At 42.0% G+C, this 144179-nt stretch overlaps 2 protein-coding genes across 8 annotated transcripts; one reads left to right on the forward strand and one right to left on the reverse strand.

Annotated features, from left to right (window-relative positions):
* The first annotated feature begins 10199 nt into the window (after positions 1-10199).
* AGFG1 (ArfGAP with FG repeats 1) lies at positions 10200-54580 on the forward strand. Of its 7 annotated transcripts, XM_075201658.1 has the most exons (15): positions 10201-10632; positions 25080-25173; positions 27615-27730; positions 28153-28315; positions 32412-32574; positions 35694-35813; positions 38191-38262; positions 38952-39134; positions 40309-40387; positions 41009-41085; positions 41354-41434; positions 44345-44446; positions 52621-52788; positions 52966-53057; positions 53803-54580. In XM_075201658.1, exons 1-15 carry the CDS (start codon positions 10466-10468, stop codon positions 53860-53862), a joined length of 1737 nt encoding a protein of 578 aa, XP_075057759.1. In that variant the 5' UTR covers positions 10201-10465; the 3' UTR covers positions 53863-54580. The 7 variants fall into 7 exon arrangements, with proteins under 7 accessions (XP_075057761.1, XP_075057759.1, XP_075057763.1 ...); XM_075201660.1 differs by lacking the exon at positions 41354-41434 and having other exon boundaries at positions 10200-10632; XM_075201662.1 differs by lacking the exon at positions 38952-39134 and having other exon boundaries at positions 10202-10632.
* Positions 54581-62931: 8351 nt separating this feature from the next.
* Positions 62932-88814, reverse strand: SLC19A3 (solute carrier family 19 member 3). Its single transcript, XM_075201666.1, has 5 exons — positions 88576-88814; positions 78567-79359; positions 74682-74874; positions 70971-71112; positions 62932-64714 (listed from the first exon to the last, which is right to left on the reverse strand). Exons 1-5 carry the CDS (start codon positions 88723-88725, stop codon positions 64577-64579), a joined length of 1416 nt encoding a protein of 471 aa, XP_075057767.1. The 5' UTR covers positions 88726-88814; the 3' UTR covers positions 62932-64576.
* Positions 88815-144179: the final 55365 nt, after the last annotated feature.

A 144179-nucleotide genomic window follows, 5' to 3' on the forward strand; every position in this document is an offset into this window, starting at 1 on the left:
GGGTTAGGGACAGCAGAGATGTATATATTATTCAACACTGTACACTATAAACAGAAGCATGTAAATGTACAGCAAAACAAAACTACGAGGCTCTTTTAAAAAGAGCTTGCAATCTAAAACAAGGGTTCTTTTCAATAGCTGCTTGGGATCAGATACAATAAAACATATTACTAATATAGCCAAGAGATACATAATAACAGTTTAGAACATGATAGTAGGGTTACCAACAGTTGTAAAATGAACAGCTCACCTGGGCAGGTACCTTTTCATGTCATAAATTCTGATTATAACTGTACCCTATTGTATTCAAAGTTACAAGGATGAAAATGACACCTCTCTTCTATTCAATTATTGGAATTTTAATATAATTATGTAATATAACATGATTTTCACATAATCCTGTAGATATTGGTTATCCATAGCAAATATTCTTAATATTTTTAACAATTCCTGCTTTGAACCTTCTATATTAATACATACCTAAAGAGAGTCCTGTTATAAAATATGAATATGAATGATTCTGCAATACACAATAGGAAGCACAATAGGTATGTATGCTCATTTATGAAAAACATTGAATGGGTGCAAACATCCGTTCACCTCAGGTGCTTGCATTCATTCAAAATCTTGAATATATTTATGTCTTTTCAATCATTCGGTAAGTGCATATACATACTTTTACGAGTCTTCTACCTTTGTACATATGTTACTTTAGTGGCACAAAACTGTATTCCTGGACTTTACTGATATATGCTACAATGTATTGTTGCACATTTTAGTGATTTTTGTTGTTTATGTTATTAGAGAAGTGTGATATACCGTAATAACTAACATTATCCATACTACTTAAGTCTGTGCACTCTTTCAAGCAGACCATTATACTTTAAATGGACAGTTTCCCAAAACAGTACCATATTAAAGGTCATGCCTAGCCAAGCATTTATAGAGGCAGAATTATGCTCACGTTTGAATACCCATCTTTTTATGCAATATAAAGTATGGTCACCCTTTGGTGCTGCAGATTGATGCTGAGTGTTATTACCAAATGTTATCTTCAATGGCTCACAAATCTGTAAAGATGACATTAATTAACCAATACGGTAAGCTGCGATCAGAAGCTGCCTAACTACTCAGTGTGGCAGTTTAATGCTTTTGTGGCATACATTGCGCCCTTTGATACAAGCAGAGCAACATAATATGTGAACACTGCTGCAAAGAGGTGTCTTCATGACAGCAGTATACCCATATGCAAATAGACTTTTTCAGCAAGATAATTCTCCATGACACGATACTAGAACAGCAGTCCCAAGAACATGGCAATCAATTCAACATAATGCAGTATGAAAACCAGGCACAAGATCTCCAGGTCGATTGCGCATTTGCATGGTGCATTGTTAGAAACTATTTGTACTAGACATCCTCCACCAGCTTGTTTCCAATATCCATGGTACAATATGTCATGTGCCCAGCATTCCTATGCTGCACTTTTGACACCATATTGAATCCAAGCACGATGAAGTCCTAAGTAAATGTCTGCGTTCATACAACTGTGGGGCATATTCAATTAGCTTTCCGGTTCCGCGAATCCTGCGCACTATTGCCGTTAATACGGTACCGCATTAACGCGGATTTTCGTACGCAACCCTATGGGCTGCGACCAAAAATCCACGTTATTGCAGTAACGTGGATTAAGTTTCGCGGCTGTTACAGCGCGATCCTGCAGACCAGAAAGCTAATTGAATATGCTCCTGTGTGTCTGATCCCCATATTGTTCTGAGCACTAGACAATTCAACACTGATATAGGTTAATATGCAGCCGATCCATTATTTAACAAATACGTTTTATACTAAATTCCTTATTAAACTGTAATGTATTGTGCACAAGACCACCGCACCATTTGTCTCAACTATAATCAATATTTGTTTCATTTACTGACTTTATGTTGCTGTGAAATATATTGTCACTCTATAAAATAAAAGACAGCCAGGGCATGGCTTGGACACCATCGCAGTTAGACGTTTTCCACATGAGCTCCAGCTATACGTGTTCCCAAACTGTTGATTTGACCCCTCATTCTTGATCTTTGGTCATCAATCGCTGGGGGATAGTACAAAACCCATCTGTGCCCAGTTTCACCTCTGTCTGGACCCGCTTTGGCTTTTTAGCTCCCATTCTGACTCTCAGGCCGGTTTTCCCGCCAAAAGCTCCGTGACGAGACTAACACTATGTCAGGCGCCGTCCCAGCACCTTCACTCGGTGCCGAGGACGGGCGCCTGACTCCGAGTCCTCACGTCCCGTTGCTAGGCAACGGGACGAATGATGTACTTCCACCCGGCCACCGGCCGCATGCGCAGGGGCTATTCCACTCACCTGACCCCCGCTCTCCAATAGGGACCTAGCGCTCCCTATATTAGGAAGTCTCTGGTATGGTTCCCCTGCTCCAGCGTCTCACAGTTCTCAGCTGTTTCCGGAATGATCCTTTGGCCCCCGACCGGCTTGTCCGACACTCCCTGCGGATCTCCCTTGGGCATTATCCTCTTATTTGGCTTTAACCCCGGACCGTCTGACCACGCTTTTGTTTGCCTCCTCTGTACTGCGCAGCCAGCCCAGTTTGACCTTGGATTGACTTACTATGTTTCTGCCTGATTCCAATACCGTCCTACCACTGGTCAGTACAGAATCTCTTACCAGCACCACTTCACTGGTGGCTGGCCCGGAGGGCCGCGACCTGCGTACTCCTGCAGCGAATTCCAAACTTCCTTGCGGGGGTCCCTGGTGAAAACCAGGAGTACATTTAGACTCCACGCCTCCAGGTTAGCAGTGCCAATACCAGTAAGTGGCATCTACCTTGAACCGTGACACACTACAGACATAAATAAATTTTATCGGATTCCCTGGACTTACCTACAATGTTGCCATTGTGACAGGTCTTCTATAGTTGAAAGGTGCACACGGGCTCTGGTGTCGGCTGAGGCTTGGAAAGACCGGTGGTGACGTCACCTTGTGGCCAGGCTACTACAGCTGCAGACACGATCGGGAAGGCTGAGGTATTCGGCACCTGAGGGAGTCTAACACGGGTTGCCGGAGGTCGAGTAGTGCGGGACTGCTTGTGGTGCCCTCATACACAGTGAGTACCCAATCTATCGACACCTTCTCCAAGATACTAAATAGTGCCGCTGCAGCCGCCTCATACTCTTGATAGGATACAACCAGGAACCTGGCGATCCGCTACCTGACTGAACAACCAGCAATATATCTAATTTGGTTGCCTGCTGTCTTCCTTGTGTGGGGATTGAAGAGTTACTTAAACTGCCGCCTCTCCTGAGGCTGACAAGGGTGTTGGGTGCAGAACTTCCTGGTAGAAGGTGCTGTCCACGTCGAGATGCCAGGGGAGGTAGAGGTCGATTCTTGTGGTGTTGCAGCATGCTGCGGTTTAGGGTGCAAAACAGGACTCTTGCTGTTATGAGAAACCCAAGTGCTTTGCTAATTTCACTACAATCAATTATTCCTGCAGATCTCTAAGGGGTTAATAACTTATAACCATGTTTGCTTACATCTCTGTGCAGCTACAGTGCTGCCATTTGCTTCCACCTAGTGGTGGTTTCTCATATTACAATCTCCATCATTATATTTACATGTCAAAGTCATCACTCTGAAAGTAAAGAGACTTACACTCTTATTAATTCTACTCACTCTTCTAGCGGACTGATGAATCATCTTAATTGTTCCGCTAATACGCCTGGACTACCTCCATAAATATGGCGGTTTAACGCCCCCTGGGAAATGGGGTCCGGGGTGCCTCATGACCAGGTTCTTCTTGTAAGGTAACTTCTGCATCTAATTAAAGATTTTATGACTACACGGTGGTTTTAAATGGGGAAAGACAAGAGAGCTCCTTCAAAGAAAGTCCAAAAGAAAGTGAAAGAATCCATGACACAAGTTGCAGCTCTTCTCCAGTAGAGCTTCTCTCTCAGCCACTCCAGATCCATCTCAGCCAGTTCACTGAAATATGTCTGGGTCTTCTCAGAATTCACAATCCAGGCCTGACTCAAACATGCAAGAAAGAGGTGATTTGGGTGAAATACTAACCTTTCTGAAGACTTTACCCACTAAATCAGACTTCCAAGCATTTGAAGCTAAGATCCAAGAGACCCTTCAGTCACAGATTGCTTCACTTCAATCTGATCTCACTCAGATCTCTGATAGGTGCTATCATTGGTAAAAATAACTAGGAAACAACCGATTCTCGTATCGATAAAATTCAAGACATCGTCATGTAACAAGCAAAAGACTCAGCTGAAACCTGTATGAGGTTAGACGACCTCGACAACAGAGGTCCTAGAAACAACCTCAGAATTAGAGGAGTACCAGAAGATGTTCCCCCTCAGAAAATTATAGACGCTCTCACTAAAATTGTAAATGGATTACTGGAAACAGACCCTAATGACCAAATTCTATTTGACAGGGCCAATGGAAACCTCCGACCAAGAAGTGCACAGTCTCACATGCCTCGTGATATCATCTGTAAACTACAATACTATACAGTTAAAGCAGCTATACTCAGAAAAGGTTGCCTCTCCCTCTCCCCCCGGGTATTTGTGACGGTTGTTCTCATTGCTGATTCTTACATAGTTTCTGCATTGCATTGTAATGTTGTCCATATTATTTTGTTTTATCTGTCTCTATTTCTCTTATTCCTTCCCTCTCTCTCCCCTTCCTCTCTTTATCTAATCTTTATATAGCTCCACCTCGCTTATATTGTTCGGAGTACTGAGGATCATTATTTGAACTCTTCCTTCAAACTCCTGATGAGCCCGACATCTTGCTGTCCGTTTTGAAACGTCTCAACAATGGATAACTTGAACTTTATTTCCATTAATGTTAGGGGTTTAAATGTTCCGCAAAAAAGATCATGCCTTTTACACACACTACATATAGACATATAGACAGGGTTGATGTAGCATTTATACAAGAAACCCACTTTAAAAAAGCTATAGCCCCTAAATAATGTAATCGCCATTACCCAACAGGAAATTTTAGTAATTACTCCTTAAGACAAGGGGGTGTCGATCCTGTTTGCAAAATGCCTTAGACTAACACAACTCTCAAAATCTTTTATAGAGGAAGGCAGGGTTCTGGTGGTAAACAGTTAGGAGGATAAATGTTAACAAGAGTGAATAATTGGTTGGAGATCCTAACAGTTCTCAGGTTGCTTTTATAACCAGGGGCCTAATTCATTAAGGATCTTAACTTAAGAAGCTTCTTATTTAAGTCTCCTGGACAAAACCATGTTACAATGCAATACTGACTGTTTTTTCATGTAGCACACAAATACTTGATAGCTTATTTGTACACTGAAATTTAAAGTTGATATTTGTGTGCTACATGAAAAAACAGACAGTATTTAACTTATTTGCAAAACAGAAAACTAATTTGCACCCCTTGCATTGTACCATGGTTTTGTCCAGGAGACTTAAATAAGAAGCTTCTTAAGTTAAGATCCTTAATGAATCAGGCCACAGAACCTTATCCCGGATCGAAGATCAACTACAAGGGGTGGTAGTGGTAGGCGGACATTTTAATTGGGCTCTGATTGACTCTTCCTCAGGCTCTCCTAGGACATCTCTCAAAGACAAATGCAGGGTTAAAAGGGAGCTCCATGACCACCAGTTGGCCGACACATGGGGAATTTTCCACCCTTCTGACAGAGATTATACTTTATTTTCATATCATCATTCTTCATACTCACACATAGATTATCTGTTCATTTACCAAGGATGCCTTAACCTGGTAGATGACTCCTGGACAGGTCAAATGACAGATTCTGATCATACCTCTATTTATTTGACTATCAATCTGGCTGCCCCCCCCCCCTCCCCCTCCCAGACAATGGTCAAGGAAGTTTAACGAATTGCTTTTACAGGACAAGTACTGCGAGTCCCAATTGAACTGTGGTCTTGATGAGTATATTTCCACCAATGATAACAGGGAGACTTCTAAGCTGATGGTTTGGGAGGCCCACAAATGTGTCATTTGTGGCAAATGTATTGAATTAGGCACATTCCTAAAGAAACAGAAGGTAGCCAATAGAGACGCTCTTCTCTCAGACATTAAAAAATTAGAAACTAATCACAAACATTCTCTTAGCGCTGGTAGAGCTACAAAATAAACAATCTGCTCTAAACAAGTTGTTGAACGATTGAATGAAATTAGCCTGGAGATGCTACGAAAATAAATATTATCAATGGGGTGATAGAATGGGTCACCTCTTAGCAAAAGCTTTACGAGCCCAAAGATCTTTCACTTACATACAGTCTATTCAAGATAGTTGAGGAGTAGTGAATTATACAGTCAAAAAATTGCTGGAGCGTTTCGAAACTATTACTCCCAACTATACAATATTCGCCCTCAACATCAGATGACGCCTGTGCCTCTAGGGAGAGAGATATAGACAAATATCTATAGGACATTCACTTCCCCAAGATTTCACAAAAGACTAGTAAACTTCTAGACTCTCCCTTTACACTCGCTGAACTATCCGAGGCCATCAAATCATCTCCGCTAGGAAAAAGCCCTGGCCCGGATGATTTCTCCCCATCCTTTTAGAAGCCTTTAATGAAATTTCTAATGTAAATGGTTTTACGTCCCAGTCACTAGAAGCCCATATCACGGTCATTCCCAAGGAGGGGAAGGATCCTTTACTTTGTCCCAGTTATCGCCTGATTTCCCTATTAAATATAGATTTCAAACTATTTGCCAAATTAATTTCCAATCGGCTGAAGACACTTCTTCCCAAATTGATTTCTAATAATCAGGTTGGGTTTATCCCGGAAGAGAGGCAAGAGATAATACAACCAAAATTATAGATCTCATACATTCACTCTCTATCTCTTCGACTCCCACGGTTCTCCTGTCCATGGACGCTAAGAAAGCGTTTGACAGGGTGAACTGGTGTTCTATGAGAGGGGTTTTGGGGCACATGGGGATCGGCCCCTCCTGTTTGCATAAGATCTTAGCTTTATACAGATCTCCATCAGCCAAAATTAGAATAAGCAGTGTTTTATCCGAATCTTTCTAACGGCACTCGCCAAGGTTGTCCTCTATCCCCACTAATCTTTGTTATATGTATGGAGACTTTGACGACGGCCGTTAGATGTAATCCAAATATCTCAGGTCTTAAAGTAGGAAAGAAAGAATATCGTTTGGCTCTGTTCGCAGATGATTTATTAGCTATTTTCACCAAACCGTTCATCTCTCTTCCTAATTTGATGTCCGAACTCAAGAGGTTCGATTATCTCTCTAATTTTAAAATAAATTACTCTAAATCAAATGCATTTAATATTTCTGCTCCGGAGCAAACGATTGCGGGTCTTAAGACGGCTTTCCCGTTTAAATGACATTCCTCACATATTCGTTATCTGGGTGTTTCCATTGCAAAAACCAATGACCAATTATTTCACCTAAATTTTTCCCCCCTGCTGTCCAAAATTAAAAGGGAATTGGGATCTTGGCCTCTTCCAGGTTTTCATGGTTCGGTAGAATAAGTATTTTAAAAATGAACATATTAACCAAGGTTATATATATTATGCAAGCATTGCCGATCCAGATACCTAAACAATGTTCAAGAATGAATTAGTAGTTTTGTCTGGGAGGAGGGGGGGGGGGCAGGAAACCCTGATTCAAGCATTCCATTCTGTATAGATGAAAACATCAAGGGGGTGTTCAGTTGCCAATGTTTCAGAGTTATCTCCAGGAAGTGTATTTGAATAGAGTTTTGGAGTGGACTAGAGGAGGCGAAGCTAAACAGTGGGTGAACGTAGAAAGTGACTCTAGTGGAATTCCACTCAATGCTCTACCTTGGCTGTCTAAAATCCCTAAAATTAACCACCCCACTATTGCCCCAACCATAGTGGTGTGGAATAAGCTCCGCTCATGGAGGAGTGTGTCAGCTTTTTCATCTCCTTTATCCCCCATTATGTTTAACTCAGACTTCCCTCCTGGTCTCTCCTGAACTCCAATCTGTTTACTCTCTACCCTCCAAGGAGTACTGGAGATACATTCAGGTGATGCAATACATTAGTTCAATATGGATCACTAGGCAGAAGCCCAACTCTTTTTGGGCCCATATGTTTATCTAAAACCGCCCCCACCCATACTATTTCAGGGATTTATAGAATTTTAATAGAAGACCTGTTCCAGACAGCACCATCTTACACGGGCTCCTGTGAGCATGACTTAGCACCATATATCTCACAATCTTTTTGGCCCAAAATCTATCAGAATACACACAGCTGTTCCTTGAGTGTTTCAGTTATTGAAACACATTACAAACTGTTAACCAGATGATAAAGATGCCTCTCAACATTACATAAATTTCATACACAGATGTCCTCAACTTGTTTGAGATGTAACGGAGCTACAGGCTCATTGATGCACATATGGTGGGAATGTCTGTGAATTTCGTCCTTCTGGAATGAATTGATTAGACTCTCTGAAGTTATAGTTAAGCATGAGGTCCCTAGAGATCCGGGCTTTTGGTTGTTATCACTCTCTAGCATTCCTACTTCTAAATACAAGAAATCGCTATTGAATCATTTAAATAATGCAGCCAGAGCGGTTATACCAACATGTTGGAGGTCCCGATCCCCTCCCATGATTAAGGACTGACTCAATAGAGTGGAGTATTATATGTCTATGGAGGATATTATCTTTTCTGCAAATGACAAATATTCAGATTTCATGGCCACTTGGTTTAGTTGGATGGAGTTCAAGGAGTCAGAAGAATTTAAGCTGCTCTCCTTCTCCCTCCTTCAAACTGTGGAAAGAGATACATAAAAATAAAATAAAAAAAATAAAATAAATTTAAAAAAAAATCTCTTTTATTTAATTAATGGGATAGCTCATCTGGATGCCCATTATCTGGGAGTGTTTGAGATTGCAGCAAACTGACAGCGATTTTTAAGATCAGAGTAACAATCACAGTTTAATATATCTGGCGACTTGAGGACTAAAATCGTGGGTTATCACCCACGATTTGCCGCAATTTCAAAATGCTGAAAAAAAATCAGACCTTGATACATTTACCCCCTGGACACAAGTCAATCAGAACTGCACATTAGAGGCAGATTCAAAGATGAGACAGATTTCATACTTTGTCTCAAACAGGTTAAGTGTCCATTTAACCAAGATAAAAATATTGAAAAAGAGAATGGTGGTATTTTCAACAATTTGCACCTATGTCCCATATTGACACCTGATTTCATGCCCAAAACAGTGTTGGCCCAGGCAAAATAGAGGTGTTTTATATGTAACTGACCACCCTGTGTTGTTCCCACAATCAAATTGATGGCCCAACTGCATTTAACCCTTGCACAACTGCAGCTACTTATTCAAGATGATAAAATATGGTGACTTTGCCCCCCTGATTTCATGCCCAATACTAATGCTAAAAACTATTGCAATTTGTATAATGAACACGCTTTAGTGTTAATCTGATGTGAAATCGGTGATCCCATTTCATTTAATCCTTTAAAATGAGGCATTCCTGAATTAGAAGCTGCAGCATGAATAAGAAGTGAATAAGAAGCTAAGTTCAGCCTCGTGTTCTGAGAGCGAATGTCATCGGGTAGATATAGCGAATACAAATCTTCCCTCATTGGGGCATATTCAATTACGATTCTGGTCCGCGGGATCGCGCCGGAACCGGCCTCGAACTTAATCCACGGTACCGCAATAACGTGGATTTTCGTTCGCAGTCCATAGGGTTGCGTACGAAAATCTGCGTTATTGCGGTACCGTATTACTGGCAATAATGCGCACTTTTACTGCGGACAGGAATCCTAATTGAATATGCCCCACTGTGTGTTTTTATTACAAAAAAATCTTTCCCCAATACAATGTTAACGTAAAAGTGCATCATATTGTTACTATACAGTCCGTTACACTGGTCGAAAGCGATCTAATTGCAATAATCAGCATTAACATAAATCATGTCTTAATATTAGACTGTATTCCCTGTAGAGCACTGCCTGGAGCAGCAGTGCTCGGGGACATGTACTAATGGCTCACAGATGACCTGGGAGAGGCTGACATGTGGGCTGACATGTCTGCAGATGTTCAGCCCGCTTCCGTTGCTAGGCAACCAGTGAAGGAATCCGGAAACCTATTGCGCGACTTCCGGCTCCCTCCCTGTGACGTTCCACCAGCGGACTCTCATTCCGCCCTCTTTCTTCCCCGTGACACCGCAAACACTTCACGAATGATTCCACCCCGTCCACTCTCCAGCTACACAGCCTGCAGTCTGCTTCTCCCATATCCCGAGCTCGCCCCGTTACGTCACCAAGCCCCGCCTCTCCTCGCGTCACCCTCGGCTCCGCCCCCAGAACACGTCACTGGCCCCTGACTGAGCTCGCTAGGTGCCGCCCGGTGTCTCCCGGTGTGTTGCCTGCGCCCGGTGCTTACACCATGGCGGCCAGCGCCAAGCGGAAGCAGGAGGAGAAGCACCTGAAACTGCTGCGGGAGATGACCAGTCTCCCTCACAACCGCAAGTGCTTCGACTGTGACCAGCGCGGCCCTACCTACGCCAATATGACGGCGGGGGCCTTCGTGTGCACGTCCTGCTCCGGCATTCTGTGAGTACCGGGGGCACACTGTCACTCCTAGGGCCGGGTTACTGGCCAGACTCTCTGCAGACCTCAGCTTAACAAGGGGGACTGGGAGCATTGTGCCACTCACCTTGGGGTTGTGTTCCTGCTGGGTTGTTAATGTTCATGTTACCTATTAATGGAACTGTTCATAGCTATAGTTGTTTATTGTTCTAGTATGTGTGATTATTGCAGGGTTTTTTTTATTATTGGAATCAATTTCTCTTTAGTGCTATTATTAAGGAACCCGTGTGTCAGGGGTGCCAGGCATTGGAGTACTGCAGAGGGATGGATGTGTCTTGGATGCCAGGCATTGGAGTGTTGCAGAGGGATGGATGTGTCTTGGATGCCAGGCATTGGAGTGTTGCAGAGGGATGGATGTGTCTTGGATGCCAGGCATTGGAGTGTTGCAGAGGGATGGATGTGTCTTGGATGCCAGGCATTGGAGTGTTGCAGAGGGATGGATGTGTCTTGGATGCCAGGCAGTGGAGTGTTGCAGAGGGATGGATGTGTCTGGGATGCCAGGCATTGGAGTGTTGCAGAGGGATGGATGTGTCTTGGATGCCAGGCATTGGAGTGTTGCAGACGGATGGATGTGTCTAGGATGCCAGGCATTGGAGTGTTGCAGGGGGATGGATGTGTCTGGGATGCCAGGCATTGGAGTGTTGCAGGGGGATGGATGTGTCTGGGATGCCAGGCATTGGAGTGTTGCAGAGGGATGGATGTGTCTGGGATGCCAGGCATTGGAGTGTTGCAGGGGATGGATGTGTCTGGGATGCCAGGCATTGGAGTGTTGCAGAGGGATGGATGTGTCTTGGATGCCAGGCATTGGAGTGTTGCAGAGGGATGGATGTGTCTGGGATGCCAGGCAGTGGAGTGTTGCAGAGGGATGGATGTGTCTGGGATGCCAGGCATTGGAGTACTGCAGAGGGATGGATGTGTGTGTGGTGCTGTACATTGGAGTGTTGCATGGCATGGATGCGTCTGGGATACTGGGCAGCAGCAGAGGAATGGATGCGTCTGGGATGCTGGGCAGCAGCAGAGGAGTGGATGCGTCTGGGATGCTGGGCAGCAGCAGAGGAGTGGATGCGTCTGGGATGCTGGGCAGCAGCAGAGGAGTGGATGCATCTGGGATGCTGGGCAGCAGCAGAGGAGTGGATGCATCTGGGATGCTGGGCAGCAGCAGAGGAGTGGATGTATCTGGGATGCTGGGCAGCAGCAGAGGAGTGGATGCATCTGGGATGCTGAGCAGCAGCAGAAGAGTGGATGCGTCTGGGATGCTGGGCAGCAGCAGAGGAGTGGATGCGTGTGGGATGCTGGTCAGCAGCAGAGGAGTGGATGCGTGTGGGATGCTGGGCAGCAGCAGAGGAGTGGATGCATCTGGGATGCTGGTCAGCAGCAGTGGAGTGGATGCGTGTGGGATGCTGGTCAGCAGCAGTGGAGTGGATGCGTGTGGGATGCTGGTCAGCAGCAGAGGAGTGGATGCGTGTGGGATGCTGGGCAGCAGCAGAGGAGTGGATGCATGTGGAATGCTGGGCAGCAGCAGAGGAGTGGATGCATGTGGAATGCTGGGCAGCAGCAGAGGAGTGGATGCATGTGGAATGCTGGGCAGCAGCAGAGGAGTGGATGCGTCTGGGATGCTGGGCAGCAGCAGAGGAGTGGATGCGTCTGAGATGTTGGTTATTGGGATGTTTACTGTGCATTAAAAGATTTTCCTGAGAATATATATTTTCTGGGAGGTTATTTTTTTTTTTGCACCCAAATAATACCTTATTATTATTTTATTTAGCACCATCGTATTACTCAGCGATTTACAGAGTATATTTGTTGGTTCGACTCAGCCTCCACCCTGTTCTGTTGGAGTTTACAATCTAAACTCACTAATACACATACTAGGATCCATTTTTGTCAGCAGTTAATTCATCTACAACTGTTTCTGAACTTTGAAAGGAAACCAGATCACCTGGTGGAAACCCACGCAAACATGGAGAGAACATACAAACTCCACTTTGAAACTAACTCCCATGGCTCCAGCAGTGTCAGGCAGCAAAGCTAAGCACTTTGTCACCTTGCACACTGGTGTTTTGGGTGTTTGTAGGCATCGAGCTGGATGCAGTATAATGTTTATAATGAAGTTATATTGTGGTTAGTAATCTGAAACATGTTTTGAGTTTTCTCAAATATTTGTAGCTGTTAAAATATCTCAGGAAAATGTGGAGTCTAGGTCAAGAGTATGGCGATGATGAAGAATGATGGCTAAAGAAGGGAAGCAGCCTTGTAGATGGCTAGTCTAATATAGCTTATTTTTTCCTTGCACACAGAATCATTGTAGAAGACTGAGAATTATTTCATATATGATTTGTAGGTTTTCAACACTGTCTATTTGGTATGTTTTATAATGGAATTTGTATGTCTGAGTGATTTGTTAGAACATTTTTTAAAGTGTTTTTTTTAAGGTGGTTTCCTAGGCGCCAGTTTGCTATTGTCCTGGGACCAAGAAGGGATGGCTCACAAATTATGTTGCATAATTGACGGGGGGGGGGGGGGGGGGGAGAGAGACCCAGAAACACATTCTGTTAAATAACTTGTTAAATCATTTATGAAATAAGACCTTTCATATTGGATTGTGGGTAATACAAGCCAAAGAGTCATAACTTTGTAAATCCCAGACTGCTGTCAGCTTTTATGGACTAAAACATTTTATTTTTATATACAACGGTCACTTTTATACTTAAGTCGCCAAAGCATTAAAAGTGGTAACAGTGTACGAGTAAGTCCTAGCATTCTTTATATCACACAATATATAACACAGATGGTTGACTTACAGCTAAACTTACTGTAGGATATTGTATTTGTGTTTAGTATTATATGGAATTCAAAAGTAACCTTTTCTGGAAGCTAGGTAAGGTGTCCAATCGTTGAAGTCCATAGCTCCAGCTGTACATTTTTAGGCACTTTTCTTCAGTGTTTATTATAACCCTTAATTAGTATAGTTTAAGAACTTGTAGCATCTTGCTCCATTACTGCGCTTTTCAGCCACTAACACCCTAAAACTTCATTAAAATTGGTTGAGTGGCACAGCTAATTTCTCCTTGGTTAATGTTCTCTACCAGTACAAATGATTGTTATGGTGACAGCACAATGCATCATAAGTACATGGAAAACATGTTTATTAACACAGGAATAAAATGCATTTAGAGCAAGTTCTCATGCGTTCTACTCTTTTTCCCCAGTGTATATATGCGAACGAGCACGAATACTTATAATTTAGGGCTATAGAGGAGGAAAACTTGGTTAATACATCAATATCATTGCTTAACCAGTTTAACTGGTTGAAAGTTTATTTTTATTGTTTTTGTAGATACATTAATCCTTGTGACCTATTCTGAAAGGCATACATTTATCATTATTTAACACATGTATACTCCCTCTATAAGACAGGCTTTATCAATATAACACAGAAGAGAGGCCAGACAGCTGAGCTGATTATGAGCAGTACTGGTTGGCTGTTCACTGGTTTAACTTATATGTCGTGAGGTGTGATAGCCTTAATAATCATACAGAACATTTGGCAGATCATTTACAAGATAGAAACTGGTGCACAAGGAAAGGTGGGGTCGCTCATAGCCATCGGATGTGAATTTGAATAGAGACAACGTGTATTTGGTGTGGACAGCCTTTTCCTTTCAAACCAATTTTCATAAATGTCCATCTTTGATATAAAAATAGAATTAATTAAAATGGAGTGAAACGACAAAGAATATAATCTCATATTGATTCAGGTTTCCAGATGGACCGTATGTATCTAGCGGAGAGCTCGTCACATAACATTATGGTGAATGGCCGCAAACCTGAAAAATGAATAGTTGTGATTAAGGGAAATTCACATTGTGGAATAAATAGCCACTTCATGCACGAAAAGAAAACATTTACCTATTCAAATCCTCCTATTTGCATAAACCTATATAATCTCAGTATAGTTTAGTATGTTCTATTTATGGGTGGCTCTACCTGTGTAATGTGGAGGAGGGAGGAGACTTGTTGTATAGCTAAACATTGTTTTACCTTTCTGCCTCCAGTTTGTTGTTAACTTGCCTGTAAGTGTAGCAGTATTTTTCCGAATATAATGGAGAAGTTATTAATAGAAATCTAGCAGAAAATAATTGCTATAACTACTTAATCTGTTCTTAATGAACACTCTTTCAATACTGTAGAGCTGGGCTGGATAAATCCCAGGAGCCAGGTAGCCAGTGCGCCTAAAATTACTGCTGGAGTCATTTCTATTGAGGTCAATGCATGCACATCTTTCTTGGCTCCATAAAAAGAGCCTTCTGGTTCCTGAACTCTACTTGTTTTTCTGTAATGTATATTACTGTAGCTTTGTTATCTATATTTTATTTTTGTCTGGATACATTTCTTCATTTAGTGAAGTGACTATCATTCAACTTGCCCTTTAAGTTTTTTAATATTAAAATGTGTCTTGTTCATGCTCCTCAGGACAAGTTTACAAACACTTTCTTTACAACACATTAAAAGGCATTATGCAGCTCTAAAAGCCAGTTACCTGGTCACCTCTCAGTTGCCTTTCTTGGTACAGAATGTTTTATAATGTTTCTGTACTGCTGAGACATCTTGCTCAGCTGGTGCTTGATTGAAGATGACCCTTTCCCCCCCCCCCCCCTTGTCCCAAACTCTACTGGCTTTGTCATTGGAGTCATCTTGTCTTTTCTCTCCCTCTATTTTCCCATAAGCCTGATAATAGTTCCATTTTTCTGTAGCTCCACTTTGACATTTGACATGAAAAGCCTGAGTGCTAATTAGCCATTGAGTGTCCCTAATTCCTCCACAACATGTTGGGATATTTGTTGATTCGACATCCAGACTGCATGTTTGTATTCTGATGGCATTATTTGTTCACAGTGCACATTGAATTGGCGTTTGTTTCGACACTGGTTCTCATTACCTGCAAGTTCTGGATTTCCAGGAAAGCAAAGAAAAGGCAATAGATATAATCTTTTTGTAGATAATTGAAATTATTGATTTGGTGGGATGTTCATGGAAAAACTAAATTTGTTATTTTTGGTGAAATGGTTTGTGTGATGTTACAATGACCGCGCTTCATTCATAAGATGCTGATAAAGGTTTAGTTGATTTAGAATTGCTCTGAAACAAAAGAATAATGTATTTTGTTTGTTAATTATTCCATTTTATACAAATACCTTTTTCATCTGAAGTTTTCTGATGTTTAGTGTTTTATTTTTAATGCAAGAAAGTCCAAAGATGCACCTAGAGAAATACAGCTACTCTAACATGCTGTTACCATATGCATTTTTCTTCCTGCATGGTACATATGCTCTATAGAGACAATGCCCATTTTTTATTTTAACAACTTTACAAGTGTGTGGGGGGGGAGGGGGGGAGAGGGAGTGCAAGTTCTTAGATGCTTCTGAGTGCCACCATTAAGGGAGAGGAAAAATGGAATTGTGTGTGTGTTTAAACCAAGCTGATTCCATTCACCCTTCATTTCATACATTTGACTTTGACCATTCATCTTGCCCCACTCTAAACCAAGAGCTGGCATGTTGTGGCCCTCTAACCTTCAAAAGGGCAGCGCAGTAACTTTAATCTCAGTAATAAGTTACAACAATACATTTTAATAATAAAAAAAGATACCTGTCTGTAATAATATATCCATATTCATTTTAAACATGTTATAAACAAATCTGACGACAATGCCTCCTCTTGCCCAACACTGGTCTAGGAGGTACGGGGAACACTTGATATACAAGTTAGCAGAATGTACATTGTAGCTGGTGGTGAGGAAGGTGTGTCTGTGGCTTCAGTAGTGAGGCATTAGCAGCCATCAATGTGAATGCCACTATTGACAACTGGCATGGTTGGAATAAGGAGAGAGGATGGAAGGTGGAGGCATGGAAGATGGACTAGTCAGTGTAGAACTATCATTCACCATTTATCTTCACTGAACCTCCTTTCTCTTCTGGTTGGTAGAGAAGACACAGCACATAGGCTTAATTAGTGTTGTCTTATAGTTCTCAACCAGCTCAGAGTAGCTGTGTGCCGGGTATTTCTCGGTAGCATCATGCTCTCTACTGAGCTAGGACAGTTCTTCTCCGTATTTGCAGAAGTTGTTGGGAGACTGCAGCTGCCACCAGAGGAGGAACTGAGATGGCAACAGCAATGACAGCTGGACGCATTGGTTACAGCTGTTGAAATGAGACATTATTATAGTAGTTCTTCAAAACGAAGTCCTAAGTGTGATGGCACTTCTCACTACTACTTGTAGTTCCCCACTGCCTTTACAAATTTGTAACTTATATTTGTGAGACGATGATTGAGTAAGGTAGTGGACATAGCTCTAATCTTTATCTGCAAATGATAAAACTTGTATTCCTTCAGAAGTCAGTCATTTTAATATCTGGGACAAAAGGATCTTTTAAGAACAAGGGGGATCATTGGGATGTATTATTCCCAAATGTAGGGGGCAGCAGTTATTTTTGAGGTGCATTAACTACCTGGTTTGGGGCATTTGTCTTTTGAATGAGCTGTCAACGCAAATCATGATTCACTCTTCATTTTAACTTTATAATCAATAAGTGGAAGCACATTGTAAGCAGTTACTTCAACTGTGTTCCCAATAGTGAGCTAGAAGTCTATCTCAATAATATGCCTCCTTTTACAGTTTCATATAGTTGTGCTTTGTCTGAATATTTTATGCTACATAACCATTACAAAGTAATTATTAATGTATTCTAAGTAGTTTTGTCACATTAAATTTTATGATCAGTTTATCAAAGTAAAGAAGTAGATGTTCTGTAGATATAGCCAGTGTTCAGTAAAATAAGACTGTCCTGCTTCTTACATGCAGTTGATGAACCAGTTCTCTTTCTTGATTAACAAGTTGCCGTTTTTCTTTTCTTTTCTGAACAATGAAATGTAAACACATTCCTTTTTTCTGTATTGAAAAAATCTGTTAATATTTACCCCATGTTAAGTCACATTGTGGAACTGTGAGTTGATTTTGTAGTAAGCTAGATACCTGTGCCTTGTCTTTTAATCCAGTTGCAGAGCTAATGACTATAAAGAAATATACAATAGCTTGTTTTTTTAAAAAAAAAACAACTTATGTAGGTTCTAGTTTTGTAAACAAAATTGTAAATGGATAGCTTTGCAAATTTTCTACAACCGTCTAATATTATTGGGAGACTTGCAGGAATTCTAGCAATTTAAGTCGTTTTCTTCATCAACAGTTTTTAAGAAGTCTGTGTTTTGTGTATTCCTCAGGGGATTAAAGCATTTGCACTAGGATATACCATCACTGTTTGCTTAGGGACCACATACACAGTCCTGCTTGTCCAATGGATAGACAGACGGCCTCTATCTTCTTGCAGATGTTAGGAAATAATTGTGCCTGGCATCTGTATCCAACATTATCTTCTATTCATTGGCAGTTGTTCACGGAAAGTCTGCTATTAATGTTTGCTCTAAAATCCACAGGCATGACATAGTGCGAACGGTAGGTTACACCCAAAAACATAGTGGTGGTTTTTATTTTTATTATTGAGTATTTTATTTTTAGAAGCAGGAATGTCCAAGGTTGATTTATTTATGCCATAGGCATATAACTGACAGAGACCTAGAAGAATGAGTGATTCAACCCCTCTGATCCCTTTAACACTTACTACTGCACTTTTCTCACCAATGTCAACAAATATACATGGTCCAATCCAAAAGTGACATCACAGGATGTGGCAAAGTAGCATGATGGCAGCAGACGATAGGTGTGGTAAGAGTGGTTCAATATACCCGAGTAATGTTATGCATCTTGCGCTATCCATAATGTTGCTAACATTTTGAATGATACTGGCAATTTTACAATGCTGTTTTCATGGCACTCTCAGCTTTAAACGGTTTAGGAGTCTGTCTTTGATTACTCCTCTGTATCTCAGCATTGGCATGATGCACCTGGAACAGACTGATTTATGTTTGTAGTGCTGCTGGCAGTCCTCTCCAGCGCATATTTTACTGCTTATGCTGATGTTCCTGGTAAAGCCGGGGGTGGAGGGCTATATTCCCACACATAGACACAGCTTAATTCACCTGGGAATGCCACTACTGACAAAAACTGTGCATTATCTGCTCTTAAACACTTAATGTGGTGTGATTTTGTTTTGTTTTTTTATTTGCCTTGTGTGTTCCTACAGGCTTGTCTGACACAAGCAGTTATATTAAATAAACACTAAACCTACAATGCAGGTTCTTTATAATCAGTAGCTACTAATAATATCCACAAATATATATTTAGATGTTTCAGTGGTTGACCAAAAAAGGTTTAGATCTGATAAAAAAAAAAATTGCTCAAAGGAAGAGCTTTTTTGTCCCCCTCATGTGAAAGGAACCATTTACCACAAGTAGAAGCTATTGAGCTTCACATACAATGTCAAATAGTCTTAACTCTTTCATAGTCTGGCGGCATTTACATTTGTGAATGTCTGTTTAGAGGCCTTTCAATTCTAGTTTTTTAAAGGGAAAAATGAAAACAGATCTTTGTGAAGCATAAACGTGTAATGTATTATGGTAGCTATCTGACGCAGAGAGCTGAGTAGTCTTGGAAACATCCATACAGGGATGTTTCTGCCGCAGGTAGACGAACCTGCTCTTGCTTGATGGAATTCTCCTCATAGGATGATTGCAGAACCAAGTGCACACTGATAGGGCAGTGCTTGACATGATCACTGCGTGCTTCATCCTGCGGTTTCCTGTGTTTAAAGACCAAAACTAAACCAAAAATGGGTAAATCAGACTGAATAATTGGGGTTTGCTATGGAATCCTTTACACAAGTAGATACCTTATACATGGAATAAATTCTTCAGAATAAGTGATAATATAAGTGGTACAGCCTGTGACTGTTGAACATGGCTTACATGACTCATGACAATGGTCATAAAAACAATTTCATTTAACATATAAAATAAAAATGATGTAACATTGTATTTCATTAAAAACATCGTTCTAAAGCTTTTTTTTCTTTTTTTTACACTTTTGTTGAAAACTACACCAGTATGTTTGGTAGTTGCTTTCAATTGTAACAATATACAAGTGTGCACAACTTTGTCAGATTGCACTTAGTAATACAACAAATTGCACACAAATTTTATTGCGATGCAGTTTGTCGCAAATCGCAAGCAAACTTGCAATAGGACATGGTCCAAGTTTAAAAGCCAAAAAACAAAATTTGCAAGTGATAAATCAAAGTTGACCATAGTAAGCAAATCACTCCTTCAGTTGTGGAAAGTGACACAAGTTTCAAGAGACAAGGTAATACAGCAGTAGACTTAATCACATGGACAATCATCAGTGAGACCTGCAGGTTAAACCAAAAAATAAAAAAAACAGACACAACAATAAAGAAGACCAAACAAAGCTTCTAGTTTTACGATTAACTTTTAGCAGGATTTTAACATTTTACAATCTATTTTTAACCTGGTCCGCTTGATAGCAGATTCACACCATTTAATACCGCACAATCTGCTAGTGAATTGCTTTGCTCTGAGCCTTTGAGTGTGCATTGGACATTTATTATTGATATTCCTAGTAATAAGGATGATTATTTTATTAGCTGTGGATGCTTGAACTATCTGGATCCAGAGATGGTATTTCAGTACTTCTTCAACCCTGTCTTGGTGTAATGACTCCTCAGTATTACTCTGTAACGTCGCACTGCCTTCACACATTTTACATTTTGATATTTATGAGAAGATGATTATGTAGAACTGTAGTCCTCATGCCATGCTCTCTCCTGGTCACCACTGGTCCTCACAATGCTCGCTATTAGTCTTCATCCCTGAGCGTCCAGAGCCCTGTGCAGAAGACCATAACAGATGTACTAGCTGATAATTCTGTGATGGCCAGGCTGTCTAGTTCATAACATCCTAATATAATGCACTGCAGCACTTGCTGATCATACCTGTATACGTCATTTTCTATTGAGTAATTTGTGGTCTGATCTTGCATGTGAAACTGAAAATATGGTCTACGTTCTCATTTAACTTAACTAGATGAATAGATTAACTAGTTATGACTGATGTATGTTCTCACCTTCAGTAAAATCCAAGTCAGTTATAAACTTTGTTGTTTTCATAAGAGTATTTAGAAAACACCATTTCACCTGACACACTTTGTGAATTTAAAGTGCTCACTGATTTGAAAACAAAGAGATAATTGACTGCAAACAAACATTGCCTTTGAATTTGTATTTGAGGGTAAATTCCTAATCTGCCAGCACACACCTACACATGTATAATACAAGGTGACTGACTATTGACTTGTACAATGCAGATTGTACTGTTCATTAAAAGCCTTGTTTATAGTATGTTCACTGTACATTACATCTAAAACATGATCCAGTAAGCAAAAATAAAAAACACGTTCGTGTCATTCATCAATATATATGTAACATTTTTTATATACCACAACAGCACTGCAGAATTAGTGGCGCTATCTATATATAAATAGGTGATGATGAAGGGAAGCTTCAACTATGTAATATAATGTGCATGCTTTCTACTTGGCCTCTCTAGGAGCCACTGTAATATTGGGCATTTCATATCTGCCCCCTGGTAAGCATGACACATGTTACATCACCATAGTGCAGAAGAGGCTCACTTCTTAAAACTTGACTGTAACATGATTTTTTTTCTCTGGGGGTTTGGTAGTAAAGTTTCTGTTTGAGAGTAAAGACATTTACGTTAACTGGTACAGTGGGAAAAGGTAAATAGCAGTAGAATTTTCTTTCTCTCTCATACCTGAATTAAACTTACTTTAAAGGACAGCCATAGCGACTGCCAATCAGTATTTGGCTTCACCTAGTTTTGACAGGAATTCATGCCCTTATACTGGCATCTCTGAACATGAGTCTCTCCCCCTCTCCCTCAGCTGTTATCGTCAGGATCCAAGGACCTGTACATACGCTTGCATATCTTGTATTTTAGGTTTTCTTATAGTTGAAGCTGTTGTAGAGCAGTTTCATTATCTTTGCAAAGAGAACTGGCCTTTAGCAAGAACCAAAGTAGTGGGTGGAATTGATAAAAACAAATTATGACTATCATGTATTCAAATGGAGCTTGAAATGTATAGCAGATGGTAGGAATGGACAGACTGTGTTGGCCAAGTGTCTGTTATCTGCTGTGTAATTGTCAGTATCTTCTAGTGCTTGTGCTGTGCAGTCAGCAGATAAACGTGTGAAACACCTACAGCTTTCTACTAGGACAGAACCAGTACTCTGCTTTGTTGTCACACACCTGCTAGTGTGATTGAAACCTTATTCATTTGTTTGTGAAATGTCAAATATTTTAATGCATAAAACAAGAATCATTAAATAGAAGTTTCATTTTTATTTTTTTTAATTTTTGATCAGAAATGTTTCTTTCTGGTCATACTGTCTTGTGGCACGGTCAGCCATGAACCATGACATAGGCATTTGTCCTGGCACACTGGTTCCGAGTCACTGGGCTTAAAGTGCAAAATGAACACAGAATAAGACGACCTTTGTGTTTTATAATGAAGTTGAAATGCTCTACGACATACATTATGTTCAGAGTAGTTCTTACATATTCATGTATTGCTGACAGTTCATCCAACCACAAAAGGGTGAGGCTTTTTTGTCTTGGAGATTTTATTGCATGGGATATGCTAATAGTATGGCTGTAAAAGCTTTCCAACCCATTTGATTTGTAATCTGTGTGTAAAGTGTCTTCTGTATCACGGAAACAAGTCGTTTTATTCTGCCAGAATAAATCTTGGCTCCCCGCTAAGAAAACCGGTTCTTACTCTGATCTAGTTTTATTTACTAACTTTTCTTTCACGTTTTGTGTCATTTGTCAGCCGTTTATACACCTACGGTGTACTGGCCCCTACAAATTGCTCTTATAGTGTTGGGATTCGGGTGAGGGGTTCAACAGTTTTTTTATTGACTTATTCAGGAAACTAAATCTTAAAATGATTCACAGTCTTGATTATATCCCTGCAGGTCTGAGTAGATACTTCCAACTATACACAATAGATTAAGGTCTGTCCCATAATTCAGAATGTGGACATGATATATATTTTCAAATGTTAATAGTAGCGTTACTCATTATTAACCAGGCAAGCGGCATGAGCTGGTACTCGCCCATGTGGTACTGTATATGGGGGCTCTGGGTCACCTCTCTGAACCTTTTACAGTCTCAATGTAGAGCCTTATTGCCTATTGATATAGCTATGTTATTTGTTTATACAATACAGAAACACTGTGGGGCTTGTTTTTACCCATATGGCTGTGTCTGCAGGCTTGTCCTTCTTACCACTGTTCTGTCTTTGGATTATAATAAATATAGCCTGCCTATAAGTGGTGGTATTGTCTATGCATTGTCCTCATATACCTCGGTTACATACATTGTGAGCTTGGAAAGTGATAAGTACCCGTTGTAGTTATTTGTTAGTTTGACACACTTAACGGTGGTGCAGTATTCGGACTTCTGTCATTGTCCATAGCTTAGTGGATACCACTGATAAAACTGGTGGCAACTGTGATGTGAGTACTAGTGCAAACATTTGCAAATCTGTTTATACAGAAGGTTCACAAACATGTTAGAGCTAGAAATACCTGGCTGTTATTTGTGAGGGAGTATTTTATACATTGTTTTTTATTGTAAATGTCATAATTCTGCTGGTGAGGGAACCTAAGCAGATAGCGCATACATCATGTGGATATATTTTATATATAAAATTCATTGGTCGGTTTATCTGTCCGATTATGCATTCGGGCACCCCTGCACCGATTGGGATGAAACCAACGTGAGGTGGTCCAGTTGGATCCTGGCTGGGTTTTAAAGGGTTTAGTGTCCCAGTCTGACCTCCCGTTGGTGTATGCTGGGCAGAACTTTGACCTGGGGAACCTGTCCTGGGCCTTCCACAGGATGCATTTGGCAGACATTTAATATAAAAACAAAAACTACATCGGGCAGCCACCTCATGGGTGTGTTGGAAGAACTGCTAATTATTTTTAAAAGGTTGACAGTTACATCCAACTCATTAATAACTTGATCATTCAAACCCAGGTACTTCAGCTGATTGTAAATAAGTGTATTTCTTCATTACAAAAGGTACCTGTAGCTACTGTTTTATTAGGCCTCTTAGTGAAGTGCGACACTGGAAGGAGCTTTGGTATTACTAGCCCTGCTGTCTGATCTGATGACAGTTGTTACTGACACAAGTGTAAATGGAACTTTGTGTCTTCAACGTAAACGTCATTTATTGGGGCATATTCAATTGTTGGCGTTACAGCCTAAAGTAATGCGCCCCGCGCACTATTACCGTCATTACGGTAATAGTGCGCGTAAATACTGTTATTACAGTACTTTTCACGCTAGATTTCAGCTCGTGGCTCAGAGAGCTGCGAGCTGAAATCCGGTTTAGAATTACCGTAACAATGATAATACTTTTTCCGCGCCGGAACAATTGAATATGCCCCATTGTGTTTTAATTCTATTTGTTGTGCACGTGATTTTATTATGCTGGACGTCGGTTCTTGGATAGACCGAAGACAGAGGACTGACAATATATTTTCTGCACTAAGCCTAGTGGCTGTGTACTTAAACACATTATGGTTATGTACGTATTTGATATGTTTACATGTGTATATTTTTGTATTCTAACCATGCACCTGTGACCAAACTAAACGTTTTTGGAAATGCATTTGTGACCCATTCTTAGCCACATCTCATTCCATTACCAGTGCTCCCCTGTTGGAATGAATGTAGGTTTTCAGCTGGGTTGAAAATGAAATAGGACAAGTGTTCAGGGTAATACACTGCTGTACAATGCAAGTTAAAAGAAAGTAAAAATGCACATATGTTTTATTTTGGTGCCAAGATTTTAATTTTCACAGATATTTACATGTGCTTACCTGGCATTAAACACACGTTACATGCAGAATTAAATGCCAGCCTTGCAGTGTCAACACCCAACCTATGTGTAGACTGAGCCAGCTGTCATTGGTATTATTCAGTCATCCACAAGCTCACCGTACAGCAATAAGCTTACCACATGCGTTAATATACAGTATGTGCACTAGAAATCCTATCTGACAGTCTTGCATGTGAGCCAGTGCTTGTTTTTGTATTACTTGTTCAAGGGTAAATAATGTGTGCCACAGCATGTATCATGGATATTAGATGACAGGGGCACAGTACTAATGGGGGTACTACTGCACAACATTTCTTGTTTTGGTTTAATGTCTTTCCTCAGGAGAAGACCAGACTATATAAGTTTGCCTTGAAATAACAGGAAAATCAGACTTGATATGAAAGGGACAGAAACATTATTAACGTAATCCTATAGTACTATTTTAAGTGTAATGTCTCTTTACCTCCTCTAGGCGCGGCTTGAACCCACCCCACAGAGTGAAGTCAATCTCTATGACCACATTTACACAGCAAGAAATAGAATTCCTTCAGAAGCACGGCAATGATGTAAGTATTCATTATCATCACCCTGCTCCCTTTTTATTACGTCCACTTAAGAGGGGGGTTGCATTAGAAGGTAGCTGACTTAATTATAATGGGGATGGGAGGGGCTTGCACATATTGCACTTCAGCGTTGCCGTCAGCTTGTGTTTGGCCCTGGCTCATAACATTTAGAAACACCTGTACCAGCCTGCCTCATCATCATTTATTTATATAGCGGCACTAATTCCGCAGCGCTGTACAGAGAACTCGCTCGCATCAGTCCCTGCCCCATTGGAGCTTACAGTCTAAATTCCCTAATACACACACCTTAGTGAATTTGTTCTGATGCCTTAATGCACCATATACATTTTGACTGCAGCTGTTTGTATTCTTGTTATTCGGCTGGTGTAAAACAATTAGGTGTGCATGTGGGTTGTAGTCAATGTAAGTTTTGTAGCATATTCCTCTGGTAGTGCAGACTTTTTCTTTTATTGAAGGAGTTGTCTTTTTTGAAGAGGGGAACCCCATTAATTTGAGAGGACAGTGTGGTATGGATGAATTGTTCAGTCCTGCAATAGTGCTGATTGGTATAAAGAGCAATGCTGCACATTTGGTTGCACAAGGTTACATCACTAATCAGATGTGGTCTTCTATTAGTGTGGTAAAAAGTGTTATCTATTTGCAAGGCATACAGCCTGTAGTTGGTTTTTGTGCTATGTAATCTGCATTTTTTTTATGTTTAAGTGTGTGCTGTTTTTACCGTGTTCCTTCATGCACTCTACTTAGCCTTTTTCCTGGGTATGGCACACTTTGAGTTTGATAAGCTGGGACAAACTGCTCCTGATCAGCTGACCTTTGTGCCGTTATTTGTGCAGGAAGGGCTGACTACAAACAGGAAACTATGAATGACATTCTTTAGGCTTCTCAGTCCACCCTTGCTGCTCAGCGCTATAGGGATAGCACTATGTAGTTATAAGCATTCCCTAATGTTTCCTATCCCAGTTATATACATCCCCAATTAGCCAAGTAACTTTTTTTTAATGTAGTTTTTTGTTTTTGTTTTGCAAAAAACTGTACCAGTTGGTAGTACCAGTGGCTGGGCAGAGGGTGGGTTCTCTGTCCAAATCCCATGTGTATATGCAGAGGTGTAACTAGCTGAAGCAGCCCATAATGGTGCTTTGTTGCCCGCAGGACTGGCCATATCGTTGCCTCCTACTCCTAGCCTTGGGTGCAGGGAGCTGTGCTAGAACACTGAGGCTAGAAGATAGCTCATACTAGAGAGGCAGCTATGTTTGGTTACTAATACCAGGGACATGGATCTATGCTATGGATCTACTATTGAGGATTGGGAACTATACTAGGGCACTAATGCTGTGGGGGCAGGGAGCAATGCTATGGGACTAATATTGGGGATACAAAGCTATAATATGGGGTCATACTGGAGGCAGGCAGCTATGTTGGGTACTATTACTGGGTACAGGGATCTACCTTTGGGAGCTATATTAGGGCACTGATGATGAGCTCTGCTAGGGAACTATTTCTCAGACTAGTATCTATGCTAGGGTGTAGCTTACTGTATATTTGAGGATATGCTCGAGGACTGGGAACAGTGTATATAGCTCTCTATAATTTCCCACTGAATATTTTGCTATGAGGCCCAGTAATCCTTAGTTATGCCTCTTGGTGTATTTGAGAAAGGGTCCTAAAGAAGTCTTATGATACACTTATAAATTGATTGCTACCAAGCATTAAAATCTCATAGTTTAATATTTTAAAGGATAATCCCCTTTACAATTCGTTTGGTAACTAACTATATTGCCTTGTTGGCAGGAGTACCCCTTATTGGTGCTGGGGAACATTTTATACCAAACAGCTGTAGTTTTGGAACACACTAATAAGATCTTATAAATGTTGATTCTTCATTCAGCCATGCACAGAACAAACATCTGACATTCTGACCCCATGATGACTGCCGATTTCAGATGCTTTACAAGACTCATCAATTAAATAGGCAAACCTGTCTTTTGATATGGCTGGTTATTGTAAAGTGAAATACAATAGCGCTGTGTAACTGAACACCAGCACGTGTGACAGCCACGACCGCATCTCCATAGCTGTATTGTCTTTTTTCTTCTATGCCATACTGTGCACGCTCCTGAAAACCTAATACAGCTGCATCATTGTGAAATTAGCACTAGAAATATATACTATATTACAGGAGAAGTAGCGGAAGTTAGTGGACAAAAGGGAGAGAGTGCTGGCATAGGACTATGTCCTAGGACTACAGTGAATGTGTTTTGGATTATTACATTAGTTAGAATCATAACCACATCTAATTGTACTGGTTTGTCAGACTGAAATACTAGTGTCTTGTACAGTGAACTACTCACCGTGTGTCACTTAATAGTGATAATGTGCACTGTAATTACTTTTTACCAATGTAACTTTTTGTTTTATTGGTTTAGGTATGCAAACAGATTTGGCTAGGTTTATTTGATGATAGGTCTTCTGCAATCCCAGACTTTAGAGATCCACAGAAAGTGAAAGAATTCCTTCAAGAAAAGTACGAGAAGAAGCGATGGTAGGTGTTTCTGCCGTGTAGTATCAGACCTCCTATTAATATATTTTTTTTTTTTAAAAAAAATGTCTGACGTCTGTAATTGGGTGAGGGCTGGTGAATCGCCCTGATTCTGTATTGTGTGTGTGATCCCAAAGTGATCAACATATTAAGTTTGGTTAAAATCGATAGGATCAGTTTCATATAAATCTAGGTGGCAGATGACCGCTACTGCCTGTGTGTCACTAATAGGCCTACAAAAATTTTCACTTTGGAATGAGCACCAAATTGCAGGAGTTCTCTAACAGGGAATCCACATTTGTGGCCAAACTGATTCAGGCGGTGTGGCCGCATCTGTTCTTGTCTGGGCAACTTGTTTTACTCTTTCTAATGTCCCATGGTTTTTTATTTTTATTCTCCCTGTTCACTGTGCGATCTCTCTCCAGGTATGTTCCACCAGAACAGGCCAGGGTGGTGGCCTCTGTTCACGCGTCTATATCTGGATCCTCTGCTAGTAGCACCAGCAGTACACCAGAAGTCAAACCATTGAAAACTCTTCTGGGGGAATCTGCACCAGCTCTACAGCTAAACAAGGGGACCCCTAGCCAGGTGAGCATGTGTTTCCCCTTCTCCCAATGGCTACTTGGGGAATCTGGGTCCTTTAATGTATATATACTCCATATTTTGCTAGGCGCACTTTTGCTCCGTTCAACATCTCCCTTCCGCCTGTGCAGACTTATGCATAGAAATCTAAGCACGTTTGCACAGAACAAGGCGCACCACGGGTCCATCGCTGCATTTCCGCTGCTGAGTGGGTGTTTTGTGCTTCGTAAATGACCCCCACACAGCCAGAAACACCTTTTATTTCTTGTAGATTATAAACTCTCATTAACAGATGTTTTTTGCTGTGAAATATATGGTGCAATCATCTTTGGGAGTATAGCTTTAGGGAGCTGTTTGTCTCTTAAGGTATCCAAAAATAAAGTGCTAGCTACCTGGAGTTCCGTCTGCATTAAAAACAATGATGGATACCTGATGTCAGATGAGTCAATTGGACCTTCCTATCTAAAGACATTAAATTCCATTTTGAGAACTGTCAAAATCATATTTGTAAATAATATAGGGTCAGTATTATGAAGTTCAAAGCATCTAATGGTCAAATGAGATTTGTAACCGTTTGTTCCTGGGTGCTGCATTCATTACTTTACCTGAAATTGCAATCAGGCTTTGTGCAATAAGGTAGGGAATATAAATGTTCTGTAGAAACATGGAGCAATGTATGCCAGTATCTGAACCCTCAGTTACACCACTGACAGCCAGCAGTAGTGTAATAATAAAAATAGTTGATTGACTACAGCAAAACAAACTGCTTATTTCTGTCCAATTCTTGCTGCTGTTCTGCTTATTAATACACATTCATACTAAGGTCCGAAATGCTGAGTCAGTCACTGACCAGGTTTCCAAATGAATTTCCCGTCTCTTTACAATGTTTCTTCCCGTAGATTATTTTTCTGTACTCACTGCTCACAAACACTTTGGGGTGGTGAATGAATACTTCCTCTTGTTTTTCCTGCCAGCTATCCGCTCTCATTCTTCACTGCGTGACCTTTTACTCTGTCCATGCTTTCTCCGAAATCCTCTTCCTAAATAATCCCATAGTTACCACACATAACTGGAAATGGCTTGTTCTACAAGTGATGATAGTTTTTATAGTCACATGGCTCTCCAGATGCTATAGCGCTCGTCGCTCTAATTTCTCCCTCTGGCACAGCCATAATGAACTAGGCAACTAATTACCGCTGTTTTCTACATGCCTGCTAGAAAATAAGTGTGATCCCCCAAGGGAAGAAATACATAAGAGGCGGTGAGTTACTTACGGTGTTTATCTTTAGATTGTCCAGATTCCCTGTGCATCATAGTAATAACCATAGTGTATTTGTAATAACCAAAAGCATTTCTATGCCCTGTCTGACCTGGAAAAAGAGCAGAGAAAGGGTGCACTTTATGCCCTGACTCGGCTCATCTGATTCGTCAAAGCTACTGCAGCAGGGGAACAGTGATGTACTTGTCACCACTATTTTATAGCACTTCATAAGGAATCTAGACACTGACATGTAATCCTGCAGTTGTACGATGCTAGCACCCATTGTAAAAGTTATACCGCTGTGTCACGACATGTTATACATGTACATACACACTAGGTAAAGCAATAGCATGTTAGGTCCACTGTACAATGGATGCTACTGAAACATATAATAGAAATCTCTATGGTTAAAATGTCCTCTGTACGCATTGCAGTGCAGATCACACCTGGGATGCAGCATGCTATTTGTTGCCGCATCCTACACCTCAGTGGGTATGGAGGGTTTGTTTATTATAGCAAATTGGTGATCTCTTTAATAAGGCCTTTTAGGCTGAGTAACCTATGTGGATGAAACAACTTACTGAGCTTGGTATTCTGGATGCTATTCTTTATACACTGTTCTGTGGCCCCTAGCTAACATAACTTTTGTCATACAGCCAAATGCTTCTGTTGTATCTGACCCGCCTGGTTCATAATACCTGCATCCCTTCTAGCATATATGCAAAATAGATATAGTTGTCTTCGCTGCAAACACCTTGTCTCTTGGTTAAACAACAGACACTAAAGCTGGGTACACACTACACTGTTTTCGTCCAATAATCGGCTCAAACAGCCGACATACGACCCGACCGCTCGTTCAAAAGTCGGGTCAGTGTGTGTAGTGACACGATGGTCGAAGGTCTGCCCAAATGGACGATTGTCGCCTCATTTGGTTGGTCGTACCGTTTAATATTTTCGTTCCAATCTCGTTTTCGCTGTGTAGTGTGTATAAACTTCCGACCGATCCACAACAGAGCGTACGAAATTACAGTCATTGCTCACGACAACATGGCTGTAAAAAGTCCCTAAAGGGACGTCCGCTCTTCCCTTTATCGTCCTAAACAAGGCTAGTGTGTATGCAGTCCATGGACCGAGCGATCGGACTATCGATCGAATGTAAAATCGCTCGGCATAAAAAGTTGGTCGAAATTTCTGTAGTGTGTACCCAGCTTAAGTTGTACTCTGAGATCTTCCGTCCTCATCCAATCCTAGTGGCCTAGGAATAGAATAGTAGGAATGGGAGAAGAACACCTGCCAGGCAGACAATCATTTATTTATAACGTATGCATGACAGTGTTCTCCCCCAGAAAATTTTGCCAGCTGGGTGGCATTAAGGAGGAGCCAGGTGGGGACAGTTGTAATTGTTTGCAATGCTATTGAAACATGTTATAAGTGTCCACACCTGCCAGGACTGGTGGTCAGTGGTCTAACACACACACTTGGCATACAAAAGACTCTTGGGCACATATATATACACAAACTAGGGGAGCTAAACTCTGTATGCACCACAGTTGACATTGAAAACAATGTGAATGTCTATATGAAGTATGGCAGAGCATGAAGTATGTCTGCCATACTTCATATAGACATCTACATTGTTTTCAATGTCAACTGTGGTGTGTACTGAGTTTGGTTTCCCCTAATTCGTGTATATATTTTGTAGGTCTAACACACACTGCTGGTTGTAGTGCTCATATGATGCCTGTTCTAATGGAGAAACAATGGTTTATTCTATTACAATAGGACTCTGTTGGGCTCCAAGAGCCGGGTGGCAAATAAAAACAGCCAGGTGGAGCACCCGGGAAATAGGTGCTGGGGAGAAGTCTGCATGATTTCTGCAGCTATGTAATAATTTTCCAAACCATTTAAAAATTGATGGCTTTATTTAAAGGGTCATTTCTCCATAAATGGTGGACAGCAATGGTGTAGGCCTGACTTCAGCAGTCTACAGCTTTCCAGCTGTTGTGTAGCTATATCCTGCCAGCCTTTAGGATATTGCCTAGCTCTGTTCTACGTGACCAGAATTTGAGCTTCATGGGCAAGGCTGTTATTGCCAGTCCTTGTCGCCTTCCTTTCCCTTCTCCCCTCCCTTTCCCCATCTCCCACTCCATGCTCTATTTGCAGGCTTCCTCTGTCATTACGAAGAGAATATTATACGGATACAGTTTTAAAAATATATTTGTTATGTAGTCTGAGAGGTGTTTTTATATATTGCTAAATAAATTACATTTTACTCTTGAATTTATAGAAATTAGTTGCTTTGAGAAGGTTTCCCCCATATATTTTACTAAATGTTTAGTAAAGAATAAATGAGAGAATAGACCCTACTTTATATGACCTATATAATCAGAGAATCCTGTGAACAAAGTACTTACAATGTATTGTTCAGAATAGGAATTGTTAATATGATGTTTAAACTGCTGTTAATATCACCAGTGTCCTGGTAGGTGTTATGGGTAAGTCTGTCCTGAACTTGGTAACCAGATCATACAAAGATCGGGGTTACTGCTTCCATGCACAGGATATATGTGGGCATGCTCCATGTGACAGCTCTGACCACTGACACCGAGTGAGTCCCACAGCAGCTTGGAAGCCTTAGGTTGCTAAAGCCCTTAAGACCAGATTTCGTCATCTTTTTAAAAGACCGTTTCCGTGCAGAGAGCTTGATGGTCTTGAAAATTGGGTAATTTAATTCCAGTGCAAGTGGCGTGGCCTGGCGATAAGTGTACCTGGGAAAAAAAAATCACATTGTTTATAGTTTTATATAGCTTCCTATTTTGCTAACAAAGGTCTTGTTTTCAGTCTCCTGTTGTGGCTCGCAACCAGGTGCCCCATCAGCAGCATCAAGAGAAGAAACAATTTGACCTACTGAGTGACCTTGGAGCAGACATCTTTGCTACCCCTGCACCCCAGCCTGCTGCCACTGCTAACTTTGCCAACTTTGCAAATTTTAACAGTCATACAGGTAGGAGACTGATTATATTGCTAATGTTTGAGACAATGTTATTAACTGGTGAAAATACTATTAAAAGTTGACTTAGAAACACTAAGCATCCGCTGAATTTTCAACAATGCATGTTGTCGCTTTGTAAAAGTGAAATAGAGGTTTCAGTACAGAAAACAGGAACACAGTAGGGGAATATTTAGACCACACACGTGCCTTTTAATGTTGAAATATTTTCCATCTACATCATCATGCTAACGGTTAGCTGCAACCTTGGTATTGCTGCATAATAATAATCTTACATACAAGCTACTGATGCTTATCCTAGATAAACATTTGTATAAATCACAATAGTTTGGTTACAATGTGGTGTTTTCCTTTTGGTCAAGGACAGCTTTAATAATGTAAGGAAGTGTTGCATAATTGACAGTGCTGGAGAAGTGGTGTCAGTTTTTCCAGATGCTGGCCGGTTACTAGGGGAAAGAGACCATTATATGTTGGCATCTTTAATTACGTCTTATTTCTCTGCAAGTCCTCTTGAAACCTTAAATGTAAAGTGAGAACCAGCTTTTCTGCATGCTCCATTATTTATATTCATGTTTGCACTCACTACTTTCTCGTCCTGCTTTATTCCCTCACAGTGTCATGTCCTCAAATGTTGTAATGTCTCCTAGTAAAGTCACACTTCACTTCTTGCTGTTTCCTTCTTTCTTAACCACCCATTCTGACTCGCAGGTGTTTCAGTAAGGACGATGTTTAATTGGGACCAGTGATGAGATACTGTCACTGCATTGTGTAGGGTTACTACAGGAATTCAATGTGTATGTGCTGGCCACGGAAGAGCAGAGCAAGGTTTCCATCGGTTTGCTTTGCATTGCTAGGCCCTCATCCAAATTTTGTAATATGGCCCCTCAAAGACGTGTTCTGGCCAGGTTTGGGACTTTTTATTTTTACTAGATTACTTCAGGGTAGTGGTATAATAGAAACTAAAGGTAGATTTGTGAATACAGAACAAACACGTGAGATTTGCCTCATTCATACACCAAGTTTTAGTACATTGTTACAGGTGCCCACTGTTGTTCCCAGTATGAACTTCTCATATCTTATACAAATCTGTTTGGATCACATTTGATTGAGTGTGATGGAAAATATTGTCACAGGGCCTCCATCGTCTTGCGAGAGTTTGTAGCCGTCTGTCTGTACAGCGTGGCATCTGAGTAATCAGGAGGTCAGTGAAACGTGGGCACATGTGGAACTTTTAGTGAATTTACCAATAAAGTTTTAGTGGCACTTTCATGTGTGCAATTTAAAATTTGGAGGTTTATTTGGCTGCAATTACATGAAATTGAGAGATGTGGTCACATCTTAACCTGTGTGATTGGCAACTTCTGGTATTATTATAAAGTGGAAAAGGATAGAAATGTTCTGAAAATAAAATCACATAAAACACATTCAAATAAAATTGCCTTATTGTTTACATTTGGTCATCATATACACTTCTAATTATGACTTACTAACATTTTAAAATGTTTGGAAAGAATTTTTTTTAATTTTTTTTTTTTTTTAAAAAAAAGCAGTTTATAATAATGCAACCTTGGTTTTTGTAGATCACTACTCCTGTAGCATGTAATGCTTTATTCATTCATATTTTGCATTAGTTTTTAAAATGTTGTTTGTGATTTCTAAAGCCTTTAGATGGAACATCTCTCCTATTGTCACTTTGTGTATGATTAACTTATCCAGATTTTTCTTTAAGCTACATTGATTCCATACACACAATAACTTATTCAATTTTTCATTCCTACTGGCAGCAGCAATTGGTTAAATGTTAAGATTCTACAGTACAGGTGGAGACTATTCGGTTCCTCCAATACCTCCCCTTAGGGTCCTTGCACAGTACTGCTGGCTGTACATGATTGGTCAGATCCTTTTCTGAGCAGCGCTCTCATCAGCATGCCCAAAAAATACACATTTTTTTTTGGATAACGCGTGGTTTGGATTCAGGTGGAATTAATTTATGACAAAATAAAACATTGTTTATGCTCCTGCAATAGTTGGTAATACCACCTGTGATTGTAATTGTCCAGTGCAGGAGTTCCTATTTCCTGCTTGGACAGGCTAATGTCAAATGGACAGCAGAATTGGTGACTGACCTTGGTGAACTTCCTACCCAGTGTCTGTTTGTAATTAGCCTCTCCCAGCAAATGAGGATCTCCCGCTGGGGACTGTTACAGTCATCAGGCATTGCAGGGAAGTATGATTTTTTGCATTTTATTTCTCTTGCTTATGGGTGGAATTATCCTTAAACACAGATCTGTTTTTACTGACTTGTTCCTGTTAGAAAAATATCTACAATAGTTTTTTTTTTTTTAACCTTCGGTTGGGTAAATGTAACCCCCCCCCCCCCCCCCCACGTTAATGGGGGGGTCTGATATGCCTCTGCAGTGGTCAACCAAAGGCAGGTACAATATGCACCTATGAGCAGCAGTTGGGCTATTACTTGTTCCCTAGTTTCCTTCCACCTGCTCAAAGCTCTAAGTATAACCAGTTATTGGGAAATGTGCAAGACTGATTTATAGCCTTCTGCATAGCAGCATTAATATGAGGACATCTATACAATGTATGCATATTAAATGTTATGTCAGCCCATAGAGGAATTTTATTACGAAACCTTCCCCTTCCCTCCTAGGGCCTCCGCAATGGCCGATTTCTCATGCTGCTAATGGCAGGAGAAATGGAAAAGAATCTTCTGACACAATTTGATTTGTAATGTGTCAAAAGAGCAGAAATTCTCTCCGGATAATGGTTATTTAGGCAGCCACTGGAGGGTGAGTATCTCCCAAATGTCACTGGGCCCGGGTTTGCCAGTAAAATACATTTCATTGGTGGACATCAATTTTACATAATTACAAGGAGAATCATATGTACAACAGTACAGTGCAACAAATGTATTAATGTAGCGACCAGATCAAACCATTCTTTCATTGTCTGTTTCATTTGACATATGTGTTGTCACTGATTAATGATCAGTTTATTTTTGATGTTTGCATGTGTTTTAGCATTATGTTGCTCATCTTCATTAACACCATTATGTTACTTTTTCTTTTGTTTTCTCCTCTTCTGCTCTCTACATTTTACAGCTCACAATTCTGCCCATGCAGACTTTGCAAACTTTGATGCATTCGGACAGTCTAATAGCACGAGTAGTTTCGGAGCATTCCCCCAATCAAGCCAGACACCCACCCAGCCCTTAAATACAGGTAGTTTTGCCTCTGTACTGCAGTTTGATTAGGCAAAGCCTTGTGCCAGTGCAGAAAGCAAGGTGCTCACATCTCCATCCATTTCAATGTTTGTGTCTGTTTATCTTGTGTATTTTTGTTACATTTGTTATGCTGTTTTGCTGTCTACGTGATTTTACACGATTTTAAAGCTGTTTTATGTTATATTATATGTAATCATTCTTAGCCCAAGCTATTGTACCTTTATGTGCTTTTTTTATTTATGCATAAGGTGGTACTTTAGCATTACAAGCATGCCTTTCATTTACATTTTGTTGTCTTATTTTATGATTGTTTTGCGTATAAATGTTACTGTACAGTCTTCAAGGTAGCGTTCTGCATACCCATGGATTTTACGTACTGAATATGTACATACACATATATTAGACTTGGTATTTGATGTAGAACTAGGAGGCCAATGAAATATTTGTGAAAAATAAAGATGTGATAGTGTATTTTAATTCGAGAAGAGATTAATGTCAGAAAAAGCTTTTTACCCAGAGACTTTATTGACCTGTAAATAAACCTCAATAAATAACCTGGCTCAGAAAGAACTGGTTGCTGAGCACATAATTTCAATCAAACCAATGATAGCAGGATTAGTCCCATATAAACCAACAGGCTGTAGTATGCCTTCTTTTTCAAATCCTCTGGTCGCGACCACGCCCCCCGCCCCCCGGGACCTTCCACATCCCAGAACTATTTCAAAGGGTTGTAATATACAAAAGTGAAAAAATTGCCTATTGCAATGTTTGGGCCAATACATTGCACTTACATGTTTCTTTTAAACACCATAGAAAAGTACATGGAGAAAGACAAATTGGGAAAAAGGGTTGAAGGAAGGTTTGGCTTGGAATTGTGTCAATGGACAATTGCACCAACCTGTATTATGCCTAATATTGATATAGGGCGTGCGTTATGCTATACTCACATTTTTTTTAATTTTTTTTTGAAGGTCCCATGTTTGTCTAAAGGGTGTAGGGCTTATTTTTCTTTAACCATTACCCAATTAATTTTGAATGACCCATTGTATATTAGCCAGAGGTGAGCACCAACACTTTGCAATGTGATGACTGAGGCTAGGGTGATGGGTCAAACTGTTTGTTTTTATTAAGCTTATTTAAAAGGCAGCCATTAGGCCCATACTTTACAATAACTAATTTTCTTCTTTTTCATTGATACAGCAGCTTTAAGATATATTTTGGGCAGATTCTCTCCCATGAGCGTTTTTGGTAGAGAATAGTATCTTATGCTAAAACATAATAATGACTCTCTGTTAATAGAGGTTAGTTTAAGGAGAGTTGTGCTGCTACACACATTGAGAGCGGATCCAATATATGCTGAGGGTGAAATTGCACTTATCTGATGGAATTGCAGATAACCCATCAAAAGCATGTGGAAGCTCGGTAAAAGGGAGCAACAAAAGTATTATTTCATCCTTTAATGTTCTCAAATTCTAATGGAATATATATGTATATGTGTGTATGTGTGTATATATATATATATATATATATATATATATATATATATATATATATATATATATATATATATATATATATTCCAATCTCTGTAGAGTTAAGCAGTTGTTATTTACTGGTCATTCAGCATCACCATTGAATCACCAGATCTGGCTGGTGTGGTCACACACATACAGGACACAATGCCACAGAACAGGCTATTTGATTGGGTGACTGCAAGGAGAACAATGTTTCCAGTCAGGCTGTGACTGCTCACAATGTGCGATGCATTCACTTGCCGACATGATTTTATTTCTGCCCAATTTGGTCATACTGGAAATGTTTCATTGCAATGATTTTTTTCTTACCATACTACACTGCAAAAAGTGTCCTGTTGCCGCTTGTCTCCTGGGTCACAGTTGAGTGCTTAAATCCTGTGATGACAATGCATCCAATAGGAATTTCGCTACATCCTGCAGTGTTTGTACAGCAGCAGAGGCTATTGGAGAAAAAGTAAAGTTCTTCAAGACAATGCCACTGCAATCATGTCCCTGCCCCTGCGGGGTACATCTACTGATGTATTGAAGGGCAAAATGAAAGTGATTGGTCCTGAAAGAAAGTGTCTTGTGATTGATTTTTTTTTTTTTTTTTTTTTGGGGTGCTTTACATTTGCCAGGAAACAGTGTTCAATAATGAATCCTGTAGTTACTGTCTTGTGGAGGTCTGCACAAACCTTTGGAGATCTATGCCGTTCGCACGCCACTGCATGCACTTTTCTGTTCGGTATTGTCTGTATATTGTTTTCATTTCTTTAAACATGGCATCTTGATTATTTTTCTCTGCAACCCTTTTTGTTTTTCTTTTCCACTTCATCCTCTCACCCTTTCATGGCAACGCAGCGTTCAGAACGCTCTCAACCAGCTGCAGTGTTGGCGACTTTACGTCTGCTTTCTGTCTGCAGGCCTCCTACCGTAAGTTTTCCTGTCCCTGCGGGGGATATCTGCAGATGTTTTATTTGTTCTTGGTGTGTCTAGCTTTCTACTGTAGTCTGTAGATTAGATGTACCCATGTTTGTGGATGGTTTACAGGTTGTCTCCAGCACCTACAGGGACATTTTATGGAAACTGAGGTGCTATAACCCATGGTGACCAATTAGTTTTGCCTTTACTATACTACTAGAGAAGACTGCTAGAATCTGGTTGCTGTGGGTTACACCACCTCTTTTTGGTTTTTTTTTGTGTACCTGTTAACATAAATGTTCTCCATACATCTCAAATTGATTAGCTGCCTGTGTAGGTGTAACACACTAGCTAACGGTCATAATTTATACAAAGACACTGACCCAAAACAATTTCCATAAACAGTGTTGTGTGATTATGTACTATGTGTCAGATATTGTGGTGTTCAACATATAAATATTGTGGTGAAACAAGTCACATAAGGTAAAATAATTTGAATCAGAACTGTAACGATGCTGACTGTATGTTTTCCTAGTAGGATACAACACACGGTTTAGGCTTGACTGAATAATATTACACATCAGAATTAATGCTTCAGTGTTGAGTTGATTGAACGCAAAGCGTCACCACCCAACATGTAATATGAGGACCTATTTGATTTTCTCTGCCATTTTTCAAGAGTTCCTTTTTTTATTTTTTAGGTACAAACGCTAATGCAAACTTTGCTCAATTTGACAACTTTCCCAAGTCCTCCAGCGCCGACTTTGGAGCCTTCAATTCAACTGGAGCCAGTAAAACTGCTGCTGTTAGTAAACCCAGCCAGACTTCAGCAGATAAATATGCAGCTCTTGCTGACCTAGACAATATCTTCAGTAGTGCACAATGTAAGAAGAGAGAGAAATACATATATGCTAGTGCATGTTCTTTACACCGCCCACCTAGCTCAGCACTTGGTATATTCTACCTTTTATGCACCACCATCCTTGCTTACACCTGGCATATTTTCGAAAACAAATGTACACTAACTACCTGTTCAATAAAACCTCATCTCCTCCATAACACTATTTTGGCCCATGTTCCAAGCAGGTGCTGTAAAGAGACTACACACTGTAACAATTTCACACACATGGGTTTTCTCTTTAATAATGTTTAGAATAAGATGAAATGATTAAAAAGAACAGTATGAAATTCATAAGTATTGATTGATAATGTTGAGATGAGGGTGTGGGAAGGCTGCCTTCTAATCTGTAAGCGGTAAACCATTACATGTGCTTGATAGGGACAGACGCAGTTGTTTTATTCATGTGCCTGCCCACACAGTAGGCAATTACTGCAAGTCCTACATTGGTGGGCAGCTGTGGAGGTTAGTTCTCTCTCATGTCATAGAGTCTGGGGAAGCCAGCTGACATACAGGGAAGGATCAGCCCTCATTTTGGTTGGTTTATCACACAGGCATAGCGATCTGTTAGATCGCTATGCACCGTATCTATGGACCTTCTTCTGGGGTCAGAAGGAACCATGGTGATGACCATATTCTCCTTTACATTGCCAGGTTATTTTAGTATTTTATTTGAAACCTTTTGGAAAACTTGGAACAACTTTTAATTGGAATAGAAATGTTCCGTTTGGTATACATAAGAGAGTATTACTATTGAATAGTACTAATAAGGAGGTAACCATAGTATATTTTCTTCCTTACTGCATTCTATAATTGTATAGTTTTGATATTGCAATATTTTATGGTATGACCATTCCTCAGCAGTATTTTGTCTGTTGTTGCTGTTTGTTTTTTGCCTCTGATTTAATGCCCTTTTAGTTGTAATACAGATGGCACCTTCTGCAATGAGTTAAGAGGGCATTACCTCCTCATAAAACTGCAACCAATTTGTGCAATAACCTCCATATAGAATTGCTGTAGAAAGATCTGTTGCATTACATGAATTAAAATACCTGCTGTGTTTAAGTTGTCCAATGACCTATATAATGACCTTGTGTTCACCTTGACACCACTTGGTCCCTGTGCATGCAGTGTTCCCTTACACAGTCCATGTTTTCCAGGTGGCAGCGGGCAGTCCAGCAACTATAACAGTGCAACAGTCTCTGCCAAATCTGGCCCAGGTCCAGCCCCAACAGACAAGTATGTATCTTAATTATATGACCCTCTCCTCTACAGCCTTTTGGGGCAGATAAAAGTCTGAGTATATAATGCATGGTCTGTAATGTAAACTTGTTTGCTTTAGGCCAGTACATTTATCAAGGAGGGCTGACATCTCTACCAACTCCACCTAGCAGCAAAACTATTGCTGAACTCGAATTCACTTTTACGATCGTCCAATAATAATCTGTTTATTTACAAAGATTTCTCTACACTATATTTGAACTTGCATGTTATATAGAGGGGTGAAGGAACATTTTTGATTGCTATTCATTTTTATTTATTTTTTTAGATGGAGCTGAGACCTTGTGTTAAGTGTCTTATTTTTTATATTTTTTTTTAAAAAGGGAAGAGGCCCATTATATACAATATTCTTATTGCTTTTGGGTCATTCGAATAATTTTGCTATTTTGTTACTGATAATTTGGTGTTTCTGTAACAATTAAGGTTTATGTATTGCTTCCCTCTGAGATAAATTTACAAATACAGATATGCAATGGTGGCATAGCCTCTGCAAGCATCAAGCTTTTCTCTTGTGTTTTAAGGTCAATTAATACTATATTTGAGCCTTGTGATTCACAGAGGGAAATCTCTCTCTTGCAGCAATGTATTTGGAATGCCAGCTGCGGTCCCAGCAGCACACACGCATCAGTCTGCCTCAGTCGCAGGACCTTTTGGAGGTGAATAACAAGCTTGTTTATTTGTTTGACAGTTTGGGCATTAACTCGTCCCACAATCCAAAACAATTACACTGTAGAACTCTTTCAACAAAAACATGCAACAAATTATACCTGTATCGATCCGATATTCTTTTATCATCTTGAGTCTAAAATATATAACTTATTTGGCCTCTGCTACTTTAAAATTGTTACATTCTGTGTAAGAGCTGAGGCTGGCTGCTTACTGCTGTCACATTGTGATGTAATATCCTGGCTATCTACTTTTCAGCTACTTCCACAAACCCGTTTGTCGCTGCTCATGTTGCACCTGCCGTTAACCCGTTCCAGACCAATGGGCGAGCACCTCCAGGTATGGGGCATCCTGAATATGACAATGTAGCTTTCTACACCGGGTTTCTAGGTGCTGCTCTCTAAAACAGTCAGTTACTCAATTGTAGAATTCTATTTACCATAATAGCTTTAATCTTTCTTATTTTAGGACAAACGTGAAGGAATGCTACCCATCTGAGTCCCAGTAATCCATCTTGGTTAAAGTAAAATTTTGCCCTAAACTGAAAATCAAGATTCAGTAAATTATACAGTAATACTGAATACTCATTAACTAGGTTTTGGCTTGCCTGCAATTCAGTATGTCCCCTAAGGGCTCTTGCACTACTCAATTCTACTGCTACTTGTTCTTTTCAAATGGACGGCTGGTGTTGGCGAATCCTCTGTTCCATGACCTTTCTATTTATGTGAATGGAAAGTTCATGTTGGAGTGGCATCAATAAGACCTTTGCCTTTTTGAAAAAGGTCCACCTCAGTAGGAGCAGGGGCCGCTAGACATTGGGAGACATGCTGAAGTAACCAGTTTTATAATGTAACTGTTATTTAAATTTGATTTCTGAAAGAATTTACAGTAGAACACTACTTAGAAGAGTAGCTTCTAGTTCCCTGTGCCATGTTTTACTTTAGAGGTTCTCAAAATTAATTTCAGCTCTACCTAGTTTCCACAATACAAGTTGTGTAATATTGTCATTTGTTAAGTCACTGTACAGTGCTTCACTAGGAGTGGAAATGTAAGAAGTTGAGTACCTTCAGAATTACTGTTCTAATTGAGTTTTAGCCACTTAATTTCGCTCCTTATCATTCAGTGTTTGAAGTAGAGATGGGCGGGCTTGTTTTCTTGAAAACCGAACCCACCCGAACTTCGGGGATCCGAGTGCAGAGTCGGCTCGGTGCTTTCACGCTAATTCGGATTCCAAAACGAGGCAAAACGTCATTGTGACGTCGTCGGATTTCACGATTTTTGGAATCTATAAATACCACCCTCTGTGAGGATACCACCCTTAGCTGGGATGGAAGTTACCCTCTGTGGGATTCAACTCACTCGGGTAGACCAGGATATATCCAAAATAAGACTTTATTACGACAGCACAACACCACAAGACGTTCACAAGTTACAGGGTAAATGGTAGCACGTATCCTCCAGCAGCCTCCTGCAGTCAGCACTCCAAAGTCATAATCTCTGTCCCTTTCAGGGTGTTATCCTCCCGCAATATTACCACTACCGTTTAGCAAAACAGTTATGGTGTCTCCTAGCCTGGGTTACTAGCTCACACCAACCCTGTCCTGGTAGGGTTCCCTCCAGCGGTACCACAATGCCTGGCCCAGAGTCCTTTTCACTGATGTCTTCTACACCAGGATCCTCCAAACTAGAATAGCTCTCCTGGCATTCTCCTCGCCCTATATTATTTTCTCTGTACCCAGGAAGTAGGGTCAAATGTCTCAAATCTCCCCTTTACAGAAGGGGCCTCCCAGTCAACAATTTAGCTGCTAGACATACTGTCCCTGTTACTTTGATTAGACAATAGAATGGCTTGACTCAATTAGCTGTTTTGGCTGGATACACTACACATGGGGTTACAATAGTACATCAAGGAATGACACTGCACGCTTACATGGAACAATAAGACTTTTGACACATTATATCAGCAGGGTTACACAATAACAATCAAAGTTGATACAATTACATTTATATTGATACATATTGATACATTTCCCCATGCTATTTCAACCAATATATTACTGTGGAGGCACATTGCATATGAGTAGAAGTTCTAACCTCATTACCTCTCAGGTTATCTGTTGACCTAGCTAATTAACATGGGCTGCCAGCTAGTTAACTCAGACATTGTTCTGATAACAAACCTCATCTCAGCTGCACCCCATACAATAGACATTTGAGACAAATGGTAATTACATTAGCTAGCACAAGCAAAATGACTGCTGTTGTTCTGATATTTTCACACAGTATGGCAATATTGTTTATATTTATACTACATACAATATCACAGGTAATAGTATGGGCAAAATGTATCTAATAACATGAAATAATAATACACATAATACACCAATGCTCTGGTGTATATACTTAGACTGGGCCAAGGATTAAAAAGTACAATAAACCGTGAGAAACGGGTGATGATTACATAGTTCTCAGTCCAGTAGCACCCCGTTTCCTCACACCCTCCACGGTGATCTAGCTCTTCTTGAGAGAGGGATACAGAAGGGGTAGGATAGAGTAGCAAATAGAAGAGGTCCATTGCTGAAATACTAATCTACAAGTCCTTGCAGGCTTTTTTTCTGAATTTGCACTAATAAGTGTAGGGTGTTATCCAAATGGATTCACAGCGGTACACAGAAGAGCAGGAGCAGCAAGTAGCTGCTGCCACCAGTCCTGATGATGGTTATCCCTGTACGTCATCTGGTAAAGCCTATGTAGAAGTACATAGTCTTTTGAAGTCAGGGAAAAAAACTGCTTGGCTTGACAAATTGTACATGCTACCTCTCCTAATGTGATATAAACTGCAGAGCGTTTGTGTCGTTGCTCTATCGCTTAACATCCAGCCAGCTCGATGCAGTATTTGGCTGAAAGTGTGTGAAAGGCATATTGTGAACTGTGAGAAATTGAATGGAAATCAATGGAATTTAGTATTAGTAAGGTTAATAATAATGTAGGAACAAAATAATACCGAAATTATGTACTTTTTACCCCAAAAAATTGAATTTTGTTAAAAAAAAGCTAATGAAATCCAAAACACGCAAGGGCGGTTTTGGCAAAACCAAAACCGAAGGTAATCCAGATCCAAAACCAAAAAATGGGGGTCAGCGAGCATCTCTAGTTTGAAGTGCTTTATAATGTATTAGTGAGTGTATGAAGTGCTATAAGTTTTAGGAAACCACTTTTAATTTACTTTTACATTTCTTACCCTATTAGGAATCCGTGATGGTCACACCACTGAGAGGGAGTATCAGAGCGCCCCATTTCACCCATTCCACCAACCCAGACTACCGACAGCTGCAGGAGCAATGGATGTCTGTGAGTACTTTATCCCTATCTGTGCCTAGTCTAGCTACTGTGCATGATGTTATTTAATGCTTGCCTTTTTTTTATTATGCCTAACGCTTTTGTTTTGTTTTGTTTTATTACCTAGCATAACCAGTAATGTTTAAAGGGAGGCCTATCCGATATTTTGATGTGTTCCCTTTTCAGATGGTCTTGTGTAAATATAAATTGATGAATATAGAAGACTATTCTTGTTTTAGGGCTTTACCTAGTTTCTGTGATGGTGAATCTGCTTTCAGAGCTTACCATTTAGTACAGTGCCACTGTTTTCCTTCCCTTTCACAGATATCCATTATTATTATAATAAACATTTATATAGTGTCACTCAGAGCTTTATACTTCCTTCCCAGAGCTCTGCTACTAATATAATGTGATGTCTTTGGGGAGTAGGCAGATACATTATGGTTCAAAATTATAACACATCGATAACGTGAAACTATATACATTCTCCTGTGCTAGGCAAAGTTATGCACATACAATTTGAGTTTAACTTCTCTTTAACTCAGAGAAAGTTTTCTATATCAATATGAAAAGTATTAATGCCCAGAACCTGTCCCAAATAGTTTCAAGTTGATGCACTAGAAGTTTGGCTGTCCTCTTCAGGAATAGGTGAATGGGGAAACATTCAGAATGGACAAGCTCTGTTTACCAGTAAACTCTAATTTGTCACTATGTAAACTCTTGCACATTATACGACATTCCTATTTTTTACACCACATGTGGTATAATTTCCTTTACCCAATGAAGGAGATTCAATTTAACGCAATGTGAAGCCGGAACAGTCCGAGAAGACACATCACCTCGATGTTCATGCTGAACTATTCGCTCATTTTTCCTCTCATCCCTTAGAAGTGCGCAGAAAAATGAGCGTTGATTCCTTAACGTAATTGATGGCAATAAGCGCATCATTCGTCGGCACCTTGCGCTGAATTGCATTTCCCCATCTGTAAGAACCATTCAGTTGTCAAGGCTTTCTGACTGTCCATATTCCATGTCTCTTAACAGTCTTTAATGTGCCATGTAACTTCCACTGCACTTCAGTTAGAAGCCTCTCCCACTCATGTTCAGATTTAAAACCACCTTTTATTTGTCATCCAATCTCATGAACATTGCAACTATGGCGATAGAGGCAATGGTGGAGCTGGGCACTTAAGAGTTAATTGGTTAAAGGAAAAGCTCCGCCCATCTATATAACGTCCCGAAATTTGCTCCAGTTTAGGCACTTTTTCCTATGGCTGCCTAGGGCAACTGAATCTGGCCGTATGACCATGGAGACAGTGGAATGGCAGTGAAAGGTCAGACGCCAACCGGTTTTAAGAGTTTTGTTAGTAGGGACAGCATGGCACTGGGGAGCTGTAAGAGGTACTGCAGCCATAGCTCGACTGGATCTGGGGGGGGGGTGGTGCAGTCCCCAGCTAGAAGGGCACCTCCTCTTTGGCGAGTTTTACCCTACTGGAGAAAGCCCACCAGAATCTTGCAGACTCTGCACAGACAGTGTGGAGTGTCTGCAGCTGAAGGGAAGGCTTCTCTTAGCTCTCTAATTCTCCTTATCTGGAAAGCCTTTGAGAGTTCCTCTCCGGCTGGAAGGAATCATCAATGGTATGTTTGCTAATCTAGCGTTTATTCGGTTTCTGTCTTCTGTAGCAAATTTTATATTACTGTGGGCTACAGTTTTTTTATTTTACTCCTCTGCTACCATGACAAATGGTACTAGGAACTAATTCCAAGGCCAAGTCTGCTGAGGGGAAGTCTGTCATTTACTTTACCTGTTCCATGTGCCTGGCCAAATTGTCAAATAAACAATAGGAATCAGATGCCTGCTGAACGACTTGCGCTGCTGAGATAGAACCTGCTTGGGCGAGGACGCTGGGGAACTGAGCTGACTCGCATTGTTGTGCGTCAGAAGGAGATCAATGAAAATCCTTCCATTTCACCTAATCCCAGGGTTCCTGATCTTGATGATTCGCTTCAGGGTAACAGCTCTTAGGTTCCAACGGATCCCGCTGTGGGGCCGTCATTAAGCTCCCTGGGTTAAGTCTGTGGAAAAGTCCGTTTTAGGCCTAGTGCGGGTCCTCCTATCTGGAAAAGTAATAAATTATTCTTCTTCACTTCAGAAGCCAGCAGAAGTGTCACAACCCCTCCCAAGCTTACTTTACAGAGGATTTTTCTTACTAAGAGGAAGCAAAGTTGCTGGGGTACTGTGATCAGAGTAGTCTGAGCAGAAAGGAGGTGGACGACTTGGTCATGGCGGCATGCCAGACTGTTAACATGGAGGATTCCGCGGAGATACCCTCTAGTTTTTCTCTTTCTGGTTGAGGCTACCTGTGATGGAGGGAATTTCTGCCTAAAGGCGACATGACTGGCCTGCCTACCAAAATTTACCAATGGTTCGGTTCTGGTTTGCAGCTTTGTTTTTAGGTACAATACAGATGCCAAATGGGAAGGTATTTTAATGTCCATCTACAGTACAGCAGATTCTTGCTTGAGACCTACCCTGGCTTCAGCATTGGTCAGCAGGCACTCCAGCTTCTGATTTACTGCCATTAATGTATCACATTAGAGAAGCGCACGAATACCTTATAGAGGTGGCTTTTGACACAGCCCTTGTGGATGCTATGATTTCTGCATTGGCAGTTGCTGCTAGACTGATTCTTTTGCTCAGGTTTTGGTTAGCAGGCGTAGAGACCAAGAAGAGTCTGGAATCCTTACCATTTGGTGGTCAGGCTCTCTTTTTGGCCCGGAGCTAGACAAGATTATTAGTTAGGTTACAGTGGGGAAAAACACGTTCTTTCCAGTATATGCTCTGAGGTCTAATGTCCTTTTTGTTTTTGGGGTGATGATTTCTCTAAACAAGGGCCTTCTTACTTAAGGGGGTCAGTCCTTAGTCCTGCGAGGGGTTCAGCAGAGGGGAAGGCATGCATGGGCCACTTAGGGCCCAGCTCTCAATGCATGGTGTGAGCACTTCACACTCAGTGGTGGGAGCTCACCTTTTGCATTTGAGACATATGGAGAAACTCCTCAGATGCATGGGTGAGTGGCATTGTAGAGAGAAGCTGTGTAATCAACCTCCTCAATCCTGCACCCAGTCTGTTCTTTACCAGGAGAAAGTATTTTAGGTCTGTCTCTCAGGGAAGCCATTCAATCTATGCTGACATCAAAGCTGATCATTCCAGAAACACAGAAGACTCTGGGATTTCACTGCAATCTATATCTGGTTTAGAAACCAACCTAGGTTTTCCAGTCCATATTGAACCTGAAATCCCTAAAAACCAGACTTCAGGTGGACAGTCCCTCAGGTCAGTGACCAACGCCATGGAGAAATTTCTTGCTACATTGGAAATGATGGATGTCTACCTTCACATCCCAGTCTTTCGAGGGACACCCGAGCCTTCCCAGATTTGCAATAAAGGACTTCCACTTCCAATTCAGAGCCCTTTCTTTTAATTAGCTACGGCTCCCAAGTTATTTACCAAGGTCATGGGCGCTCTTCTCAGATCATAACTAGTCACAACATGATTACTTATTAATTGATTTATTAATAAATACCGACTAATTTCTGCTTCTTCTCGACCACCTTTAGATAGCAGCTCAGCTGTTTTCACTGTGAATTATAAATTACAAAAAAACCAACCTGATCCCTGCATGGTGGTTCTGGGCCTTCATTTCGACACTCAACTGCAGAGTGTTTTGCTACTACAGGAGAAAATGTTATCTAGGCAGCGAGTGAGTGTTCTCCTGGCTTCCAGGAGAACCTCTGTTCCTGTTGTGCATGAATATCTTTGTAGAGATGGTATCAACATTTCATGCAGTACAATATGCACTCTTCCTTTTCCGGACTATTCAGAATAACATTTTGAGAAAGTGGTCCAAATCAAACTACAATCCTAGCCACTCAAGTTATCAGACTGTTGCCTTAAACACATACCTTCTGTGGTGGCTCATGTCAGACCACCTGATTTGAGACTGGACCCTTGTATCGACAGATGCCAGCTTTCAATGACGTTTCCTGTGGGGGGATAGTGACGTTTCTGGCTTCATTGTCTCTTTCCAGCAACCTCTCACAGCTCTCCATCACATTCTAGAGCTGTGACAAAAACTATTAATTCAAGATTAACTCTTAAAGGCAAGTGGTGCAGATGTCGGTAGCATATCTCAATGATCGGGGGCACCAGAAGATCCATAGTTATGGTATAAGCCTGGACCTTGCCATGGGTTGAACATTCTGGTCCGGGGATGTCAGCAGTTGCATCCAGGGGTGGAAACATGGGAGGTGAATTTCCTCAGCAGAAATAAATATTGTTCTCTCAGGAGACGGATCCATCAGATTCTGAAAAGGTGGGGTCAGCCGGAGGTCAACATGATGGCCTCCCAAGAGAACCACAAGGTGGAATGGTGAGAACCTTGATCGTATCATTGGACGTTTGCCTGATATCCATTTTTCCTACAAAAGCATGCTTCCTTGTGTCCTCAGAATGGCCAAGAGGGAAGAGCTCGTATTTTGGAAGACTATGTACTTTGAAGTACTGCACCCATTCCGTTCACACCAAAGTGTTCAGGATGGACTGGACAGTGGTCCGAGACTGAGCTCTTAAAAGTCCAAGTCTCTTGCCATATCTGTTTTACTTTCAGAGATGCAGACATTTTTACAGGGAGTTTTCCGGGTGCATTATGTTCTCCTGATAGCACCACGGGACTTTAATTTGGTCCTTTCTGCATTACAGCTTCCACCGTTTGAACCTATGGAGCTGGTCAAGCTCAAATTTCTTATTTGAAAAGCTGTCTCTCTTCTTGCAATTTCTTTTGCCAGCAGGGATTCTGAGTTGGAATCTATTTTGTGCAAGACTCCTTTCCTTATTTTTCAAAATGAAAGGACCATTATTTCGGCCAAAGGTGGTGACAGGGTTTCCACCTTAACCAGGAGATTCCTTCTCTACACCAGGCAGGATCCTCAAATTTTCAGGATCAAATTTTCTTGTTTAATGAGATCAGATTGCTAAAGATCTACTTGGAACAGGACTAATTCAGGGAAGATGTATTCTTTTAGTATTTTATGACGTGCATAAGAGTGGTTGGCCAGCAACAAAGCAAACCATTGCTGGGTGGATTAAAGCAGATATTCATCAGACTTTTTAAGGTTCAGGTAAACCGGTGCCAGAAAATACCTCTGCTCACTCTTACCAGTTTGGTAAGTGCTTCTTTGGTGGTGCTGCCTGAAGCCTTGGACGAGCAGTTATGTAGGGCAGCAATCTGGTCCTCTGTCCAAATCCTTTATAAAGTTCTACCGTTTTAACATTTTTGCGTCCAAAGACGCAAGCTTTGGTGAAAGGTTTTACGCACAGCTGTGTCTGAGTGTATCCTCCCCTAGAGGCAGCTTTAGAACATCCCTATTGCAGTGTCTGCCAGCATGGATGACAGAGAAAAAAAGAGAAAATAGGATTTTTGTACTAGGGGAACACTGCACTCCCCCCCCCCCCCCCCCTCTCTTTACACTCATTGGTTCAGTTATATATTTTTCTAACATGTCGAGCGAGATTCTCTTGTTCCTTCTTTACTCTGTTCTTGGTGATTTGTTATAAACTGGAGCATCTTTCGGTGTGGGGGATATAGAATAGGAGAAGCTTTTTCTTTGACTAATTAACTCTTTAAGTGCCCAGCTCTAACATTACCTCTATATCACCATGGTTGCAGTGTATCCAGATGGAATCAGAGAAATGGATTTAATATAAGTGCAAAAATCCCCTTTTTTGCCACTAACAAACTATTGCCACAGACAACAGTCGGGCCACACTTGCTAGTTACTGTATGTACATTGCTTGTTTTTATTGAATGACAATTGCAGCCAGGACATAATTCGCGCAAAATGTATGACCACTTATTCTTCTGTGTTGCTCAGTGGCGGGTTATAAATTTGTTGTGAACTGTTTCAGTTTTTTTTCGGAGAACATTCCCAACCTTTCCATACACAAGCCAGAGTGTAAACACAGGTGATAGATGCATGGGTTTATTGATGGTTTGTGTTTGCAGGTTTCTCCTTGTATTTTCTAGTTCTGTGTGATGTGGCTCTGAGCATGTAACTGGCTTCTGTGGTAGAACGTTACTAGGGCACCACAAGATGTTTATTAGGAGACATGTTTTATTTGTTTCATACAAATGGGAAAACTATAGCTTAATACAGTATGCTCTTATGTGAAAGAATTTTGTAGTATTTTATCTATAGTTTTCCTTAGGAAATTGCTACCACTTTCACAGTTGTGCATGTTTTACAGTAGGTGATTCTGTTTGTTTGCTTATTGTGATAAGTTGTACAGCTCCATACATTAGTATAGAGCTTACTGTTGAGAGGTGTGATGAAGCCACAAAAATATCCCCATACCCACATTTTAAGTCTGCAGTCTTTTGTCAGTAATTATGATTCAGTTGTATTTAAGTTTGTTCTCCTTTACAATAGGCACTATGTAGCTGGTCAAACACATTGAGAGCCAGCACTGACTGGGTCACATGTGGTTCAACCTGATTATCAAACACTTGTGGTGACCAGACAGTGCAGGTGGCCAATTACTGCACCCAGTGATCAGATCACTTTTTGTGCCTACAATGCTAAAAATACACAACATGGTTAAAAGTATGTGGGCATCCCTTCTAATTAATGTTTGCTAATAACAGCCACACCCAAAGGTAACAGGTGCATGAAATCAAGCATACGGCTATGCAGTCTCCATAGTCAAACATTAGCTGTAGAATAGGTCATACGAAAGAGCTCACTGACTCTCAACATGTCAGTTCATAAACACTCTGCCCTGATTGTCCTTCCCTGGTCAACTGTAATTGCTGTTATTCTGAAGTGGAAGTGTCTAGGAGCCTCACAGAATGGTGCTGAGTGCACGTAAAAATCATCTGTCATCGCTTGCAACACTTACTGAGTTCCAGACTGCCTCTGGAAAGAACGTCCGTACAAGAGCTTCTCATCGGGATCTTCACAACTTGGGTTTCCATGGCTTAGAACCGCAAACAAGCCCTCAGATCACCATGCACAATGCCAAACATTGACTGGAGTGGTATAAAGCACACCGCCATTGGACACTGCAGCAGCGGAAGGGCATTCTTTGGACTGGCGACTCCTACTTCACCATATGGCAGTCTGATGGGCGAAATTTGAGTTCGACAGATGCCAGGAGAAGGCTTCCGTACCCAAATGAGTACTGCCAACTGTAAAGTTTAGTGCAGATGAATAATGGCCTGGGGTTGTTTTATTGTTTTTTTTTTTATTTGGCCTGAGCCCCTTGGTTCCATTGAAGGGAAATCTTAAGGATACAGCATACAATGACATTCTAGAGTATTGTGTGCTTCCAACTTTGTGGCAACAGTTCGGGGAAGGACCTTTCCTTTTTCAGGCAATGAGAATACCCCTGTGCACAAGGGAGGTCTGTCAAAAAATGGTTTATCGAATTTGGTGTGGAAAAACTTGACTACCCTGCACAGGGCCCTGACCTCAACCCAATCAACCACCAACTGCAAGCCCGACCTCACTAATGCTCATGTGGCTTAATGGATGCAAATCTCCGCAGCCATGTTTTAAAATGTAGTGGAAAGCCTTCCCGGAAGAGTGGAGGTTGTCATAGCAGCAAAAGGGAGGACCAACTCCATATTAATGTCCATTCTTATGGAATGAGATGTTCAACAAGCACATGCGGATGTGATGTGTGGGTGTCCACATACTTCTGGCCATTTAGTGTATGATCATGTTCTTGCAATTGCAGAAGCCCACAAATATGGTGGTTTAAATCAATTTAATCCAAAATTGGTAAAATTGGACAACTAACTTGTGTATTACCTTTAGGTATTTAGGCAGCTTTTAAACCGAAATTTCCAAATATTTTTTTGTTTATACACGATTCATGTTTGTCACACGCTAATGAATGTTTACAGAACAAATTTACTTACAGTTAATTCATTTAATTAACAAAATATAGCTCAAAATACACAATTTCAATATATTTTACCTTTTCTTACTGCCAATAAATTATAGACCGTTGTAATTATGCACAAATGTTTTGTAACACCTTTGTTGGGAACCTTTGCTGGTGTAGGAATCTGCCCACATTTTGTATACCTTCTTACTTTGTGTACCTATCTTTTCTCTGGCACAGCGTCTTTTGGCACAGCCTCTCTAAGCATGCCCGCAGGGTTCGGGACATCGGCATCATACAGTCTTCCTACTAGCTTTAGTGGCAGTTTTCATCAGCCGGCATTCCCCCCTCAGACGGCCTTCCCCCAACAGACTGCTTTCTCACAGCAGCCCAATGGCAATATACAAGGTATTGTATATTCTACAAGTCAGTCTATTTAGGATGTGCCCAATTAGAATTGCTATATTGTTTCTAACAATTTCCATGGAAATTCTGTGATCTTAATCCCCCTTAAGATGCATCCTTTTTTTTTTTTTTCTTTTTTTTTTTTTTTTTTATTACTTTTTTTTCCATCCTCTTTTGAAGGAGCTGGTTTTGGTGTGTTTGGTCCAGGAAAGTCTGTGGTTACTCCATTTGGGCAGGTTGCAGCCCCTTCAGTCTCTAGCAATCCTTTCATGGTAAGTAACTGCATGGATGACAACACATACAAGTAAATGAATGCCCAGTTCGAGTTTCCCTCACCCTCTCCCACCCCTTGTAGATTAATAAGTGATGTAATGGAAATGTATTAAATTCTATATTGGAGAAGCCTAAACACACGGACACCACTTGTCTGTTCATACATCCTCTGCTGCACAGTCAGGGAGGTGGCAAAATATCTTGTATGAGGACCAACTAAGGCAGCAAATTGGAGGAGATTAATTGGAAAATGTATGGCTATTTATACTATATTGGTATTTTTACTGTAAATTAAAGTTATAAATTATTGCAACCTTTGTTGCAGATATGACATTGGTTAGAGGAAGTACTTTTCTTGTAGTATACAAAATACTATATCATATTTCCTGTTATTTTATCATGTTTTTTCAGAAGATAGGTTTAATCCTTGTTTTTAAGTTACGTATGACATTGTGCATGTAGAAAACAAGAGATACTTAGTTAGGAAATAGAACTTGCCACATCTTCATGCAACATAACTCCGGGTTCTGTAGACAGCTCCCTTTCTGCCCGCTAGTTAGAGTGAAGGAAGGGAGAGAACTCCCAAAGTATGTTACTAAACATGTCTAATTTCAGCAGAAGTATGGGATAGAAGTTATTGGATATTTCAGATTTTTTTTCCTGTGTATATATAGTTGCTGTGTGCGACTGACCATTTGCTGGTTCCTCAACTTACAGTTGTCCTATATTTTCCTTTATTTGCAGGCCGGGGCACCCTCTGGGCAGTTTCCAGCAGGAAGTTCATCAACGAACCCTTTCTTATAGCCTTAGACTAACACAGGAGCTTACCAGGCATCACCGTACATGTACTGCCTCTTGCACTGTTTGTCTTGTTTAACCAGCGTAAGCTTTAAACACAGGGAGTTCTTTTGGAGCCTGCAATTATATTTTTTTTTTTTGTATTTAAACAAAAAAGAAACAAAAACAAGGTAATATGTGCAATTGGAAAGCCTTTTAATTTTCATTCAGCCCCTAGGTTGCCTAGAGGCTTGTTAGCAAATATTGCAGTGCAGTCTGTTGGCAATCCTTTGGGCAACCAAAGGGTAACTGAAGGTATATCATGTATATTAAATTTGGTAAGTTATTGCAGATTCCATATTCGTTTAAGCTGCAGTACTGTATATATATTTTTCTTAGGGACTAGGTAATTATTCATATCAGTATTCCTAACTCGTAACACTTTATGCTATGTGAGAGAGCAGAAAATAAGCAGCTCTAAACGGCCGCTCTATTACTCAAAAGAAACGCAATCATTTTAGCAATCTGGCTTGGAGGGATGTGGAAATGAAATGTTGAATGAGAAAAAAAAATTATAAATTTTATTCATTAAAAATGAAGAAACCCACAAACTTATTTTGCCCAATAAAGCTACCCATTTCTCTATGCCTAAAATCTCCATCCTGAAGACTCGCGTCTGCATAATAAATCTAATAATGTTTTGCTACCGTTTGCAGGTGAAAAATATTAAAATATTAGAAAAAGGGCAGTTGTGTGACATTGTTCTTCATATTAATTCCCTCACTATACTTGGAAGGGGTAAAGATTTGTCTTGAAGGATTGTAGATTTAATGCATGTACAATTGGCACTAATACAGTTTAATTTTCTGGATGTGGACAAAGTTTTTAAACTATAGTTCAGCAACATAAATACAAAGGGAAAAAGGGAAACCTCTATCACTAATCACTGTGGTAAGCTATAAGAAGAAGCCAGGATAATTACCATTTTCCTTAGTTTGTTTCTTCAAGCTGCTTTTACTGGCTTAGAATTTGCAGTTTACAGGGTCATGTGACTACCATGGTAACCACCAGTCACATGGTGTAGTGAGCAGGTAGGCATTGAGCTCTGTCTGCACTGTAAAATCTCCATTCTCCTTCCCCCTCTGCCAACACATGACATGGTGTGTGTGTGTGTGTCTGGCAGCCATACTTATCGGCTCTTCAGGAATATTTTGAAGTGGAGATAATGGTTTGTAGGAGGACAGCTAAGAAAAGTGACCATGGCTATCCAATGCATGCTTTAAAAGGTATTTAACGTGCTATTTTAAGAAACCCCAAAAATACTTTGATTGCAGCTATAAAAAGTGAGTCATTTTAAATATAATTTGTGGTTTACATAATCTCAGGTGAAGTAGGTGCGTTCTGAATTACTAAACATAACTATTGATAATACATTTATATCAGGAAGTAACATAAAGCTTGGGTTAAAGTCTTTAGATTTTATGAATAGGTGTCAATCAGTCCAGGCTGCAATTTTGCTCTAAGTGTAGATTCCTCTATATGGGTAATCTGCTAGTTCCATTCACAAAGCGTCAGATTCTCCCCAGCTACTGGGAAAGTATAATTTACTGTTGGCTGTAAGAAAATGAAGAGTTGTCCTATTATCATTTATCTACAAAGAAATTATATACGCAACAGGGAAGAGAGATTCTGATAGGGGAATTTTTTTACACAATAAAATGTATTCAAATTAATAATTTTTAATTTAATCATGTAACACATTTCATATTCTATGTCCCTGAACAATTTATAAAGTTTGCATGTAAAATATGAAAAAAAAAAAAAAATGGTGCGAGTGTTGTGAGAATTTAGATTAGTCCTGATAGTGAGCTGAATAGAAACATTTAAAATGCCACTTGTTAGTGCCTTATCAAATTTTCTTCAAATAAATCTAACAATGTAGTTCCATGTAGAATTAATTGTAATATGATCTACATTCACTGGGCTCTCTGGAGTATTATTCAAAGCAAATCTTATAAGAATTCAATTTTCAAAACCTTATGCCATTATGATAGTAAATACACAGGGCTTTTACCTATATTTCTCCTTTTAAAGTGATGCAGAACATCATCAGAGGGTATATATTAGAATTTATTATTACAAATTGACTGCTGAATACACACACACACACACACACACACACACACACACACACACACACACACACACACACACACACACACACACACACTCACTCACTCTCTGTGTTTTCATTCTTACACAAATTGACTGCTGAATTCACACACACACACACACACACACACACACACACACACACACACTCTGTGTTTTCATTCTTACACCAATTGGGGCAGTGTGCTATCAGAAAACCATATGCTGCATAATATTCACTATGAGCAGATACCATCAGCCACAACATTAAAACCACCTGCCTACTATTGTGTTGCTCCCCATTGTACCACCAAATCAGTTCTGACACATCAAGGCATGGACTCCACAAAACTTCTAATGGATGTCCTGTGATACATCAAGACGTCATCAGCAGATCCTTTTAAGTTGTGAAGTGGTGTCTCCATGGCTCGGACTTGTATTTCCAGCACACCCCACAGATGCTCGATCGGATTGAGATCTGGGCAATTTGGAAGCCAAGACAACACTTTGAACTCTAAAAAAAATTGTTCAGGAATAGTTTGAGGAACGTGGCAAGGTGCATTATCCTGCTGAAAGAGCCCACTGTCATTAGGGGTGTTGTACTTGGTCTGCCACAATCTTTAGGTAGGTGATTCTTGTCAAAGTATCATTCACATGAATGTCAGAACCCAAGGTTTCCCAGCAGAACACTGCCCAGAGTATTACACTGCTTCCACCAGCTTGCTTTCTCCTTCATCCACTCTGGGGGACATTGCTACCATGTGGTTGTATGAGGGCCCATGGAGTTGGCTCTTAAATAGTAAACAACACTGAGGTCTGTGGGGTTGCAGAGGGGAAGAGTCGGCAGAAAACTTAGTTGTTAAAGTGCCCAAAGACAGTTGGGCTGTTTAAGTACCGCTTACTTGCTGCGAAATGAGATTTTTATTATTTTCTTAGTGTAACTGACATGTCGGTAAGATTAGGAGTGGATTAGTGTTATGTTTTTAAATGGAATATAGTTCTGTTTTTGTTTAAATAATAAAAAAAAAAGAACAAGAAAGAAGATAGAAAAGAATCAGCCTGCGCACAGTGACAGCCACTATGTGACTGTCACTGTATTCTCCCGACGGGTCAGGCTCTGTCTCTGGAATAGAGTGTGAGGACTTCGTCTGAGGAGCAGCCATTTTCAGGGAAATGCCAGGTCTCCTGGTGAGGCAGAGATGGGACTTGGATTTTATCTGGCCACAATCGGAGCACAGATTAAAAGACTTTCAACGCAAAAGAAACAAAGGAGAATTATAATAAGCAAAAAGTGAGTAGGTAGGATAATCCTCCCCAAAGCAAAAGCCTATCAGCCTCTGGCGTCCCGGCTGTCACCATCATGACCAGGACGTCACTTCCACCCACACCTCCCGACTGTCACCATGGCAACAGCCGGGACGCTTCTTTCACTGCTGCAACCGGCTAAATCTGACAGCCGGGCGCAATCAGAGCTCATTCATGAACAGCCTCCTGGACTCATTTGTACGTATGTGAGGGCTCTGGATTGGCCGTCTGTATAAAAAGCAGGAAAGACTTAGCCTCCCTGCCAGTTATAGTTTGCAGCTTCTGTGTCCTGACCAGCTCCTGTGCTTTGTATCTTCTACTATTGGATTGCCCGTATTTGACCCTTGGCTTCGTTTCTTGGACTTTGATGTTTGCTTGTGCCCCTGACCTCTGCTACGTTCCTGGACTCTCCTTATTTGCTGCCAGCCCTGACATTTTGCCTGTCCCTGACCATGGTATCTGCTTCGGACCTGAGACTTCAGCTTGTTTTCTGACTATGCTTCTTCCATCTCCTGCTAACTCAGCGCTACGGTACGTTTCATAAACTTGTACTAGTCTGAGTGTAAGACCTGTGGGCATCCGCGTACCTGTGAGCACGTCAAGCTCTACGGGAAAGGCCGCTGCTATAGGTGAAGACCTCTCCATCTTGTTCTACAAGTTTATGATGGTACTGATAGCCGCAACACTGACGGGTTGCTTTTTATCTGCGAGTACTCTGCCCTAGACATGGTTCTGGAGGGATGAGTGCTGTAGGTCAGTTTTGCCTTACACATATCTATACAAATAGATATCTGCAGAATATTTTCTGTTTCCTTCACATAGTTATCATCTTATTGTTGAGATTCTTCAATTGTGAAGATTATTATGTTATATATATTAACACAGGATTGTGTTGGAGAGTACAACTCTAGGTTTAATCCTGTAGAGTTAGGAGAAATGTATGTGTATTTATATAAACTCATAATGCTATGTATACACACTTAACTGAACTTTTTTCTCTGTTTGGTCCAGAACTGGACAGTATGATTAGCCAAGCAACCGGAGGTAAAAGTACTTTCCTGTCGATGAATGTCTCTAGACTACAAACTCTGTGTTTTAGGGTCTTTTTGGAGATCCTTTCTTGTGAACACATTATCAATTTAGGGCGATCCCCTTTGGCTTTCCACAGCCCAGAGAGTCTTCACAAAGATTATGGCATTAACTCGTCAACCACTTAATTGGTGGCTAGTTCAAGAACTTCTGACGATGGGCCAATCTTTTTTGTCCTGTGGTCTTGGATTCTGGGGACCACAGATGCAGGTCTGAAGGGCTGGGGAGCTGTTTTCCAGCTTCATTTCCATGGCCTTTGGACAGACAGGAAGACGCTTCGGCCTGTAGATGTTCTCAAGCTAAGAGCCATGCTGTTAACCCTCCAGGAAGCTCAGTCTGTCCTTCAAGAAAAACCGGTCCACCTCCAATCCGTTAATGTCAATGCAGTGGCATATGTAAATCGCCAATGTTCATTCCCTCTGATGAAGTTACGTTCCGTAATGAAACGCGTTAGGGGCATAGAGTCAACTACTTAGTTGGTCTCTCATTACATTTTGTACCGTATTGTGCTGTTTTTATTTTTTATATGCTTCAATTGCCGGCTCTATTCCACTCATCATACACAGGAGTTGACATCACCGGATCAATCTGGAAGTGGACAAACAATTGTCTTCGTTGGAGTTCTACGTTTTCTCCATACCCCTCTCTCCGTTTGGAGTTTATTTTCACCACAGTCAGTTGTAGGTGAGGCGGTTACACACGTAGTTGTGAACCGCGGATTATACAAGTACCATCATTTGATGCAGTGCGTGAAGCTATTCGTGAGAGTATCCCGCTAAAGCCTAAAAGGCTGCACTACTATTCATCCACGATTCCAGTCTGCATTATGAAGGAGTGGGACTCCAATTTATAACCATCGGACACACAGCAATCCTAAGGAGATGATTCCCTAATGGTATAAATCTAACGGGTGTGTGGAACGACGCATCTTATTCACAATCAGAGACAGTGAGTACTATAATATATCTTACTCATTTATGTGTCTTTCTCCATCTATGGGGTATGAAGTGGAATACATTTCTCATGGTGAACTAATACTATAAAGCCAACTGGAAGCTGAGGCTTCAGATCATCTTTACTCCGTACGGAGCTATATATATGGCCATACAGATATTATTACTCATCGGAAGAAGCTTACTATTATATGTGGACTAATGACTACGGCAATAATCAGCATCCTTTTTTTCTGGGAGGAAATTGTAGAGCAATGCTCAATTCATAACATTTTTTGACCACAATATTTGCTACAGGGTATACAGCTGTTGTACATCATTTCCATTAGTAGCGTTGTGGTTCTACTATTTTAGACTCATAAGCACCATTTAACATGGTTTTCTATAGTCCTTGAATTGTTACATCACCCTATGTCACAGTGCACTGTGACATAGTTTTTGTACATCTTTCCCCCTATGATTACCACTCAAGCATGGACTGATGATGATGATGAATATAGTTCTGTTTTTGTTTAAAGAAAAAGAAAGAAGATAGAAAAGAATCAGCCATTATGTATGATTTTACTGTGATATTAAATACTATTTTATATATTTGACCACTCGTGATCTGCTATTTATTCTTCATTAGCCCATATCGGGACACCGTTAGATTTGAGCGCTGTATTCGTTTTTTGTTGCCAAGGAGGAACAAGAAGCATGGGGAGCTATGCAGGTAGCGGAACCGGTCTTGTTGTGGACGGAGAAATTAGTTCCAGTGATTTTATCAGGGTTTTTTTTCCGGAGTGAACAACTGGAAGCAGATTATCTCAGCAGGCATGCATCTCTTCCAGGAGAATGGGAAGTGCCTCCTCAGGTGTTTCAGGAGTTTAATCTGGAAATTGGCCTGCGAGACCTGGATCTGATGGCATCCAAACACAATCACTGGTTTCCAAGATTTTGCGCAAGAACCAGAGTTTCTCTGGCTGTGGATGTAATGTCCATGAGGTGGGACTTCTGTTTAGAATATCACTTTCCACCAATTCCGATGATCCTGTGGGTTCTAAGGCAGGTACTGTTGGACGGTCTTGAGTCATTTTGGTAGCAAAGAATTGGCCCAAGTGGCTCTGATTTGTCAGCGTCTTGCTTCTGGTGGGAGGGTAAGGCTGGGCTCTTCCTCTCAAGCCTGATCTTCCCAGTCGAGCCATTTACACCATCCAGATTACTAACCGCCTAAAAGTCAAATCACTAGATTTAATCTACTAAATTGGTTTTGTCCTGTGGCAAGGACATCTGCAGTATACCACCATAGATACTGGGCCTGATTAATGTTTAAACCCAACTTCCACGAAAGCGAGCGTACTTATGAGAAATCCAGGGCTTGAATCGGCAGTATCTGTGTTGGCACTCCCTTACTGTACTTAGCCTACGTTAGTCCACTCTTTCCCTCCCCCTTCAAGTCATAGGCTGTTGTAAGCCATTTTTTTTCGGACATGAATTGCATGCAACTGCTTTCATTGGTGTAAGGGCCGTTTCTGAGCATGAGAATAGCTGTTTACCACAATTTACAGTATGCAATTGCATATACGACTGAACACGAATTGGGAGCACTATCCCTATCATTTATCAAATGTTAATTGAGAAACTGTAATTTAAACTTTAATTTAACTTTTATATCTTTAATTATGCAACACTATGAAACTAGGACCTGTGGCGGTCAGAAACTCCTCAAATCTGGCCAGATCCTCCTGTCTTTCTGGGGAAAATTCAATTCAAGGTCGCATGTACAGGTGACCCAGATGTGCAAGATGCATCCAGGTTTCTAAGGTGACTTCTGTAGATGTGGATTGAGCTTGGGTACCCCACTCCACACTTGATGGGATTGCCCACGATTTGCTACTTTCTGCTGTAAGGCTACAGAATATACTGCAGAGATTATGGGATGTCCAACTCCAGAGGGTACAGACTTCTGGTTGCTTAACATCCTGAATATCCTGATATCCCAATACTAGAGATTGTTACTTATGACACCTAAGAAACGATGCAAAAGCAGGGATTCTATTTCTCTGAAGGTCCCCTCTCCCCCTACTCTGAAGTAGAGATGAGCGGGCTTGGATATCTGAAATCCGAGCCCACCCGAACGTTGCCGATCCGAGCCGGATCCGAGACAGATCCGGGTATTCCCGCCAATTGCAAAACAAACCGAGGCTCTGAGTCATAATCCCGCTGTCGGATCTCGCGATACTCGGATCTTATAAATTCCCCGCTAGCCGCCGCCATGTTCACTCGGGCATTGATCAGGGTAGAGGGAGGTTGTGTTAGGTGGTCCTCTGTCCTGCTATATCTCGTGCTGTGCTGTGCTGTGCTGTGCTGTGCTGGGGAAATAACAATGCCCTTAGAAGGGCACAGCACAGCACAAAATATTTTAAAAATAATTATAAAAAAAAGAAATAAAAAAAAATATCTAAAAACAATCCTGCAGTATAAGTCCATTGGTACTGCAATATTACAAAGTTCACTGATTCTGCAGAATAGACTGGGAATTAGTGAAAATGATTGTTATTGAATGTTATTGAGGTTAATAATAGCGTAGGAGTGAAAATAAACAAAAAAACTTGTTTTTAACACTTTTTATGTTTTTTTCAAAATAAATCCGAATCCAAAACCTTAAATCCGAACTAAAACCTTTCGTCAGGTGTTTTGCGAAACAAATCCGAACCCAAAACCTCAAGCAAATCCGAATCCAAAACACGAGACACCAAAAGTGGCCGGTGCACATCCCTACTCTGAAGGAATGACTAACTAGAATAGGTTTCTATATGCCCATGGCTGCCATCTCTATGTTGGGTGGAGACTGTTGCTCTGAATTCACAGCAATCTGGTTTCACTGTTTAGAATTTGGAGTCTCCTTCCTATTTCACTCTTTGATGAAGAACTAAATAGCCAAACTGTGTGTTTCCATAAGGTGTTTGAACAAGTAGGAGTAAGAAGCAAATAAGTGGTTTAAGCTGCACCAGTCTGTATGCCCTATATGTTGTATAAACTAGGGTATTGTCTGATTGTGGTTGAAAGGTTTGTAGAGTTAGCATGATATGTATGTGTGTTATTAAAATCATTTTATTGCTTACCAATAAAACACTGTCCAATGCGATTGTTGTGGTTCTAAAACACAAAGATATTTAATTACAAAATAAAGCAGGAAAGTATAAAAACACTGAATAAATTACATCTCCTCTAACACTTCATCTAGGCCCAGGATATGGTAATCATGTCTACTGTGTATTCAGGAAAAGAGAGAGAACTAGCTGGTAAAACAGCTTGATAGTATCCAGTTTCAGTATAAAAAAAAACTACTGATGATGTCGCGGCATGTTTCCATAGGTTCAGGATTCAGGACAGTCCAGTATAACACGGAACAACACAATACCTTCAGAATTTCACTGCAGTGTATTGATTAGGCGCTCTTCTGGGTAAATTATACCTCACTTCTTATTCTCTTTAAAGACTAAAACAATTTATACATTCATTGTTAAAATAACAGAGAACAGCCGCCCTCTTCTGGAATAGTTTGTGCTTTATCTAAAATGGTGACGACAATTCACAAGAAAAAAAGGGGGACTATTTCAAAACACCAACCGATTTGTAATTAAAATGTTAATTTAATGTAAGTAAAAAATAACACATAGCCACTACATTTCCACAACATATAAAATACTCATCCACTGCAATTTATTAGAGAGCAGGAATAAAACATAATAACAAAAATCCACCTCTTAAAGTGCTTATAAGTTATTTCTAGGATGACTATTTATTCAATCCCGGGGGTGAACTCCCCGGAAAGTTAATACTACACACTCCCCACAGAGAAAATAATAATAAAAAAAAAAAAAACCCAGCATGGATGTTAAATGCAGTCTGATAATAGTTCAGACAATGTGATATCAGGTTGAAAAAGTAATGATAAGATCTTTTCGTTCCTTAGCTACTTATACTTGAATAAATTCTAGGCTCTTGATGCCCACAATCCACAGAGGTAGTTCAAAGTGCAAATGAGTTTAAAACAGACCTTACTTGAAATCAAAGCAATATTCCAGCTAATTGCCACCCACTGGTAACCAACCTTCCAATTCTTCCTTTAGTGTGAAATGAAGATCACTCCTCCTGCTGGCTCCTTTTAAACAGTCCCCTAAAAGTGAGCAGGATATTCTTACATGCAGGTCTTTTTGTAGCACAATACTCTGGACTCTGGCCAGAGATTATCTCTTAACATTCAATGCTTGCAGACGCTTGTGGCAATATCCGCTCACCTTCGTAAATAAGGACCGTACGGAGTTACAAATAAAACTCTTATAGTTACAGCTGCAGGGGTAGTGAAGTGATAATAAAGTCCATCCAGAAATCAAATGTTAAAAACCGCAAATGAAGCATAAAACCTCTTACGCGTTTCTCCACTGCAAAAATGTGGTTTCCTCAGTCCAGTATAATGCAGGTCATAATTCAATTCAAACAATACCCTCCAAGGGTGGTGTGGGTCAGCTCTCCAACAGCTGCATACGTGTTTTCCCTTCGAAAGCTGGTTCAAACTGGTCTATTAGCATTACAAACACAGTATCATTTTGACCATTTATCCTTTATCATGCATAACTTGCATACACAAGGTGCTATCGTTTAGCTGATAGTAGCAGATGTCTTATGGTAAAAAAGTGGATTAAAATGACACTAAACATGATACAGTTCCTATATCATGAACCTTGGATATCAATTAATATATTATCATTTATGTATAAACAATCCAATACATTTTACTAATAAATAAATGTGTATTGGAACCTTAATAAGTGTGTATTATTTACAAGTGTAAGTGCGAATGTAAATGTGTGTTATGAATCTGTGCGATTGCATCATAACACGGCTTATTAATCGCAATTGCACGGTAAAACAATATTAAACAATTTGGTTTACTTCATCCAATTATTTGACTTCCACAGTGTGTTCATTCTACATTTATTGAACCATATATTGGAACAAGTGCCTTCCAGAATTGTTTGTAAATAGCACAAAGTAACGAAAATAGTCCATTTATGAAAAAAAAAAATCTTCATGGTGTTTCTATTTTATCTTACAGGAAACGGTCTACGATGCAAATTTAAATACATACTGTATATAAAATCCTTTTTATCTTATCCTCAGTCATTCAAAACCTTTGAGATGGTGCCAATAGTCACCATCGTTTTCACAGCTTTTAGAGAATATTTTGATACTGGTCACTAAAGATGAGTCTCGTCATTAATGTCTCTGTCTTGGTTGTTCTCAGGCCTCTTGTAGCGCAGTGATATTAGGATATACAGGCTCCTCACAAAGAAAATTCCTGCAATGACTGCATAGTAGCTTCCATATACCAAAAACTGAGGAAAGAAATGGATAATTATATGAGTGACCATTCTGCTTTACAATTGTTTATGGATAACAACGGTCAAACATATTTCCTTGGAGTTCTTTTTAAAAACCTTAATTTAGGGATGATTACAGACTACTAGTAACATTTTCACATTATGTAATAAGATATTACATGTATTTCACTGTAGAAATAAAGTTAGTGACCGTAATGATATAAAATGTCATTGAGTTCTGTTTATGTGAAAGAGGTATTATGGACACCCAAAGGAACACATCTGCATAGTTTGTGACTAAGGAATTACACTAAAGAGCATACAGATAAACAGCAGCCTCACACCCTGTTGTATTCCACCAAGGGGCACAGAACAGGATTGCTGTAAATTTCAACTATGTCATGAAATGGATATGGTATTCCAACAATTCAATCACTATACCTCACATCTGAAATAAGAAGGCATAGCAATATGATAGACCAACATTAAGCCTCTACTTACAAGCACTTACCCATAAATTATTTGTGATTATACATATATATATATTGAAGTTTATTTATTGTGATGTATAACAAATATAATATATAGGACAATACTTGAGATCATACTATGCTTAAATGGGAGCCGAAGGAGCATCTAGGGATGGCAGACAAATTAATGTACCTTGCACGCTACAAGGCTGTTTTCAGTCAGGTAAATATTCCCTATGCGCTTTAGGGGTGTCATGCAGTAGGAATTGAGATCATTCAGCCTCTCGCATGCCCCTCGCAGGTGGTGTGGTGGTGGTGCGGCAAGTGTATCTGCAGGGTCCACAAAGATCACTTCTCTGTATAATGCTGTAATGCTCCAGTGATTTTAGGGAGTAGATTCAGTTACTGATCTTTAATTGGGGGCTGAATGAGAAGTCTAATCTGGGCTTGTAAGACCTGAGTTCCCAGGCAGGACTGGTGCTAGCATGTCCGGCGCCCCCCTGCATAATAATTTTGCACCCTCCTCTTTTATAAATTATTTGTTCATTCAATAATGCTTTATCTTTCAATACAAATCGTATATTACACTTTATGAAAGAGAGTAATACAAATAAATACATTAAACCTCAAACATGAATTGCTATATGAAAAATATAAATGAATATGTATTCTTTGTAATAAGATTTTAAAGTTTTGTGAAATTAGTTTGGTTGTGCCCCCTTCTTCATCACATTGGTGCACCTCTTCATTACGCTGTGCCCCCTTTTGATCCCACTGTGCACCTTCATCATAACACTATCCACCTTTATCACACTGTGCCCTCTCCTCCTACCCCTGCTGCTGCCTTCTCCTCCACACTGCTGCCTCCCTCCTTCATCAACATTACTGTCCCCCTCCTTTTTCCACATATACTGTCCCCCTCCGTTATTTACTTACCTTTCTATGACTTTCTTTCCTTCCCTTTTCTTCTTGCCAGCTCGGTGTACTGTTTCTCTCTGCGCGCTTCCCACTGCCAGTGTCAATGACATGATGATGTCACATCCGACACTGTCGGTGAGAAGGGAGCAGAGGTCAAGCAGGGATGGCAGGTGGGGTGGGGGTAGTGCCAAGACTAAGGGACACTCCCCCCGCCTGCCATCCCTGCTTACCGCGTTCTGCCGGACCTGTTCCCAGGGCCTGTTTTTTTATTTATTTGTTGTTGTTTCTATTCTATGAGCATATTTAACCAACCAGGTGTTAGGAACCCCTCCAGCCGGTACAACAAAACCTGGAGTCTGCTCCGAAAGCCCGGTGTTCACTGGAGCCCCTAGTGGTGGGGACAGACTTGGCCGCAGACTAACAGAGGGTCGAGAGTTGTGTACTGGCTAAGGAGAACCCAGGAGTGTTATGGCGGACAGCAGCGTGGGGTCCAGGCAGAGTCGGTGCCGGCAGCAGATAGCGTATCCACAGAACAACCCAAGGTCAGAGGTCACAGGCACAGGTTCGGAATCCAGGGACAGGCGAAAGATCAGGGTCACTAGCAGAGAATCAGAATCCGGGTTCAGGCAGTAGATCAGGGGCAGATACACAGGTTCAGAATCCAGGAACAGGCGAGGGTCATACACGGAGAATCAATCTTAGGTTAAACACCAAACACAGGGACAAAGGAGCAGGCAGCAGTACTGAAACAGGGCGCTATAACCGGCAGTGAGGCTCAGATCTCACTGCCTTAAATAGTAGTAAGAGCCAATCAGGACAGAGGAGGATAGGGCTGACAATCAGCCTCAGGAGGCAGCTAATTAATTACTAGCTAGAACTAGCATAGGTAATAAAATAACCAGGAAGCATGTATAAAAATATAAGTGAACCAGTTTAAATAATATGAGAGCTCCCCCTGGTGTTGGAGGCTGTCCCTACACCCTCCGACATCTATGCCACAAGGATAATAACAGAGCACAGAAACTAAAACACGCCCGGCTGCTAGTTCATGCCAGGATGCGGCGTACCGCCGCGGCTCGTGACACCAGGATTTTGTCATCTTCTAGGGCATCTTCTAAAACCAAGTCCACAGGGACCTCTAGCAGTGCATGTTTTCCATACCTCTTTGCTGAAGCACAGATGTATTCATTACTGATTGACCCATTTTGAAAGAGCCAGAGGTAGTATAATTATTCCACTTGTGCCCTGGAAAACCTGCACTGTTAGGGGTCCCTGAGGACTTGGTTTGGGAAACACTGTTCTAGGACATCTACCACTCCACCTGTTCATCCCAGGCTGTTTATGAATTTGCCAAAGAGTGTAGATTTGTATGTAAAATACAGCTTCAGCAACAGCCAATTTTAGTTGGAAACTGCATGTATGGTGCAGCAAATTCTACAGCTGATACCAGAAACTGTAATCTCTAGGGTAGTGGACTAAAATTTATATGGCATCAGTCCTGTCTATGATGAAAACCAGATTCTTGTTGGCTGGACATCCCACATACAGGTTCAGTCCAGATGTCAATATACAATATAGAGGTCAAGTTTTATATATATATATATATATATATATATATATATATATATGATACACTGCACGTTTCTAACATAAAAATATGATAAGTGTGAGGAAATCTCCCTGAGTGAACAGAGATGTATCCAACTATCTAAAGTAAAGTGGGTCTTATTGTGTTGTTTAATATTTGAGTGTTCTCCATCTCTGTTCACTGTTCCGGTTATCACTGCGCCTCAATACCTCATTGCTACTTGGCACCTTAGATAAACTCTTACTGCTCCGAGTACAAGTTCTCGGGGCATCCGAGTATCTGAGAGAATATCACTCCCAACAGAAAAGGTGGCTTGCTATAGGTGAAGACCTCTCTCATACGCTGTTCTAAGAGTTTATCTTGTGTCCAGTGGGAGCCGTAACAGTAGGTCATCAATGAAAAGTGCCTCAACAAGTGTCGCCCTTCTGCCATATCTCAAGGCTACTGATGTTAGAATTTGAACACATAGTCTTGGCTAATGTCACCATGCAAAGTATGAAGATCAGCAAAGACAATGCACAATGGTGACAGTTGTCATTAGAGATACTTACTGATTCAGACAGGCTGCCACTGATCCTAATCCTAGTGGAGGGTTAAGATTTAATTTGAACAGAAAGTACCCAATCCCATGTGCTCCAGAACACCTGTCATGAATTGTCAATCTACTCAATCAAAGGCTTTCTCCATATCAGTAAAGATCAGAAGTGTCTGAACCTTATGTTCCAAAATATGGTGAATAATATTTATTATCTTCATGGTGTTGTCTGGATTTCTGTAGAACCTCTTCTTTACCTATAGACTAGTGAAGAGAGCATATAGTGTCCCAAGTTTGCTCAGATTTAAAGCCTCTTCGACCCAGTGCCCTGTGAGCTCATTCAAACATTATTTGGTTATTGGGGTTGACATCCATGAATTCATTGAAGATTTTAGTGAGAGCCATGATGGGAAATGTCTTCTAGTACTCCTTCGACCCTTAAATTGGTGAGGTCTTCCGGGTGCCTCTGCACTTCCTATAGCTCCTTTGCATGGGCCTGTACTGTTTCTTGCAGGTGAGTAAGAAGGTCTGCTTGGTCTTCTTTATTATTCTCTAGTGCTGAGACCCTGGGTGTTACTTGCGTAAGATCAGACTGGAGATTGGCAAGCTGTGAATCCAATCCTTCCTGGAGCTTCTGTTCAAGAATATCCTGCTTTGACAGCATGGTGTCAATGCATCTGACGATTTCTCCCAGGTCTCTATTTAAAATTGGGTTAGACCTGTTCCCAGGGTCAGGGTTGTTGGGAGAAGCTGCAGACATGTTAAAAGAACAGGGAGTTGTGAAGGGTAAATTATTGGAGGTAGGTTAAGAATTTGAGCTAGCAAGAAATTGGAGCAAGTCTGATTGGGGTGGAGGGTGCTTTAGTTTTCTTATAACACTCTTTATTTCACCCCATTTGTCTTTCTCCATCAAAACAGTTGAAATGCTGGTTGTGATATTAGCAAAGTATTATTCCACAACTGGTTAGCGAGTATGATGTTGGAAGTTGCTATCACCCATTAAAGTGGCTATTCATGGGAGATTACGATCAAGCATTCCAGCTTGCTGGAGTAGTGCCAGCAATCGGGCACAGATACTGTGGAGAACAAACAGATGGCTTATGAGAATAGATGAGAGTCTTGAAGAAGTCACAACAAGCATATTTGTTTTTGTTTTTTTATCAAGGTTTCCAGACAAAATTTTAGTTAGTGTTCTAAGTGTAGTTCAAAGAGGGGCAAAGTGAGAGTTCACCACAGTAATAAGGCTCACAATACTATAATGCTCCATTTCCTATAGCGACAAGAGGGCAGCAGAGCTCACCGTATTAACAGTAAATTGTTAACTATATGGTGTGCTTTTAAATGATATAGTATATCCACAGAGTTGGTACTGAGGGGCTCTGTACCACCTATAAATTTGGTCAGTGTCTCCAGAGTAAAGTGGGGCCATTGACGGCTGGTGCCCGCAGGTTCCTCTCGGGGAAGACTTGATGGCTATCCCCTGCAGGCAGAAGTCTCTCCAGATCAGTGGGAAATGGTATGTTATTAAGGATGGTTTATAGGATCACAGCGAGCGGTCTTGTAATACGATCTTAGTGATCAGGACAGACTCGAAGGCAGTGAAGCTGGACAGCCATTTGTAGTGGCTGAAACAGAACATAAAAGCTGCCCAGGGAAAGCCCCAGGTCTTGTTGAGCTTCTTGGAGTAGTAACAGCCTTGGTGAGCAACGATGAAGCGATCTCTAGACTCTGCATTCCAGAAGTCAGTTTTTAATATCAATATATATTCGATATCATCAATATTTTTTAGGAGAGAGAGTGTCCCTCCCAGGTTTACGTTATAAAGTAATATTGGTGTGATTCAATTCAGGGGAGTTTGGTTTCCATTCTAATATATTATTAAATAACGAGGTTAGAAGTGATATTGAGATATCTTGATTTTTTTCTATTTTTAATAACTTGCCGCAGTGAATTACAGCATGGATAAACTGTAGGAGCATAAACCTGAGTGATCCAGTCTACCTGCCAGCAGAACAAACAACTGAGTAGAAAGGTCCAGTACAGTTAATGAAGAGGGGGAGGGTTTTTGTTTGTTGTTTGTCCTGCCTCTAGAGGTAACACAAGATATCAATGAGCACTGACAGGCCCATTTGAGAAATAGCATATATAAATAGCTTTCGTAGTATCGCTGTAGACATAACTGGTAACATACCACAGTAAACCTCTTGTGAAGATTTCTTATTTGCTTTCTTTCAGACTACAGTCCAGGTAATTATAACCTTGCTTGCTGCCAGAGGGAAGGGTTTTTAAGCTGTCTAGGTATGGAGTTGACATCTCGGATGTCTAACCAAGAGAGTGCTCCTCAAATGCTCCCCCCAAGTATGTCTTCTTTTTAGGGCCTTTGTTTTATATATAGAATAGAGAACGGTGCCGTTATGGAGGCCAAACAGTTGTATGTGTGAAATTTCAGTGTGACATTAATGTATTTAACAGATGACATTATTTGAAGAGATTTTACAGAATTTATAAACCTCACAGGCCTGTCCATAGTGTGAAGATTTGATCAGTTTATATAAAACAGTTGTATGGAAACGTGTGGGCACCCCTGGTCAAATTCCATGTTTACTGAATATAAGATAAAAAATTAACACAACCTATGCAAGGTACAAACATAAACATGATACATTTCTGTACATTTTAATGCACAAATATTTAGTTGCTGAATATAATGGTGTGAAAAAAATACAATGATAAACTGCACAAAGCAGTACAGTTTTTTACCTGAGTGATGATGTCCAAGCCTAGGCCTCTGTTGTCCACCACAATGATGGTCAGTATGGTCTGAAGAGCCAGTGCAACGAAAGTGTTCAAGCCAAACATCAGTGCGTAACGTTCCATACTTAGGTTAACAGCAATCTGGAACCTATATGGTAAATTTAGGTTACACAGATAAGATATCTGTACTGTATGTACATATATAAAAAGTGCACACATCTTCATTGAAATCATTAAAACAAGGACACTCAATACTGCAAAATAGTGGTAAGAGAATGTCATCTGTTAATTATTACATTATTGTTTTCAATTGAGATCTAAGTCCTGCTGCTAGATAATCTGATTAAACCACAATACAGACAACAATTGTATTCTTCCAATTCTATATTCAACACCCTCATCCAACATTTACTTGTCTTTTGTTGGAAAAAGTATGTAATTTTGTAACTATTGTAGCACATTCTCTGTGGGGTATTTTGGACAATTCAGTGTTAGAGATTTGCTTTAACTTGACAGAGGTAGAATCTTCTCGCCCAGTGCTTTTACAATGTATTGTGCTTGTCAGGCACCAACAGTGGCAGAACTTAGTGTGGGGATTTGCCTGACCGGCACATGCTCAGAAGAGTCCAACACTATGCTTCTGAGGCTGGAATGTCATCACTGCACCCTCCCCAAATTTTTTAAAGGCGCCCAGTGCACTCTGTTCTGCTCTTAGGCACCACATCATTTACAGCAAAAGGTAGGGGGCTTATCACAGCATTTACTGATCATGATAGGTCCCCGAGTGCTGAAAATAACTAATGATACCTCCTGAACCCAAATGAACAATTTAATAGTGTTGGCAACTACAAATGAGAAGTTCTCACCTATACTCTAGGACGGTCTTACATGAACTGTTCAGTTTAGGTCTGGTCACAAACTCTTAATTCGGTAAAGGTCAAAACTTTGACTCAACCATTCTGTTGTAGACTAGCACAGTTGTAGACATTTTAAATTGCCAAAGCAAAGCATAAAGTTTTGGGTTGTGGGGGGTTCCACCTCCCCTGAGTGTGCACCTACAGCTTACAGGTTTATCTGCAAGAGATGGCCTAGAGCTGTAGTCTCATCAACCCCACTGTTAATCCAGCCATGCAGGCAACATCAAAATTGAAAACAATTAAAAGCAATGTAACACTTTGCCATAGAGTGTGTGTGTGTGTGTGTGTGTGTGTGTGTGTGTGTGTGTGTGTGTGTCTGTCTGTCTGTCTGTGTGTACAGATTCATTTACTTGCATTACTTTGGACATTCAGTGTCAAGACATGTTTAGTAGGCTTTAAGAATACTGTCACAGAGCCTAGGTTTCTCAGACCCTGATCTGTCAAGTTTGATGCTACTCCTATCAGATGCGCAGAGTCTAACGTAGTGGATGGTCTTCTCCAGGGACCCTTGCAAGAAGGTATGTATTTAGCTGCTTCCACTACGCAGGTCATGGCCCTCTTGGGAGTTCTTGGCGAGACTAGTGGGAAACAGACAAAGGTAGAACGTGACCAGGTTCAAGAAGTCAGGACCTGCGAACGACAGGTCAGTAACGAACTGCGGCTGCAGAGCTTTACCACTAGAATGGTGGAGAGGAGAGCGATGGTTTGCAGCTGCAGAGTATTACCACTGGAATGGTGAGGAGGAGAGCGATGGTCTGCGGGCACAGAATATTACCACACTGGAATGGAGGAGAGGAGAGCGATGGTCTGCGGGCTGCAGAGTATTACCACTGGAATGGTGAAGAGGAAAGCGAGATCTGCGGGCTGCAGAGTACTGCCACTGGAATGGAGGCTGTGCGATGGTCTGCAGCTGCAGAGCTTTACCACTGGAATGGTGGAGAGGAGATTGATGGTCTGTGGTTGCAGAATATTACCACTGGAATGGAGGAGAGGAGAGCTACGGTCTGCGGGTGCAGAATATTACCACACTGGAATGGAGGAGAGGAGAGCTACGGTCTGCGGGTGCAGAATATTACCACTGGAACGGTGGAGAGGAGAGCTACGGTCTGCGGGTGCAGAATATTACCACACTGGAATGGAGGAGAGGAGAGCTACGGTCTGCGGGTGCAGAATATTACCACACTGGAATGGAGGAGAGGAGAGCTACGGTCTGCGGGTGCAGAATATTACCACACTGGAATGGAGGAGAGGAGAGCTACGGTCTGCGGGTGCAGAATATTACCACACTGGAATGGAGGAGAGGAGAGCTACGGTCTGCGGGTGCAGAATATTACCACTGGAATGGAGGAGAGGAGAGCTACGGTCTGCGGGTGCAGAATATTACCACACTGGAATGGAGGAGAGGAGAGCTAAGCACGGGACTTGTAGGTGGGAGTGAGAGGTGAGACGAGACAAGGTCAGAGGTAGATCTAAGAGGGCAGGAGGGAGATTAATTATTGATATGAGATTTGAGATGTATGCAGGGGTAATTTTGTTGAGGGTTTTGTAGGTAAGGGTGAGTATTTTATTCTGGAGTACATAGGAAGGGATTTGCAAAGTGGTGCAGCATATGTGGAGCATTGAGAGAGGAAGATCAGTCTTGCAGCAGCATTTAGGATGGATTGAGGTGTGGATATATGGGTGTCAGGAATGCCAGATAACAGGAGGTTGCAATAGTCAAGACAGGAGATGATGAGACAATGGATACGAATTTTGGTAGCATGTTGAGTAAGAAAAGGGCATATTCTGGCAATGTTTTTAAGGTGGAGCCAACAGGACTGGAAGTCTGGAAGTGAGGAATAAAGCAGAGGGCGGAGTCAAGTGTGACACCAAGGCAGCAGGCTTGGGAGACTGAATGGAAGCAACCTTCTCCCCCTCGCTCCAATCTGTATTAGTCAACTCTGTCACGTCCAGCTTATGGAATTCATGACTGACCAGCATCCTCAATAACTCCTCTAAATCCTTTAACAAGATATGGGACCCATGGTTATCTTTTTTCCAATCTCGTTCGCCCTTCACTTAAACCTCTCGGTTCTTCTTTCATTCTATTTCCCTCCTTTATTCCTATTTCCTTCCTGACTCCTGTCCCTCCTGTGTGCTCTCCTCCCTTCTCAAACAGTTAAAGCCACACTGGGCCTGATTCATTAAGGAAAGTTAAGCAAAAAGTTAAGTAAGTTTTCTTACTCAAGTTTTCTGGACAAAACCATGTTGCAATGCAAGGGATGCAAATTAGTTTATTATTTTGCACATAAGGAAAGTACTGTCTATTTTTTCATGTAGCACACTAATACTTGAGAGCTTATTTGTACACTGAAATTTACATTTACAACAAATTTACAATTTAAACATTTTAAAGAAAGAAGACGTTTGGGGTTGAGTTCTCTTTCTACCGATTTTTATGAAAAGGGAGTTCTAACATGAAAAAAAACCCTTAAATGTTCTTGGAATATGTAATTAGCGGCAATTATCTGAGTAAATAGGTTTATTATTTAGATATGAACCAGATTCTCATCACTTGGCCAGTTTACACTGAGGTGTAACTGTACTATTTGCATGTCTTGTTTCTTCCAATTTGACCTTCTAAATCTAGGACGTAACAACTTCATTCCATATAAGGCAGGGACATACTATGGGTTGCTAGAAGGTACTCGACTCCATGATTAAAAATCAATACTTTTTTGAATGTCTCAGCAATTGTTCTATTTAAGAAAGTAGGCCGTGTTATAAGATGTGTATTTTGCTTTGGAAAGATTATACTCACGTGGCGATAGTGATAAGAAGCATATAGGAAGACTTGAATATCAGGTACCCGGCATAACACATCCAGATGTTGAAGCTATAGTCCATTAGAAACAGAGCACCAGCATTGACAGCTGAGAAGATGGCAAGTGCTAATTCTCCAGACAACTCCCAATTCACTTTCACATAGCCAACCGATAAAGAGGAGAGAGCGCCTAGAGCAGGATAATAATATACCTTGTGTTAGTATAACGCACTAGCGACATAAACAGATATAACATGGGGAAATAGTTGAGCTGTATCTATTTGAGCTTGTAAGTTACTGAGAAAAATGTTCCAACCTCACTGCAAAATGCTTTATTTTATTACCTTCTGCTTCTACCCTAGGTTGTGTTATAATATCATGCACTCCTACCTCCCTGACCACAATATTTATAACAGGTCTGTTGTGTGACAACCCCCTGCCCCATTCTATACTTTAGTGCAAAATATTAAAGGAGTTAAATGCCTTCCATAAATAGACGACTGTCTGTTCCTTTATACTTCTCTTAAACATCTTGACACTTTTGCTTCTATAATCAAGAAAACATTGAGGGCTGTGATGCTTTTTAAAGGACATCTGGAAAAACATCCAGGTGATCAGTCAGTGCCTAACGTTACCCCCATAGAGTACTTCTCTAAGGAAAGAGATGATCACAATGAGGTGGTACAAGTTTCACAAGACAGACAAGCTTAGATTGAATTAGAGGACCTTGAGAAACACTGATGTTGCAGGAAAATTCAATACGGTCTTATTAGTTTATTCCTCCGTGAGGCTTCTCATGAGAGTTATTACATTTATAGGACTTTAGGCTCCAAAAAAAATTAATGTCCAGATGTCCACCAGAGACGGATTATCCATTAGGCAACCTAGTCTGCCATCTATGGCCCAGTCAGGGCCGGATTAAACCGAGGGCATCTGGGGGGCCCTTGAAACTACTTGTTTTTTTTTGAGGGCAGCAGTAGCACGGCCGGCGGCTCCCACTGTCAGATGAACGTTGCGTAGAATGACAGGCATTGTAGTCCTTCCGCGGCACACAGTAATCTCAGTAAGGTGATTACTGAGTGCTGCAGGAGGACTACAGCAGGGAATGAGTGACAGAAGAACAGTGAAGAATAGATGGAGGTAAGTGCTTGGGAGGGGGAGGGGATTACTTTAACCCATTATAGTTTTTTGTTTTTTTTTACAAAGGAAGGGGGAAAGGGACCCCAACCATATCCTGTCTAGAGCTCCATTGGGTGTCAATCTCTGACCCACATAGAGACATTTTGGTCTTGTTCCATTATTATTAAATTAAGGGGGAGAAACTTTTCTCTGCTAGTGAGGACCCCGATGGACCTAAATTTCATGGCACATACATACAACCCTGGCATCTCATGTTAAAGAATACTGACACAGCCCAGTAACAAAACCAATCTAGCATAGGTGCAGAGAGTGTTTATGAATAATTGGGACCTGCACCCAGAGTGACATAGGCAGAAGGATTAAGTTAGGCCTTCTGTGTGCTCACTGTCCTCCTCTCTCACCCACCCCCCTGTCCTCCATTTCCTGTACTGATCTCTTGCCTCAAATGTGGCTTACTTAGTCACTTAGTCACTGGACTGTAGTCACTTAGTCACTGGACTGAGCCACCACACAGTGCTCTACACCACTTTCCCAAGGCATTAGGAAGCTGCAAAACGAACTTAATGCTTTTAGGGTTTTTTTTGACTGGTCTCTAGTCCTCACTTATTGACTTTCTTATTTGGAAGGTTTCAATCAACACCCCTGCAGGTTGATTGAAAAAGACAAAAAGTTCTACAATTGGGTTTTTGCTGGAGATAGGGCTTTACCCTATACAACAAGGGATCACTCCTAGCGGTACTTCACTTGTCAGTGGTTTTAGTGTTGTGACTGATTGGTGTATGACTTAAACCTAGGGTCAAGCATGGTTGCAAAATGTAGTTATCCAATTTCAAGAAGCTGCAAACCCTTGGGTCCTTGCGCAGTGAATATAGAACTTGATCTACAAGGCCAATATACTTAGCAGAATTGCTTACTTTCATCTCCTATTTCATTTACTATGGGAAGTAAGTTTTATGTTTACATCATTCCTGGTAATGACAAATGTACCATATGTAAATACAACAGATAAAGGAGACAGGTTCTTGCTGATATTCTATTTGTTTCACAAACCAGATGAGTCCTGCTAAATTTACTATAGAACTAGTGAAGACATAAATGTGTAGTATATGTATACAGTATTATTAACTTGGAAAATATAGTTTTATTTTGCTTGAAGTGGTAATATTTCCTCTCTCAACATACAGGGTGCAGTTTTATTTTTTTGTTCTCCTCCCACAGCTGGAATTTTAGTAAGTTTAGCTGTTTCTATTTTTTTTTTTTTTTTAATTTTTGGCTGAGTGAGTCCAAGAATATTCACATATTATGTTATTTCAAGCTACGCCCAGTTAAACAAACCAGAGAATTCCAGACTGGTCCAGCAGTGATAACTATGCATGCACCCCTGGGTTCCTTCATCCTATAAATCCATTCCCACGTATCTTTTCACCGACACATGGCAAAGGCAGCCATTTCTTGGACTAAGTAGTAATTATAATGCAACATATTAATTCCCTGGAAACTAGCAACACCACAAGACACTTCACTACATTGTTTGTGGAAGACAGGTTCTTGTTAAATTGCCACAATACCAGAATAATGAGTGCACAACATGGCAAAGAATACCATATGTAGGATTAAACGGCTCTAAGCCACACAACAATACTAGATTGAAGGACTGAGTTAGTTCGGCTCATTTGCAGAGAGTAGGCTGTTATCAGGGCCACCAAGTGAAATTTTGGGTCCCGGTACAGCAAATTCATGGGGCCCCACTATAGTTGACTAGAAGGGAAACCCATGTTTGGCACTGCCAAAGGGGTGTAGCCATACCATTGGAAGTGTGGCTGTGTGTCATTGGGGGCGTGCCTAGGAGGTTAAAAAAAGCGCAAAGCAAGCAATAATTTAATATGTCCTCATTAGAGGATACAATCATTTGGTGCTACAGGTCTCCCGTAGTCTAGGGACGGAGTCCTGTAGCACTGTCATTACAGAAATGCCACCTCTGCCCAGCATCTTTACTCACACATACCCCCTCTGCCCACATACTTTACACATACCCACTCTGCCTACATGCTTTACACACACAAACCCACTCTGCCTACATGCTTTACACACACATACCCACTCTGCCTACATGCTTTACACACACATAGCCATTCTGCCTACATGCTTTACACACACATACCCACTCTGCCTACATGCTTTACACACACATACCCACTCTGCCTACATGCTTTACACACACATACCCACTCTGCCTACATGCTTTAAACACACATACCCACTCTGCCTACATGCTTTAAACACACATACCCACTCTGCCTACATGCTTTACACACCCAGTGAAACAGAACATGAGAATGTGAGGCGGCTGTAGTATATGAAAGACACAAGGATATATATGTGTATGTGTATATATATATATATATATATATATATATTACAGATATACATACACACACACACATACATACGCGTGTATGTGTAGATGTGTATATATATCCATGTGTCTTTCATTATATACTACAGCCACGTCACATTCTCATGTTTTGTTTCACGGTCATTTAAAGCTATAATTTTCTAAGTGTGCTTTGATCGCCAAGTGGGTGAGAATCTCTGCACTACAGTGTGTACATATACTAAGACATGGCATATTCTCTGTAAATCTGCACCTATGGCACAAACCGTATGTGGAATTTTATAGGAAAAAATAAAGGAATAAATTGCTAGTTTATGTAACATATAAAACAAATGTAAACTACTCACCCAGAAATGTAGACACAGCTTCTACTCCTCCATTGTAGATTGTATAATTCTGTGAAGGTTCCACGTGTTCCCACAAAACCTGGACATAATTAATCACTTGGTTGTACCCGGCTGTAGCAAGTGCCCACCACAGAGACCATAAGATGAGCTGGGTTGAGGAGTAGCATTCCTTCAGGTCTTTGCATAAGAGCCACAACACATTGCAGACATTTTTGTTGCTTTTGCTTTCGGCCTCTACCTCGGATGCTGCGGTTTGTTGTTCTGTAGGCTGCAGGTCCGCGTTATCACTTGTTGATTTTGGTTCTTCAGATGGCGTTTCAGAGGGATCTCCCTTAACCTTCCTGTGGAAAAACATACTCCTGCTTGGCATAGGTAGCATCAGAGATGACACAAAGGCAACTGAGACGGACACTAAAGAAATCACATTGAGGTAGAAGTAAGATGTTCCAGCCAAGGAGACCAGGAGCTGGCCAAGCACAGAGGCCACAGTAAAACCCACCAAAGTTATGCTCCGGCAGTAGCTGGTGACCTTCTGGTAATGTTCTGTGTCAACCACACTATAGATGTAGGCATAATAGGCCACATCAGTGGCAGTGACCATGCCATAAACAAACTCCAGACCTTGCATGGCAGGCACACCACGGGCAAAAAGCAACAGGACCCATGCTATTATATAACTCAGACCCTGTAGGATTATGACCGGTTTGTATCTTAAATAGTCTGTGAGTAAGAATACTGGAAATAAAATTGCCAAATAACTGTATGTCCATACTGGGAAGACAGAGTTTGTCACCTGCAGAAGGGAAACATGGACAAGAAATATATCAGCATTAGGAATGTTCATAGACTCACTAATAATCTCATTAGACATGTTAATTATATGGGAAATATGTGTCAGTAATCAGTTAAATAGTCAATAGAGGATCATTTCCAAACATGGGAAAATATGTACCCAGAACAACATTCATTCTCTCTGCTTTGTGATATCGTGCCCATTTACCATGATTGTGTCTAGTTGTACAAGGCTGTGCACCAATAAGTGTAACATAATAGCATTGATTGTTGGATGAATACATTTTCATTCAATATGATGGGTGGATCTCGACAGAAATTAATCGAGCAGAAATATAATAAACAATATTTATTTTTATGGGCATAGAAATTTTACTGCACTTCAAAAAGTAGAGATGAAATGAAGACAAGCCTGATGTCCCCTGTTATGAGTTTTATAGTACATAGATATGTGTCAGCTGAACAGAATTTTAGGAGAAAATAGGGAACAATCAAAATAATAATAGTAATGTGACCCCTGCCGCCACGGGGCTTCATCAAAATGGCACAGCTGAGTGGCTGCTCCGAAATGTCGGTGATGGAGCTGCATCACTACCTACATCTCCCATCTGCTGATGGGTGGAAGGGTGAACAGAGGAGCCCAGCAGCGCCAATTGAGAGAGTGGAGGACATAACTAGAAGGCATCGGTGAACATTAGTGAAGTGCAACCATATTGGAAAAGAGTAGTGTAGGAAAGAGAGGGTATTGCAGAAAGAGTGCGAAGCTTGTCCAAGATATCGGAGCCAGTCTGACTCTAGCCAGAGAGGATGGTTGGACTGAAGAATAGAGATAGAGGGTCTGATCCATCAAGGAATGCAAGACTAACGTGATGTGCGTTTTTAATAAAATGAATATATTATTATTATGGTAGATTTGTGAGGCGTCACAGTGCTCCGCAGCACGGTACAGAAGGGAAAACAGGACACCCATAAAACAAGGACATACAAGGCAGACAAAATAAATGCAGACATGAAAACATAGGGTATGGAGGACCCTGCTCATTAGAGAGCTTACATTCTAAGTGGAAGAGGGCACAGCTGAAACAACAGGTGCAAGTGTGGCTTAGAGTGGAGATTGGAACACTTGTGAGGGTGTATTAGTGGGATAAATATCATCAGGGTTAAGGTAAGCTTGAAAAAGAGATGGGTTTTAGAGAATGTCTAAAGATTTGAAGGATGTGGGAAAGCCTGAGTATATATATATATATATATATATATATATATATACACTTGCCGACTTTCTTCAGCTCCCTTCCGGGAGCCAGCCAGTGGAGGGGGTGTGAGGGTGGCGGGATGGCCAAAATCGGGTCATTTTGGCCCCGCCCCCTGTGACAGCGGGGGCGGGGCCAAACACCGCAATTCACCAGGAATCGCGGCGTTTGGGATCTAATTCTGCCCACTTCACTAGGAAGTGGTGCACTTCCTAGTGAAGTGGGCAGAATTCAGGAGATTGCCACACTCGCCCGGGAGTCCGGGAGACTCTCGCAAAATGCTGGAGTTGGCAAGTATGATATATATATATTATATATATATATATATATATATATATATATGTATATATATACATACACATAATGCACATACACGTCTGTATTGAACAAGGAGTGGATCTGAAGATACGTCTGTTGATGGATGATGAATATTGGTCTAGGTACGCTCTGCTCCAACAAACAATACACTGTAGGATATGTCCAATGCGTATGTAGAATATAAAGTCACAAAAAAATAATATAAGGCATGATTCATTAAGGTAAGTTAAGCAAAAGTAAGCAAGTAAGGCAAAACCATGTTGCATTGGAGGGAGAGGCAAATTTAAAATGTGATAGCAGATTTATATTTGGGATAGGGCATGTCCTAGATCAACTTTAAATTTCAGTGTAAAAATAAGCTATCAAGTATTTGTGTGCTACATGAAAAAACTGAGAGTATTTTCCTTATTTGCAAAATAATAAACTAATTTGCTCCCCTTGCATTGCAACATGGTTTTGTCCAGAAAACTCGAGAAAGAAAAGTTATTAAATTTTTTGCTTATCTTTCCTTGATGAATCAGACCCATAGTCATTAATGAGAAAAGATTTAAAACAAAAAATTAGTTGTGTTTTTTCCCCATAAAATACATTTATGATGATTATGAATATCTACTGTACATATAATGAATTTTTACAGTTACTCTTGATTGCAAACACATGTTCTAGCATACATACACAGACATCATCACTAGTAATCGCACTTATACCAGACCTATAGCTGGTGCAAGTGACACCACAGAAGAACACGTACCTTTGAGATGCCCAAAGCTTGTATTGAACACTGCTGCGTGCGCTCGAGCTTGGCACAACCTTACTGTAAACTTCCTATGTGCATATGCCCAATTCAAAATACATCAGCATTTACGTGCCTTAATGAATCAAGCCCAGAGTTTACAGAGAGTTGCTGAGAATGTTCAGTGTGAAGGACATGTTTTACAAGGGACCTGTGCCAGTGAACCTGTGATGGGCATTTAAAGCTAGTCTCCTGGCATGGGTGAATTGCGGGTGAGCAGAGAGGACTGCAGGCAAGAGGATGTCCCTGCTATGTCCTGCCCAGTGTCCTGCCTCCACGTAAAAGGTCTGCTCACAGTTAATATACATATATCACACAGTGCCTGAGATGTAAATACAGATCCATACTGTTTCTTACTGCAATATTCCATTTCTCTATTATCTAACTACACAATTTCATGCTGTTGATGTTCCTTTTATGGAAGATTGCTAAAGCTATACACTGAAGAGATATACATTACTGACACATTTCTATAACCCGGGTTATTCACCAAATGCACCAACGGTACCTAATGTTTATAACTGTGAATATATTATTTGTAATAGATTGCCAGTGTGTAAGTGTGTTGCTGCTGAAATCTCTTATTCTGGTTCACTATATGTGCATGGGAGATTTATGCTTCAGAGTTTACTGACTGAGCTGTGATGAACACTCAGCCTCTTGTGTTATTCAAGTGACCGGGTATATTGACCTTAAGGGTTGTGCTGAACAAGTTTATCTAATTCAATTGTTTTCTTATCCAATCAAAGCTATTTTATTCTATTGATCAATTACTCTTTTATCAAACCCTGTTCTACCTAAGTGAGGAGATTCTGACAGGCAACCAGGTTTAGTTTAGGCATGGTGTGCTGACTGTCAGAGAGGTAGGACTGCTGGAATATATCATCTGCATATTGAGACGTGTCTCATAGTAATAATGTGATTGATAATTGCATTATTATCATGATTGAGAGTTGTTCAAGCTGTGCCACTGGTTAAATTCAAATCTATTTTCCAATTATCCCCCTCTTTTAATTAGAAAATAGATTTGAATTTAACCCATACTTGCCAACTCTCCCTGAATGTCAGGGAGACTCCCTGAAATAGGGGTGATTTCCCTCACTCCCTGAAGAGTCTGGCATTCTCCCTGATGCTGAGCCAGTACAAGACGTGGTCGGCATCGCCATCTGTGGCATGGTGACACAGTTCAGAAATTGTGTTTTATGTCCATGTATTGATGCCTATGGAGGTGGCCATTTTAATGGAGACCAAGATTTAATCAAAGACTGACAGGTAAGACAACATGACTTCAGTAATGGTGACAGAAATGTAAAAGACACCTCAGTCTCTAGAGATTCATTAGCTGCTTTTCTTTAACACATAGTTGCCTACTCACCCGGAATGTCCGGGAGACTCCCGCATTTCTGGGAGACCTCCCCGGCTCCTGGGAGAGCAGGACAACCTCCCAGTTCTCGCCCCCGCAATAGATAAGTGGCAGGAAGGGGCTTAATGGCACAAATATCGCGTTATCTTATCCCCACCCCCTGCCGTAATTGGCCAAAATTGTGACAATCGTTTAGGGGACGGGACCAAAATAATGCGATTTGTCAAGCCCCGCCCCCACATGCCCACCTCCCCTGGGATCTCCCTGAAGCCAATGAGGAAAAGTTGGCAAGTATTATTTAACCAGGTGGATTCAAGGGGGTCTTCCATGTCTTCCCCTGGTAGGACAAGTTACTTACATCACCATAGCATGCAGCATAAAAGACTTGGTGGAGGCACAGCTCTAACCAGAGTGGAAGTGAGTAACGTGAACACAGCGTATCTGCAACATCCCACTCTGCAACAGGAGAGGAGTGAGGTGGTGTTACAGTATGTTTGTAAAATGTATATAGTTGGAATAGGATGCAAAGCACTTTGCCGGTGGTGAGGCTGCCATCTTGGGCATGCTCAGTTCACTCAGCCCCTGTCCCACTGTTCCTTACCACACTCACATACACACATATTTGGGTCCATTTTTGCCCTGAGGAAACCCATGTAAGCATAGAAGGGACATGCAAACCACACACAGATAGAGCCCTGGATGAACTCAAACGCATGAACCGTCCTGACTGCAGGCATTCTTCCACTCCCTGTTGCATTTCCGTGGCGCGCAGTAATCTCATTACTGAGAGTGAGACCAGGGGCCGGCTGGCACAGGCGGCAGCATCACATGACAGGGGATGCGGCCGCGTCATCAATGACGCGGCCGCCTCCCTTTTCATGGGATGCGGCCGCCTGTGTGCCCCCCGGGCTTCCCTCTCCCAGCCCGCACCTGAGTGAGACTATGACTCATAGTCTCACTCTCACGAGATCTCCTCAGTAAGGAGATTACTGCGTGCCGCAGAAGCACTACAGTGACAGCAGGCAGCTAACAGCATAACATTTGCTGTTAGGTGCCTGCAATTCTCCGTGACCAGCTGACAGTCGGAGAAGGGGCAGCTCCCGGGCCCGATGAATAATGCCGCCATCCGTGCTACAGCTGAGCAGTTCTAAAATAAATAAATGGAAAAAAAAACCAAGCACTTTCAAGGGCCCCCCAGATGCCGAGGCCCCTGCCTCTAGCCCAGTTAGACCTCGGGTCAATCTGGCCCTGGTACCAGGTCATGTAGCCTCTTGCAAAGCATTCTGATTCATATCTGGACGTACGTCTATTTGTGTAACGTATCTTGTGTGAAATAGCTCTGCGTATGCTCAGAATGGACCTTACACCAATGAACGCAATTTCATGCGATTCATGTCCGAGCGAAAATGACACTTATGACAGACTACGAGAGGCGGAACAGGGGAGGTAAAGGGTAGAATAACATAGACAATGTACAGTAAGGGTATGTCAAAGGCGTTTCAATGCAGATGTAGCTTAATCAGGTCCTGGTTTCAGCCATAACATTTGCACCAGCTACATGGCAGGTGTAAGTCATAGTTACCTAATTTCTCCTTACTTTGTCTGGGAGAGGGGCGTGCCTGGAGGGCGGGAGAGAACTGGAGGGGACGGGGTGTGGCCAATCGCGTCATTTTGCCGTTTTGTCACGGGGGAGGGGCCAAAATAACGCGATTCACCGCAAATCGCGTCATTTTGGGGTACCAGGTTCGGGATGCGGGAGATTTGCCCGCTCTCCCGGGAGTCCGTGAGACTGACCCGAATTTCGTCTGCCGGACATTTCGTGAGAGTTGGCAAGTATGGTGTAAGTGCTGACTGAAAGTGATGACTTACTGGGCAATTCTTGTTTTAAAAACTACACTTATGCATGCCACTAGATAGCACAGAACATGTGTATGCAAGTAAGATAGACATATTTTAAAGGTTGGAAATGACCCCAATTATGTATAATACATGCCTTGTATAATACATGCCTTCAGTGCACATTGAGATTGCATAACGGAACAAATGGGAGGAACCCACCTCAACTGTTGTCTCCCATATTACCTGGTCATAAAAAATAATGTCATATCATGTAAGAGGGAGTAACAGAAACAATACAAACCTTATAAACAGGCAGATGTCTTCTGCATATAAACATGTCTATATCAACTCTAACATAAACCTGTAAATTGACTTTTTCTATTTTAACTGTTTGAAATATTGTGCAATTTAGCTTAGTAATTATACATTATTATATCACTGTGCAGTTATGTACATGAATCTCTGAATCAGAACATTTGCTATCTTCTTTGCATCCATAAACTGTTGAACAGTGATTACATTGCATACAGCTTGTAATAAATAACTTCCACTGAAACTGCTGACACACACATGACTAATAAAAACAACTGGATAAAACTACATCACAAATGAATACCTATGGCTAAAACTACATCACAAATAAATACTGATGGCTAAAACTACATCACAAATGAATACAACTGGATAAAACTACATCACAAATAAATACCGATGGCTAAAACTACATCACAAATAAATACCGATGGCTAAAACTATATTATAAATAAATACCGATGGATAAAACTGCATCACAAATAAATACAACTGGATAAAACTACATCACAAATAAATACTGATGGCTAAAACTACATCACAAATAAATACCGATGGATTAAACTACATCACAAATAAATACAACTGGATAAAACTACATCACAAATAAATACAACTGGATAAAACTGCATCACAAATAAACACAGTTGGATTAAACTACATTATTATTATTATTATCGTTTATTTATAAGGCGCCACAAGGTTTCCGTAGCACCGTACACAGTACAAACAATGGACCGTACAGAGAATAACAGTACAAAACAATAAACGAGTAGTACCAAGACTTCAGAGGCTCCAGGCAAGGCAAATATATTGAAGTGGAGCAGAAGATAAGGTAGCGAGACAGGAGGGAGGAGGGCCCTGCTCATATGAGCTTACATCCTATAGGGAGGGTAGACAGACGGCAGGCACAAAGGGAGTCGGAGGAGGGGAGTAAGTGCTCCCCACTACTGAGGAGGAGCGAAGTGAAGAGAGTGAGGGTGGAGAGAGGGTTAGGTGGAAGGCTGGTAGGCTTTGCGGAAGAGATGAGTTTTGAGTGCCCGTTTGAAAGAGCACAGGTTAGGGGACAAACGGACGGAGCGTGGGAGGTCATTCCAGTGCAGGGGGGCGGCTCGGGAGAAGTCTTGAATTCTGGAATGGGATGAGGTGATCAGAGAGGAGGAGAGGCCACGGTCATTGGCCGATCGCAGGGACCGGGCGGGAGTGTGGATGGAGAGGAGATTGGAGATATAAGGGGCAGTGGAATGGGAGAGAGCCTTGTAGGTGAGGGTAAGAAGTTTGAAGAGGATTCAAATAAGTATAACTGCATAAAACTGCATCACAAATAAATACAACTGCATAAAACTACATCACAATTAAATTAGAGATGCTTAGGCTCGGTTCCTCGGGAACCGAACACACCAGAACTTAGGGGATCCGAGTACCGAGCCAAGTCTGTGACTTGGTTGTGACTTTCACAACTTTTCTTTTCTGTCACTGCTGTGTGCCAATGTGTCCTAGTTGTGCTAGGAACTGCCGTGTGTTTTGAGTCATTGCTCTGTCGCTTAGTATCCAGCCAGGTCGCTGCAGTATTTGTCCGAAAGTGTATGAAAATAATAATGTGACCTGTGAGGTGGTCAAAACTGACTGCAACTGACTTGAAATTAGTGTTATTGAGGTTAATAATAATGTAGGATCAAAAAAGAGCAAAACTATGTGATTTTAGCATATTTTAGCAATTTTTCTAAAAAAACCAAAACCAAAACCAAAATACACAAGGGCGGTTTTGCCAAAACCAAAACCAAAACACGAAGCTAATCCAGATCCAGAACCAAAACCACTTCACGGGGGGTCAGTGAGCATCTATAAAATAAATACAACTGGATAAAACTACATCACAAATAAATACAACTGTATAAAACTACATCACAAATAAATACAACTGAATAAAACTACATCACAAATAAATATAGCTGGATAAAACTACATAACAAACAAATCCAACTGGATAAATGTCACGTAAAGAGGAAATAAACTACTTATAAATATAATAATAATTACATTTAAAAAGGTGTTTGTGTTGCATCTATTTATTGCAGTTTATTTGCATGGTATATTGTTGATTAATCGTTACTCCTGCAAACTAGGTCAAGTTTAGAATATGAAAACTAGATAGACCTGAACGGTATGATTTACAAGTGCAGAGTGTGCTTGCACTGGATTTGGGTTATGCAATTAAGGAAGATATTGGAAGATTTCAACCATAACTCTTTGCTTTGGATGAGAAAAAATTGTAAAGATATGGGGGCACATTTATCAATATATACATAAAGTGAAAAGTAGTTTTCAATCCTTATCGCAATGATAAGGATTGAACTATTTCTCACATTTATGTACAGCCCTGCACAGAAACAGCAGTTCCGAAAAACTGCTGTTTCAGTGATAAAAAAAAATCATACTTACCCCCCTCTTCGGAAGCGCTGTCTCCGGGTCTTCTCTTCACTCTTCAATTGCGCATGTCCAATTCCAAGAACTGGACATGCGCACACAGATCCCCTCTCTGTCTCTGCAACGATAGTTGCAGAGAGAGCGCGCTGAGTGACAGGGAGGGATCATGTGATCCCTCCACACATGCGCTGTCCAGCTCTGCTCTTCGGAGCAGAGCTGAAAGCATTAGATTTCTTCAATTCTGATGATGTACGCCAGCTTCAGCTGGCATACATTAACATGACAAGTTCCCGAAAAAAATGTTTTTTCGGGACTAGTTAGATTGCGACCAGGAGCAGTCACCATACTGTTGTATGGTGACTGCTCGCAAAAACGATCTGAAGTGAAAAGCAGTCATTTTTATCAGTCATCAGTGCGATGGGACTTTAATAAATTTGCGTTGGACACTTTCTGGACCAAATTACACGGTAGGTGCACGATAGTGCAATACCGTTTTTTCTTAAATATGCCCCTTAAATCTCTAACCCACTGTCCGCTACTATGGTGACTCCACCAGCAACTACTAAGCAATAAGGATTATTTACTACAGGGGCTCAGCTGTTTGTCTAGAAAGCCATTATTTTTACAAACTAGAAATGTATACAGACAGTGAAAACATGTCTTGAACATGATGAAGGTTAGCTCACATATACGTTATACAGTAACTTTGAGACACAAATAAAACCTGGAATTAAAACCCAGTGTAGCATGTTTCCTGGCATGCTGAATAAGCATCAGCCTGTGTCCTCTACAGTTTAAAATGTTTACAGTGCTAGTAAATACCTGGGAACTGGATATTAGCCAGTGATATTTGGCAGACAGACTGAATGAATCTGTTAGCAGGATATGTTCTTTGACAGCTTTAGCATTTCATACCTGTTCAAGTGTCAGATTGTGTTCAGCTCCTGTCAGATAAGGGGTAAGGAACGGTTCAGAAGGTCTCATGTAGCTAAAAAATCCATATATGCAGAGGATAGCAGTGGGATAGACCCATCCAACAGGCACTTTCTTAGTGCATAACCCCATGATAGATTCCAGAGTATCAGGAACAACTAGAATTAAAGTTTCAGATCTTTCCACACTTCGGAGTGAGCGATCTGATTTATGCTGTAACAGTCTGGAGAGGTTAAAGTACTTTTATGGGAGGAGCTGGGATAGACAATGGAGTGAGTTTTAGTAAATAGTCAAATCTTCCTACAAAGTCCTAACTATTCATAGATTACCCCATTGTCCAATAGTAATCCATTACAAGAGAACCTTTTAGTCAGTAATAAAAATAATTTACATAACACTCCAGAAAAATACAGCTTTACAATGACATTTTACATACAATGCAGGTTTCATTGTATGTACTGATAATAATAAGATTAACCAAAGCACCTTCTTCTATAAAGGGAAGTAGTTAGATTTAGCTTTGAAACTGATGTAAGATACAGTATCACAGCACAGGACAACACAATATAGCAGTATAGAGCAGCACCCAGGTACATAGGGACAACACAGTGGGAGATGTTTATGGAAATTAATACAAAGGTATACAGTGATGATGCTGCTTATACCAAACACACCTATTACTTATTAATTCATCCCCATGAGCAGATGCTTTGCATCAATAAACATGCTCCTCATGGAGATGAATTACTAATCATCATCTTCATTATCATCAGCTATTTATATAGTGCAACTAATTCTGCAGCGCTGTACAGAAAACACACTCACATCAGTCCCTGCCCCATTGGAGCTTACAGTGTAAATTCCCTAGCGTATATACATACACACACACACACACACACACACACACACACACACACACACACACACACACACACGGGTCAATAGCAGCCAATTAACCTAATAGTATGTTTTTGGAGTGTGGGAGGAAACCGGAGCACCTGGAGGAAATCCACGCAAACACGGGGAGAACATGCAAACTCCTCACAGATAAGGTCATGGTCGGGAATCAAACTCATCACCCCAGTGCTGTGGGGCAGAAGTACTAACCACTAAGCCACTGTCACTAATACCTGTGTGCAGCTGTTGAACAATTTTGTTCATACATACTTTTGGGGAATAGCTTTTCTTGGCTAGCACCAGGGACACAAGTTACTTTTGGGGGTGCCACATTCATGCAATAGCTACAGTCATGGCTTCAGGGTGCCCAAGAACGTCCAGAAAGCGCCAGGGCCATCTCCTAAAGTTGTTTCAGCTGCGGGATTGGGGCACCACCAGTGCAGAGCTTGCTCTGGAATAGCAGCAGGCAGGTGTGAGTGCATCTGAACTAACAGTGAGGTGAAGAATTTTGGAGGATGGCCTGGTGTCAAGAGGGCCAGCAGAGGAACCACTTCTCTCCAGGAAAAACATCAGGACCAGACTGATATTCTGCAAATGTTGCAGGGATTGGATTGCTGAGGACTGTCATTTTCTCTGATGAACCCCTTTTGGATTGTTTGAGGCATCTGGCGCTTGTCTGGAGAAGGAAAGATGAGCGCTACCATCAGTTCTGTGTCATGCCAACAGTAAAGCATCCTGAGACCATTCATGTGTGGGTTTGTTTCTCAGCCAAGCGAGTGGGCTCACTCACAATATTGCCTAAAAACACAGCCATGAATAGAAAATGGTACCAAAACATCCTCCAATAGCAACTTCTCCCAAACATTCAAGAACAGTTTGGTGACGAACGTTGCCTTTTCCAGCATGATGGTGCACCTTGCCATAAGGCAAAAGTGATAATTTAGTGGCTCAGAGAGCAAAACATCAACATTTTGGGTCCATGGCCAGCAAACTCCCCAGACCTTAATCCCACTGAGGACTTGTCTTCAATCCTCAAGAGGCGGGTGGACAAACAAAAACCCACAAATTCTGACAAACTCCAAGCATTGATTAGGCAACAATGGGCGGCCATCAGTCAGTATGTAGCCCAGAAGCTGATAGACAGCATGCCAGGGCGAATTGCAGAGGTCTTCAAAAAGAAGGGGAACAATGCAAATATTGACTCTTTGCAAAAACTTAATGTAATTGTCAATAAAATCCTTTGACACTTCTGAAAGGCTTGTAATTTTACTTCAGTTTACCATAGCAACATCTGATAAAAAGGTCTAAAAACACTGAAGCGGCATTCGTTGTGAAAACCAATACTTGTGTCATTCTCAACATTTTTGGCCATGACTGTAGTAAGCTTATAGCAAACAATGAAACTAGTGCTTTAATTTCCTAAACTGCACTAGAAAAATGACAGAATATTGTTGCTGTAGACAGCATCAGACAGTGGAGGAAGGAGGAAGGGGGGGGGGGGCATTTACTAAAGTGTAATTTATCTGGTGGTTTAGAAACCGACACACATCTCTGGCGGTTTCCACCTCCAAGCTGCAGGATTTACTATCTAGAGGTTTGGATGCTGTAAACTCAAACAGTCAGGAATGTGTGATGCGGCGGTTGCTAAATATCAAAATCACCTGTGATTTCTTGTAAAAATGCAGGTTTTTTTTTTAAAAAAAATAAATATATATATTTTTTTTTCCTCATTGTCTGTCTTATCTTGACTCTGAAAACCTGCCTGTGCCAGATCATGTGCACTGGAAACATAAGTCTGGATGTGGGCTTCCAGTTCCAGATTCAAGAATATAAAAAGTTAAATAAAAAAATAATAACTTAATAAATAAATAAATAAATAAACAAAATAGCTATAAAAATGCTTTGTTTCATTGGTAAAGCATTTTTTTTCTGGTGGTAACCCCTGACATCGCCATCCGAAGATGGAGATACTTGTAACGCCGATGTTTATGTTGAATGGGCTACCCTATGGGCCTGTTCTGTGACTGAATTATAAGTTCTGGCAGCACTGAAACCGGGTCCCATAACAATTATGGGTCTCTGAAGACCAGGGCCGTAACTAAGGCTGTGCGAACAGGACAACGTCCCAGGGCGCACAACTGAAAGGGGGAACAGGGACATTAATATTTAAGGTTAATTAGGTTACAGTTCAAGGTCAGGGGGTGTCAATTTCACTTCTTGCCCCCGGCACTAACATTTCTAGTTACGGCTCTGATGAGGACCATATCAGGTCAGGGACAGTATCATATTGGGCTCAGTCCTTTGCATTAAAGCTATTCTTACACAAGTAGAAGTAACACCAGAACTGATTTTGGTGGACTTCTCCTCTTTTATATTTTGCTTTTTCACAAATTCTGTTACAATAAAGTCTATTTATATTGTAAACCAGAGCTGCACTTACGATATAATGCCACCAGAGGGTACCAAAGGGCTAGTAAAGCACCAAGATAATTTGTTGTTACACTCCTTTATAGGCATCAAAATCTCAGCCTTGACCCTGTGCATTCATCCTCATGCATATAGCTGGCATCATAATTTACTTGTCAATTTAAATTCAAAAGATGCTGGATGTCAAAGATAACACTCAGTGAACATATCTGTATTCTATTCAATCTCATCATGTTTCTTTTTCACTAAAGAATCCCTTATTGGAGGAGTGGGAGAGCAATCTCTAGATTTTGTGAAAAACAATGTTCAATGCTCTTTACAAAGCCTAATAGATTGTACAGGCGGCGCCTCCTTACAAAAACAGGTTAACAGCCGTAAACATAGTGTGGAGCTTGAAAGTGGCATCATCACTACCTGAGGGGTTCTTCATTTGTTGGCACTATTTCAGGTCAGAGTTTGAAGATGTCAGTATTACCAGTCTATTGTGGAATTCTGTCGAGGTATCTGTTGCCCGGGATCCGGTAATCGTTTGACTGAGTACCACCGTACATTTGAGACCTCAATATTTTGCAAAACCTGAAAGCTAAGTATTATTTTCACTGGCAGTCTCCAACATGTAAATATCTATTTATCTATCTAAATAGATTATATAACCGCCTACTCTCCCCTTTGATCTAATGATCCCTTCACAACGGTCCTAATTTTCAACAACTTAAGCCAAAGTCTGCAGCGATCTGGTTGACTAACATTAGTGACAAAGTAGGGGCACAAATACATGGCAGTTTAATAAAAGATACAAGCCCTAAACTAGGGGACACAATAGATGATCTGGTAGCCTTGAAAAAAGCACTTTAGAGATCATAAGTACCTTCATTAATCTTCCAAGGTGTGGTTCAGGAAAGAAGGAACATGCATTATGTCTTTTAGAAATCAACTAGGCAAAAACTGACAGCAGCATGAGTGGAGATTTAGAGAAGTAGATAGATACCCAATTGTATGGGTAACTGTAACATAATTTGATAGCGCTATATAAAGAAATTTAGATGATGATCGACAAAGGTGGAGTGCATGCTTTAAAAAAGACTTTAGACACTTATGGTACAGAAACTGCTGCGCTCATTGGATGGACAGTGGTAGAATTAATACAGTTAGACATTGATAAAACTAAATAGACGAAGGTGGCCTGCACCTTCATCTATTTATTTTCTAGGCACTTATCGTTGGGCAGAGTATACACAGGGAACAGAGAGCAGAGCTTTCAAACACCTTGTGATACTGTAAGCACTTGTTATGGTATGAGTTAGGTAGATCTGACTGAAAAGAAATTAGTACGTGCTGTAATGCTATCCTTGTGAATCAAACAAGGGGACTCCTCACTCATATATATTTGCAAGTATATAAATATGTCATGTATAATATATGTCATGTATATCAATATAGGCACATAAAAAGAAGAATACAGCGCTGGCAGCAAATCAATTAGTTAAATTTACGATAATCCTTATAAGATAATCAATAACATTTAATAGAAGCTCATGATATATCCACCAAGGCAGAGTGAAAACAGAAAAGTGGTTCTCTATGAAGTACAACATTTTTATTACATATCTCAATAATTATATTGTATTATAACCATAAGGTCACACAATGTAATCACAAGAGTGTTAAAAGCATAATATACATATATTATAACATTCAAAAACAACAATAAGAACAAAATTAGTAAAACACATATACACTCTCATAAAACATTCGAGACTTATTTGGATCTAAATGAATCTTAGTGATTTCTCCACATACTGATAATAATGGTTTAATTAATGTGGATAAAGTCCCTAAATAATTGTAATATAGAAATAGTAGTTTGGTCATATGCATTTCAAGTAGATTCTCGAATAATAGAAAGATAAGTGAGTGCTAAAATATGGAATGTCTCACATTGAAAAGCCTTTAATGTCTCCGAACATGAGGAAAAATAAAATGTTGTAGCCGTATAACAATGATTTACGGCAAATAGAATGTACCTGCTAAGAGAGAAAGCAAATTACTAATGGTCATTTAGCTAACAGTGGTCATCTTCCTTTATGTTGATGACATGTCATAACCCTTATCATCATCCTCATCACTGATATTATGACCATCATCATCACATAATATTAATTAATTCTCACTGGAAAATACACATTCTGTTGGTAATTGGCGGCAAGAATGGTATTCTTTATACAGGATGCTGACTGTCATACTTGTTTCCTCTTGCAAATACTGCTTCACAGACTGTTGTGTAAAAGTATGCCTAGTCATCTTGCTTCCCTGCTGTGTTGATGTATCAGCTCTAGCAGCAGCAGTAGTTGTAGTGTGCAAGGATGTTTCTTCGGAACCATGGATTGCATTATGGGAGTCATTTGGAATGTGAAACTTGGATGCAGGACTACATGCTAATAATAAGGAGGTTGATGATGAAGGTGTTGACGTCAGTGAGGATTGCAACTGTCCATCCATTCGGCTGCTAGCCGATGCTGGGTGCTACTATAAACAATTTGCCACATTTGGAAACACGACTTGAATGAACTTGCTGCAAATGGCATGATAATGCGGTTATCATGGGCATCTGCTGTTGGTAAGACTGGTGACTGCCTTACTTCAACACAATGGCATCATCCTCCTCATTATCTCGTCCATGTACAACATATTCATTTTCAGATCCACAATTATCCCCCTCACGCTCTTGCATATTAGCAGCTTCCATAGTAGCCTCCTCAATTCCTATGGGTAAATAATCATCAACACTAATTCTACTACTCCCCATCCTCACATTTCAAAATGATTGAGGACTTTTTGAAGGAGGCTGCTGTATTATTACAGTGTCTGAATCTGAAGTCTCAGACTCACATGTAACACTCATGGATGCCTTCCTTAGACTCTCCTCAGGATTCTGTGAGTGCCCAAGTTGTTCATCAGGCACTGATTTGTCTGTTTTGGAGGTGTCAGTAACAGACGTACATTCTGAGCAACAAGCTGGTGCATGTGAAGCTGAGGAAGATGAACAACTGCGTTGGGCACTCTTTTTTGGAATGGCCATTCCAGTGTGTATAAGAGTACCTGCATTAGCAGGACCCCTACTAGCAAAAAGTGGACATAGTCTGAGCCTTGTCTTGGCACTGCGGGTGGGGTATGGAATGTTAGTTATTATCCTTTTTTTAGACAAATCAACACATTCATCACAAAATTCCTTCTTAATCCTCCTACTTACATCATGAGCTGATCTTTTCTTTGAGATTTAATTTGGCAAATAGTGTTTGGATTTTCAGGACACTTTCGTCAACTTTCTTCCCCCATTACCTTTCATACTAGTAGAGGTAGTAACAGTAGTACAACTGCCAGTACTGATACTGGGCTGTTACTGATCTGTACAGTGATCCATGGTTGCCAAGAGGAGTAATGATATTTTAACAAATTGGAGCTACTTGTAGATGCCGGCCATAACACCAGAGGAACGCTCAATGAGATAGGGAAAGAAAGGAATGTTATCTTACAGGTCTTATGACACTGCTCCACAATATAGTTCTAACAAACAAGTTTTATATTTTATCGAGGGGTTGTGCTGCTCTGAGTCAAAGACTAGAACACAAATTACTTTTTTGTGGTGTGTATCTGCTGCTGACCCTCACACACAAACAGCGTTTTTTAAAATTAGATTTCATTGAATGACCCTTCTAAAATATAAAAGTATTGAAAAATGGAATAGATTAGAATATATAGGTTTTTTTTGGGGTGTACAGCTGTGTACTGACCCTCACAAACAGCGTTTTTTAAATATAGATTTCACTGAATGACCCTTCTAAAGTATAAAAGTATAGAAAAATAGAATAGATTAGAATATAAAGCGTTTTTTTGGGGTGTGCTGCTGAGTATTGACACTCACAAACAGTCTTCTTTAAATATAGATTTTATGGAATGACCCTTCCAATACAGACAAGTATTGAAAAATAAAAAAGATTAGAATATAATATATAGCTTTTGGGGGGTATGCAACTGCTGCTGAATCTCACACACAAACACCCAGTGTTTCTCAAAATTATTTCAGGTGTCACTGCCCCATACAAGGGTACTTTCATTAGGAAAAAAAAATATTTTTAAAGAAAGAAATCTGTTTGTTTTTTGGATTCTGCTTCTAATACTCTGTCAGAAAAAGCACTGTTTTTCTCAAATAATATACTAGTTAGTTCAGAATGATGAATCTAATTCAGTCTGTATATATTGTTTAGTACTATTATACACTATATGGACAAAAGTATTCGGACACTTGACCATTACACCAACAGGGACTGTAATGACATTGTATTCAAATACATATACTTTAATGTGGAGTTGGTCCCCCTTTTGCAACAATAACAGCTTCCACTCTTCTTGGAAGGCTTTCTACAAGATGTTGGAGTGTTTCTGTGGGAATTTGTTCCCATTCATTTTGTAGAGCATTTATGAAATCAGGCACTGATGTTGGACGAGAAGGCCTGTATGACGAAACGAGTTTAAAAACATCTTAACCAGCCTATCCCCCGTTTCTCACAAAATGTGGATTATAGCTAGAGATGAGCGCACTCGGATTTCCTGAATCCGAGCCCACCCGAACGTTGCCGATCCGAGTCGGATCCGAGACAGATCCGGGTATTGGCGCCAAATGAAAAATTGAAACCGAGGCTCGGAGTCATAATCTCGCTGTCGGATCTCGCGATACTCGGATCCTATAAATTCCCCGCTAGTCGCCGCCATCTTCACTCGGGCATTGATCAGGGTAGAGGGAGGGTGTGTTAGGTGGTCCTCTGTTCTGGTAGATCTCGTGCTGTGCTGTTTAGTTCTGTGCTGTGCTGTGCTGTGTTCTGCAGTATCAGTCCAGTGGTGCTGTGTGCTGTGCTCTGTCAATTTTGAGTTCAGTGGTGCTGCTGGGTCCTGTGTGCTGTGTCCTGTTCAGTCCAGTGGTCCTGTGTCCTGTGCTGTGTGCTTCTAAGGGCATAGTTATTTCCCCAATATTCCCAAGTGTTTAAAATTTTTTTAAAAAGTTAATAAAAAAAATATACAAAAAACTAATTAATTATTTTTTTAATTACAACAAAATTTGCCAAACCAATCCTGCAGTATAAGCCCATTGGTACTGCAATATTACAAAGTTCACACATTCTGCAGTATCAGTCCAGTGGTGCTGTGTGCTGTGCTCTGTCAATTTTGAGTTCAGTGGTGCTGCTGGGTCCTCCTGTGTGCTGTGTCCTGTTCAGTCCAGTGGTGCTGTGTCCTGTGCTCTGTGCTTCTAAGGGCATAGTTATTTCCCCAATATTCCCAAGTGTTTAAAAAATAAAAAAAAAGTTATAAAAAAAAAATACAAAATGTTTTTTTTAAAAAAATGTAATTACAACAAAATTTGCAAAACCAATCCTGCAGTATAAGCCCATTGGTACTGCAATATAACCAAGTTCACACATTCTGCAGTATCTTGTGCTACATATAATGGAGAGCAAAAATTTGGAGGATAAAGTAGGGAAAGATCAAGACCCACTTCCTCCTAATGCTGAAGCTGCTGCCACTAGTCATGACATAGACGATGAAATGCCATCAACGTCGTCTTCCAAGCCCGATGCCCAATCTCCTAGTACAGGGCATGTAAAATCCAAAAAGCCCAAGTTCTCAAAAAATAGCAAAAAGAGAAACTTAAAATCATCTGAGGAGAAACGTAAAGTTGGCAATATGCCATTTACGACAAATTTAGTGGCAAGGAACGGCTTAGGCCCTGGCCCGTGTTCATGATTAGTGGTCCAGCTTCCCCCAAGGATCTTAGCCCTCCTCCTCCTCCTCCCCCCTACAAAAAATTGAAGAGAGTTATGCTGTCAGCAACAAAACAGCAAACAACTCTGCCTTCTAAAGAGAAATTATCACAAATCCCCAAGGCAAGTCCAAGGGTGTTGGTGGTTGTCAAGCCTGACCTTCCCATCACTGTACGGGAAGAGATGGCTCGGGAGGAGGCTATTGATGATGTAGCTGGCGCTGTGGAGGAACTTGATGATGAGGATGGTGATGTGTTTATTGTAAATGAGGCACCAGGGGGGGAAACAGCTGATGTCCATGGGATGAAAAAGCCCATGTTCATGCCTGGTCAGAAGACCAAAAAATGTACCTCTTCGGTCTGGAGTTATTTTTATCCAAATCCGGACAACCAATGTATGGCCATATGTAGCTTATGTAAAGCTCAAATAAGCAGGGGTAAGGATCTTGCCCACCTAGGGACATCCTCCCTTATACGTCACCTGAATAACCTTCATAGTTCAGTGGTTAGTTCAGGAACTGGGGCTAGAACCGTCATCGGTACAGGGACACCTAAATCCCGTGGTCCAGTTGGATACACACCAGCAACACCCTCCTCGTCAACTTCCTCCACGATCTCCATCAGATTCAGTCCTGCAGCCCAAGTCAGCAGCCAGACTGAGTCCTCTCCAATACGGGATTCATCCGAGGAATCCTGCAGCGGTACGCCTACTACTGCCACTGCTGCTGTTGCTGCTGTTAGTCGGTCATCTTCCCATAGGGGAAGTCGTAAGACCGCTAAGTCTTTCACAAAACAATTGACCGTCCAACAGTCGTTTGCCATGACCACAAAATACGATAGTAGTCACCCTATTGCAAAGCGTATAACTGCGGCTGTAACTGCAATGTTGGTGTTAGACGTGCGCCCGGTGTCCGCCATCAGTGGAGTGGGATTTAGAGGGTTGATGGAGGTATTGTGTCCCCGGTACCAAATCCCATCGAGATTCCACTTTACTAGGCAGGCTTTACCAAAAATGTACAAAGAAATACGATCAAGTGTCCTCAGTGCTCTAAAAAATGCGGTTGTACCCACTGTCCACTTAACCACGGACATGTGGACAAGTGGTTCTGGGCAAACAAAGGACTATATGACTGTGACAGCCCACTGGGTAGATGCATCCCCTTCCGCAGCAACAGCAACAGCTGCATCAGTAGCAGCATCTACAAAATGGCTGCTCGTGCAAAGGCAGGCAACATTGTGTATTACAGGCTTTAATAAGAGGCACAACGCTGACAACATATTAGAGAAACTGAGGGAAATTATCTCCCAGTGGCTTACCCCACTTAGACTCTCATGGGGATTTGTGGTGTCAGACAATGCCAGTAACATTGTGCGGGCATTAAATATGGGCAATTTCCAGCACGTCCCATGTTTTGCCCACACCATTAATTTGGTGGTGCAGCATTACCTCAAGAGTGACAGGGGTGTGCAGGAGATGCTTGCGGTGGCCCGCAAAATTGCTGGACACTTTCGGCATTCAGCCAGTGCCTACCGCAGACTAGAGGCACATCAAAAAAGCATGAACCTGCCCTGCCATCACCTCAAACAAGAGGTTGTGACGCGCTGGAACTCCACCCTCTATATGCTGCAGAGGATGGAGGAGCAGCAAAAGGCCATTCAGGCCTACACAGCCACCTACGACATAGGCAAAGGAGTGGGGATGCGCCTGAGTCAAGCGCAGTGGAGACTGATTTCCGTGTTGTGCAAGGTTCTCCAGCCGTTTGAACTTGCCACACGAGAAGTCAGTTCCGACACTGCCAGCTTGAGTCAGGTCATTCCCCTGATCAGGCTGTTGCAGAAGCAGCTGGAGAAAGTGAGGGAGGAGCTGGTAAACCATTGCGATTACACCAAGCATGTAGCTCTTGTGGATGTAGCCCTTCGTACGCTTTGCCAGGATCCGAGGGTGGTCACTCCTTTAAATTCAGAGCAATACATTCTGGCCACCGTGCTCGATCCTCGGTTTAAAGCGTATGTTGTGTCTCTGTTTCCAGTGGACACAAGTCTACAGCGGTGCAAAGACCTTCTGGTCAGGATTGTCCTCTGAAGAGGACCGTGACATGCCAACAGCTCCACCCTCATTTTCTTCCACATCTATGGCTGCGAGGAAAAAGCTCAGTTTTCCTAAAAGAGCCGCTGGCGGGGATGCTGATAACATCTGGTCCGGACTGAAGGACCTGTCAACCATTGCAGACATGTCTAGTGTCGCTGCATTGGATGCTGTCACAATTGAAAAAATGGTGGATGATTATTTTGCTGACACCATCCAAATAGACATGTCAGACAGTCCATATTGTTACTGGCAGGAAAAAAAGGCAGTTTGGAAGCCCCTGTACAAACTGGCTCTATTTTACCTGAGTTGTCCCCCCTCCAGTGTGTACTCGGAAAGAGTTTTTAGTGCAGCGGGGAACCTGGTCAGTGAGCGGCGAAGGAGGTTGCTTCCTCACAACGTTGAAAAAATTATGTTTATAAAAATGAATAATCAATTCCTCAATGAAGTACAGCACTGCCCTCCAGATACTACAGAGGGACCTGTGGTTGTGGAGTCCAGCGGGGACGAATTGATAATATGTGAGGAGGAGGAAGTACACACTGTAGGGGGAGCGGAATCAGAGGTTGAGGATGAGGACGACATCTTTCCTCAGTAGAGCCTGTTTAGTTTGTACAGGGAGAGATGAATTGTTTTTTTGGTGTGGGGGCCCAAACAAACCAATCATTTCAGCCACAGTTGTTTGGTAGGCCCTGTCGCTGAAATGATTGGTTTGTTTGTTAAAGTGTGCATGTCCTATTTCAACAACATAAGGGTGGGTGTGAGGGCCCAAGGACAATTCCATCTTGCAACTCTTTTTTTGGCATTATGTGACCATTCAACAGTCGTTTGCCATGTTCAAAAAGTAAAAGAAAATGTCTACAAATTCAAAAAATTAAATCAAAAGTTAAATGCCCTGTCATTATTTAAAACAAGAGGTATTGACGTGCTAGAATTAGTGTAGTGTTAATATGTTATAAACACTACACTTGGAACGTGGAGGAGGTATTGTGGCCCCGGTACCAAATTTAGTACCGGGGCCACCCCACTACGCAGTCCAGATACTTGTTTGGTGGAATTCTGACCAGTTGAGGGTGTATTTATTTTATTGTGGCCCCGGTATCAAATTGGGTACCGGGGCCACCCCACTACGCAGTCCAGAATTTTTTTTGGGGGAATTCAGAGCCGTGGAGGGTTTTTTATTAATTATATTGTGGTGACCTGACCACTCCTCTACGCAGTCCAGATACATTTATTGGTGCGATTCATACAAGTTCAGGTTTTTTAATTTATATTGTGGTGACCACTCCTCTACGCAGTCCAGGTACATTATTCGGTGCGATTCAGACCAGTTGATGGTTTTCTTATTATATTGTGGTGACCACTCCTCTACGCAGTCCAGATACATTTATTGGTGCAATTCATACAAGTTAAGGGTTTTTAATTTATATTGTGGTGACCACTCCTCTACGCAGTCCAGGTACATTATTCAGTGCGATTCAGACCAGTTGATGGTTTTCTTATTATATTGTGGTGACCACTCCTCTACGCAGTCCAGATACATTTATTGGTGCGATTCATACAAGTTCAGGGTTTTTAATTTATATTGTGGTGACCACTCCTCTACGCAGTCCAGGTACATTATTCGGTGCGATTCAGACCAGTTGATGGTTTTCTTATTATATTGTGGTGACCACTCCTCTACGCAGTCCAGATACATTTATTGGTGCGATTCATACAAGTTCAGGGTTTTTAATTTATATTGAGGTGACCACTCCTCTACGCAGTCCAGGTACATTTTTTGGTGCGATTAAGACCAGTTGATGGTTTTCTTATTATATTGTGGCGACCACTCCACTACGCAGTCCAAAAAGATACCTCGTTGCAACGTTTTGGACTAATAACTATATTGTGAGGTGTTCAGAATACACTGTAAATTAGTGGAAATGATTGTTATTGAATGTTATTGAGGTTAATAATAGCGTAGGAGTGAAAATAAGCCCAAAAACTTGATTTTTGAACTTTTTATGCTTTTTTCAAAAAAAATCCGAATCCAAAACCTTAAATCCGAACCAAAACCTTTCAGTAGGTGTTTTGCAAAACAAATCCGAACCCAAAACATCACGAAAATCCGAATCCAAAACACAAAACACGAGACACCAAAAGTCGCCGGTGCACATCCCTAATTATAGCATGTACTTTTTATAGCCCTTGCTTTTGTTCCCCAGCTCAACAGTACAACTGCAGTGTCTAATTACATGTGGATGCTGTTATGCATTGTTCTTAAATTGAAGCCAGGTGTGTAATGAGTAAGGATCAGGTGGTGTTCAGGATACAAGTTAGGGGGCTGGAACTGCATTCATTCTCCCCCCTCTTTTCTCTACAGGAAGGATGGAACATCTGGGGACCCTGTGACATCACAAAGTAGTGTAAGGGATTAATAACAGGAGGGGTTAACTGTTATCTGATATTTGGAGGTGGGGAAGGCCAATTAGTACCCATTGTCCTCCAGAGGACTGCCTGAGACATGCTATCTGGAAAACTGCAGGGGAACCACTGTGAAATAACAGCTCATCTCCACTCCCCCTCCAACCCCTTAGTCCAGCACTCACCAATATTTAAGAAGGAGAGACCCAGGGGTTTGCCCAATCAGGGGAAAGCACTATGGAAATTTGATCCTAGATTTAAGGAGCCTCTCTAGGTGATGTTCATTCTGTGATTTGATTCCTGGAAGGTGCAAGATCTGGTGTTGAGTGCCGTTCTCTACCAGTGAAACACATTGGCAAATCCATGGGTCGTCAAGTTAGGACAGCCAGTTGAATGTAACTCCTTAAGCTAGTGGTGTAAGGAGCAGATAATGTGATGAACCTGCCTAGCATTTCATTACTGTGTGTATATAATATTCTAGATTTTTTTATTACAATATATGTATTGTTTTACTTTCTAACTGCATTTGCCTGAGTGACTATACGAAACTTAGAAGGTACTGAGGTAGGCTTCTCAGGCATAGTGAGGCACCCTTGGGTGGCTAGCCAGCGTGAAGTGGGTAGAATTGGGCCAGAAAACCCGGTAACTTCACAGCCTGGCTCGCAATCTCCATTCCAGAACATCCCAAAGATGTTCGATGGGGTTGAAGTCAGGGCTCTGGTTCTCGGCTTCACTCAGATCCCCAACGTCGGATTTCATCAGATTTCAAGTTAATCCGAAACGCTCATCTCTAGTATATAGAGAAAACTGCAGGAGTTTGTGTCTTTGGAAGAGTGTTAGAATGCAGCTACCGGGGCTGGGTAAGTGCACGTCTGGTGTATTGGATTTCTGTGTATATTTGGGAATATTTGGGCTGCATGTCTTACATTCAGGCCTGCATGGCATAGGGCTTGCATGCATGTCTGATGTCCAGTACTTGTCTGTGTCTGGGTAAGAGGGCTTGCAACAGTGTCTATGTCCATGGCTTACTGACATGTCTGAGGTCCAAGAACTGCACACGTGGGATTCAGGACCTGCATATGTGTTTACGTCCAGGGCCTGTGCATACAGGTGTGTACGTGTGCTTGTGTGTCTCCCAGAATGCTCACACGAATGGCTTAGTCCATGTGTGTTTGATCGGGGAGGCTGTACTCTTCTGTGCTACTTAGGGACAAGATACAAGTGTAGATTTGTGCAGATGTCTACAGTGATCATACATCGCCGGATCAGGCCTCTTGTTTAGTGATTATGATGTGTACAACCTACACGACATAATAATGCATAGGGCCTGATTCATCAAGGTACGCATACTGAGTGCAACGTGCATTTGATTTGAGTGTCTGTATGTACAAATTCAACATAGAGTGGGTCTAAAAATACGTGTGTTGGTGAATACGGGTGTAAGTCTGCTCTGCTCTACTGCACAGGACACTGCAGAATGTCCAATATGTATGAGGAATATAAATTCCCAAAAGAATGCACAGAAAGAAATATTGAATTAAAGTCACCAGTTAATAATATAGGCATTAATGACAAAACATTTAAAAAAAGTTTTTTGTTTTTTATAAAAAAAAATGTTTTCACATGAAATATATTTATTAGGATGTTATGAATGTGTACTGTACATAAAATACAGTTTACAGTTGCTATTGATTGCAAACACATGTTATAGCATGCATAGACAGCTGTCATCATTACTAAGCGGCACTTAGACTAGACCTGTAGCTGCGTCAAAAGATACGGCTAAAACACAAGTATATGAGAGATGCCCATAACTTCAATCAGACGACCCACTCGAGTTTGGCACACCCTTACTGTACAAACACCCCTTCCCCTTCCCAAAATCATAGGCTGTAGCAAGTGTCCTTTGTGCTCAAAGATGAATTAAAAGCTGCTGTGTTCTATGGCGTATGCTCATCAAATAAGTAACTCTTTCTTTGACAGGTAACTCCCTCCTCCCTGTGAGGCTATGAGCAAATTTAGGGAGTTGAGTCTGCCACCTCTTTGCATGTTCCTTTCAGTTCTGTCTGGTCCCGGTCAAGTCTCCCATGATATCCCATGCTACTACGCTATGCGCAGAAGCTAGGATTATCACACCTCTATATGACTGACAGGAGGCTTTGGGAGGAAAAAAAGGGGTTGTAGGGAACAGAAGACAGACAAAGACAGCTGTACCGAATGGCAAACAGAGGTACTAGCACCATCATAGAAACAAGAATATTTTTATATTTTCCATATCTACATTACACAAATACAAGGGGAAATAAAAAAAATAGAATTAGGGACCCTTTAATATCTGGATGTTACCTTCTGTTTGCACATAAAAATGTAAACTTGATCTCCAAGGGTTCTCAGCCAGGCCAAACAAACATAATTTACAATAAAAAGGATTCTGTTTTTTTGAAACTCAATAGAAATTCTCTATTGCGTCTATTGCTTAGATGTTTCCATATAACATTTTGCCTTCTTGAAATTGTATGTTTTATGTATCTACTGTAATGTAAAGCTTTCATTCTGTGGAAAGCAAAGCTTTCAGTCTGTAAGTCACTTATTGGGCCATGACAAAAATTGTGAGGAGAAAACACCTCAAAATCGAATACAGTATTTAGAAGTTTTTTTCCAAGTAAAATTTACCCATAATTGTACTTCCTGTTTGGTTACATTTTTGTAATTATAATAAAAATCATGTATTTGACAGCAACCATGACTTTTACACAATGATTAAAGTCTATTATTCAAGGAGGTTAAAATATAAAAGATGAATTGCTGTAACTTACTGTGGGCAAGAACAGAATGGGTTAATTCAATGCTAATTGAGTTAATTTGCCCTGATTCATTTAAGATGAATGTTACATGTGAAGGTGTTGGTCCTGTCACTTAGCAAGGAAGTGTCAACAAGCTGTTTGTGCAGCTCACCAGACAGTTTGAGTCCGTGCTTAAATCTGATTGGCAGATAGAGTTTATGATCCAGGCACCAAGATGTCCTAAGGATAATCCGGTTGGGTAAATGTGTAGTCTGCATATATTCCCCGTACTGAAATAAACATTAATAGAAACTTTTTATAAATTGATGTCTGAGAAAATCACCAAGCATATTTGGGATTAGTGCATTAAAACACACCACATGTACTTCTGGTAATCCATAAAGAGGACATAGAAAGGAAATTAATGCAAATAATTAATATGTCAAAATCTTATTTCATATGCATCTGCGGGTAATTTATGCTTGATTGACAGAACGCATTATCATGTTTCTATGATGTTCTGGTAAAAGATATTTAATTTTTAAGAATTCCCTGCTAAACCTGTTTGGGTAAAGGATGTCATAAAAGGCTTTTGTAAAACCCCATTAGCCCTCATCTTGTTACCTTCCAGGATAGGAGGTCTGGGCCTAAAGGAAAAATGCTTAAAAGGTCACTTATGATTAATGATTGTTCACTTACCTGAAGATCAATCTGAATTGGGGTTATAATCCACATTTTTGCATTTTCCCACAACAGAGTGAAGAAATTATACATTTCCATTTCTGTATGTTCATTTCTTTTTGTGGCTGCTTGTATATTCTCATATTAAACCCCATTAAATAAATTCTATATTTGTGTTCTTATCAGACTTACCATCAGACAGCTTGGCTATTGAAACCGATAGATAACTGTAACACATGGCAGGTTAATGATGACTCTGGTAGATTAAAAGCTTAATTGTAGTGTATTATAAATTGTGATGGTATTCTGAGTTAAGTGGAGTAGCCTAGAACTTCCTCACTGTGGGGTCTGTGAAAAGAAATCTTGATGTTGGCAGTTTTAAAATTATTACCAAGCCAGTGACATAAAAATGGGATTTTAATAATTGTTAGACAGACTAGGTGGATTTGCTGTGATGAACCCTTTGGCACACACACAAACACACACATCATGGTGAGTGCAGTTTGTGACCATCACAAAATGATTATCGCCACTTGTCCATGTGACAAGTCTTTCTTTTCCCTGTAAATTTTAATTTGCTAATCTGAAAGTGAAAAGCAGAGCCCCTAACTTGAAGCAAACAGCTCTATAGTTGTAACCTGTAGCATTAAAAATATATTGTAAAAGTAGATTACAGAGAACTGATGTATTCTTGTTGACTCTTTTTTTGACATGTATTGGTTAGTTGTAATTTACAAGTCTACTGAGATAGCAGGGATGGGGTGTTAGCTAATGTTTCCGATAAGATTCTTTTCACTAATCAGGCGCATTTTATATGAGAAGGTGCTTTTTTATCATCATCATCATCATTTATTTATATAGCGTCACTAATTCCGCAGCGCTGTACAGAGAAGTCATTCACATCAGTCCCTGCCCCATTGGGGCTTACAGTCTAAATTCCCTAATACACACACACACACACACACACACACACACACACACACACACACCTGTTTTCCCCAATATTACAGAGCAGCAATGTGAGGCTCCTGTTACACTGCATATGAGAATAATGCATACTTGCCAACTATCCCTGAATGTCCGGGAGACTCCCGAATTCTGGGTAGGTATTCTCCTGCATTCCCCCTACTTTCTAGTAGAGATGCTCAGTAGGCTCACGAGCCAGCTCGGTACTTTCGCGCGTCCTTGGATCTTTTTCTTGTCATTCTCCATTCTCCAGAGACATTGCTCAGTGCCATTGTTCACACAGAAACAGGGGTAGCAGTGTTCTTATCACTATCCAGTCTCCAGTGACATTGCTCAGTGCCATTGCTCACACAGAAACATGGGTAGCAGTGTTCTTGTCACCATCCAGTCTCCAGTGACATTGCTCAGTGCCATCGCTCACACAGAAACAGGGGTAGCAGTGTTCTTATCACTATCCAGTCTCCAGTGTCATTGGGTGATTCAAAATGCACAGTTATATGAAGTGCCGATATTACATTCAGCTTGTTTAGTTTTACTATGATGCACATTCCCATCTTGGCCATAAATCTTGGAAATGGTGTACACCTTTCTGGCAGGGTTGGGTATGCTTCAACGATGACGAGAATTCCGAAACCGAGAAGACCCACAAAAAAAAAGATTTCATAAAAAAACTACTGCAATATACACAGACTTACCTGAAAACCAACTCAACAAGAGATGTGTCACTCACCGGACCGTGAGTGCCTCTGCGCTGGTGCGTGGCTCCCTAGCCTTCCTGCCGGCACCTATCCTGAACCACGGCCGTCCGCCATCCTGATGGTCTGCGCATGCGCAGCTCCCAAGAACTCTTGTGACTGTTGCTTTTAATCCAAATTGGTTGATCAGGCAACTCCCTATTTAAGGCACCTGTGTGCATTACCTCATTGCCTGATCTTGGAGTCTCATTCCCTGTGAGTCTCTGAAGGTGTTCCCTGTGTTCTACTAGAGTCTTTAGTTTCCTGCTGATTCCTGATCTACTCATCACTGGTTTCCATACCCGCTACTATCTCCTGTGTACTACTAGTGTCTTCAGTTCCTGTGGATTCCCTGTGCTACTCATCGCTGGTTTCCATACCCGCTACTATCTCCTGTGTACTACTAGTGTCTTCAGTTCCTGTGGATTCCCTGTGCTACTCATCGCTGGTTTCCATACCTGCTACAGTCTCCTGTTTCCTGCTTGTGTCCTCAGCTGGACTCTGATTACCGGATCTACTCACCTGTGGTTCCTACACTCGTCTCTGCCGTCCAGCGTCTCTGCAGTTCCTGCATCTCCCTGTGGACAGACTGTTCTACTGAATAGCGGTATGCCTATCTGTTATTGACTTTCTAAGTTTACTCTGCATATCCGCTAGGACAAGTTTCCACGCTCAGTAGGGGTATCCATACCCGCTATAGACTGTTATTGTTATGCTGCATACCTGTTTGGAATTAACCGTACTACTCAGTCGTTATATGCATAACTGTGATTGACTATCCATTATTGGCCTGCATATCTGTGCTGAGCAAGTCTCTGCCAAGCAGCGCCTCACATACCGTTATATAGACTTTGTTGGATACGCTGCATACCTATTGGGATCAAGTTCCTCTGTGCTCTCAGTGTCTGCATCCTATTATCTTTGTATGCTTCCACTCATCAACACTTGTACACATCCTCACCTATTAAGCAGTGGTACAACTTGCTATACGCAGACCACTGACTTCCCCGCTACCTACCTGCACCTGGACAAGTCTCCTCACCATAAGCAGTGGTACAACTTGCTATACGCAGACCACTGACTTTCCCGCTACCTACCTGCACCTGGACAAGTCTTCTCACCATAAGCAGTGGTACAACTTGCTATACGCAGACCACTGACTTCCCCGCTACCTACCTGCACCTGGACAAGTCTCTTCACCATAGCAGTGGTACAACTTGCTGTACGCAGACCACTGACTTCCCCGCTACCTACCTGCACCTGGACAAGTCTCTTCACCATAAGCAGTGGTACAACTTGCTGTACGCAGACCACTGACTTCCCTGCTACCTCCCTGCATCTACTCACGTCCATCCTGATCTCCGTGTTCAAATCTGCCATTCCATTATATCAGCTAGTCGCTGATTCTTTGACCAAAGATTGCTGCAAGTCACTGACTTTCCTATTATTTATTGGCATTCTCTCTCCATCTGCTGTGATATATGTTCCGCTAGTCACCCTGCTACCAGTGGACCGTTGTGTGAACTTCACTACACTGGTAAGCCCAGTCATCTGGTGAAATCCTGGGCAAGACTCCTAGTGCCCGTGACAAGATGTTTCTTCAGCTCAGCTCCTTCTTGAATATGGACGTGCGTATGCCTGAAATACCTACATTTTTAAAGTGTAATTTCCACTTGTGTTGTGTGCCTTAAGGCAGTGGTTCCCAAACTTTTGCAGTTCGCGGCACCCTTAGAGTCTCCATAATTTTTTCAAGGCACCCCTCCAAAATAATTATCGAGCAGTCCTGTTTTATAAGTAGTCAAAAAAACGTATTTAGGTCAGGACAGAAATACTTATTTAGTTGCATGCAAAAATAAAACACATAAATCCAAGGGAAAAGAATATACTTTTATTAGAGATGCTCACTGACTCCAGTGTTTTGGTTTTGGTTTTGGATCTGGATTACCGTCGTGTTTTGGTTTTGGTTTTGTCAAACCGCCCTTGCGTATTTTGGTTTTGATTTTGTTTGGTTTTGTTTTGCAATTTTGTTTAAAAATGTTTTTGGGCATTAAATAACTGAATTTAGTGCACCACCTGTTTCTTGGATAAGTAAGGTAATTGTAAAGCTAATAAATTATGAAATAAACAGTTTAATTCCTGGTAGGCCGTCATTAATTCTACACACAAACCAGATTGTCTTTCTCTCCATCTATGCATATTGGCAATGCAGCCATCATCTTTGGGTGTATATTACACCCTACACTTATAGTTAAATATCTAAAGAAACGGACAAAGACAGTTTGGTTTCTGTCTCTATAGGCCCCTCTCCACTTGTAGAAAATAGTAAAAAATTCAGCCGTTATAGACTGCACAATATAAATTGAAATGGACAAAGCCAGTTTGGGGTCAGTCTGTGTATGACACCCTACACTTATTGAGAAATTGCCAAAACAGCAGCATTTCAAGACTGTACGTGATATAGAAATGCCCCAAAGTCCCTTTCCTATTTGGGGGTAGATTGCACCCTACACTTATACTTATACTTATTTTTTTTTTGGGTGTTTTTTTCCCTGATTTAAAAAGACTATGTACTTTTACATAGGCTTTACCAGATGACGTACAGGAAAGACTACCATCAGGATTGGTGCCAGCACCTGCTTGCTGATCCTGCTCTATTGTGGACTAATTTGAATCCATTTTAGTGAGCCCAAAGCACTTGTAGTGCAAAATATTCAATAGGATAGTGCTGCTAGATATGACTTTTGGCAGCCAGAAAAAATTATGTTCCACACGGGGGAATATAGGATACCACAAAGCACTTGTTATGCAAAAAATTGTAGCAATACTGCTGCTAAACATGACTTTTGACAGCCAGAAAAATTAGTGTTTCACACTGGGGAATATGGGACACCCCAAAGCACTTGTAGTGCAAAATATTGAAAAAAATGCCTCCTCTTTCCTCCTCTCTTCCTGCTCTAACAATTGCTAATAGAATTGGTAATAATAATAGAATTGAATAAGGTGTACAATTATTGCTCTGTTCCTGCTCTAATACAGCCTGTGACCTAACCCTGCTCTCTCCCTCTGTCAAATCGATTGCTGTGGAGGCGGGTATTTATGCATTTGAAATATCGCAAGAACCGAGCTCCTAGATCCGACTACGTCACGATGAAGTTTTGCCTCGATTTCGATTCCGAACGGGTGGGTTCGGATCTCGGGGAACCGAACCCGCCCATCTCTAATTTTTATATTGTTATGAGCGTATTGTAGCTAACCAATAACGATTGTCGAACCTCGAGTTGTGTTTCCAACGCACAAAGATTTATTCGCAAATAATAGAATATATATATTCAAGCGAAGTAATAGTAAATAGAGCCGTTACTTATCGCAGGCGCTCTGGATCCAGTGCAGTCATTCAATCCTGAAGTCTGGGTACAAGATGTCTGCACTCTGGATCACAAGCTGCTGCTTATATACACAATCAAATACAGTAATACAATGAAGATGGAATAGCTTGCATCTATTGGTCCAGGTCTCAGGAAGGTCCAAGGGGTCGTCATCATTGGCCAGTTCATACAAAGGAATCCAAAGGAGGGGGTCATCTCTGCAGGGGGTATGCTCTGCTCTTCCCGCCAAGATTCCTTAGTCTTAAGTAGTTCATAATTCCCTATCATTCATAACTTGTGTATGCACTCTGCGATTCCCTCGCAGAGTGAACCAAACAGTAGGATATGTAACGAGGTTCATTATGATACCACTCATGATGTGATTCCTTCAACCTGTTCAGTGTATTTCATTAATATACATGTAATTTTGATATAACATATAAATACTACTATATTTTGACATAACTATGTGTTGCAACTACCATTAATGTGTGCTATTTTATAAGTATGCGTGTTTGTGCGAATGTATGGTAAAAGACTGATTACTATTGCTGCCACGTGTAGTGGATGCGTACGCCCTTTTACGCCGTAGCGTGCCCTTGTACGTCGTAGCGTACCGTACGCATCTTTTCAGACAAAGACAACCAAGTTTGCTAGACTTTAATTGAAATGACTTTATCCAATTTGCTGACTTCGACAGTTCCACCCTTTGATAGTGTAATAAACTATCACCCAATCACCGTTTCAAGTTCAGGATTATACAATACTTCTTCACAGACCATGATCTCGGTATCTGGTACCACCCTTTCAGTCTCTTTCTCAGTGTTACTCCTATGAGACCATTTTCCACACTTCAACACAGTAGGAACACATTTGACAACTAAACCAATTGCTAAGATGACACCCAGTATAAGGAGAAGGAGCTTACCTACACTCGCAATCATTTCCTGTACCCACTCCCCCAGACCGGAGAACCATTTTGCTGGGTTCAACCATGAGAACCAACCCGCCACCTTTTCCCCGACCTCATATAACGAAGAATTATGGCTCTTTCGAAATTCCCATTTCAGCTGCAAAATTTCATCCATCTTCCGGTCTATAGCCTCTTTAGGGTCATCCGTATTATTAGTAATGTACGTGCAACATTTGACACCGAACTGGGTGGCCAGTGTCACACAGTACCCACCAGTAATAGAGGTGAGATAATTTAGTACCAGTCTATGTTGCACCAACTCTTTCTTGTACGCTTGTAGCTCCCTTCCAGTATACCTGAAAGTGTCATCATACATCTCGGTGATATTATCTATTAATTTAGCTAGGTCTTGGATATATTTAAAGTTTAATGTTCCCCGAGCATTCCTGGTGAGTTCTAGAGCAACCATAACTTGGAAACCAGCAGTTTCACTAATCAATTTTGTAGCTATGGGCTCCTCACCAGGAATCATATTTCTCTTGCCACGTTGTTCATACTGTGTGTGTATGTATGGTGGTGATGTAGTCTTGTGAATACCAACCATTTCTTCATGAGTAACAGTCATGATTTCAGGAACCAGTTTAGCTAAGAAACACAAGCCCTTGGAACTCGGAGTCACCCAGGAATAAGCTTTTCTTCCACAAACAAAATACACATCCTCAGGGAGAACACAGGGAACAGTATGCCCATGAATTATATCACACAGAGTTTTGATAAAACTACCCATGCCTAGTGTCTCCATCTGCTCTAGACACGTGTCGGCATTAATGACATTTTCACATTTATCTGTAGAGACTTTTCCAATGGATACCTTCTTATGTTTGGTTATACGCCCTAACTTGTGACTTCCATCAACATTCCTGCCTAGTAGTGACCTTGTGAGTCTTCCTCTAAAATGAGTGTGGCGAGCCATTGTCTGATCTGATAGGTCAGCCTCCCAATTCTCCAGGCGCTTTGCATGAGATATGTTTAGGCACAGCAAAGATCTGCCTATGGAGTATTGTTGAAGCGTCAGACTAGGGGACCTAGTGTTATTGTACCTCCCTTCTATGGGCCTCCCACCCCTTAATTCGAGTACTTCGGATATGTTTAGAGGGAATGGCACTAGTCCTATGTTATGCTGCCCTTTAGGCACGTGAGAGCACACCCAACACTCGGTTTGGTTTAGCACCTTACCCACCAGGGAGTGATAATCCTCCAAAGGATGCCCGCCTATATTCAGAGTACTGGGGAACTGGCATCGTTGGATGCATCTCTCTTCAACTAGGGAGTCGCAGAACTTGCAGATACAATACTCATCAGACAATAGCCCCTCACACTGCCTCCGAGTTCCTGAGCTAGCAGACCTTTTCATAACCCCTGGACCAAGTTTGATAATGGGCTGCTCAGAGTATCCTATTAACTTTTCTTCGGCCTCCATTTCATCCGTATCACTCCCAGAACTCTCCTCCGTCCTCCATCCTCCTTCACAAAAATAGGATGTCCTAGAAAAAGTAAAAACAAGGAAAATCCTGGAACACTCCATCGCTGGAAAGATAGTTCTGAGGCAACGTCTCTGGTTCAGGTGTCTCAACTGCAGGCTTTATGTCTCCCGGAACAGGCTCAGAAGTGACAGCTCTATGTCGTCGGTCTGAGTTTTTCTTGCACTTTCTCCGGATTATGGACTCTCCTGCAGTGGGTGGAATGGACCCAAGTGTCTCTCTCTGCAACCTTCAGTGATGTAGTACTGGTCAGCAGCACTTGGTATGGGCCTTCCCAACGGTCTGTTAAACAACCTGAACGTAAGAAATTGCGGATCATAACATAGTCTCCAGGTTCAACATCATGACAGTTCGTCTCTGGCATACCAGGTGACAGCATTTTTAGTTTTTGTTGTTGTTGTTTCAGCTGTCTACTCATTCTTATAAGATATTGTACAGTCACTTCATTATTACACTTTAAGTCGTCTTGTGGACTCACGATCAAATGAGGTTGTCGTCCGAACAGTATCTCAAAGGGGGACAGATTAAGAGGAGGTCTAGGAGTGGTTCGAATGCTATGGAGGACCAACGGCAAAGCCTCAGGCCATGCCAACCCAGTTTCAGTCATTATCTTACCCAGTTTGTTCTTGATAGTACCGTTTACTCTCTCCACCTTACCACTGGCTTGTGGTCGGTAAGGGGTGTGAAGTCTGCTACTGATTCCCATGAGTTTACACATATTTTGGAAGATATCACCAGTAAAATGGGTACCCCTATCACTTTCAATGATTCTAGGGATACCGAACCTACACACAAAGTCTTGTGCAATTTTCTTTGCAGTGAACACAGCAGTATTAGTGGCTGCCGGATATGCTTCTACCCAACCGGAAAACACATCAATACACACTAACACATACTTTAGATTCCTGCACGGTGGTAATTGGATATAGTCAATTTGTATTACCTGAAAAGGTCCGTCTGTAGGAGGGATGTGGGGTGGCTCAGTTGGAATAGTTTTCCCAACCTTTTTCCTCAAACAAGTAAGACATGACATTGCTTTCTTACCAGCTTGAGAGGAAAATCCGGGAGCACTCCAGTATGCTCTCACCAGTTTGCACATACCTTCTTTACCCAGGTGAGTCAGGCCGTGTGCTGCTTCAGCCAGGCTTGGATAGTATGTTCGGGGAGCTACAGGCTTACCTTGTCCATCCCTCCAGAGTCCTGAGGACTCTTGACCACATCCCTTCGCCTTCCAGACCGCCCTTTGCTGTAGGGAACACAAATCTTGCATTTCAATTAATTTCTGCATGTCTAGTGTTTGAAAAAACCATCATATTCTCGGTCGATACAGTTATAGGTTGCCCTGCTGCCCATTTAGCAGCTTCGTCTGCCCTGTTGTTGCCCAATGACACTGGGTCTTCTTCAAAGGTATGGGCTTTGCTCTTTATGACGGCTACTGTTCTGGGTAACTGTATCACTGTCAGAAGTCCTTTTATGTGTTGTGAGTGTGCTACTGGTGTACCTGCTGCTGTCGTAAAGTTTCTAAGACGCCAAAGGGCCCCAAAATCGTGCACTACCCCGAAGGCGTACCTAGAGTCAGTATATATATTGGCTGATTTACCCTCTGCCAATTCACACGCTCTCCTTAGTGCTACCAGTTCCGCCACCTGGGCTGAGTGAGGTGGACCAAGGGGTTCAGCTTCTACCACATCCTGATCGTCTACAACAGCGTAACCAGTACATAGCTCTCCTGTCTCTGTCTGTCTATGGCAACTTCCGTCTGTATAAAACGTAAAATCTACATTTTCTAAACGGGGTGTCACGTATGTCGGGCCTTGCAGTAAAGGTCTGATTCAGGTGTTCCATACAGTCATGCGTGTCAGTATTCTTGCCTAACTCATCATCAACCAGGGTCTCCTCACCTCCCACCCTTTGTGTCTCTAGAGACACATACGGAATAGCTGGATTTAAGGTGCTACATCGTTTGATGGTGATGTTTGAGGGTGCCATCAGGGCTAGTTCCCATTTTGTGAATCTAGCTGAAGAAACATGTCTGGTTTGGGCTGAATTTAACAGAGCTGATACAGCATGGGGTGTATAGATGGTTGAATTATGTCCTAATACTACATCCTCGCTCTTACTTACTAGAAGGGCCGTTGCTGCTACACTTCTGAGACATGTTGGGAGTGATCTTGCCACATTGTCTAATTGTGCACTGTAGTATGCTACCGGTCTGCTAGCGTCACCATGTTTCTGTGCGAGGACACCTGCTGCACAGCCGTCAGCTTCTGTACAAAATAGCTCAAAAGGCTTTTCATAATCAGGTATTCCCAATGCAGGTGCTCTAGTCAGACTATCTTTAAGATTAAAGAACGCTTGCTCTGACTCTTCTGTGTGTACAACACGTTCTGGTTTTGAGGAAGAGACTAGCTCCTGCAATGGTAATGCCAGAATAGAAAAACCTGGGATCCAGGACCTACAGTATCCACACATCCCCAAGAAAGTACGAATCTGCTTCTGGCTCTGCGGCAGAGTCATGTGTTGTATGGCCTCAATTCTGTCGGTTGTCAGGTGTCTTAGCCCCTTAGTAAGGCAGTGTCCTAAGTATTTGACCTTAGTCTGACATGGCTGTAATTTATCCTTTGCCACCTTGTGCCCTGTTTGTGAAAGATGAAGCAACAACAATTTAGTATCATGTAAACATGACATAAAAGAATCAGAGCACAACAACAAATCGTCCACATATTGAATTAGAACAGACCCATTGTGGGGTTGAAAGGATTGCAAACAGTCATGTAAGGCTTGGGAGAAAATACTGGGGCTGTCAATGAACCCCTGGGGTAGTCTGGTCCATGTGTATTGCACTCCCCTGTAGGAGAATGCAAAAAGGTATTGGCAGTCAGGGTGAAGAGGGACTGAAAAGAAAGCAGAACATAGATCAATGACAGTGAAATGACTGGCAGACGGTGGAATCTGCATGAGGATGACAGCTGGATTCGGCACTACGGGGAATTGGCTCTCAACAACTTTGTTAATTCCCCTTAAGTCCTGGACTAATCTATAGCCCCTCCCCCCACTCTTCTTCACAGGGAAAATGGGACTATTTGCTGTACTGGCCGTACGGATTAAAATCCCTTGTTGTATCAGCCTCCCAACAACAGGATATACCCCTAGTTCCACCTCCGGTTTTAATGGATACTGTGGGATTTTTGGAGCTATCCTACCACTTTTTAGATTGACCATGACAGGGGCTACGTTTGCCATCAGTCCAGTGTCCTGTCCATCTCTGGTCCATAGGGAACCTGGTATTTCCAGCAACATCCCCTTTACTTGAGATGGACTTTGTTCTATAACAGGAGAGTGTAACATTAACCTTTGAGGGGTGTCCAATATGTCCTGTACCTCATGTGCAACCTTCTCGGGTATATCTAGGAACACACCATCTGAAGTACAGTATATGACACATCCCATTTTACATAACAAGTCTCTCCCGCTGCAGCTAAGAGAAACGAATGCTTAGTATGCAGAGGGCCGATAGTAACTTCAGCGGGTTTAGTTAGAGGATAATGTAACACTTTTCCCGTTACACCCATAGCTGGAATAGTTTTACTGGTCACCTGTAGATTGAAAGGAGAGGTTATCACAGATCGGGCCGCCCCTGTATCTACAAGAAAAGTTTGTTTCCTACCAGCTATGTCAACTATCATTGTTGGTTCTTCACTCTGACTCTCAGTTAACCTCACTGGCTGTAGACTACAGGTATGACCTGACCCCTAGCGCTGACTATTGATTTCCCACGCAGCATTTGCTGCCGTAATATGCGCGGGTAGATGTGAGTCTTCTAGTCTATGTGAATCCCTCCTTGGAGGATATCTATATGACCCACCCCTATGTGTATTGAGTCTTTCCTTTTTACAATCTCTCCTGTAATGTCCTTCCTCGTTACAGTTGAAACACCTGATCGCTTTAGGTTTCCTGTTATATGGGTTGTATGCTGGTGGTCGTGTATGCACCCCTTCTAGAGCCTGTATACTTATCGTCATTAACTTATCACTTTTCTCTTCCCTTTTTCTAAAAAGGTTCTTGTCATGCTCCACAGCAGACTCCCTAAGAGAGTCTACCGTGACGCCTCTCCAATTAGGTAATGTGGTTTGTACTCTCGTCTTTAAATTTTCTCTAAGGCCATCCATCAGTACTCCTACAGCTACCTCTCTGTGATGTGAATCCTCACTTATGTTGGATATCCCAGTAAATCGTGCGATCGCTGTTATAGCTCTAGCAAAGTAATCTGAGGCAGTTTCACTATCCTTTTGTTTAATGGTGAAAATATTACTCCAATTTACTACTACTGGAAAACAGATGGCTAAGTGTTTGACAATTTGTTCTATATTCCGTTGGTTAATCTCATCAGTCAAGGTGTCATCTTCCTCCAACAAACAATCTTCAATAAATTTTTGTATGTTAGTATTGGGAGAAAGACACGCTCTCAACACTACCCGCCAATCCTTACTGGTTGGTTCGTGAGCATTCCCTAAGTCTTTAACAAATTTCTGACATTTAGCTAACTCCTTTCTAGGGTCTGGGAATTCAGTCATAATGGAACGTAATTCTGATCTAGTCCAGGGACAATGCATTGCAACATTTCTTAAAGGAACTACACCATCCTTATCCGGTTTCCCATTGGGAACCGATATTGTGCGGACCGGGAAACTACCCTCTGGTACACTGACTTCAGGGGACACTACAGGATTTACTGGCCCTAGATTTAGAACGCTTTCACTCCTAGTGATCACGCTACTCTCACCTATCTCAGCCATTTTCTCATACTTGCGCTGAGCCTCTAGTACACTAACAGCATGGGCAATGGCTGAAATCACAGTGGGTTCATCTTCATTTTCAGATACACTTGATTGAAACTGGCTTAAAACAGGGTACAATTTAGCAATTTTTCTGTTTTCAGTTTTAACAACGGCTGTACTTACCCCTCCCGCCACATAAGGTGGCGGGGGCGCACTTGCGCTGAGTTTGCCACGCTTCTCAACGGTTACATCCGCCTTGCACACGCTTTTCATCACGCCTACTTCCGGTTTGCATTCGCTGCTCTGCCACGTGTTACCTTCCATTTGCCACAATTTTAAACAATCATTATGTCTATTTCTCTTTTTCGTTGACTTGATCAACCATACTTTATCTTTTACAGTATTTAGTACCTCTGCATTAAAACTTCCTATTGTTGGGAAAGGCCTATCACAAGCTTTGGTCATCCCGACCCACGTGTCACAATACACAGTTGCGTATGCACCATATTTCTTACACATGAGAAACCTCGCTGAACCAATAGGGCCTTCCTTAGGCAGTACACTGACCATCTCTAGCGTATGCTTAGCACCCATGTTGAACAATAACCACAAAAATCTGCTGAGTTTATTATCGCTGGGAGCGCAAGTTAATACAATCAACCTGCCTTTTCAGTATAATTCCTCCTAGCTGCTTCACCAATTGGCACTAACGGTGCGATCGGATTGCACTGCCTACCAATACTAATTATTAGCAAACCTTGCGATCTATTGGTAGCGCTTTGCGAAAAACACGTTTTCGCATTCGGTATACCTGCCCTGTATACCGTCCTTCAGTTGGGCAATCGGCCTCGTCAGACAGCAACTGAGAACCAATGAATAATAAACAGTGTATCTACGTTACAACATCACACACTATACACCTTTTCTGCGCAGAAAATCAAAAGTTCCCAACAATAGTAATAATGTCTCAGAGGCTTTCACAAGTAATTATACTATGCATGTATAATAACTATCAAAACGATTGTTTAACCACGTGGCAAATCTACCGGAAGTTCACATACGGTAAGCAGGAAGTACACATACGCTATGCAATGCAATACAGTTAAAACGCACAATGACAGTAAAAAGAAACAGTTTTCTCTTTTGTCCCTAGGTTCTAGTTAGCGTGCCCTAGATAATGCAAAACGGACATTCGGTTTCACAACACAGAGTAAAATTCAGGTTTTGAACACCATGCGTTCTTACCCATTTATGACGCGTCTCCACCCTTTGTTGAGGAACCGAAATCCGTTGGTCTTGCGTATCATCGGCAACGAAACCTCCAAAGCTCACGAGCCCCCAAATTGTTATGTGCGTATTGTCGCTAACCAATAACGATTGTCGAACCTCGAGTTGTTTCCAACGCACAAAGATTTATTTGCAAATAATAGAATATATATATTCAAGCGAAGTAATAGTAAATACAGCCGTTACTTATCGCAGTCGCTCTGGATCCAGTGCAGTCATTCAATCCTGAAGTCTGGGGACAAGATGTCTGCACTCTGGATCACAAGCTGCTGCTTATATACACAATCAAATACAGTAATACAATGAAGATGGAATAGCTTGCATCTATTGGTCCAGGTCTCAGGAAGGTCCAAGGGGTCATCATCATTGGCCAGTTCATACAAAGGAATCCAAAGGAGGGGGTCATCTCTGCAGGGGGTATGCTCTGCTCTTCCCGCCAAGATTCCTTAGTCTTAAGTAGTTCATAATTCCCTATCATTCATAACTTGTGTATGCACTCTGCGATTCCTTCGCAGAGTGAACCAAACAGTAGGATATGTAACGAGGTTCATTATGATACCACTCATGATGTGATTCCTTCAACCTGTTCAGTGTATTTCATTAATATACATGTAACTCTGATATAACATATAAATACTACTATATTTTGACATAACTGACTGTGTTGCAACTACCATTAATGTGTACTATTTTATAAGTATGCGTGTGTGTGCGAATGTATGGTAAAAGACCAATTACTGTTGCTGCCACGTGTAGTGGATGCGTACGCCCTTTCACGCCGTAGCGTGCCCTTGTACGTCGTAGCGTACCGTACGCATCTTTTCAGACAAAGACAACCAAGTTTGCTAGACTTTAATTAAAATGACTTTATCCAATTTGCTGACTTCGACAATATATATTTTTTTCAATTGTATTTCTGTCAAAGAATAATTTACAGCTAACACACTCTGTGCCCAGTGCATCCACACCCTCTGTGCCCCCTGCATCCACACACTCTGTGCCCCCTGCATCCACACACTCTGTGCCCCCTGCATCCACACACTCTGTGCCCCCTGCATCCACACACTCTGTGCTCCATCTGCATCCGCGCTCTGTACCCTCTGCATCCACGCTCTGCCCCCTCGCTGTGCCCCCTCTGCATCCACGCTGTGCCCTCTGCATCCGTGCTCTGCCCCCTCACTGTGCCCCCTCTGCATCTGCGCTCTGCCCCCTCGCTGTGCCCCCTCTGCATCCACGCTGTGCCCTCTGCATCCATGCTCTGCCCCCTCACTGTGCCCCCTCTGCATCTGCGCTCTGCCCCCTCGCTGTGCCCCCTCTGCATCCGTGCTGTACCTCCTCTGTATCCCGCCGTGGACAGGAAGAAGAAAAAAAAAGAAAAACTTACCAATCCGGCGGTGCCCGGGACCCAGCATCCTCTCTCCTTCCGCTTCTCATTGAATAGGTGGGGCGTGATGACGTCACCCCCGGCATTCAGTGAGAAGCGAGGAGAGAGGAGAATGCTGGGTCCGAGGCGCCGCCGGATTGGTACATTTTGGTTTTTTTTTGCTTTGTTTTTCTTTTATATTTTTTGTTCTTATTATTCTTCATCCTGACCATGGCACCCCTGTGACAGCGCCTCGGCACCCCTGGGAGCCGCGGCGCACAGTTTGGGAACCTAGGCCTTACGGAATCAGCCCCAATGTGGGAAGAAGGTCCTTTTATGTGTTTTTGGATGTTAGCATACCATTGTTCACATACAGAAGAACTTTAAGTAGGCATATTTAAAGGGTTAATTTTCTTCTTTTAGCCAATGAAATACTAATTGTGATCATGATTAGAGAATTAATATATTTCAAACACTCCATGATGCAAATCATTATTGTATTTCCAGGTTTGCTTAGCATTCAACCATCATGGTACCCTGGTGGTGATGGAAGCATGGACACTAAAACTAAACCATGGGTCATAAAGGGGCAGATTCAATTCCTAATTAGTACGGGAATTTTAACACGGCTCACAGGGCTGCGAGCAAAAATCAGTGTTGAAATGACTGTACTAACAGTAATAATGCGCACCTATTACTGTACTAACGGTAATAATGCGCATCTATTACCGTACTAACGGTAATAATGCGCATCTATTACCATAGTAATGGTAGCAGTGCGCGGCCCGCGTTGTTCTAAAGAACACACAGGGAATTGAATCTGCCCCAAAGAGTGGGAAGGAGGTCCTCACATTGAAGGTAAGTTGGAAGTTAAATAAACAGTACTTGATCCCTGGCATATAGCATTAAGTCTGAATGTATAATAAAACCTGTTCTAGAACACAAGACATAATACTAAGACATTTTGTACAGGCAGTTTTTATTATTCCCTGACACAAATGCAGTTTCTATTATTTACAAGCTCCATTAGAACAGTGTAAAATAACTTTTTGTACTTCTGTTCTATCGTCAAGTGTTATTTAGGTGAAAGTTTATAGCTGTACACCCACTCGCCTCAATCAGACTGCAGAGGTGAACATTTCACATCCATTTCAATTACGCCAGGTGGTTTTGTGCAGAGGATTCTGTGTTTGTTCACATATAGCACTCTGTGTATGCTCATGCCTGGCATCACACACTACAATCCCAGACTTAACATTATCCCAGCTGCAGGAAGGATAAATCTCTCAATTGCTTAGACAACCTGTCTAGATTCAAACATGTGAGCTACAAATGTTTTCCAAGTAATCCTGTATTTAGAGAATTAAAAGAAGCATCATTGTGTCAACTATATTTAAGTTGTTTTAAAAGTAAAGTGAAGATGTAATGCTTTTACTATTGATGCACCAGCACATTATTTTAGAATTCATAGGGGGGTATTCAATTGTTCCTCCGGGCACCGCCGGAACGAGCGCGTTAAAACTATTATCGTTTATACGGTAAACTTGCGCATAAAAACCATTAATACGGTAGTTTACTCACTGAATTTCAGAGCTGCGAGATGAAATTCAGCGAGTAATTACCGTATAAACGGTAATAGTTTTAACGCGCTCGTTCCGGTGGCGCCCGGAGGAACAATTGAATACCCCCCATATGATTAATAATGTCTATTGCAAAATATTCAGCAGCATCCCCAACTCAATATTAACAGGAATGCAATGGTTGAAGTGGAAATTTAGAAGTGGTGGTATGGAAAATGTACTGGTATTGGAAGAAAATGGAATTTGTTAGTTTTACAATTAAAGCAGTGGGAGTAGTGGCGATATGGCATATCACTGTACAATCCCACACTTCCACCACTGCAGTAATGCATATTAAAATTCCATAGACAAAAAACCTTACGGTTTAACATGTCCAATTAAGGCTTGTTACACTTACACACCATCTAAAATGTAAGAAAACTATTGAAACTCTGCCACTCAAACTCGATAAAGCGAAACTAAGAAAATGTAATAGTACTGCATGTGTGTATTCCAGTGAACACACAAATCTGTGAATTAGCAGCTCCACCATTTTGTGAGTGACAGCAATCTCACTCCATGATATCTGCAGCTAACCACAGGATGTGATGGCATACCATGTCTGTATTGCGCAAGGAACACGTCCATTAAGGTTTCTGCCTTAGTTTCAATGGTTTTCTTACATTTTAAATGGTGTGTAAGTGTAGCAAGCCTTAATCGGACATGTTAAACCATAAGGTTTTTTGTCTATGGAATTTCATAGCTTTTTGTAAAGTTAAAAATATTTATAATATCAAATTTTGAAACATGAACAGAAAAATTTGACGGCAGATAGTTTTCACGATTTTCCTTAATCCCTAATAAACAAGCATGTTTAAATTGCTCTATTACATTAGCCTCTGCCACCCATGTTGTATGTCTTTTGGTGCATGTGTTTTTCTAACACATACACCCCTACCAACCAGCTTTACTCTCACATGTCACCCAATATGCCCACCAGCATATTTCTCTCACATACCACACCCTGCTCACCAGATTTACCTCACATGCTACCACATATGCCCACCAGCTTTTCTGTCCCGTGCCACTCCATAAACCCGACCAGATTTTCACTCACATGCCACCAACTGTCCACAAGCTTTTCTGGGACATACCAGCCCATATGCACTACCAGCTTTTCACTTACATGCTTTCATGTATGCCCACAACTTTATCTAATGTACCACATTGTATGTCCATCTATGCTCTCACATGCCTCTCATAGTGTAACTGTGTGTATATGGATCCCTGTACAGTGTCACTATGAATATAGACCCTTGTATAATGTTGCAGCATGCATACAGACCCCAGAACAGTGTCATTGGGTCTATATGGACCAGGGCCACCTTAACTACTTTATGGGCCCCCGGGCAATGCAGTGTACCGGGCCCCTTAAAAAAAATTATATATATATATATATATATATATATATATATATATATATATATATATATATATTCTATAATATAAATGTCTCGTGGCATGTGTTAGTCTGTCTGTGTGTGTGTGTGTGTGTGTGTAAAAAAAATAAAACCAAGCTGCAGCGCCACCTGCTGGGCGGAGTTATACACTGACCTACTAAATCTTAGTGTGTGTAAAAAAATTCAGAAAGGGCTGAAATTTGGTATACTAAGATGTTTTTAATTTGTTAATTGTTAAAAGTGTTTATAAAGATTTAAAAAAAATATATATATATTTCTTGAAAGAGAAGTGACAGTTGGGAGTGGTTGGTGGTTGCCGGGGGTGACAGTGGGGAGTGGTTGGTGGTTGCCGGGGGTGACAGAGTGAGAGGAGTCTGATACTCAGGACCGCTGAGAAAGATCCCTGTGTCTGACATGTGGACAAAACCACGTTAAAAAAGGGCGCTTACGTCGGGAAGTAATGCTCTTCCCCTGAGGAGGCCTGGGCTCTGGCCCAAATGCATGACAAGAATCTTTTTAACACCTTAAGTAGCTTGATTTGACTAGAATGCATGAGTATCATGCATGGGTTAACTTGTGTGTGTATATGTGTGTGTGTGTATGTATGTGTATATATATATATATATATATATATATATATATATATATATATATATACATACATACATACATACATACATACATACATGGGCCACCTTAACTTACCTTAAGTCCGATCCTCGTCTTTTTTCCGCGTCGCTGAGTCTCTTCTGCCCTCTTCCGTGCTGTGGTTGCAGTGAATGCAGGGCGTGACATCACGCCCAGCATTCACTGCGAGCACAGCACGGAAGAGGGGACCAGGGAGGGAGCCGGATCACCGCTGATGTGACCGCAAGGTAAGTATTTTTTTTTTTTAGGATTCGGACGGGCCCCCCTTGCCTGCAGGGCCCCCGGGCATTTGCCTATCGTGCCCAATGGAAGAGACGGCCCTGATATGGACCTCTGTACAGTGTCACCATGTGTATAAGGACTCCTATATATTGTTAGTGCGTGCGTACAGGCCCCTGTACGACGTCCCTGCGTGCGTACAGGCCCCTGTACGGCGTCCCTGCGTGCGTACAGGCCCCTGTACGGCGTCCCTGCGTGCGTACAGGCCCCTGTACGGCGTCCCTGCGTGCGCACAGGCCCCTGTACGGCGTCCCTGCGTGCGCACAGGCCCCTGTACGGCGTCCCTGCGTGCGCACAGGCCCCTGTACGGCGTCCCTGCGTGCGCACAGGCCCCTTCACGGCGTCCCTGCGTGCGCACAGGCCCCTTCACGGCGTCCCTGCGTGCGCACAGGCCCCTTCACGGCGTCCCTGCGTGCGCACAGGCCCCTTCACGTGGTCCCTGCGTGCGCACAGGCCCCTTCACGTGGTCCCTGCGTGCGCACAGGCCCCTTCACGGCGTCCCTGCGTGCGCACAGGCCCCTTCACGTGGTCCCTGCGTGCGCACAGGCCCCTTCACGTGGTCCCTGCGTGCGCACAGGCCCCTTCACGTGGTCCCTGCGTGCGCACAGGCCCCTTCACGTGGTCCCTGCGTGCGCACAGGCCCCTTCACGGCGTCCCTGCGTGCGCACAGGCCCCTTCACGGCGTCCCTGCGTGCGCACAGGCCCCTTCACGGCGTCCCTGCGTGCGCACAGGCCCCTTCACGGCGTCCCTGCGTGCGCACAGGCCCCTTCACGGCGTCCCTGCGTGCGCACAGGCCCCTGTACGGCGTCCCTGCGTGCGCACAGGCCCCTGTACGGCGTCCCTGCGTGCGCACAGGCCCCTGTACGGCGTCCCTGCGTGCGCACAGGCCCCTGTACGGCGTCCCTGCGTGCGCACAGGCCCCTTCACGGCGTCCCTGCGTGCGCACAGGCCCCTTCACGGCGTCCCTGCGTGCGCACAGGCCCCTTCACGGCGTCCCTGCGTGCGCACAGGCCCCTTCACGTGGTCCCTGCGTGCGCACAGGCCCCTTCACGTGGTCCCTGCGTGCGCACAGGCCCCTTCACGTGGTCCCTGCGTGCGCACAGGCCCCTTCACGTGGTCCCTGCGTGCGCACAGGCCCCTTCACGTGGTCCCTGCGTGCGCACAGGCCCCTTCACGGCGTCCCTGCGTGCGCACAGGCCCCTTCACGTGGTCCCTGCGTGCGCACAGGCCCCTTCACGTGGTCCCTGCGTGCGCACAGGCCCCTTCACGGCGTCCCTGCGTGCGCACAGGCCCCTTCGCGGCGTCCCTGCGTGCGCACAGGCCCCTTCGCGTGGTCCCTGCGTGCGCACAGGCCCCTTCGCGTGGTCCCTGCGTGCGCACAGGCCCCTTCGCGTGGTCCCTGCGTGCGCACAGGCCCCTTCACGTGGTCCCTGCGTGCGCACAGGCCCCTTCACGGCGTCCCTGCGTGCGCACAGGCCCCTTCACGGCGTCCCTGCGTGCGCACAGGCCCCTTCACGGCGTCCCTGCGTGCGCACAGGCCCCTTCACGGCGTCCCTGCGTGCGCACAGGCCCCTGTACGGCGTCCCTGCGTGCGCACAGGCCCCTGTACGGCGTCCCTGCGTGCGCACAGGCCCCTGTACGGCGTCCCTGCGTGCGCACAGGCCCCTGTACGGCGTCCCTGCGTGCGCACAGGCCCCTGTACGGCGTCCCTGCGTGCGCACAGGCCCCTGTACGGCGTCCCTGCGTGCGCACAGGCCCCTGTACGGCGTCCCTGCGTGCGCACAGGCCCCTGTACGGCGTCCCTGCGTGCGCACAGGCCCCTTCACGGCGTCCCTGCGTGCGCACAGGCCCCTTCACGGCGTCCCTGTGTTTGTACAGGCCCCTGTACGGCGTCCCTGTGTTTGTACATGCCCTTGTATACTGTCACTGTGTGTAAATAGATTCCTGTATTGTGTCACTGTGTTTATATTTATAGAGTCACTGTGTGTACATGCGTGGTGTCACTGTTGCGTACATGCGTGGTGTCACTGTTGCGTACATGCGTGGTGTCACTGTTGCGTACATGCGTGGTGTCACTGTTGCGTACATGCGTGGTGTCACTGTTGCGTACATGCGTGGTGTCACTGTTGCGTACATGCGTGGTGTCACTGTTGCGTACATATATGGTGTCACTGTTGCGTACATATATGGTGTCACTGTTGCGTACATGCGTGGTGCCACTGTGTACATGTATGGTGTCACTGTGTGTACATGTATGGTGTCACTGTGTGTAGAGGAACCCTGAGCACTCGCTGTGATGAACATCTCCAGTCGCTGGTTGTCCATGCAGGTGGGGTTCCTCAGGTATTCCCCTTCTCATGCTGTAAGTTGACAGTCAGGTCCTGCAGGCTCCCTCTCCAGAGAATAATGTGTCCCCCAGCAACAGGTAACCTAAGTATATGATGTGCAAGATCAGGGTGACAGGCTTCCAACATAGTCTGGTTTTTGAGACGAAGAACATGGCCGTGTCAGGGACTGTGCAAGTTGATGTTCCAGTGGTAGGATATTTAGCATAGCCATGCCCCCTCTCCTCTGATTGGTTGGCCTCTTTTGGCCCCGCCCATTAACTCTCTATATACGACCTTTCAGCAGCAATTGAAAGATGTGTGAAGTGCTGCTAGGGGGACGCCCCCCTCCCTCTGGATCTGTAGCTGCATTTGTCCAAGTGTTTATGTCAGAGAGGACAAGGATAATGAGCCCTTATTGTCATCAGGCATGGAGGAAACTGCTCTAACTAGATTAGTTATAGGCTGTGAGTTATTGCAAGGCAGTGGGGCGGGAGATTATGCACAGCACGGAAGGTGCTGGCTGGGGAGCCATGCGAGTAGATCACATCTAATGATCCTCTCAGCGTCTCCCCTTCTTCTCCTCTCATCCGCTCTCCTTCTCCTCCTCTCTCCGTCTCCTCCACTCCCCCTCTCATCAGCTCCCCTTCTTCTCCTCTCATCGGCTCCGCCTTCTCCTCCTCTCATCGGCTCCCCTTCTCCTGCTCTCATACACTCCTCCACTCTCCCTCTCATCCACTCCATCTCTCATCCGCTCCCCTTATCCTCCTCTCATCCGCTCCCCTTATCCTCCTCTCATCCTCTCCCATTCTCCTCCTCTCATCCGTTCTCCTTCTCCACCACTCCTCCGCTCCCTGTCTCTTCCTCTCATCCGCTCCCCTTCTCCTCCTCTCATCCATTCTCCTTCTCCACAACTCCTCCACTCCCTGTCTCCTCCTCTCATCCACTCCCTGTCTCCTCCGCTCCCCTTCTCCTCCTCTCATCGGCTCCCCTTCTCCTCCTCTCATCGGCTCCCCTTCTCCTCCTCTCATCCATTCTCCTTCTCCACAACTCCTCCACTCCCTGTCTCCTCCTCTCATCCGTTCTCCTTCTCCACCACTCCTCCGCTCCCTGTCTCTTCCTCTCATCCGCTCCCCTTCTCCTCCTCTCATCCATTCTCCTTCTCCACAACTCCTCCACTCCCTGTCTCCTCCTCTCATCCACTCCCTGTCTCCTCCGCTCCCCTTCTCCTCCTCTCATCGGCTCCCCTTCTCCTCCTCTCATCGGCTCCCCTTCTCCTCCTCTCATCGGCTCCCCTTCTCCTCCGTTCTCCCTCTCATCGGCTCTGCTTCTCCCCCTTTCATCGGCTCTCCTTCTCGGCCTCCTGCATTGACCATCACTCCGCACAGAGCACTTTTAAACTTCTCGCCCTCAGCTCTGTGCAGTGAATAAATTAACTGACGTCACTGAGGGGCGGGAAGTTTAAAACGGGCACTGTAACAACCGCATCTGGCACAGTACAGACTTATTTCACTTTATAAGGAGAGAGGTGTCAGAGCTAAAAATACTATAGGGTGCCCCCCCCTCAGAACCAAAACACTAACCAGCCCTATACCTGTCAAATATAGCTAATTTCTCCTCATCACTGAAGGAAATTTCTTAGCGAGAGGGTCAGCTATACTTGTGCTCTCAAGTGAAGCCACTCTGAGTACACCCAGCACACACATCTATCTGACATGCGCAATGTTATAAAATTTTGTGAAATCCCCTATCTTTAAAATAGGGCATATTTTTCAAATTGTAAAAAAACTCTAACTTTGTCAAACCTATGAACCCTCAAAGGCACTCTTCATCCCCAATAGCTTTCTAACAAAACATACCCCAAGTCTTAAAACGCCCTGTACACTGAGTTACACTCACCCAAATAAACAGAAAAACTGGGACTTTTAACGAAACAGGAAGTGGAAAAAAACAGATTTTCAAGTTTAGATTATTCCTAATTTGTCATTTTGTACTCTTTTTCTTTCTCTGAAATTTGGCATGCGGCACCTATGGACGGTTCTCCATTCACCTGCCAAATTTCAGCTTAATGGCTTAATACGTCTTAAAATGTACCCCCTCAAACACCATGCCTCCCTTTCTCACAGATTTAACATGGCAAAATGCAACTTTAATATTAGGGCACAAATGTGGCCTTATAATTCAGCTGGGGGCCTAAACATTTTTCTTTATGCTTAGCCCTGGGACCAATAACTTTGTCTTGCACATTAAAAGTACAAATAAAGAAAATAAAGCCTATAAATTGATTTGAGCAACTTCCATTTTCTTTATTTGTCTGAGAGGCATGTTGGTGTCAGTAATTGAGGGGGAGTGCTGACATTGGATTGCTATTTGGAGGCTTCTGGGGGTACCTCTTTGGTAACTTAGCTCTCAATTTAAAAACACATATGTATGGCCCAAATATATGGGACTCTCATTGTTTAGAGTAGGACCACCCTATTAGCAAAAGCACCGTGGAGTGGTGGGTGGCTTCAACATACATTTGCAAATGTGTGCAACTAAGACTTTTGCATTTTTATCTATAGTAGAAATAGCAGATCTGTTGCTGGCTATAGCAGTGTGCAGGGGGGATTTTTCTGTGTTTGTTACATTAAAAGTACAAGAAGATTAGTTGATGGGCAAACCCAGTCGTTTGGTTTAGCCAAAATGCTACTAAAAGTCCTTAGACTTTTTCTGACTTCCCAACCAAATGTATGCCCAGTTTTTATGTTGTTTTCTTTTGTCAGAAGTCCTGCCATAAAACATGTTTGCAGAGGGAAATAACATTGTGTGATTTATATACATTAATTAAAGAGTGCCCAAATGAGGACTACAGTGTCAAAATATTTGCTTAGTGCATTGGAGTGAAATAATTCTCACACATAAAATGTTTCCATATTTACATCATGATCTTCTCTCCAAAGACATTATATTTCATGCTAGCGTTAGCAGGGCCTGATTAAGGGTCACAGCCGCCCTAGGCTAATATACTGGTCGGCGCCCCCCCCCCCACCTTGCTGCTCAACCACCAATGTGTGTGTAATTATATATATATATATATATATATCACACACATATACGCAAAATTGTAAAATATTAATTAACTTCATCTCTTACCTGATATTGCAGCGTAGACTACCTGATGTTCTCTTTTTGCTTGTTCTTGGAGCGTTGTCAGTTGGCTGGCTTCTGGAAACTTGGAGTCCTGTATTTATAGTGCAAAATTTTAACAAACCCCGATTGATTCAAACATAACATTCCATTATAACCATTTAAAACAACCCCCTAGTACAGACATAGACAATAAAATGTATGAAAATTATTTACAAACATATACTAACATCTACCAGCCCTTACTGTCCAGTATTTAGCATTCTAGTCACCGCCACAGAAGACAAAGATCATGCCCCCCACAAGATATTTCATCAGCTCCCGTCACCAGCCATTACATCCCCCAAGCCATATTTATCAACCCCCCACCAGAAGGTTTATGACCCCCACCATCCATTTCATCACCCACCCAACCACTCATTTGCTGACCCCCCCAGTCAATTCATTAACCCCCCCTAGCCAATTTGTCACCGCCCCCGTCAGTTCATTAACCCCCCTATCAGTCACTTCATTAACCCCTCAGAGGTAAATTTATTAAACCCCCCTTCGGTCACTTCATTAAACCCCCCCCTCAGTCACTTCATTAAACCCCCCCTCAGTCACTTCAGTAACCCCCCTTAGTTACTTTATTAACCCCTCCCAGTCACTTCATTAGCCCCCCCAAGTCACATCATTAACCTCCCCTAGCTCCCTGTCACTTCATTAACCCCCCCTGTCAAATCATTAAACCCCCCAGTAAATCATTAGCGCCCCCATCCCATTCACTTCATTAACCCACCCCTAGCTACTTCCATAACCCCCCTCCTCCCAACCATCAATCAGTTTCCAGTTACTCACCCCCTCCCCCTGATATTAAATAAATAGAACTCACCTTGAAGTCTTCTGCTTTTCTTCTCTCCGGTACTTCTGTCTTCTTGACAGGCAGCTCATAGCACATCCCATGCTGTTAGCTGCCCTATCAGTGCAGCAAGTGTGGTCATATAATCATCTCACATGACCACACTAAGCTTAGCACCGCAGCTGCACTGACAGGGCATCTAAGAGCATCAGATGTGCTGTTAGCTGCCTACTACAGTGTAATTAGCTACACTGACAGCTGGGACCACCCCCTTGAGACCAGGGGCTGCCGATCACGGAGGAGGCAGCGCCGACAGTTTAGGTAGGGCATTTATTTTTTTTAAATCCCTGTTAATTGTGTCGACACTGCAACCCCTAGGGACCCAGAGCCCCAGGCTGCAGCCTGTTCAGCCAAATGGTTGATCAGGCCTTGAGCGTTAGCGACCCCTGAAAACAGAAGTCTTGAGAGAAACCTCAGTTAAGTTAGGTACAGGATGTAAGTGAGCAATCATTTTATCTATGTAAGAATATACTTTAATGTAGCTGTCATTTCTAAACTCTTCTTTTAATATGTGGTTCTGTTCCTTTTACCTCTAGGGACACTTGGCAGAATAATTTCTTTGTCATTTAACACGACTGAAGACCGGCTGATCACAGGCTCCTCTGATCACACAGCGTCTGTATGGGACATTCCTTCTGGCAGGTTCAGTGTTATGTGCTTGGCATCTTAATGATACAGAATGCACTGACACGTTATAGAAATCACGTAGTTTCACGAACAGTAGGGCAGGGTTTCTTAACCTTTCCACCAGGGACTAAAATGATGTCTTCAATCAGCTTTGCAACCTATTATTCAGTTTTTTGGAAAAAATAAGCTTTTATTAAATTAATTTATTGTTGTCTACAAATTAAGTATGTAATTGTTAAATAAATAATGAATAAGAAACTAGGAACTGGTACAGAATAATTATATTAAACATGATTAGAAACAAGTATTTTAGTTGTTAGCCTGAAATAAGTTTGCAGATAGAGGATCGTAGGGACACTTCCTAAATGTTTTAACTGCACTTGTTTTTGGTCCCAGCTCATAGGTTTAGAACTGCTGAGGTAGAGAGTAATGTAGTAAAGGTTCTCAAAGGTTTAGGCTGTTAATGTTTGGATATCAGCAGAAAGCAAATCACCTGTTGCTGCTGACTGTGCAAAACGCTATTTCAGCTTCTGCGGCTCTATAGGGATATTTGTTTCACTGTAAAAGTTGTTATATTAAGCATTATAACCTGTATAAAATGCATATTACTTTAACAATAAGTCATGTTTCACTAAAATGTCCCTTTAATTTGTGTATACCACTGAAGTTGAACAGCACACAGGTCCAAGCCACAGGGTCAATTTCTAGTTTGGCCACAAACCTGAGTACTGAAACTGGACAGATGTGGGCCTGTTAGTGTGGACTGCATGCACTGCCTGACAGCGGTCATATGCCAACTATATGTTTAGGTATCCCCAAAGTGGATTAGTGTGATATTAGTCACACTAATCACATAGTTATCTGTAATGACCCGAAGACCACCTTGAATTAAGGTGTAACCTCTAGAAATCCGAGAAAGCAGGTAAGTCTCCTTTAGAGCTTACCTGCTGCAAGGTGGGCAGCAGGTAACTATTGAGGCTGGTGGGTTTTGATGATATGGGCAGCACGATGGTTTAGTGGCTAGCACTTCTGCCTCTCAGCTCTGGTGTCATGAGTTCAATTCCCGACCATGGCCTTATCTGTGTGGAGTTTGTATGTTCTCCTCGTGTTTGCGTGGGTTTTCTCCGGGTGCTCCGGTTTGCTCCCATACTCCAAAAACATACTAGTAGGTCAATTGGCTGCTATTTGACCTTAGTATCTCTCTCTCTCTCTCTCTGTATATGGTAGGGAATTTAGACTGTAAGCTCCAATGTGGCAGGGACTGATGTGACTTTTCTGTAAAGCACTGCAGAATTAGTGGCGCTATATAAATAGCAGCTAATGATGAAGATAAGATTGCACAGCCCACTTGATGCAGAAGTGAGATAGAACATGTAGGCAGGTATAACTAATCATCTTGGGCAGGGCAGGCGCCACCAATAGGCAGCTGCCTAGGACGCGAGCCTCTAGGGGTGGCACCGTGGCGAAGGGCAGATTGCCCAACCGCAATTTAAAAATGTGCAGATGCTGTGCTGCTACAGTGCAGCACTGCATATTGAAATTTTTGCCCGGGCACCTGGCAGCGTTGTGACGCGACGATGCTGCCAGTGTAGAGAAGCCGACAGGGAGAAGACAGAAACAAGAAGAAATAAAGGAGTGAAGGTAAGTACAGAAGTGGGGTATATTGAAAGTATGTAAGAGAGAATTGGGGGGGGGGGTTGGGGTGAGAGAAGAGGATCCAATAGAAAACAGGGGGGGAGGGAATGTTATAGAAAATGGGTTGAGAAGGGAATACTACAGAAAACGGGGGTCAGAGAAGGGGATGCTACAGAAAATGGGGGGGGGGGGAAATGCTATAGAGAATAGGGAGAGAAGGCGATGCTACAGAAAACGGGAGGGGGGAGAGGGGATGCTACAGAAAACGGGAGGGGGGAGAAGGGGATGCTACAGATAACAAGGGTGGGGGAGGACGGGCTGCTACAGAAAATGTGAGAGGTGGAGAGAAGGGGTTGCAACAGAGAATGGGGAAACAAGGGGATGCTATAGAAAACGGGGGGGGGGGGGGGTGGAGAGAAAAGGATGCAACAGAGAATGAGGGGGAGGAGGTTACAGAAAATGGAGGGGAGGAGAAGGGGATGCTACAGAACAGGGGGGGAGAGAAGGAGATACTACAGAAAATGGGGGGGGATGCTACAGAGAACGGGAGTGGAGAGATGGGTGAGCTACAGAAAACAGGGGGAAAAGAGAAGGGTATGCTACAGAAAATGTGGGGAGAAAGGATGCTACAAAAACAAGGGGGGAAGAAAGGATTCTACAGAATATGGATGGGGTAAGCAGGTGGACGGGGGGCATTTTAAAGGAAAGCTGGAGGGCTAAAAGCTGGCGAGGGCGCTTAGGGCAACAGTCTATGTGAGAGATAAGCTGGTAGGCAGGGGGGCATGTGAGTAAAGCTGGTGTTATGCGGCTCGCATATGTGACAAAAGTTGATGGGCAAGGAGTGGCATATGTGAGAATAGCTAGTGGGCAGATGGGAATGTGTGAGAGAAGTTGGGGGACGTGTCAGTGTGTAAGACATGAGTGAAGTTTTTTTGTTGTTGTTTTGTTCTGAAATCTAACATTTGGAGCCTCCCCTCTAGATATCCTGTGTTTGCCCCTGGGCAGCAGTGAAGCTGGATGGCATTGTACGTCAGATATCAGTACACCTGGACCACCATGCATTTGGGCTGCAGCCTTGCCTGCCAGCCAGCCAGGAGGAGGTAAGAGTTATTTTTTTTTATATTAGAAATGTTAAGTGTGTTAGGGGCTGGGAAGTGAGATTTTTGGGGGAGGAAGAGCGGTAAGACTGAGGTTTGCCTTGGGCGCCAAGTAACCTTGCACTGGCCCTGATCTTGGGTCCACGTAAACATTGATATTGGCGTGTGTGACAAGTTTATGATGTCAGGATAAACAGATGAACAATTTGTGCAATTTGTTAAGAAGTTGCTCTGTATGACGTTATTTACACCATAATTACAAGTTTGTTTCTCCTCTACAGGAATGTTCACTCTCTCATACCCTACCGTGGAGTTATCAGAAGCGCACAGCTCAGCTGGGACTGCAATCTAGCAGCTCCTGCCTCATTGGATAAGTCCTGCAGGGAAGGGAGATGGCCTAGTGAGATTGTTCTGCAGTCGATGATTATAGTGCATTGTGATTATAGAATAGTACTAGTCATATCCATAATTAAAATACTAATCTAAATACTGCTGATCATAGGAGATGTTCCAAACAACATCCACCGGTTACGTCTCTGCAGAGATTTTATTGACATTGATTTGCAACTTGTAATATTTACAGTCTCATGTTAGCTTTTGGTGGGAGACATTTACTTTGATCCCATCCATGAAATTATTGTTTGGTTCATTTATCTCAGAGCTTTAGTTCTCAAGTCACCTTTCCTAGCAATGTGTGTTATAAATAAATAAAATGCAATATCTTGAGGAAAAAAATACGTTTGCTGGTTCATGAATATGTCGAGAATAAAAAACATTCATGCATAGAAGATGCAGACTATTTACATATTAATTATTACTATTTATTTACTATTATTTTCATCACTTTAACAATATTAACGCAATCATGGAATCTATGCTACATCCAGATTACTATCATGTATGTTTGTGGCCAGCACAATGGGAGACTAAGGAGGTAATTTCTGCACCAATCTGGACTGTCCAGCTCATATCTAGGATCACGCCTACTTTCCAGTCTATGGAGAACCCCCAGAAAACTAGCTGTGCACAAGCGGAACTCTCTGAAGGTGCGCACGTCAAATGAAAGTCCAACCTCCTACCCTTTTTGAGCTACCTTATACTTTAAATAAATTGGTTCCATTTTTCTCCTAAAATGCTGCTCAATTTAGACCCATTTATGACTTAAGTTTAGTTCTTTTGTTTACATTGGCAAAGTGCACCTAAAAATGCTCCTCAGCTGAAATACTAATGGAAGATTCAAATGGAAGATTAGATACGGTGACACACACCCTCCACCATCTCTGTTATGGTGAAAAACTCCAGTATTCCTTGGGAAATGTCTGGGTGCACTTCTGCAATGCAAGGAATGCACCTAAAAATTAGCGTTCTCTACCATTTTACAGCATTTTAATAATCTTGCTCTGCAAAACAACATATGATTTGTGTATGGAGCACCAAAACCAGGTGCATCGCTGCACCTAGTCCTCACTTAGTAAGGAAGCCCCTCGCACCAAAACGTCCCACCAAATGGTGCAAATTTCTGCTCCTCCACAGACATTGCTGTCTTGCTCCTCAAACTGTTATGGCAACCAGTGCGGCATAAACTTGTAGAATTATAGCGGTAGAGATCTTCACCTATAGCAGCCCCCTTTCCCGTAAAAACTGTATATGCTCACAGGTACTCGGATGCCCCCAGGACTTACACTCAGTGTAGCACAAGTTTATGTTCACACGGCAGCGCACAGATACAGGAGGTAATGCACGGAGTAGGGACCAGCCAGAGATCTGCGGAGTGGCAGAGCACAGGTGGAGATGACAGGTGCTAGCTGGATAAGGGCCCCAGGCAAAGGTTCTGAGTCCGGGTACAGGGAGAAGGTCAGGGTCACAGGCAAATATTCAGAATCCAGGAACGGGCAGATGTCATACACGGGAGAACAATCTAAGATTTAACACCAACACAGCACAGAAGCAGGCAGCAATACTGAGAACAGAACGCTATAACCGGCAGGGAGGCTAAGCCTTCCCTGCCTTAAATACTAGTACTGGCCAATCGGCAATGGTCGGGACTGAGAAGCAGGAAGTGTCATCCTAGTCATCATGGAGACGGCCGGGACACCAGCACTAGGGGGAAGTGAGTCGCGGCGGTGCCCGCGGCCGCTGTGACTCCTGACACAAACCTGAGCAATTCGGTGCAAATGGAGGAGTACGGCGGCACCAAAGAAGATTTTGCATTGGGCCACCGCCGTTTTCCGCATCATAATTTACCTCTAAAGGGATTTATACGACGTCATGAAGAATTGGAACTGGAACTTGTACTAGAAACACCAACTATTCCCTCTGTGTTATACAGTCAGTGCTGAGCCAAACCTTCTCCCACATGTATATCAAAGGCAAAGTATGTTTTATATAAATAGTACTTGAATAGGGCTACCAAATACAACTGTGTATCTGTCTGAATAATACAAATATTTACTGTAGGTATTCAATAAGCAGTTGTAAGTCGTGACCTTGTGACTATGTGAGAGAAGGAGGATGAACTGATTTGGCCAAGAGTTCACTTAATTAAATGAATGATAGAAGTTGAGCTTGTGCAAGGCTAAGCCAGAAGAGGGATAGCATTGAGAATACTTCTGGTCAATACTAATAATAATTGTATTGATTGCAATGCTGACTATAACTGCAATTTATGTACTGTTACAATTTCTGACTTCAAGTAAGGAAGTTTCAAGCAATATGAGCTTATATTTCCCCATGGTATTCTGCTGCTGAACAAATTCAAGTAACTTGTTAACCATGTGTACTAGTACATATAACAAGACAATAAGTCATTACTTCATTGCAGTATTCACTTTTATCACAAGATATATGGGATTTTGCCATAGTTTCAATCTCCAGACACCACAGATGAAAAATAATTGTCTGAATAGAAAGGAAATGATCATTGTTCATTCAGAATCTTGCTTTATTGATAGCTTGACAATATCTATTTTTCCTTCGCTACAGTCCTCAGTCAAAGTACAGATTAGTTTTAAATTCTTATATGAATAGGGAAATATATTGTAGGCAAAAATAACAATTATATATTATTATTATTATTATTATTATTATTATTATTATTATTATATATAATTCTTTAGTTATAAAGCGTTGACATATTATCCAGCGCTGCATGTGGCGGGGAATCCCGACACAAACAAATTACATACAGCCATGGCCAAAAGTTTTGAGAATTTCACAAGTATCAAGTCACATGCTTTTATTGACAATTACATTAAGTTTATGCAAAGAGTCAATATTTGCAGTGTTGACACTTTTTTTTTTAAGACCTCTGCAATTCGCCCTGGCATGCTGTCAATCAACTTCTGGGCTACATACTGACTGATGGCCGCCCATTCTTGCCTAATCAATGCTTGGAGTTTGTCAGAATTTGTGGGGTTTTGTTTGTTCACCCGCCTCTTGAGAATTGATCACAAGTTCCAATGGGATTAAGGTCTGTGGAATTTCTTGGCCATTGACCCAAAAATGTTGATGTTTTGATCCCCGAAACACTTAGTTATCACTTTTGCCTCATGGCAAGGTGCTCCATCATGCCGAAAAAGGCATTGTTCATTACCAAACTGTTCTTGGATGGTTGGGAGAAGTTGCTATTGGAGGATGTTTTGGTACCATTCTTTATTCATGGCTGTGTTCTTAGGCAAAATTGTGAGTGAGCCCACTCCCTTGGCTGCGAAGCAACTCCACATATGAATGGTTTCAGGATGCTTTACTGTTGGCATGACACAAGACTGATGGTAATACTCACCTTTCCTTCTCCCAGACAAGCGTTTTTCCTGATGCCCCAAACAATCTGAAAGGGGATTCATCAGAGAAAATGACTTTACCCTAGTCCTCAGCAGTCCAATCCCTGTACCTTTTGCAGAATATCAGTCTGTCCCAGATGTATCTCCTGGAGAGAAGTGGCTTCTTTGCTGGCCTTCTTGACACCAGGCCATCCTCCAAAAGTCTTCGCCTCACTGTGTATGCAGGTTCACTCACACCTGACTTCTGCCATTCCCTATCAAGCTCTGCACTGGTGGTGCCCCGATCCCGCACCTAAATCAACTTTAGGAGATGATCCTGGTGCTTGTTGGACATTCTTGGGCGCCCTAAAGCCTTCTTCACAACTATTGAACCTCTCTCCTTGAAGTTCTTGATGATCTGATAAATGGTCGATTTAGGTGCAATCTTACTACCATCAATGTAACAAAGAGAGAGGTATAATTATAGCACACATACATAGGAGCTCATAGAAATCCACATAGGTCATGTAACTGAATCCTTCTAACAAAGAGTTGCTCAACCGATTGGTTGGTGATTTTGGCTCCAAAGTTTAAAAGGCACCTCCCCTGGATGTTTGGTGCTTCTTTTAGTTACCTCCTTGGTGCTAGACATGGCTCCCTTGTAACTGTTGACCACAGAGCTGACATTATATTTCTGCGCTTCATCTCCGCTCCAGTGGTACCCGCTGACTTCATAACTGACACTTCCTAAGTGTTCCTGCCGACATCCTAGTGGTAACCTGTCGTCCGCAGAGCTTGCACTCTATTTCTGTGCTTCACCACCACTCCAGTGGTACCTGCTGACTTCAGAACTGACACTTCCTGAGTGTTCCTGCCGACATCCCAGTGGTAACCTGTCGTCTGCAGAGCTGACATTCCATTTCTGCGCTTCACCACCGCTCCAGTGGTACCTGCTGACTTCAGAATTGACACTTCCTAGTGTCTCTGCCGCCATTCTAGTGGTAACCTGCTGTCTGCAGGGCTGACACTCCGCTCTGTCTTTCTCCGCTATCCCAGTGGCACCTGTCTTCTACTCTTCTCCACGTGTTGTCTGCCATTGCTACCCATCTTTTGCTTGTTCCTCTAAAGGTTTCGCCTGGTAATCCTAGTGAGGGCTGTGACCTGCGAGATAGACGCAGCAAAAGCCAAACCGCCTTGTGGCTGGTCCCTGGTGAACAACTTCTACTTGTTAGACTCCGCACCTTGCTTAAGCAGTGCAAATCTAGGCAAACCATAGGATCCAGCCCTCTGAACTGTGACATATATGCTGGTTTATTAACTTTCCAGGAGGTGAATAATAACTGTTTTCTAAACAGCTTAAGACACCAGCAGCAGCACCAGGTAGTCAAAACAACAAGAACAGGTAGGAGAGTGCAGCACAGTGTTGGAGAATGGTCTTGCACTTGTAGAGGGTTAGGCATGACCACACCGTTGGATGGCTATGTCTTCCCATTGGTGCACCATTGATGAGAGGCAGCATCTACTTCCACCAAGATGGGTAGGCGCCATTGTTCTCTCTTGCCCAGGGTACTTATATATCTAGTTATGGTAAAGCCTACATACCTAGGTGTACTTCTAGTATACAGAGGTGTATCCTGAGAGTGAACCTTAATGATCAGAGCACCTTGATGGTCTATCCTGAATGGAATAACTAGATGCATGGGTGCAAAACCAAAGCATTTTCCACCGTGCATACATGACAACTATTGCTTATGCATTTGCAGCAAGCTGCAAACTTTCTACACACACAGCAATTTGATGTCCAATTTGGTCATTGTAGACCGAAGTTTACTCAAATATTAGAAAAAGGATGACTGTCCCAATCAATTGATGGTGCTTTAGCTAGGACTACATGGTAAATTACATATATTTTATTGTTTATGATACCATCATAGTCATGCTTGGTGACATACCAAGAAGCCCTATGTATTGTGCCATTTGCACAGTTCGTCTGCACACCATCGTGCACTTCTAGGCTGTGTACGTGTCACCTAAAAACAGAGTGCAGGTGTGTACCTTGATGTTTGTGGGGCAGATCATTCAGGGACATCAGTTCACAATCAAGTTTTTTTTTTTATGTACACGTTGAGTGCGTTTTGTAGACATGGTCCTCAGATTTTTCTTGCCAGACAGTTATCTTGTGTGTAGATCTCCATCTTGTGCTATAAATAAGGTTATATTGCCATACAGTTATGGGATGCTCTGAATGGGAAATGCGTGGCCACTCTGATTGGGCGATAAGAAGGACTTTGCGTTTGATTCCACCAGCCTCCACTGATGGTAATGATGGTAAGAAAAGTGAATCTAATCTTCTAAGCTGTCATGACTTTCCCAATTGAGTTTAATATGAAACATTAACAAAGCTGACTTGAAAGACAATGGGCAGCACTGACAAATGTTTTCGGAGAGCGGACCACCATTGTCCAGGCCCTCACCCAAATGTTGCTATGGTGCCCAGCAATGCTATGTTTCGACCACTGCCCTGGAATCTATTGGTTATTACTGGGAAAGGTACAGTTCACATATTCAGGAAACAATGCATAGATATCACTGTGGTAAACATATTTTCAAATTACAATCCTAGACTTAAGCTCCTCTCTGAGCCCTCTCTATGACCAGCTTGTGCAGTAATGATCTTCTCGCCCACAACAACACTCCTGTAACTCCTCTCAGCTCCCTTCTTGCTGACTCATTCTGCATTTAAGCCTTGCTTGCTGATTAACAGATCTGTGCTGACTGTGATCACCTCTCACAGACACAATCTTCTGATAACTTGTAGTCTGAAACTCTCATGTGATAAAGCCTCTCACCTTTTTTACAATATAATTTACTTTAAAGAGCAGAGTCATACACAGGCATAATAGACTTATCCATGTTCTGAACTCTATATTCATTTGCTCCTGTCAGGGTCAAGTGCTTCTCAAATTCTTATGTCGTAATTACCTACAATTTCCAGCACTTTAAATCTTTTTTTATTTTCCTACAACAACAATAAAAATGAGAGTACAAAAAAGAAAAAGGCTTTAATTATACATTGCACTTGGGGTTTACATACATACAGTAACAGAGTATCAACCGTTCAAGTATACCCCTTATTGAAATATTTATGGACACAGTAGATATCTGCCGTCTAAACTGGGACCATTCCTCCTGGTCAAGAGTGCATTGGATGTCCGTTTCCCAAGCTGACTCAAACTACTCCAAAAGCATTTCATGTGGTGCTAAAATGGAGTGGTATATGAGGGAGAACATTCCGGGGAAACCCACTTGACAAATACAAAACCCTTCAAAAGCCATGGTCCTTCTTAGTTTGGTTGTCCTGCTCTGTGCTTGGATAAATCTATGTAGTTGAATATAGGAAAAAAACAAGGAGGAAAGGAGTTAAGTTCTCTCACTCAAAGCCTGAAATGATTGTGGAGCCAATTCCCCCGAGATATGATTGAACCGAGTGATTCCTGCCGTTTGCCAGGGAGAGGCGAATGAGGAGTTATTTCCAAACGGAAACGCCAGGTGGTGCCATAACGATATGAGTGGGGTGGGAAATGTTGTGAGATTATTGGTACGGAGGAGTTTGTCCCATATGTCCAATGTGAGTTGCAAGGTGGGATGAGAGTAAACCGAGGATGGTCTTTGATTTCTAGGGAGCCATGGAAGATATGGCAACCTGTGTTGAGGGGTTAGTGCGTTTTCAAGATCTACCCACCATTTCAGTCCGGGGGGCGGTTTACCTCAGTCATATTATTTCTTGGCAAGTTTCAAGCACTTTGATGATAGCGGGACTTGGACAGTTTTCCCAGGGATTAATTTGTTCAGTTAATCTTTAGCTAACAGCTAGGATTATTTTATACAATCATTGGTTATTGAAAAAGGCAATTTTTTTTGTTCAATTAAAGCATTAGTGATTTTTAATTATAAAAATAAATCTTTGAGTTTGGTAGTCTTCATGCAGCACACTTGATTTTGTACAGTAAGTATATGCATTGGGTTGGTCTGTCAATCTATTTTCAACTAGAAAAGCCAGAGCAAAGAGCGCAGTCAGCAGAAAGTGCATCGCGCAGTCAGCAGGAAATACATAGCTCAGTCAGCAGGAAGTGCATAGCGCAGTCATCAGGAAGTGCATAGCGCAGTCATCAGGAAGTGCATAGCTCAGTCAGCAGGAAATACATATCTCAGTCAGTAGGAGGTACATAGCGCAGTCATCAGGAAGTGCATAGCGCAGTCAGCAGGAAACGATAGCTCAGTCAGCAGAAAGTGCATAGCGCAGGAAGTGTATAGCGCAGTCAGCAGGAGGTGCATAGCGCAGTCAGTAAGAGGTGCATAGCGCAGTCAGCAGAAAGTGCATAACGCAGTCAGCAGAAAGTACATAGCTCAGTCAGCAGAAAGTGCATGGTGCAGGATTTGCATAGCGTAGTCATCAAGAAGTGCATAGCGCAGTCATCAGGAGTTGCATAGTGTAGTCATCAGGAAGTGCATAGCGTAGTCAGCAGGAGGTGCATAGCGCAGTCATCAGGAGTTGCATAGCGCAGTGATCAGGAAGTGCATAGCGCAGTTATCAGGAGTTGCATAGCGCAGTGATCAGGAAGTGCATAGCGCAGTCATCAGGAGTTGCATAGCGTAGTCATCAGGAAGTGCATAGCGCAGTCAGCAGGAAGTGCATAACGCAGTCATCAGGAGGTGCATAGCTCAGTCAGCAGAAAGTGCATAGCGCAGTCAGCAGGAGGTGCATAGCACAGTCAGCAAGAGCAGGGACAAACGCAGGATTCGAGGAGGGGGGTTTCCACGCCACAATACAAGTGGGCGTGTCCAGTATGTGTAGTGGCGTGGCTACAAACACACACCGTGTCAAACACACAGATATGTATACTGTCCCATACAAAGACACACAGAATCAAACACACAAACATGTAAGCTGTCGCACACACACATACATAAACACACAGGATCAAACACACAGATATGTAAGCTGTCACATACACACACATACATACATAAACACACACATACATAAACACACAGGATCAAACACACAGATATGTATGCTGTCACATACACACACATACATACATAAACACACAGGATCAAACACACAGATATGTAAGCTGTCACATACACACACATACATACATAAACACACACATACATAAACACACAGGATCAAACACACAGATATGTAAGCTGTCACATACACACGACATACATAAACACACAGGATCAAACACACAGATATGTAAGCTGTCACTTAAACACACACATACATAAACACACAGGATCAAACACACAGATATGTAAGCTGTTACATACACACACATACATACATAAACACACACATACATAAACACACAGGATCAAACACACAGATATGTATGCTGTCACATACACACACATACATACATAAACACACAGGATCAAACACACAGATATGTAAGCTGTCACATACACACACATACATAAACACACAGGATCAAACACACAGACATGTACACTGTCATATGCACAGATAAGCACAGACACACTAAAACACACAGACATGTAAGCTGTCACATACACTGACAAACACATACACACACATTCTTACCTTCTTCTTCTGCTGCTGCCTCCTGCATTACACCCATGCTGGCTGTGTGGGAGGAAGGGGCGGGGCCAAACTGCCAGCAGAGAGCTGTGCTCACACAGCAGGGGACTGACTTAGAGATGATTACAAGCTGCAAGCAGTAGTGGCTGGTCCCGGGAGAGGGGCCAACCACTGTAAGCATACGGCATCCCAGGTAGGACAGGGGTTTTTGGGGACTAGGAAACCCCCCCTGGGTGCGCCCCTGAAGAGGTGCATAGTGCAGTCTGCAAAAAGTGCATAATGCAGTCAGCAGAAAGTACATAGCTCAGTCAGCAGAAAGTGCATGGTGCAGGAAGTGCATAGCGCAGTGATCAGAAGTTGCATAGCGCAGTCGTCAGGAGTTGCATAGCGCAGTCAGCAGGAGGTGCATAGCGCAGTCAGCAGGAGTTGCATAGCGCAGTGATCAGGAAGTGCATAGCACAGTCAGCAGGAGGTGCATAGCGCAGTCAGCAGGAGTTGCATAGTGTAGTCATCAGGAAGTG

This window comes from Mixophyes fleayi, chromosome 3 (genome assembly GCF_038048845.1).
Source record: "Mixophyes fleayi isolate aMixFle1 chromosome 3, aMixFle1.hap1, whole genome shotgun sequence".
Taxonomy (NCBI): domain Eukaryota; kingdom Metazoa; phylum Chordata; class Amphibia; order Anura; family Limnodynastidae; genus Mixophyes; species Mixophyes fleayi.

What these genes read in the sequence shown, in the direction of transcription:
- AGFG1 (XM_075201658.1), top strand. Translation starts at nt 10,466, where the DNA reads ATGGCGGCCAGCGCCAAGCGGAAGCAGGAGGAGAAGCACCTGAAACTG. An exon ending in ACGTCCTGCTCCGGCATTCT is followed by an intron (nt 10,633 to 25,079) that starts GTGAGTACCGGG and finishes TACCTCCTCTAG; the next exon opens with GCGCGGCTTGAACCCACCCC. An exon ending in GCCCAATGGCAATATACAAG is followed by an intron (nt 52,789 to 52,965) that starts GTATTGTATATT and finishes CCTCTTTTGAAG; the next exon opens with GAGCTGGTTTTGGTGTGTTT.
- SLC19A3 (XM_075201666.1), bottom strand. Translation starts at nt 88,725, where the DNA reads ATGGGGTTATGCACTAAGAAAGTGCCTGTTGGATGGGTCTATCCCACT. An exon ending in CTTCTTATCACTATCGCCAC is followed by an intron (nt 71,113 to 74,681) that starts GTGAGTATAATC and finishes TTTACCATATAG; the next exon opens with GTTCCAGATTGCTGTTAACC. An exon ending in GCTTGGACATCATCACTCAG is followed by an intron (nt 64,715 to 70,970) that starts GTAAAAAACTGT and finishes TTCTTTCCTCAG; the next exon opens with TTTTTGGTATATGGAAGCTA.